This window comes from Centruroides vittatus, unplaced genomic scaffold (genome assembly GCF_030686945.1).
Source record: "Centruroides vittatus isolate TY-2023 unplaced genomic scaffold, ASM3068694v2 contig_754, whole genome shotgun sequence".
NCBI lineage: Eukaryota > Metazoa > Arthropoda > Arachnida > Scorpiones > Buthidae > Centruroides > Centruroides vittatus.
In genome coordinates, this window is record NW_027122490.1 from 4364363 (window position 1) to 4495760 (window position 131398).

The 131398-nt window shown below is 31.0% G+C and overlaps 2 protein-coding genes across 3 annotated transcripts; both read left to right on the top strand.

Annotated features, from left to right (window-relative positions):
- The first annotated feature begins 9111 nt into the window (after positions 1-9111).
- Positions 9112-85970, top strand: LOC136981441 (vasculin-like). Its single transcript, XM_067277768.1, has 14 exons — positions 9112-9304; positions 25280-25371; positions 33277-33525; positions 45829-45934; positions 48573-48711; positions 50250-50446; positions 59018-59140; positions 61226-61295; positions 61820-61933; positions 64579-64709; positions 71094-71273; positions 80120-80244; positions 84377-84482; positions 85807-85970. Exons 4-14 carry the CDS (start codon positions 45863-45865, stop codon positions 85945-85947), a joined length of 1398 nt encoding a protein of 465 aa, XP_067133869.1. The 5' UTR covers positions 9112-9304; positions 25280-25371; positions 33277-33525; positions 45829-45862; the 3' UTR covers positions 85948-85970.
- An 8815-nt stretch (positions 85971-94785) lies between these two features.
- Positions 94786-121706, top strand: Nadk2 (NAD kinase 2, mitochondrial). 2 transcript variants are annotated; one of them, XM_067277770.1, is made up of 9 exons: positions 94786-95113; positions 100066-100154; positions 102077-102247; positions 102349-102450; positions 106704-106937; positions 111920-112071; positions 115200-115340; positions 119808-119847; positions 121437-121706. In XM_067277770.1, the coding sequence occupies exons 1-9, from the start codon at positions 94847-94849 to the stop codon at positions 121573-121575; spliced, it is 1335 nt and encodes a 444-aa protein (XP_067133871.1). In that variant the 5' UTR covers positions 94786-94846; the 3' UTR covers positions 121576-121706. The 2 variants fall into 2 exon arrangements, with proteins under 2 accessions (XP_067133871.1, XP_067133872.1); XM_067277771.1 differs by having other exon boundaries at positions 94788-95113; positions 102367-102450.
- Positions 121707-131398: the final 9692 nt, after the last annotated feature.

The following is a 131398-nucleotide window of genomic DNA, read 5'->3' on the forward strand; positions in this document are numbered from 1 at the left end:
TGAGATATTCCAAATAATTGAGATGCTAATTAGCAAAAATGTACTGTGTTTATTTGAGCAACATAAGATAGCCGTAAACTCAGTGTCCTAACTAGGATTTTGGATGCCTATGGCCAAGAATAAAAATGGTGCCTTTTTAATTTTTGTTATTAAATAAAAATAAAAATGGTGGTTTATTTTTGAAATATATGTTCGCAGAAATTACAGATCATAAATACTATATAAATAAGTGTGTAAGCATACGGGGCTTGTTTGGTTCTGTTCAGATCGAGCTCCGCGTTTTTCCAAGTTTTTGCCAGGATATTCCATTTTTTACCAGGTTTTTTGTGAGTGGTTCGTTAGTACTAGTGGGCCTGATGCTGTAGACATCAAATTCAGTTGGGTGGACTAAATGATTTTGCACCTATAGACTCTTTAACGTTCCGATTTTCGGACCGTTTTTCCGGACTGTCAAGACTCGGTTATCTGGAAAGGTAAGCAGCGGAAGATCAAGCCTTTCTCTGTATGTACTCTCACCAAATTTTGTACTTTTTGGCCATTTTGTCCTCGGCAATCACCGGCCTGCATCGGGCTCTGTGGACGCCATCCACCAAAACTTTAACATCATCGGGTGGTAGGCCTTGCTGGCAATATTGTATCCAATTTTTGTGCCAAATTCTCCAGTAGTTTTTAAATCGTGAGTTTTAAATTTGAAGTGTTATCTCCACTGGTCTCCATTCACCGTTATCTAATCTAGGCAACGGTCAACGACCTCGTAACTATAATGGACATAACGGTCATTTCTGAAGATTGTCGATGACGTCATTGAACTGCTGCATGCTTACTGCCGCCAGAGACTGAATTCCGGCTTCCTCATGCTGGTATCTTGACCTTCAGTGCTGTATAACCTCAAAGCAAGCATCACGCGAATTATTGTTATTTTACTTTAGGATATTTTAATCTTAGTTAAGCTAATTTAAGTTAATTTATTCTATCCTTCTTCTCTCTGCTCTGTTGGGTGCCAACCCGTCAGTGCAGAGGTTTTCGAACAACAGTTTCAACTTTTCATTCGTCCCTTCAGCTTGGAAACTAGGAACACACCACACACACTTGGGTGTATTCTTTTTCTGTATCTTTCTGGTCTCCCATCTATGATGGCTACAAGTATCATAGAAGAGTTTATAGAGCAATCGGGTCTATCATTGGACGAGATTAAACAGTATGCAGTAGATAATCCGAAGGCACACCTTGGTACTAAGACCCATATCAACTTCATAACAGAAAAATTTGAAAAGATCATAGGTCTTGCAAAGGATGCAATATAAAGTAGCATCACACCACCCACCTTGGTGACAAAGCTGAATGACACACAGCAAACTATCATTGAATGTCTGGAAAACATTGAGGAAAGAGTTGCACAGCGCACACCCCCTGCTCCCCTGTACAGCTCAGTGGTGAGAATGGGCAATCTAGATAAGGAACAACTGAAATTGCCAGCGTATTCAGCTCCTAGAGAAGTACTGCTGGTGTACAGCAAAGATAAAACAAATAAAAATAGTGATATGGTCCGGAAATTGATGCAATCAAGAATCAAGCCCTCAGAACTTAAGATTGAGGTGGAGAGAGTACGGAGAGTGAGGAGCGGTGGAATTGCTGTTGAATTAGGCAGCAGTGGGAATGCAGAAACATTGGAGAAAAGCATAGAGGACAAAATTCCAGAACTTTGGGTGCATAGGCCCAAGAAGAGATGGCCACACATCATGTTTTCCATACCTAGAGATATACAAAAAGAGGATCTTGCCAAACAGGTATATTGTCAGAATCAGGCTTTCCAAGAAAACTACACTGAAGAGGAATAAGAAAGAGGAAGTCAATTTCGTGCTAAATTTCAGATGGAGAAAAGAGAAGCTATCTTTAAGAACTGGGCAGTGGAGGTGTCCCCTCCTGTTAGAAAAATGCTGCTAAATCTCGGTAAAATCAACATAGAATGGACGTGCTGCAAGATTGCGGATTTTTTCCTGATCCTGCAGTGTTTCAAATGTTGCCGGTATGGGCATGTGGCCAAGGAATGCCCAGAGGACAAACATATGTGCAGCCAGTGCATGGGGGGATCTCCCCTTTCATGCCCAAACAGAGCAGAGGAACCAACTTGCTGTAATTGCCAGGAGGACAAAACAAAGAATAGTAAGCACAATGCGAGGGACCCCAGATGTCCTCTATTCCAACGGGCCAAATCAAATATAACTGCACGAACCAACTATGAATAACACTAGCACAAATTTACGTATACTGCAGAACAATGCTCAGAGATGCACCTCCACTACCTCACTCATCTCCGATCAACTTACCAAGTATGACCTGGTGCTCCTACAGGAGCCCTATTGCCGCGCAGGTGCCCCTGCAGTGCCTGCCAACGTTTTGCTCCATTCTAAGTGGAGCCTGCCAAGACCCGTGGGCCATTACCCTGGTGCCCAACACAAAGTTAACTGTTATGCACCATGCTAAGCACAGCAATGAACATATTGTTGCTACTGAAATAGACCTAAATGATGAAAGAATCGTCATCCTAAACATCTACTTTCCAGGAGGAGTTGACAGCGAGAGCTATCTTCAGAACCTTCAGGACACAATAGATGCCTTTAGTGGCACTCACTTAATTATTGTGGGGGACATTAATGCTCATTTCCCGGCTTGGGGTGGCGAAGATCTGGACGGACGTGGGGGCCTCTTCGAGGAGTTCCTGCATCGAAACAACCACTTTCTACTTAATAATCCTATGTTCCAATGTTCCTACCTTCCAATCCTCACGCGGACACTCTTGGATAGATGTGTCTACTTGCAGCTCTGGTTTTTATAACAGAATCCTCAACTGGAGGGTGCTCCCTGAGGAGTCTGAGCGACCACGCTCACATTACTTTTGACATCTGCCCCAAATATGGGCACTTTATTGAGAATACTCCCAGGAGAAAATGTGATTCTAAAAGAGCTAACTGGGCCCATATAAAAGAATTCTTGGAGACCAACCTTATTATGGACTACTCTCCTGAACAAAACGAGGCAAGAACTCAAATTGATTATAATCTTGAGATTATACGCAAAGCTTGCAATACCTACATTACCAAGAAGAGCATTGGAAGAAGGAGAACCCCCTGGTGGACTCCAGAGATCGGTATTCTGCGGAAAAAGACCAATAAATTAAGGCGCATATTCCAGAGACATAGAAATGCCAGTGACCACCACATTCATAAGGAGGCTTATCTCAGTAGCCTTCGGGCTTACAAACAAACTATTAAAGTAGAAAAACTACACAAATGGCATGAGTTCTGCACAATTACCTCCAGGGATCCCTGGGGATATGTCATAAGAATGTGTACGGGTAGGCTTCGTAAAGTCAAGATTTTGACTGACAACAATAATAGCAACATACCTTTAAATATTGCCCAGACCATTCTTTGTCAACTGGACTCTTTTTGCCCTGCAGATGACCTTGAAACAGACACCGAATGGCAGGGCTTGATTTGTGCTGACAGGGACAGGCTGGCAGACATCGATGACACTCCGCCCTTTTCCAAAGGGGAGATTAACAAGGCCATCCTAACTCTTGGGAGACGCAAGACGCCCGGCCTTGATGAAATCAACACCAACATAGTGGTAAGGTTATGGGGCATTATTCCATCACATTTTTTACACCTCTACAATTGCTGTCTCCAGCATGCCATTTTCCCGAAGACTTGGAAGTGAGCTCGCGTGGTCCCCGTTCCCAAGGCTGCAGTTCAACATCAACCAACGTTCGATCGATCTCCCTCCTCCCAATCCTGGTGAAGATTTTAGAGAAACTTATCAAATTTTGTCTGGAGTGGCACGTGGAGCACAATCACTGCCTGAGCGTTAGACAGTTCAATGACAGAAATCTGCCAAAGACACTATTTATCGTACTGTTCAAGACATTCAGCAGCTCTTACAAGATAACAAATACGTCCTAGAGGTCAGACTGGATATTTCTAAGGCATTTGACAGTGCCTGGTGGTCCCTAGTGACACAGCAGCTGCGTAAAATCGATTGCCCCTGCAATCTGCTTAAATTGCTATTGGACTACTTCAGAGACAGGGAGACCATCCTTCAGTATGGAAACCTTGAGATCCAGAAAACAATAATAAGGGGCTGTCCGCAGGGGTCAGTGTGCAGACCTCTGCTTTGGAATGTAACGTTCAATGCATTTCTGAGGGAGCACTTCGGTCAAGATTCAAGTACTGCTTATGCAGACGACGTGCTCATGCTTGTTGGGGGCAGGTCTCGGGCAGACCTTGAGACCACAGGCAATTGTCTGTTACATCTTATAAGTACATGGGGCTCCGAACATAAACTGTCTTTTAATGCCAACAAAACTAAGGCAATAGTCTACAATAAACCGAGAAAGGGCAACCTCTACCTAAGAACACCGGTCCTTAAAATGAACAGGAACACCATCAAAGTAGAGAAGACTCTTAAGTACCTTGGCATAGTGATGGACCACAGACTTTCGTGGGATGCTCACATAGAGCAAGTTACAAGCCATACTGGCATGATCTTTCAGGCATTCGCCCAGGTGGCCAGGAGAGATTGGGGCCTCTCTTCCACGGCCCTTTCAACCATTTATAATAGTATTTTTACTCTTATCATCAGATACGGGTGCAGCACTTGGGGCTGGGCAACCTCTAAGGTTCACCCAAAGAGAAAATTGGTGTCCGCGCAGTGACGTGCTCTTTTTTTATTTTTATTATTATTTTTTCACTCTTTCCGCCCTGTGGGCACTAAGAGGGCCTCTTTTAGAAGGCCCATTATGGGTTTGGCCAGGCCCGCAATGGGGCGACCAGGTGGTGAGGGACGGGGCCCGACATGTCCGAACGGACCACCCCCGAAAAATTCCTGGGGATTATTCGACCCGTTCGGATTTGATCCCAGGTCCCCCAGAGCGGTAGGCTGCCACCTTGACCACTCGGCCATCCGGCCGTCTTGCGACGTGTTCTAATGCCGCTTACGAAGGCCTATCGAACTACTAGTAACTACAGCATACAAGTTATTGCACGCAAAAGTTATTGCCCATCGACAATGACATCACACGAAAATGTAAGATGCAGCAAGCAAAAATGGGCGAAGATATCCAAATTGGCAGTTCCATTTCAAAACAGAGGACCTAGAAAAAGACCACCCCTACTGTGACACCATCTACAGCTATGCAAACACTTCTTGCAACCCTGACCACCAGAGGGCGGCTAGAATTCTAATTTATACCGATGGCTCTGGCATCGAGGACGGAATAGAATGTGCCTTCGTGGTATATGATGATGATCAAGAAATCTACCATCAAAAACACAGGCTGCACAATAACTGCAACGTTTTCCAGGCCGAGCTCCTGGCAATCTGCAAGGCCCTGGACTGGACAGATAACACCTACAACTTAGAAATCGATATCTTCACATACTCACTCTCGGCCCTCAATCTTATCTATTCTGACAAGCTACATCCACTTGCTGTGAACATAAGGAACAAAATAGACACCTCCCCTAATTGTATTCAGATCAGCTGGGTACACTCTCACCAGGGAATGAGGGGAAAGGAGTGGGCAGATGCCCTTGCAAAAGAAGCAGCCTTAGACAACACCATCACTATTGAATATAACAGGATCAGCAAGGGCACCCTGAAAAGACTCCTTTGGGAGGAGGCCGTCAACAATTGGCAGTTGCACTGGAATGAACATAATAATCATATCACTTATCGGTTTATACCCGACATCAATCAATTTCTAAAAATCGACTGGTACACCCCTAATCACTTCACATCGCAATTCTTGAGCAACCATGAAAAGTTCGCGAGTTATCTCGCCCGATTCACAGACCGAACCAACGAGAACTGCCCAATCTATATGGTCAAGGATGACGCAAGCCATTATTTTTACGATTGTCCAATTACCAGCAGTGAAAGGAATGAACTTTGTCTTCTCTTGAACAAGATAAACATCAATTGGCCATGTGGCCTACACGATATCTGGAAGAACCGGGAAATTTATCGTATTTTCAAAAATATAGCAAAGAAAACTGTAATGACCAACTGCAAACTTCTCCTGGGAGAAGCTAATTGACTTACCTAACGGGCTTTTGGGTAAGGGCCAATTGTCCTTCCCCTCGCTTCGATACCTTTGAAGGGGTTTTGGTTAACCCTAGGGTACTGGAGGTGGGTCTGCGGGCCTGCCTTTCTCCCTCTCAGGCTGGGGTAAGTCTCCCCACTTCGGGCATAAGCACTGCCCTTCTGTTCTCTCGAGTACGTCCTCTCCGGGCTTCAAGCTGACGCATGGATACTGTACTTTCATTTTTCTGTGATTACCCACTCTGTTGCATCTGTACTCGTCCATGTACTTATTGTAAACTATTTCAATTGTACGTTTTCTCTCTGGTTGTGCCTCTGGCAGGTACAGGGAATTGTAAATTATTTTACAGTCAATAAACATGTATGAATGAATACTATATAAATATAAATATAGACGTTTTTTGTGGTATTAATTTCGAATACATATTATTCCAAAACCTTTTCGTTGGCGCCTTTATTAAATCGGCGTCTATGGCGAGGGCCACGTTGGCCATACCCTAGTTACGGCTCTGTGTAAACTATATTGTATTAGAAACTGAAATATGAATATTTCTACAACACTACTTGAATGAACCAGTCAGTTGTCAATTAGAATAGCCATGGTTCAACTTGAAGCTATCATTTCAAAAATACATGTTACAAGAATTAAAGTATGAGATATTTTAAAATGAAATGAGAATGTTATAACACAAAAGTCTGTAAAGTCTTTTAAAAAATGTTTGCCTAAGTCTTTTACATATAAAATTCTTTTGATATTTATTGTAAGGCATGCTGTACAGTACTGTACATCTTACTCTTTTTCTTGAATTTTCAGGTGTTGAAGGTTAAAGTTGACCAACAGTTAATCAGACTTTAGCAATTTATTAACAGTGTCTGCAGCTATTGTTTATTTGGCATGTGTTTCCTACTTTGAATATACGGTTTAATTAGTGCTGCTTTGAATGCTTCTAAAAACGATATTCTTTTATCCAAAACAAAATTTTTAACTATAATTTATTTTAGCATGCAGTGTATATGCATTACAGGCAAATTAATATATCACATTTAATAAATAATATGTGCTTCAATCAACATTATAAACATATAATAATTTTTGAAGTACAGTAGCACTCAAGTCTGACATTTTCATTTTCTAGATAAAAGAAACACTCTTCGAAAATGGGAAAAAAAAAATTATAAAAAATGTTCATTAAGAAAGAGAAATAAGCACATCTAGACAAGTCTGGAAAGTGACTGAACTATGAAAAACAAAGAAATAAATTACTGTATTATTTTAGCTTTATTAAAAAGTTATTTAAAACATTATATTTTTCATCGATAAATATTTCTACATTGAAATTATTAAGACGTTAACGCTCTAGAGCAGTTTCTCTCAACTTTTTCTCATCGCGGACCGGTAAAAGTAATTACGGACCAGTAATTATTTGAGATTAAGAATTGTGTTTATTTATTGCGTTTACATATGCTTATCTAGAGTTACTATACGTAAATTATTAGCAAGGTTGAGGACGAAGTTTTAAACGCGAAAACGTGTACGTCGGACGATCAGCGCCGCTTTCCTGTAAGCCTAGAAGTTTGGCAATGGCGTTTGGAAAGTCAGTGGAATCATGCTCTACATTCCAAACGCCATTGTCAGACTTCTAGACTTACAGGCGGTTGAACGTCCGACGTACACGTTTTCGCGTTTAAAACTTCGGCCTCAACTTCGCTACTATTTAAAAGTCATCCGTAATCAACTGCGCCAGTGTCAAATATTTTTCTGCTAACTGGTAAAATTTTTTCGCGGACCGGCAGTTGGGAAACGCTACTCTACAGGATTGGAATCGAATCCGAACGAGCAATACTTCAAAAATTTTTATGGGCAGTTAGTTCCAAATATATCGGATTTTATCACTTACTACCGGCTATTCTCTTTCTGGTTCTGGCCGAATCCACGAAGAATGCGGAAAAAGGCCATTGGAATCCAGAGAACGGAAAGAGTTAAAATGGAAGAAATAAAATCTTTAAACTCAGTTTTATTCTCGTTTGGGTAAACTTAACTTTTCGATTGGAGCAGTAGCATAATCGCCTCGGCCATCCGGTCGTCGGGAATTTTAAAACTATCACGGGGACGGTGAAGGCGCCAGCCTACCGTCTAGATTCTGCTTCGATTCTGGATCTGGAACCACATTTTTCATATACCGGTGGTCGGTCTTGAGTATACTAGTTTCCGTCCTTCACCAGCTGGCCTCTTCAATTCTGGGCCCGATCGAATTCATGATGCGAATTTTTTGTTCTTTCCGCTCTGTGGGCAATAAGAAGGCCTTTTTTCAGGAGCATTATGGGTTTAGCCAGGTACAGTACATAATGGGACATCCGCGTGATGAAAAACGGGGACCGACATCGAGATCAGACCATTTCCCGAAAAGTTTCTGGAAGTTTTCGACCATCCGGATTCGAACCCGAATCCTCCAGCGCTGTAGACTACTTGAATTGCGGTTGGCTCATGATGAAAATGTTTAAAAGTATCGTCTTAGTGTCAGGTGGACGTAGTGAAAACAACTTTAGAAAAACGTTTTCCTGCTTATATTCAAACAGTAAAAATCTAAACATTCAAAATTCAGTTTTAATATCATTACCGTATTTATAAATCTCTCATAAAAGTAAAAAAATACAATCCGCGCGTTCTATTTTAGAGTATTCAAATAGGAAAACTACTACAGTAATGGATAAATATAATGTATATTTAAAGATAAGATAATAAATTCTTTGTATTGACTTTAAAAACAACAATAATTTTAATAAAATACAGTAATCACTTATATACGACTCGACTTTTAATATTTTAAAAACCAATGGCTTAATGTATTTTAATTTAATTATACAAAAATAAGCAATAGAAAATTTAAAGTAATTATAACGAATTAAATTTCAAAGAGTTAGTTATATGTTTTATTTTATTTTATTTTATTTTTTTGAAAACTTTGAATTTCAAGTTCCGATATTGATGGATAGCCTCGTGCTCTCGCAAATCGAGTGAATTTGCGAGATTTTCTCAACGATGTATACGGCGCCATGTTTATGGAAAAATTAAGAAAAAGTTTAGTTTGTTCACTCTCTGAAGACGAATTTATAATTGTAATGTGAATAACGCATCTGTCCATCAAGAGTATTCGTATATGCAGAAATAAATAAACTTAAACAACAGTCATTTTAAGAAGAGGTTAGTCAATTGTACAAATAATTTGAACCGTATGAAAAATTCAAATTTGGTTTCGGTTTTTCTTTTGATATTTTAAAAAAATTCTATCAACAAAAATTAACTTCCGAAATTTAAATTATAAGTTTGTAATTGAATGTTTAAATATGTATAAAAGCACGAGTGAAATTGATTGTTTATTAAGTATAAACAATCAATTTCACTTCCATCTCTTCCATGTGGTTGACATTCGTTCTGCCAAATTTAGATTTGTTCGTTCGTCTAAACATCGGTTTCGAGTCATATTTTGATTATTTTCAAGCGGATATATTAAAATATATTGCAAGTACTTGTTGACAAATGTTAAAAATAATTTTTTATATATGTCGAAATATAAATAATGTAAATAATCCACGAATTTTTTTTTCTCTTGTCTTGTTAACTGCTGAATTTGCTTAATTCATTACAGTTTAGAAATAATTTTATAAATTAATGCTTTAATATGATTATTCTGATATTTTCAGCCTTGAGATGTAGTTTTACTATTAAAATGTAATAGACTATATAAGCATAAAATTAATGAATATTAATGATTCATATAACTCATGAAAATGTTAAGAATTGTATATATATTTTTTTTATTAAAATGTCACACTAAAAATTTAAGAAATTGTTTCTTTTATCTGTATATTTGTGGAAAGTTATGCTCTTACATCTCAATTAGTGTAAAGTGAAAATTTGTTTTGAAGTTTTCCTTTCTTTTTTTTTTGTCTCTAGAAAACTATTTGATGTTTACCAAGAAATTATAGAGTGAGACTAAAACAGGTCTTGTCGGGATTTGTGTGATTGAAGTCAGTGAATTGTGAATTTCCTATTCGGTGAATAAAGATTTTATTTTTGCATCTGATAACTGCTTTCGACAATCACTCTTATTCTATCGAGAGTCTCGGTGCTACTGATAAGATGATGATGAAATGTAGCATGCATATAATTGGATATTACAAAATATAAGAAGGGGGGAAAACTATTTTAGGAGATATGTTTTAGTACATTTAAATGAAATTATATCTCAATTTAAAAATGTTTATTTTTTTATTTACAAATAAATCTTTCCATTATTATTACTAAATTTAGGTATTGACATAATATGGTTGATTGTGAATATTGTAGTAATTATTCAGTATTATAAGTTACTGATTAATAGTTGTTATTAACTAGGATGTCAAATTATTAGTGTTTTTAATAGTAAATATATAATAATTAATTTCTGATAATTATTTTAGTAATTTAATTTTATTTTTGTTTTATAATAGTAGGATATAATCATTATATTGTGCATTTACAAATTATAAGCTAAATTAAACAGCTTTGGTACTTTGAATGATGATGATAAAAATTTAAGTGATGCTAGTAATAATATGCATAATGTACTAAATTTTTTTTGTTTTTTTTTTTTTTGAAAGTTGATTGCAAAATAATGTCAGTGAACACCAGTATAATTGATTAAGAAATTTAGTTTGGTTATTCTACTTTATTAAGAATAAAGACATGTAATAAACAACTCAAACATTTTTAACACATCAAAATTGTTGAAGCTATTAACTGTTTATTCTCAAAAAAGAAATGCCATAAAATTGAATTTCTTAACTAATCAAAGTTTGTTATTTCATATAATCAAAATTCAATTTATTATGGTTCCAGTTAGTCATTATTATTAAGAGTCCAGAAGATATCTTTACAGTCCCCATTTATCTATAACATAATGGTGTAAATGCTAATTTCCTTATCTAAATAGGATTATTTATTCTTAATGGTGATTGTAGATCTACAGGTATCAGTAAAATTGCTCTTTATTTCAATTAATAAAGTTCTTTTGATTTTTTGGTCAGTGGCAAAAGCAATCTATAAATTATATTTGAAAGTACACACGATACAGTACTTCAACAAAGTTTTGTTCTAACACTGTTTGAAAATTGGAGATATATCCTGTACAGTACAACACAACTTCTGGTTTTGCTCTAACATGGTTTTGGAAATTCTCCATACAAAATTTCACAATTTTTTAGTGTAACCTTTGATATTTTTTGTTTTATTCAAGTAAGCATGCATGTTATCTCAAATTTGTCCATGGATCTTAGAATATTGAAATTTTCAAATTATTTTGTGATTTTCGTCAGTTTACTTTAATGAAAACTGGAAGAAAAAATTGCTCTAATTTTCCTATGAACCAAGTGTCATTGTCATTGCTTTCAGACTTTAACCTTTAAGATTGTCACTGTGTTTTCTTTTTATAGATTATTCTTCATGTTTAGTAAAGTTTATTTAAACATTTTTAAGTAAGTGTCATTAATTTTTTTTAAACTGTAGGTAAGCAACCATTTGTAAACTGACAAATGACAAATGGCAATATTTTGGTATTGAATTGTTCTGAACTGGAACAATTCGATATTTGAGCACAAATTCTGGAAAAAAGTCTCTTGGTAGGCTACTTGACTGAACAAACATGACTTGCTAGAACAAATTTTCGATTAATAACATACTTTTAATTTGTCATCTATAAAAAAAATTTTTTTATGATAAAAATAAATATGAAAATATTGCTGATACTACTGATCAAGATCAGCAAAAAGCTAAAATGATGACAATTCTTAGTAAAAAGAAAACGTCCTTGTTTAACTAAAATTAATATTAACGCATATACAGTGGAACCTCTATATTCGTCATTAATCTGTTTCTAAGGATCTAATGAATATGGAATATGACAAATATAGAAACAATTTTTCTTGTAAATAACTGATATTCAATTATTCTGTTTCCATCCTGAAAAAAGTACAAGAATAAAAATTATGTTGTTTGTAAAACTTTATCTTTATTGTACTAAATAAATCTTATTAATATTGTATATTAATAACTTAGTATTATTGTTTAGAAGACAACATACCATCAATTAGAACATTAGGTAATTCCAATTATGATCATGGGGTCTGTTTTGCCGATGATTCAGGAGCACTCGATTTAGTAAAGAACTTGTCCAGTGCTGTGTGATTTTGTCTGCTTTTTAAAACTTTTCTGAAGTAGGCAATTACATTATCATTGAATGTATTTGTATTTTGGTTGACTATAGCAATATTTGGGTGCCACTTTGGAGTAATTGGAACTTGGTTCTCACATTGGTTATTTTTCAATAACTCAACAACACACAAGAAAACCACACAAAGCCAACTGATTAACTATGGCTAGCTGATTGGTACAGGCATGCGATTGTAGTGCCACTTCCGGTGTTGGGAATGACAAATGTTGGGAATGATAATTTGTGGTTTTGCCTAGTGACAAGTAAATTCGACTTACGTCGCATCTCCTGGAACCAATTACCGACGTAAGGTGAGGTGTACCTGTATATAAGAGCAACAGTTTTTACATTATTTATTATATAGCTAATATTTACAATAAAAACAAAAAATGTGTATTATTATAATTACATTTTAATATGAAATGGTTTACCTTCTACTGAAGTTAAGTAATAAAGCATAATACACTACAAAATTTGTTTCTGTTATTGTTTTAAACTTTATGAATCATAATATAAGAAACAAAGTGTATTCACTTACATGTTTGTCTAGCTTACTAATCAGAGCTTGAATAATTGGAGTTACACTATATTAATTTATTCCCTTTTAAGTAACTATTGATACATGTCAGTTGAATTTCTTTGTAACATCAAGTAAAGCTTGCTGTTTTTTAATTTAGCTCTAGTCCAGTAACTAAAAGTCCTTTGCTTGACACAATAGTTTTAGATAATGCTAGATAACTTGATGTAAGCTTCTCAACATATAGGTATGATGTCTGATGTATCACAACCATTGTAGTCTTATAAGTATTATGCTCAATGTTAGATCAAATTTATTAATATAATATTTAGTTGGAATTTGCATATCAGATCATTGTTTTGGCAGATAACCTATATTTTTTTGAGTGACATTGTTTCTTGAGGTTAGAAGTTTAAAAAAAAAAAAAAACACTTTCCAGAAAAGTATGAAAGGAACCTTACTGAATTTTTAAAAGAAAAAACAAATTAATATTTCTTAATTCTTTTTTAGTTAAAAAAAAGTTTAAGGAAGAAATATATTGGACTTTTTATAATGCCTTTAAGATTGAATATAAAATCAACATAATTATGGTATTTTTTGACATTATAGCGTCACCCTTAAATAACTTTTTAACATAAAAATTAGTTTTGGATAAATATAATTCTAATACTATATTAACAAATATTATCTGGTAGTGATTTATAGGTTTTATGACTATAAATTATTACTGAATCATATTTGTTAATGAAAGCTCAGGAACCTTTAGAAGAAAGAAGGAAAAAAATGTTACAACAGTGTTTCATCTAAATCAAATTAATTTGTTGAAATTAGAATAGATTACTGTTTTTAAATAAGTAAAACATAATCACTAGACTCACTATACAACAAATCCTCACTTAATGTTGTTTCATTTAATGTCAGTGAGTAAAGTTAGAAGTACATTTGTACAATTATCATTATTGAATTTAAAAATAAATTAAAAATAATTTTAATTTATTAATTGATTAATTGTTGAATTTCCTATGTAAACAGTAAAATTCATTCTGTGAGGTGGAAAAAAATACTGGAGGTTGCAAACATAATCCAAGTACAGTAATAACAACCAAATTATATCTTGCTTATATCAATTAGCTTGTGGTAAAGTTTGTTTCATTATAAATCATTTTGCTTAGCATTGCAGTTTCCAAGAACCTATTAACAATATTAATTACTTTAACCTTATTGATGCAATGTAAAGAAATGTAATAAAAATAATTATTTAAAAAAATTGCATAAATTGAAAACAAAAACATTAGTGATAAACTAAGTAATGAGATAACATAATACTGATTCTTGTGTAATCTTGGCAAGTCAGATAAAAATCAACTAAAGCAGTGGTCGCCAACCAGTCAATTATTTGAGAAGATTACATGAAGTATTATGAAAGAAATGCGAAATGCTTGGTTGCTTTTATTCACTCATTGGGTTTTTTTTTATTAGAATCTAAAATCATGAAACACAAAATGTCAATAAATCAACAAGTAATGTTGTGAGTGCAATTGTCATCCTTTATGGAAAAGAGCCAAGATTCCATAAACTTATTTCAAACAAGCAGCAACAAACTTCACACTAATTTATTATAATTAAAATTATTATAATAGTAAAATGAAACTTTTATGATCATTATTTTATAGATGTATAATTTTTTAAACAATACAAACATTTAGTGGTCCATGAGGTCAGACAGGTTGGCAACCACTAAACTAGAGTACATCATTCCATTATTGTAATAGAAGAGGATGATTATCTAGCTAGGAAATTTTAGAATTGAATTTTAAGAAGTCAAGAAAACAGTTGCTTGGATGCATAGAATCAATTATAGGAGATTTCATTTTCAGTTTTATAGAACTATAGTTTGAATGCTTTTGATCAAATTATATTTAGAATAATAGTTACTGTTTAGGTCATAAACAGTTAAGGCATCAGCCTCTTGCTTTGTAACCTGGAATTGAATCTGTTTTTTCTAAAAACAAGAAAATACCCATTTTCATCCAAATAATTCATTGCCAATAAGTTGCAATCTAATCCTGGTGCATATAATATATTCTTAATTTTTGTATTTGAGTTCTTTTTTGGGATTCATTTCTAGCAATAAATAAACCATATTAAAATATAAGCATTTAAAGAATGATGTAGTTGTATTTTAATAATTTTTGTAATAATTTATACTTTCTAAAAATTTAAATAAAAAAGTATAAATCAAAATATAAAAAGCTTGGATTATTTCCCCCCCCCAAAAGATATAGATTTCTATTAAGCAAATAAGCTTAAACATTGCATAAAAATTTTATGAATTCATTTTTGTTAAATCATTGTCTGAAAAGCATTATCATCTTTTTGAAGTTGTGAAAGTAAAAGGAGGAAGTTAGTGTTTTGAAAGAAATTAGAAAAAATTTGAATGAACAATTATAAAAACAAACTGAATTTTATAATAATTATACATTAATACTAGCTGTTACCTGCGACTTCGCCCGCATGGATTTTGCAAGCAAACATCATTTATATTCAGTATTTCAACATTGTTATATTGTTATAACAATGTTGAAATACTGAATATAAATGGTGTTTGCTTGCTTGGTAATTGTTATATAACACCTATTGCTGAGAATCAAATGAACTGTTTTCAATTTGATCAATTTTCTGGAACGTTTACAATCATTCTATAATGGAACCAATGTGCAATAACAAATTCGAATTTAAAACGGTTCGAACATTTGGTTAAAAAATCAAAATATATAAAAATATTTATAACAATGTCTGAAATGTTATCAATTTAATACACCTAAGTACTCAATGAAGACTAAATGTAGTTGAAAACAAAAAATTGTATCTAAAATAGTACAGTAGAAGCCATTCTTCAGGTTAAGCCTTAATGGTCTCCCTCTCCCCCGTGGGGGAATTTTCAAAAATCCCTTCTTAGTGTGCGTTTTTATGACGTACCCTAACTGTGTACCAAATTTCACCTCTAGGTTCAGCAGTTTGCTCTGGGTGATGATGAATCAATCACTCAGTCAGTCAGTCAAGGTTGTAATACATGTTGTTATTATTATTACTACATAAAATAAAACTGCTGTAGTTAATTTAATAAAAGAAAAATATCAGGATGAGTGAATTGAAATACTACAGTTGACTCTAGAATATTATTAAAAGTAATAAAAGGGTGTGGAGAATATTTGATTAAAGATGTAGTTATCAAAATGTCTAAAATTGAACATAGATTTATTTCATTCACCATTATAGACTATGAATAATATCCATTGTTGAAAGAAATGTTATAAGTGACAGTTATGTATGTCAATTGAAATCAGTTAAGTCAATTGTAAAAAAAATAATCAGGCATTAGGTATTACTTTTGGGCATTAGAATACTAATATAGAATTAAATAAAATTTGGTTCATTTAATTACATTTGATAATTTATGTTGATGATATTCTGATTTTTCTTGATTACATTATAAGATTCTAGTTTTATCTTTTTAATATTTTTAAATAGATAAAATGCTATATAATTTTTGATTTAACAAAGATTAAAGAATACAGTGGTGTCTTGTACTTTGAATTTAATTCATTCCAGGAGGCCATTCAAATTCCAAATTGTTCAAAGTCTGAATTAAATTTTTCCATTAGAAATACAGTAGAGCATTGATTATCTGACTTAATTGGGGACTGGGGTTGGTCGGATAACTGAAAAGTATGAAAAAATACATTATTAGTATAGTGTATTAGGCCTGGTTTAAATACTAGCCTCCCTTTCATGGTCGAGCCAGTGCTGCCAGCTAAAACATGCAAAAATTTATTCAAAAATAATAATAAAGTAGCCAAGACATAACCAAATATTGTAGCACCACATCACTACGGGATATTTGAATTTGCTGACTAGAACGCGGTTGGTTAATCGGGGGTCGGATAATTAATGCTCTACCATAATGGAAAGTGAATTAATCCATTCCCAGACCTACCCATTTTGATAAACTTAAAACAGAAAATACATGCAAGTTAAGATAAAAATAACACAATTAAATGTTTTAATAATAAATTAAACCACAAAAACAATAAATAAAATACATAAATAATAAATACAATACATAAATAATGCAATTTTTATTTTATTATATAGTAACTGGTTACACACCATTGACTTCAGTATCTTAAACATGGCCATCAGATCTGCCACAAGTGTACTGCTTTCACATTTTGCAATAAGATCCTTTTTATTTCAGTCATTGATATTACAATCTTTCCTCTTAGACTTTGATGCTTTCACACACTTCTCAGATGCCATTGTTACTTAATAAGTAAAGGTTGTATTGGGTTGAAAGGAGAGTTCTTACATATTTTTTGACAACTGTTGTTACATAACATAATGTCTGATTTAACTATAACAGTTATGAAATTTAACACATTACTGCTAATAAGAGATTGTACTCTTTGTTTAAAAGTTTAAAATAAACTTCTACTTCATGTTTTGTTTGAATAAAATCCATTTATGCTTTTTATGTGAAGATCTTACATCATACATACTATGCTTTATTCAGTAAGGATATAACACCATACAAACAGTGAAATAAAATTTGTAATGTGTATGGGGGAAATGCTCTTAAACTTTTAACATATCAAATCTAATTTAAAAGTTCCATTTGGAAATTTTGAACTGAAGGATACAAAATGTATGAAGTGCCCAAAAGCTGTCAATGAAGAAAAATTTCAGGAAGAAAGGATTAAAAATTGATTAACAACACACAATATATATAACCAAATACACCAAAAATAAAACAAAAACAGAAAAGCACTGAAAACATATGAGTGTAACACGAGTGAGAGAAAACTTGGGTGAAAAGATTGTGCTTATGCTTCAAGCACATTTTTCTATTGTGTGTGCAGTTCAAACTCTGAGAAAAAAAGTTTTGTGGAATTTACAAGTGTGGTACCGCTGTGACTTATTCTGTATAAATAAAGATGTGGAGTAAGCAATTTAAAATAAATCCAAATTTAAGAAACTTGAAGCAGTTATGAATGTTTATTATGTTTTTATCTGTTGGCATATTTACATTAATCTTAATGTAATTAATCATTATTTTGACCATAGTTTTCCTTTGTTGGTTTCTAGTTAATGGTAATAATCCACTTAAAGTAAAGTTTAGGCTTTATTAATACTAATTACTAAGACTTAGCAGCAATGTGTAGAAAGTTGGTTGCATTTTTATGGAGATTGTCATTAAAGCCTATTATATTAATCTTGTATATATTGATATTGATTCAGCAAAAGTGCTTATTTTTTTATTGTTACTATAATTGATTAATATAAGAATTTTAAATCATTGTGATCTTTAATTAAGAAAGCATTCTCATTAACATGAAATGTTCACATGATACCTACAGTAATTATTAGATTCTTAAAATACTATAATAAAATTGCTAGACACAATATTTAAATGTAATTAAAATTTCCAGTAATATATCTTTACTGATTTTATATAATTCATGCTGTTAATATTATCCGATATCATTTTCTCTATTATAGTCATTTATGTTGAAAACTAATATTTTCATTAAAATGAAGTTAAAATAAAGAAAAATAACATGAAAGCTATATCTGTCTAGCTTTTGCAAAAGAAGCATTTAGTATGATGATTGTCAGATATTGAAATTTTATTTAATCCTTATGGGTTACAAAAGGATTTAGAATCTAACTTCTCTATTATATTCTAAAAAACTTTAAATATTTTAAAAATTTTTATGAAAATGAAAACAAATTAACTAATTCATAAAAAATATTAAATGAATAGTTTGATACATCTAAATTTTCCAAAATATTTTTTGTTGTTTGTCATTTAAAATAGGATAATAAGTATTATAAATCATTAATTTCTAGTTTGACACAACAAAAATTATAGGAGGCATCTATAGTTAATTTTTAGCTATAGTGATAAGAAAACTTTTTATTTATAAATTAAATCTAACTTTATTTAATTTATTTAGACTATCTCTTAAAAAAATTTTTTAGCTCCAGACATTTTGTAATTGTTATGTAACATTAATGCTCCTACTATCAGGATTCTATTCAGAAAGTTTGTCATTTTAAATTTTAATTACAAAATTGTTTTTATAGTTATTTTAAAATAATTTAGTAATAATTAATTAAAATAGGAAAATTCAAACTAAAATTATAGATGTTACAACCCATTCTAGATCTAAAGTGCTTTGATTTTTTTTTTCTATTTTTTCTAGATAGTCATACTTTTGACTTTTGTTCTTCCAATTCAAGTTTGAGCATTTTAAATTAACTTTTTAGCTATTTCACAATATCTTTAAATAGTTTTAAAATCAATTTGATAATTTTTTAAATTTGTTAATTAGCCTATATATATGAATGTGTCTGGGATCAAAATGTATCATATGCAAAATCTTGTTTGTCATTTTCAAAAAAAAAAGAAAAAAAAAATTTAGCTCTGTTTCATTTGATATTTCTTAATTAGATTTGTTATAGGTGTGTTCAGGATGTTTACAAATCATGAAAATTTCAAAATCACACATACCTAAAAGTGTGTCAAAACAATATCATTTTCAGATCATGATATAATTAATATGCATGTTCATATCTGTCCTGTATTATAGTTGGTTGTGTGTTTTCTGTCTTCATAATATTCATCTGCAATTTATTCTTTGGTAGTATTCCCTTTGTAAACATTGACATAGTATTTCAATGATCTTCATCCTACTTGCTCCAAAGTGCTTTTCCAATAACTTTATCACATCATATGCCACCTTAGCATTAACAGGAATCTCAACAGTATATTTCTTTGGTTCAGTTTGATTCAGGAATGCTGATATTGTGTTCAGTTGTGTTGTAAAATGTGTTGTTCATCCACAGATACTATATACCAGGGGTGGCCAACAAGTCGATCGCGATCGACCGGTCGATCACGATGCCAATTTTGGTCGATCGCTCGCGATGTCTTGACTTAATGTGTTACACTTGTAACTGAACGCAACTCGTGACGTAACGCGCAAAAGCAACAATATGCATGCAGTTATCACTGGACTCGTAGAAAACACAGCTATTTAGCTTGAATATTTGATACTGTCATGCGGTAGCTTCTTTTCTTTAGTATTAACAATATTATTATTATTAATCAATATTATTTATCCACGGTGACAACGTTGAGTTTCAATTTTTCATTTGTTTAAAATGTAAGTACCTGTTCTTTATGTTTTAAATTAAATTATGGCTTTTCTTACCTATCTATTTACTTGATAAGTGAGCGTTTTCGGCAACAGACCTCTATATTTTTGGATTTTTGGAAATACGTCAATTGAGAAAAATATCCCAGTATCACCAAATGTAGCAAATATATTTATTCCTGTTTCGGAACTACATACCTGTGTGAATTGGCATTTTCATACTTAAAGTTAACGAAGACTAAACATTCTGTCCTGACTGATTCCCATACTGAAGAATCATTATTATTATCTTTGTCAGGATATACACCTAATTATGTTTCCTTGGTAAGAGACGTGCAAACTCAGTCCTCCCATTAATGTAACGTAATAAATTCTAAATCTGTCTTTATCAGTAGCTAATTTGAATTAATAAATATTGTTAATAATTACTCGTGTTGTTTTAATTCCTCTGGACGTGAGTTTTTTGGCCCGTTAAATAATTACGTTGTTTTTTACGTAGGTAGATATACAGGGTGTTTCAGTACAAAGAGCACTCCCGCAAGCTATTGATAGATTAGCAAAAAATAAGTCTAAAAATCTTATATCATTCTTCCATGATAAATTTTCCTCGCCCAAAAACAAATCGCGGAAGTAAAATCTTATAATCAAATTATCAGCCATACTGTGCAGTTTTATAACAACTTTTTCAAGTTTACGAACAAATAGTACCACAATTTATACATTGTAATTGATTTAAAAAAAATTATATTATATTTTAAGTTAATAAAAATCTAGCTTAAAAGTGTGGAAAAATTGATTTTTTTTAGGTGCCGCCTGTACGGAATGAACTCGTAACTGCAAATATCAAAAGTTGGGTCTGGAAATTTATTTTCTTTATGAGCTTATATCTTGAAAACTTAATAAGTGATTTAAAAAATAAAAAATAGTTTTGAACATATATTTTCCTTATCTACCCATAGCTCGCGGGAGTGCACCTCGTACTGAAGCACAGTCAGGGCCAGATTATCGAATAGGCAAAGTAGACAAATGTCTAGGGCCCGTAATTCGGAGGGGCCCGGCTTCAGTGCAGAAGATTTCTCTGTTTCAAAACGAGTTAAAATTATTTAAGAAATTCGATAGGACAGAAAAGGCTGTATTTAACAATTCCTACTAAGCTCCGCTCGACTAGCCATTACCTAAAAAAAAAAAGGTCAACAGCCACCCGTGCGTCAGAAGTAATATATGCGACCAGATCTCTCGCACCATCCAGAAATATTCGTAGGGCCGCTTCTCGTGGTAGTACTGATGTATGGTTATGATTTATATTCTAAATCTACACTTATACGTCGCGACATCGCATATTCGATATAGCGGTCAAGTTGCTCGAGTGCGAAGATATTACAATTCAATAGTGTTTTATAAAAGAGTTAAAAAGGTGACACTACGGTGTGACTTGGGGTGACACCACGATATCCGCATCGGGTGTCAGCCATGCTAGCTACGCTAATGTCACATTATATAAGATTTGTTTAGAAGCAACTTATTTAAATGGGGCCCCAATTTAAATTTTGTCTAGGGCCCGCTAGAGCAGTGTTTCTCAAACTTTTTGGACCGCGACCCCCCTTCTGCACTTAAAACTTTCAAAGGACCCCCGAAGAATGAGTATGTGTCGAAAAACATCCCGGAGGGAGGGAGTTAGGCTCGTATTTAAATATTTATATTCTTTTTATTATTTATATGTGCAATTTATTTAAGTAAAAATTATTTATATAGTTTTTATTTCTATTATTTCTAAACATGAACCCATAGTAAATTTATAAAATATTTGAAAAAAATTGATCTAGAATCAATTTTTCGGCGACCCCCCCAAATATTTTTCACGACCCCACTTTGAGAATCACTGCGCTAGAGGCTTAATCCGGCGCTGAGCACAGTGTATAAACATAGTATGTATTTCACACCCCCCTCGCCACTTAGACTATGCCTACGACAACAAGTCGATCGCGACACATTTTTAAGATAAAAAGTAGATCTTATGTACACAAAAGTTGGCCACCCCTGCTATATACAATGTAGAAAGACAAGTGTGACTCATACCCATGCTGTTGATACTATACCTAAAGAGGAAATGAGTGCAACATAACATAAAATTGCATCATGTTATGTAATGTTGAAAAAGCTGCTGTTTTTCAGACAACAGCTTTTTCAACAATCCAAACCCAATTTTTACCAGTAACTCTCCAAAAAAGTTGAAATCTATAGAGCACTTAAAGATGGAGTGGGTATCAATTTCAAGGAAACTGACATGCTGTCTACAGCACGGTGTGCCATTTTTGAACTTGTAAACAGTTCTGAGATACTCCTCACTAGACTGTGCTGATACAAATTTACATTAATGATAATTTAAATTAAACATTATTTATGTCAAAATAATTATTTTGAAATTAATTTATGTCATTATAAATTATTCTCTAATCATTTTTAATAATATACTTATATATTTTGTTTGGGATATAATTTTAAAACATGAATTTAAATTATAAATGCTGTGTGTTACATTTTAAGAAGTCAGTTTGAACATGTAAAATGTGTTTGATTTTTTACATTAGCCATTTTTGTTCTGTCATATATACCTGATGATATGTCTATTTTAAATAGATGAAAATGTTAGTAAATAATTTATTTATTAATTACATAGTGCTGGTGTTTGTTTGGTTGTCTGCCAATTTTTACTATTTATTTATCATGGCAGAGGATCAAAACAGGTTAAATCATTTGAGTCATTTGATACAGATTGATTCAAAGTATTTATCCATATGCTTAACTCAATTTGTCTTAAAATGCCTATGGTATGTTTGATCCCAGACTCTTCATATATATAAAATAAAAATATTCTCTAATTTTCAAGTGATAATCATGGAGAATATTTATAAAATTACAATCTTGGTTTTCTGTTGTAACTTGTTTCTGAATATACTATTTACATAAATTGTTAATTCAACCCAAACTGAAAGAGTATAGAATACTAAGCATTAACTTTAATCTTCAGTTAATAATTATTAGCTTCAAAACATTTTCAGCCTTTCCAAGTCCATTAGGCACTAAGTACTAATCTTAATCTTTAATTGATAATTATCAACTAAATATTAAGGTTAGTGCTTTGTATTACATAGATTGATTTACATATTTTTAGAGTATGATATGATTATATATATATATAATCATTTCATTTTGGGTCACCGTTAAGGTTCACAACTCGTGTTCTAGTTGTGAACATTAACAAACATAAACTCTGCCTTAAGTCCTGTGTAAAAAGGATGACTTCCTCATAAAGAGAGAAGATAAGACCTTATAGATATTTTAAAAATTTTCACTGCAAATAAATAGACACTGTAAGAGTTTTTATAGAAAACAAGAAACATTACGATAACATAAATATTTAACTTTTGCATAGAAAAACAGTACACGCTTAAAATTACATAGCACTGACTTGGATCTAATCCAGTACACACACAAACACAAACAAACACACACACACACACACAAGGCAGTCCAGGATGCCTACCATGAGCTCATAAGGAGATCATGGTAGGCATCCTAATGAACTCAGCTATAATCATATTGACAGAACTGTGTCACACTGCTCATGGATGCCATTTTGGAGGGAGAGAAGTATTTATATTATATTATTGTATTATTTGAGATCATAAATACAAAAAACAACAAAGCACATTTTAACAGACAACAATACATGTAGGAAATGACACATCATGCATAAGACTATTTAAGACATTACTTTGGGTTGCGAGCTTCTAGCACACAGATTACTTAAATCAACATAACCAAATAGCAAAAATAGACTGGTATATTACAACTGTACTACAAATACATGCTTCAGTTATCATAGAAAACAACAAATAAAATATACTGTGATCAAATCTATGATTGCACACAACACAATCACATCAGACATAACTATTCCAAACATTCACAATATAAATACACCAAAAAAATTAGTAAATACAGTAGAGCATCAATTATCCGACTTAATTGGGGACTGGGGTTGGTCGGATAACCGAAAAGTATGAAAAAGACATTATTAGTATAGTGTATTAGGCCTGGTTTAAATACTGGCCTCCCTCTCATGGTCGAGCCAGTGCTGCCAGCTAAAACATGCAAAAATTTAACAAAAATATATTAAAGTAGCCAAGACATAACCAAATATTGTAGCGCCACATCACTAGCGGACATTTGAATTCGTGGTCGGTTAACCGACAAGTCGGTTAATCGGGGGTCGGATAATCGATGCTCTACTGTAGTTAGAACTTGCTCACAAAATAGTCAGAAAATTCTTACACGTACAGTACTATTGTTTTGTGATGTTCATCTATTTAACTTTTTCAGAATCTATGCATTGACATTTGTTTAGCATTGCACTGAGTACCAGAATTAAAAGTGTGCATTCCACAAACAAAATAATACTAAATGCCAAAACATCATGTACTATTTTATGGGCTCATAATTGCAAATTAAAATTGTCAAATAACCCTCACTTGCATGGGTTGTGTTAGATTGACTTATAAACACACATAATCTATGAGTTATTCACAAGAAATTTCAGTAAGTTAAAATGCACTTATAAAACTTTGCTTAATCAATCTTTTGATTGTAGTCATTTTTTGAGTTGTTTTTTTTTTAATGCTTGATGACTGATAATGCATAATCATTAGCCAATCTTATCCAGAGAGCCTGGTCTTAACTGCTATCAGCGATACTTGAAGTTTGGGTTCAATAGCCTCAGGATGTCCATATGTATTTGAACATCATATCACATGTAAGTGCATAAGAGACTAGCATCTAATTGTTTATGTATGGTATGATGCTAAATATTCCATGTGTCTCTAGTTGCATTTTAAAACTTCATTATTATTTAAAGTTAAGATTTTGTCTCTGGTTCTTTAAAAATTAAATATTTATTTTATTCATTACTTGCTTTTAGAATGGTATTGTAATTAAGAGGAAGATAATTTGTTTGAGATATTTAATTTTTTTATTTATGAACCATTGTATTGAAATAATGGTCCTGTAAAGTTAAACAATAAATAGCAATCTTGTTAAATTTTTAAATAAAATTAGATGAAAATAATATATTTTATTTTGAGAAAGATTAAACGTTTTCTTTTTTTTTAATTAGTATAATTTTATATTTTCAGATACAGGAAGTAATTTTTCTCCTTTTGGAATTTGTTATTAGTTAAATGTTATTGAATATACACTTTTTAAGCAGTACAGTTCCATTTTAAAGGTAAGAAAATATTATTTTTTGTAAATTGTCGAACTAAACTGTATAATTTTTTAAAATTAAGCTAAAATCAATAGCATGATTTGATATTTTTCATACTATTATAAAGATATAGTAATTTTTTTAAACAAAAAGTTTTAATTGTTTAAGTAGGGTTTTTTTTGTTAATTTTGATGGTGGTGATAGTAGTAGTAAATTCCAGAAAATAAAATTGAAAATGGTATTTTCTTTTTTTTTAGATTTATCAATATAATTTACAGTCATACAATCAAAGGTTTTTAATTCATGATCCAAATAAATACGTGGGGAACGTTTGTGGAAAAAGTCCATAACTAAAAATTGTTTGGAAGGATTTTGATTTCAATGCACCTGAACATTCTTGTACCAACGTATTATAACATGTTCAAACGTGAACCCTTAAATGCGGGTAAGAACGCAACACTGCCAGTTGAAAGTCAGGCACCATTCAAGCAACATGGAATTCACCAAAATTGAGACCATGGTGAAACTTACTTGGGATATTAGGCAAATCATTGACACTCTGGAACAAGTTTATGGTGATAATACTCCAAAGAAGTCAATAACCTACAAATGGTTAAGTTGCTTCACTTTAAATAATAATTCGTCATTTAATAGTAGCAACTTTTATTAAACATATAACTTTTTATACAAATGAAAAGCCCTTGAATCATTACAAAACATAATCCTTAAAAGCCAAAATATTTCATATGTTAGCCATAATATAGAATTTACAATTTTGGAATTAAAATTGGAATTTAGCTCTGTTTTAGCTAATTATTTTGATACCAAAATTTGGTCAAAATAATAATCACAAACTCACAAAAAATGCAAGAATAAAACAGACAAAAAAGAATACAACAGGTTAAACTCTACTAGTAACACAGCTGATTGCAAAACACACATTTCATTCTATCAGCACATGTCCCACTACTGACCTATTCATTTGGAGTTATATGTTGGACACACACAAACCAAGGTTGAAGATGAGCCCTGCAGTGGCAGGCCAACAATGTCAGTTTGTGAGGAAAACATTGATGCTGTTCGTGACTTGATTGGAAAGGATAGACGAATAACTACTGAATCGGTAGCAGATACACTCAACATCTCCGTGGGTTCTGTGCACACAGTTCTTGCAGAGAGTTTGGGACTAAGCAAGCTTTCTGCTAGATGGGTCCCTAGGCTGTTGTACCCAGATCAGCAAATGAGGGCAAATCTTTCAATAGAAATTTTGAACAAGTGGGGTGGGGACTCTGAAGCTTTTCTGCGAAGAATTGTGACAGGGGATGAAACATAGCTCTGTAAAGTACTATTTTTTTAGTAGCTTAGGAAACCGACTATAATTACGGTCGGTGAAACTTCCGTTAACCTAACGGGTACTTTACGCGGATTTGAGATTAGTTTGCCAGGCCTGGGCTTTTAAGCGTGCACCGAAAAATTAGTAATAACAACGATAAATATCAAGTCAAATCAAAAGTTCAAATATATTTAATTAGCAACTAGAACGTACTACGTACAAATATCAATAATTCCAAACAAAATTTATTAACGAAAATCAACAAGTCAACCCGACAATAAACTTAGCTTAACTTAATAGTAATTCCCCTTTGAAATTCGACAAATCAAATACTTAGCAACTATGAACAAAATCTCTTACTAATTAAACGTCTATCCGTCACCTCACTATACGAAGAAACTATTTCCTCAATCCTTTCGATATCGTCAAATCGTCAATCGAACTCCTCTTTAGCACCTTGGATCGTCCAATTATCAATCTGGACTTCTATCAGAAAATACTTCGCTTTCGAATTAACCTCGCTCTCACAGTCGCCTCGATTTGGAAATCACCTCTCCTTCTTCGGTTAACGTACGGGTTTTATACTGTGAGGTGACGTCACACTTGAGCTGGGTTACTCCTCTTATTTACATACTTAGTTGCTAACATTAACTTTGTTCTGGCAGCTTTAAGTTTCCGACAAAGCTTATAAACCGTTTACAAAATATTTATCATAATTTTCTGGGATGTTTAAGACGGTTTATCAAGTATTTCTCTACTAGTGATTGTGGGGACTCCCCCCTCCATTTTTTTTCTGCGGACTGTTACTTCCGCCGGGCAGCGCAAGTGCGCAAGATGTTTCCTATGGCGCTTATTTCTCCGTGAGTTGTTTTTTCTTCATTTTTCATTACTAACAAGAGAGTGGTGGGGAACCTTCGTCCTAAATAAACATAAACCCCAAACAAAAAGATAATAAAACGGAAATAATAATAAAATAAAAAATAAGGTTCGGACTCAGTTCCTTACAGCTCTACCAGTATGATCCCAAGGACAAAATTCAAAGCAGTGGCTGCCACGGGGTGGAAGTGGACCAGTCAAAGCAAAATCTGAGTGTTCAAGAGGAAAGGTCATGGTCACTGTCTTCTGGGATACAGAAGGGATTTTGCTAGTTGACTTCCTCAAGAAAAAGAAGACAATTACAACTGCTTATTATGAAGGCATTTTGAGAAAACTGTCCAAAAGAATCTCGGAAAAACGCCCTGGATAGCTGCATCAACACATCTTCTTCCACCACGACAATGCACCTGCTCATGGTGCTCAGTAAACAAGAGCTGTACTATGTGAATTTCGATGGAAAATCATCTGACATCCCCCTTACAGCCCTGGACCATGTTCAGTAACACAGAACACCTAAGTTAGAATTCCAAGTTGCTTAGTGGGCGGAGCTAAGAATGTTCTGAGCATCATTGAATGATTATTCTTAGTTAGACAACTGGGCAAAATGGTGGACAAAGTTAAAATTATGTTTGCAACAATTGTTGCAAATGAACTGGTCTATTCAAATGACGCTGCATCAGATTGTGACAAAATTAATGAAGCAATTATTAACTGTAATCAACGAAATGGATCATTGTCTTCCGTTAAAATGTATTCGGAATCTGTTTTACTGACATATGATAATTTTACATTTCAAAGTCATTTTAGAATGAGAGAATAACTTTTGTGATTGTTATAATATAATACGTTTAGTCTAACACAAGCAGCCATCTTGCAAATTGTATGATGAGACAAAAACGATGATGTCACTAGTAGAAGTTAGCATAGATAAAAGAGGCTGACTGAACTAGCTAGAATTCTAGTGGTGGGAGGAGTCAAGCAGTAGTTAGAAACGAGTTCAACATCACAGCATAGCAAGAATTCTGCATTACTGAACATGGCCCTGATTTAGCCCCATCTGACTTCTTTTTGTTTCCAAGTTGAAAAAAATCACTGAAAGGTGCCAATTTTCCATCAGTTGAAGATGTAAAAAGAGCTGCTCTGACATGGTTCAGATCACAAGACCTCAGTTCTACTCAGACGAACTTAAAGACTGGTATCAATGTTTGCAGAAATGTATCGACCTTAATGGAGCATATGTTGAAAAGTAAACATAACTGAAATAATTTTTTCATAGTATTCTTTTTCCATGAACTTTTTGAAGCCCCCTTGTATATATTAATTTTATTTTTGACTACTAATGCTTTTAATAGCTTTTTTAAATCAAGAAACAAAGTTCATTTAAGATCTGTTTTTTTTTTAATTTGAAAATATTTTTTTATTATAAAATTCAAATAAAATATTTATTTTATGATATTTGTCTTAATTACTTGTAGTTGGGGTTTTAATCATTTTATATTAATTAAAAATTGGAAGAATTCATACAGATGTACAGTACCTTTCAAGATGCTTTGCTAAAACAGTGCTTTTTCAATCATATTTGTATTTATTACTTTTGGCACTTGATTTATTCTTAAGGTGTTTTGGGATTTTTTTTTTGTATTATTATTTCTTTGCATATATTTTTAACCAGATGCTATTGTGCACTTAATAAATGATTGTATAAATGTTTTTAGGCTTTTATATGCACTGTTAAGTGAATAAAGACAGTGATTTACTCTAAGAAAGGGCTGGATTAATAATTTATACAAAAGGCAAAATAGTTCATTTTTAATTTTCATAATCCTTGAATAATTGCTAAAAATCTTAAAATAAATTATTTAGTTATACAACTTTCTTATGGAATTATTTATTATAAAGGCAGTTATAAATACAGTACACATTTTTTATTACATTGCTAATAATTTTACAAAACTAAAATAAAAGTTTTGAAAATTAATTTGAAGACAGTCTGTCCAAACTTGAAACCACCATTTATATACTTCTGGTGTTCCAGAATACAAACATTTGACGACCCGACATTTCACTTTAAACATTTTTCACTGCAATGATTCATTTTGAGATATTTTACCTTTTTAGGTTAAATGCCTTACCTTGTATAATGAAGGAATTTATTATATATGATGATTATTATATGGGGTGTTTACAGATACAATATGATTGAGCACATTTTATTAATGAATTATAAATAAACAACTTAGAAAGATATACTATATATCAAATCAGGGGATACTATAGATTGCTCCCTATGGAATTTTGGGACTTTGAGTAACTATTTGAAATCGGGACCAAGACGAGTTCAACGATACCCTACTTTTGGACTGGAGAGCAAAAATAAGAAAGTTGTTATATTTATGATTTCTTGCCTTTCACAATGCATTCTATGCCATTTTATAGTTTTCCTCTAGGTGGCACTGCTTGTAGTTCAGTATATGTTTCCCCCCCCTTTTTTTCTTCTGTTCTACCGTGAATCAATAACTAGTGACGTTAAACACTCGGTGGCCTGCCGGCGGCTCTCCTCCAGGAGGAGTCTGTTGGAGCATGAACAGTCAAATGCCACCTAGTGAAAAACTCTAAAATGGCATAGAATGCATTGTGAAAGGCAAGAAATCATAAATATGATAACTTTTTTTATCATACTTTTTTACCAAAACTTTTTTATTTTTGGTCTCCAGTCCAAAAGCAGGGTATTGTTGAACTCGTCTTGGTCCCGAGTTCAAATATATACTCAGTTCTGAAATTCCATAGGGAGCAAACTATAGTACATCCTCAAATCATACAACAGTTCAGTTTTTTATCAAAAAATAGTTGCCTTTAGAAGACTTCATTATAGGTTACATTTCTGATGCGAACAACAGCCAGCCAATATCACATTTCTTGCCATGTGTTCACATTTTCCAGAGTAACTGTTTGGATGATTTCCATAATTAGTCACTTAGGTTCACCAATGTTGCTCGCTTTAGATGCACACCCATGATCTTTCACATATCCCCAAAACACCAGATATGTAAAGTCTGGAAATTATGATGGCCAAGGCGCAATGGTCATCTGCCATGGTCAAACCCAGTGACCAGGAAATTTGGCATCCAGCAGGTCCACACTGACATGCCCAGTGTGGTGGAGCACCATCTTGTTGAAAGTAAACATTTGGTTTCTGGTATTCCAACTGTGGTATGGCATAATGCTGCGGCATATTGAGATTTGTGTATTGCTAGTCATGGTAGGCTCTCTGAAGAATGGATTGATCACTTCATCCACAGTCAATCCATATCAAACATTGACCTTTGGGCTATTACATTCATGTTGATGGATTTAATGAGAGTTTTCAGACCCCAAATGTGGTAGTTGTGATGGGTAATGTGATTAGAAACATGAAAGATTGCTTCATCTGTGAAAATTATTTTTTCTAAGATGTTATCAAAGAACATTACAATTAAATCATAATTGCAGGTTATGAAGCAACTAAGTTTTGCATGCATGCAGTTTTAATTTTTTTTTGCCACACTTTCACAAGTGTTGAATGCAGGATTCCCAATTCCAAACTGGCTTGACGAATCAATTTTCCTGGACTTTGTGCAAACATTTCTTTTACTGATTCAACAATATCTCCAACTGGTGATCTAGTGGCTGGAGCTTTTCCTCTTTTCCACACTACTGTTGTCCTTGAATTGTTTGATACCAACATTTGATGGAGTCCTTAATGGGGATCATGTTTGTACTCTGAGCAGAAATGTCTTTGCACAATTATAAGTGATTTTAGCTTGCGATATCACAGTACATGAATTGCTTCTCCTGCATTGCTGCCATTTTTGGATCTGGCATCGTGGCCATCTAATGGTGATACCAGCCACGTTAAAACTACACATAAAAAATCTTTTGAGCTACTGTATTTGATGTATAGTACAACTTCCTAAGTTGTTTGATTTATTTATCAGTACTTTCCCAGCTGTTGTATATAACAGAGGGAAAGTATGGCAATCAGTCAAAAAATGACACCCCCTGATTTTTGCATTTTTGGACTTGGGATCTTGAAACGTTGAGAAATGCAAAAAAAAAATTTAGGGGGTATATGTGTGAATGCTAGTGTGTGTGGGTGGCATGATTTTTGTTCACGTTTTTTTGAAGCTTAACAACTCCTATCCTTTTTGTTGAAAATTTCTGAAATTTTGCAGTGAGGTTTGTGTATCCAAATAGGGTGATTGATGCTATTAAATTTTGGTGATTAAAGGTCAAGGGGGTAGGGCGATAAAGAGGGTTTTGTATGTTCAGTAGGGTCAGACTTAATGATTTTATTCGTTATTAGCATTTACAATTTTTTATGAAACCCATAAAATTACCCCTACCCTCAAAATTAAGCTTTTTGCCATTTTATAATAGTTAAAAATATATAATAATTTAAAAATAAAATATCATAACATAGTGCCACCAAATGTTGCTGGATTTTTTGTTAATGAAATGCACTCTATCATTTGTAAACTACTGTATATGATGCTGCATCTGTGATAACAAGATTTTCATATTGTATTCCTATTTCTTCATTTTTACAAAGCAGCTTCATTACATTACTGATTGCTTGACAAATTGTTGTGTTATCATAGCAATCATAATATTAGCATTATCTAACCAGGTCTATTGGATTTAGTAGCATTATCTAAATGCAATTTAGATAATTCTACTAAATCCAATAGGTCTGGCTGTTCAGAATTACTTTGTCATTAAATCAATTAAAACTGTAAATACAAATTATTCAAGAGATCTTGGGTTTTATCAAGAGCTAGGTAAAACAGTTTCCACAATACTTTACTCTCGAGTATCCCAAAACATTTTCATATTTTTTTTCTTTTTTTCAAATAGATTTTCTGTAATGTTGACTCAGAAGTTCTTGTTAAGATGTACATTTTTCTAAAAATATGTTTTTCCATTTAAAAATGGAATATCTGCAGCCAAAAAAGCCTTAGTGTTTTAGTCATGTCTTTCCAGAAAGAATTACTGGAAGATTTTTTAATCAAAATATTTGACAGAGGAAAGATTTTTTTTTAAATTATCAATTTTGTCCTTAGTAATAAGGATCATAATTTAAAATAGTGTTAAACTGTCATCAAACAAAAATTACAAATATGCTCAGTCCTCTTTATACAATTTTTAGCCATAACACCCTTCAGCTTTTATAGGTCAGTTTTGATTTTCTGCTTGTGTTTCAGCTTAAAATCATTGGTATATATTTTTTTCTAAGTCTTTAATATATTTTTATAATACTCTGTCCATTAATTATTGCATTTTTTAAATAAAAATATTTTTGTTATTATTTTAACTAAAAATTTCTGATTTCACATTTTTCTGTTAAATTGAAATATATCTGGTGGAATTTGTATGGGTTTGCACACAAATAAATGATTCATTATACAGCATTTCGCCCTCTGGCCAACCTTTTCAGAAGATATCCTGGCAGTGTATCGAGGACTGAGTTTATTTCTTCCTTTATTATATTCTGTCATTGTAAATGTTGCAGTTATCTAGGTTGGAATGAATTTTGCTCAATAATTTTGTAGTTTTGATAATTTGTAGCTGGTATTGAAAAATATTACATATAAATTTTTACATTTATGCTAATATACTATAAACAATATATCACTACAAAATCAATTTTTAAATAGATAATCTTTTATTTGTTTTTACAGATTCTATGCATTTATATGTGGTTTTGAAAATTCAAGCATGATGAAATAACAGTAATTAATTACGCATTCCAAAATAGTGACAGTGTTTATTCATTCACAAATGAATTAAGGATCATCATCAATGTAGTTGTTTTTGTGTACATATTTTTTATTGAATAATATTGAAAATTCCTTGCTACTTCTGTCATTCCTTTTAAACTGATAAAGCTTCACTATTTAGAAGAAAGGTTCCCACTGGGTTGCCAGCAGGTAAGAAATGAGTTTAAATTTTACATAAAATTCTTTTATGCTTTGTAATTTTACCACCTATGTAAAATCATAAAGGTTAAGTATTGGTTTGAATAAAGTTTTTGCACTTTTGGGATTGCAAGATAATTTTTTAAAAATAAAATATAATTATTTATTTAACAATGTCATTTCCATCATTTGCAATTATCTTCTCCCAATGTTTCACAAGTTTATTGATTCAATCTGCAAAAATTTTTGGTTTGACTCAAAATTATTGTGATGTTCAATGGCTTGAAAGTGCAAATGTCAAAAGAGCTATTGATACAATAAAAATATAAAAAATTTTTGGATATAATGAATGACAAAATTATGATAAAATGTAAGAGTTTTGCTGTTGGAACTAGGGTTTCTCTAACCCGATCCTGGCAATCCAGGCTGTTTTTTAACCTGGGAAATATCCTGTGAAATTCTTCTCATCCGGAAAATTTTGCAAATTTCTTAAAAGTTTACTTTTTTCTTATTTTGCATTAAGGTTGAGGAAATTTTGTGAATAGAAAGTATAATTAACTCATAAACTGTTAGAATACATTTGTAGTTATTAATTTTAAGCATGTTTATTAGTTTTTTAAATTTTTGATTGTTATGGCATGTCACAGATTGTCAATAATCAATATGTATAGTATTTGTGGCAGGATTCTGAAAATTCTTACTTGTCAGAACCTGTAATATCTGGGATAATTGCGCCAATGCTGCCTTAATTTTTAACCGTGCCTGGTAGCTTCAATAATTGCATTATGCCAGGTTGTGTGTATTGGGCAAGGATACAAACGAGTATGAAGTTTTCTTCATAAACCTGATTATTAAATCCAAACAAACTGCTGAATTATTGGTCTATAAGCTTGATGCTGCTATTAAAGCAGCCGAGGTAGACAAATCAAGAATACTAGAGAGCAAAAGAAGTACTCAATGCATCTCGCAAAAGAACTAGAAATCTTTGAGGCTACAGGTGAAAAAACACATAATACCTGTCTTTTCTTAAATGTATTAAAGACTATTCCACCCACATCAATTGAATAGGAAAAGCATTCTCAATAGCAAGACTTTTCATTACGAAAATAAGAATCAGATCAAGTGATCGGAGTATTGACCATTTTTGCTTTTTAAAATCTTACTATAAAAATTTACAATAATATTTTGTATTATGTTTTATTTAAATTATTCCATAATAATCTTCAAATAATGAAGCCTGGAGTAATTATTGAATCTATTTCTTTGGTCAAAGACATAAGTTAGAGTAAGAATCTGTTGCCTATAGAAGAAGTTAATTTAGTTTTTCTGCTCACATTCAGTTAAATAGATTAAACTACACATTTATTGAAATTCTATGAAAACTGTAAATTAGCAGTGAAGCAATTTGTTTTGAAGCTCATCCATAACTTACCCAGTTATGTAAGCTGTGACTTGCCTTTCCCTTAGAATTACCAGTTCAAACTTAAATTTAGAAAAAAATCAAAATTAGACAAATACTTTTCAGTTTTGACAGGAAAAAAAATCATAACAGTTTCAGTAACAGATATCCAGGGATGCAGAATATGTCTTGATCACACACAAGGTTTAGAGAAATTAAAGCAGTCTCAGGAAATCAGTTAGAAAAATATTATGGCAATAACTGCAAAAAAATGGAGTAGCACCTTAGTTAAGCTTATTAATTGGGAAATTTGCCAGAATATAAGGATCCTGTATTTTAATTTGAGTAATATAAATGAATATGCCAAATGACTGTTGAATTAAAGTGGGCTACTTTACTGTTATTATTTTTAATTAAACTCTAAATAATTTGGTACTAGAGGTAGACATTAAGTGCTATTTCTTATTAAATTTAATAAATAAATAGAATGTTCTGGAAGAAAAGAATTGACCTAGAGTGGGACTTGTACCCACATCTCCCACTTACCATGCATGTGTGTTGATAGTTACACCAGTTATGCATTTGGCATATTACTAAGATATTGAGCTTTGGGATGTTTATATATATATATATATATATATATATATATTATAATACAAATAAATGTTTTTCAATATTTTCTCAATAAACTTTTTCTTTTATGACTCTAAATTGATTTGTCATTCATATTCCAGGCACAAATTAGCCACTTTGGTAGTATATTTACTATGAAAATATTTGTATCTGGCAATCAAAACAAAAAACTTATCACATTTTAAACTTTTTTATAGTTCTGTAATGCCCAATTGATGATGTTCTCATTCCCAATGCCAACTAATCAGTTAAAATAATTACTTACTCAGGGAAGAGTTGTATCTGGCAAAATACAACCATACAGCCAACATTATTATGAGTTATCTCTTAGATGGTGCCTGTTGTTCCATTGACAATTATGAGATAATTCATAGTTGACAATCAAACAATATGTTAAAACTGAAATTAGAACATTTATTCACATTGTTTACTGATCAGTTCAGTCACTTGTTACATTGCTGCCTAATTATATGGTTATGTGCTTACAGTAGGGATGAGTCTCAGCCATTTACAGAACCATGGTTTTGATTTTTTTATGAAAATCAAAATTGAAATAGCTTAAAAAGGAATTTCTATTTTGGTTCTTTATAATTTCAAAAATCTCCTCAATATTATTAAATAGGTGAAATTCTTGTCAGTTTGAATTAAAATGAAATATTCACTTGTTTTCCATATGGAAATTTTACAAATTAATGAACAGTATTTAAAAATTTTTTCAGAATTGTTTTGATTAAATAGCTAAATAGAAGTGTTATTGTTTTATATACCTTTTGCTTTAGTTTCCATATATATATATATATATATTTTTTTTCTTGTTAATATTTTCTATTTTATAATAGATTTTAAAACAACATAAAAATATGGTACATTTTCAAATAAACAAATAACAATAATGAAAAAGTCGGTCAAAAACTCTAAAAAATTTTTTGTATTTTTGCAAAACACTAATACATCTCTTAAATAATTTTTTTATATAATATAATAATTTTTCAGAAAAAGAATTGTCTGACAGTCATTGTCTTAAAAAATTCATTTTTAGATGTTAAAAAATTAACTTCTACATAAACTTAAGTACGAGTTTAGTACAAATTACATACTAAAACAGAGTTGTTAATTTTATTAACGCCCTCTGTAAATTGGTCATTGGCCAAATTTACTAATTAAGTTTGAATTTGAATATAATTATATATATTATCCTATGGCAATGACCTATGCTTAAAGGGTTCTTTTAATTTAAAAAATTTTTACATTAATTTATCAGTTCAGTATTGCATGACATATTGTACAGTAGATCTATTTAATTGTTTGTATGATTTAATTTGAATTTTTCACAATACATAGAAATAATTATTAATTAGTTCAAAAATTATTGCTTTATTTTGTGTGCTTGTATGCAATAATTTTTGAGGAAATTTTGGGTTCTGAAAATATGCTGCATTCCTGCATATATCATTGCTAGAGAGTTTAAAGAACTTCCAACACTTTCAAATGTTCTTAATGATGTAAAATCACTTTTTATGCTTTATAAAAAAGTATTGGAGCAAGTATTGGAGACAGTTATAAGTTTCTTAACAATTGTTAAACTATATGCTGTTTTTTGTGTGTGAACATGGATAAAATGTGGATTTCCTAAAAATTTTGAGTGTATTTTTTTAAATATAAAATAAAGGTCTGTCACTGCGAATGCCAGATCTATGATGCCACTTTAAATCAGAGAAACATCATGTTATGGTACCGTATTTTTGTGGCATGACTGGCATGCCGCATAAAAACAGTGGAAACCAGAATGCTGGTTAAACTGTGACTAAAATTTAAAATTAATCAGATTTAACAAAACTAGTTGTTAATTAAAGGTTAAAGAAAACATTCTTCTAAGTAAAATAAAATAATAACATTGTAATTTGACTTAAAATCAGGAAGAGAGTTTTGGTTTAGAAGACAATAAAACAGTTAAACTAATTGACATTAATAGTAATAGTGGGCTACACTGACCATCTATCCCAACCTTAAAAATAACACCTTCCTCTCAAATTTCATACAATGCCAATGTTAATCTGTGTAAGATGAGATAATTTACAGCAAGTTTCTTAAATTTAATATGTTTATTTTTGCAGTTTTGAATCAAATAACAATTAAAAAAACACACACACAAAAAGCACTTCAGAATTGCATGAGTATTTTATGTCATTAGAAAGAAGACAAAATTAAGAAATTAAACATATAATTGTAGTTTTTGATGTAATGCTGAAAGTTTCACAGTTTTTAAATGTGCCATCTAGAGAGGGATGTATAACCTCACTTAAACTGGCATTCCCTGGGATAAACTGGCATGCCAGTTTTTACCATACGGAAATATCTGATTTTATGGTTCCCCAGATAGACCGGGATATTGGTCATTCTGCTAAAATATGGCATATCCAAAGCACTTTATTCACTATGCTTATGTATGCTGAAAAAAGAGAAATAAGCAAAACATGAGAGAAACAGCAGCAGCTCAATTTTCAGAAAGGAAAAAGGCTTTAGAAATAGAACTTAAATTCAAGTATTCTTATTTTAGAATTTTAAACAGAAAAATGCTCAAAAGGAAACTACAATGCTTGAACAAGACATTTTGAAAATAGTCTGTAACTTGCCAAATTATTAGACTTATTAAGTAAAATCATACTTTTTTTGTTTTATTTTCTACTTTTTTTTCATAATATTGTTTAAAAAATGAATCTTTTTTCTTGTTATTCTTACTTTCTTATGTAAGGACCGGGTTAAACCGGCCCAACAGATTTTAAAATTTTATTGTTCAAATCCCCTCGGGAGATAGCGATCAAGATTCAAAGGATGTGCAGCCTTCCGCCGTCAAACACGCTTCCCTCCTCTCCAGATCCGACCTCTGAGTCACGGAGATCGACTCATCACCCGCGATTGGTGATCACAGCGGACGAGACCTGGAGTATATAAAGGGGAGAGATATCTAAGAACGGGGTCGCTGAAGGTCCGCATAAGACGCCCGACCCGTAGGATCAGTCCCGAGAATCGAGGGCCGAACCCTCGAAGCTGCCGAAGCCGCCGACGACGAGCCGCCCCGACCGATCCTCCTGCTTACCTCCACGACCGGAGAGCCGAGACAATTTCACCTTCGATTCCAACCGAGATATCAGAGGACGAGGTATGATCCCCCACATGTGTAAACTCTCTCTCTCCCGCAATTAGGGACGGGACGCTGTAGATGTCTGTATTTTGTTTGTCCATCTAAATAAATCGTCATGTGTTTTCATCCTGGGTCCGTTTATTCGAATATCGACGAACCCACACACTTCCTCCACTCGACCTGACAATTAATTACCCAATCCCGACGAGTCGGGATATCCTAAAAATTTTGCCATCCTTGACAGTGGGGTGGGTCTTGCCGACCTGAACGCTGAAGAAAAAGGAGGTCCGACTCCGTCCTACCTCCCAGCATTCCCACAAATTGGTGTCAGGAGTGGGGTTCGACTTCTTCGAACTATCGATAAGAAAAAAAAGGCCATATTCGAGTAACAAGGTTGATCTGAGTCGAATTAGGGACTTAATTATAAGTAGAAGGAATAGAACAAGTATAGAAAGGATATCCAAGCTGCTTTAAATTAGTAGAAATAATGGAACCCAATCCTCAAGCCGTGGCAGGGCCTGCTAACCCAGCGAATCCAGGACCGAACCCCCTTACTTTGGGCGGTCTAGGCGGAATAATTCCATTGCTGCCTGTATTCTCAGGAGACCCGCAAGGCCCCCGTGTAATGGACTTTTTTGATTCGTTAGCGGATATTATGAAGGTTGCCGCCTGGTCGAAAGCACAAATGCTGGCAGTAGCGAAATTAAAACTAGCGGGATAGCCCGGGAATTCGTACGAAAGGATCGGCGAATCAAAGAAGTTGACGATTTTGATGAGTTTAAAAGACTTATGCTCCAGCGCTTCGATCGAGTGCCTCTTACTTTTCGATTAAATAGATTTTATTCTTGCGTTCAACGAAGGGATGAAGATGTCCAAGCATATGCCGCCCGGTTGCAAGCGCTAGCGACAGAGATAGAAATCACGCCGGAACCCGGTGCGGATGCGGCAGAAACCGCTATCATTCAGCGAGTGCAAAGAAAAGAGTTAGACGAACGCCTAAAGGTCCAATTCTTGAACGGAATCACGCCGAAGATCCAACAAAGAGTAATGAGCCGTGCCCCAAAATCCTTTGACGAGGCTCTAGATGCCGCGATTAATGAGGAAACAATTGAAGAACTCACGGCGCGTTCACGCGGGCACATGCGAACAGTTAGAACTTCGGAGCGATCGACCGAACATCCCTCGTTAGACAATTTAACCCAGTTAACGGAGACGCTGGAAGAACTTAAAAGTAGAATGGACGGGCTCACTCGAGGTACAATTCCACGTGATTATAGGACCCCATACGGGAGATGAGACGGTCAGGGAAGTGTTGCGAATCCCACCTATGTCAATCCCAATCGCAGATCCGACCGACCGAGTGACCAAAATCAACACCGGAACCGATATAATAACAATAACGACATAGGAAATGATAGAAATAGAGTTCGATTCAGATCCCAGTCTCCAGCAGAGGATCGAGATCGCTGGAGAGGCCAAGCGCGAAGTGTCAAAGGTCAACGACCTCGAATTAGACCTAAAAGAAATCCTATAGTTGAGTGGAAATGACGATATACTGATTCCTGCAGAACTTTTTCTCCCCCTTATACTGATTCGACAGGAGAGGAGAGCGACACGAAATGGAAAGGCAGGATCGGATTAACGAGAACCTCTTCCAGACCTAAACCTATCATTTTAGTTTACATTAATAATATTCCTGTGAAGATGCAAGTTGATCTCGGAGCTGAAGGCACGCTTATATCAACTAATCTAGCAAACAACTTGAAGGGTAAAGCGCCTGTTAAATTTGGTATCAAAAGGAAGATAGCAGGTTCACAGGGAAATTCCGTTCCAACCGTAGGCACGGCGGTTCCCATCTTTAAATTAAAGGGACATAAGTTCCCCCAGTTTTGCAGAATCGTTCGAGCAGAGATCACCTTTCCGTGTGACGGCATAATAGGGCGAGACATTCTCGAAACTGGGCGATTGAATCTCGATTTCCATAATAGCCAGGTGATTCTACCGGATGGAAAGGTCATTCACTTTTGTTCACCTTCCAAACCCATAAAATGGAAGATAAAGGGATCCAAGAGTCAGGAGAAACGTCCTCCTGAACCAGGGAAAATACGAACGCTCCAAGCGCCTTTCACCAGGGACGCTATAACAAATCGGAAAAAGAAACGACGAAGTACGGCCCATAGGAAGATTAAGCGACCGAAAATACAGCGGAATGACGCTGACATGACCGTCGATCAATCAGAGGTATCACAAGGAGAAGACACATTAAGGACCACGCCACCACCTAGCGAACTACCCGACCCTTGGGATGAAACTATTCTGGCCTCTGTACTCCCTCCACTACCGAAAGAACCGTCGGAACTAGAAAGCGAGTTAGAGGAATCCGAGCTAGAAAGCGAAATGGGTGAAGCGAAAACGACGGGGGACAAAGCAATCATGCCCCCATATGCACTTCGAAGTCGCGGCCCGGTGGAAGACCCACCGTGGGTTATGCTGTAGACGTAGCCGCATACCTCGATTAATTTCTCCTGCCACGAGTCGATCGTCCTCCCCTTAAACTTTAAGTGACTATTGAAATTATCGATAACACTATAATCGCATGCTGAGCGTAGAAAAAGGTCGATCGAATTCTAGTAAACAACCCTTATATATATATATACATATATACATACACAAAGGAAAGAATTTAACTCGGGAGACGTGCCCTGGTCAAGCGACCATAGTCTACTCCCTAGACACCTTGTCAACTCAATCAGCCTTAAATTCAGAGATAGAAGCCATAGAAGCCATAAAACAAAGAGAGACTAATTTATTTATTACGATACAGTTGTTACGATCTCTTCTAAACGGGGCCTTAACCATAAAATATATATTCACCATGTTTTCATCATCATGTGTTTTCATCCTGGGTCCGTTTATTCGAATATCGCCGTAAACTTATCGACGAACCCACACACTTCCTCCACTCGACCTGACAATTAATTACCCAGTCCCGACAAGTCGGGATATCCTAAAAATTTTGCCATCCTTGACAGTGGGGTGGGTCTTGCCGACCTGAACGCTGAAGAAAAAGGAGGTCCGACTCCGTCCTACCTCCTGGCGTTCCCACACTTATATATCCCAAACATTTTTATTAAATCTTTTTATATGGCAACATGTAATTGTAAAAAAATAAAAACTTTCTATTATATAAAGGGAACTAATAGATGTTTTTATTAAGGTATAGAAGCATAGCCCATTTATGAGAACAAAAATAATCAATTGTATAAAGAGCATTCCTTATGATATAGAAACACTAGGGTGGTCATTCAAAATAATGATTTTCATTTTTTGAATTTTATTATGTTAAAATTTTTAATATCCAAAAACATAAACGTAAATATTTTCAATAATATTAATAATTGCATTTTTATTTAATTATTACATCAAAAACTAACAAATCAAGTTTTTTTGCATGAGTCTAATAATTTGGCAAGATACTGTAATCTCTCCCAACCCCATTCTATTTATATTATGTAACATACATTGTTCTTAATAAATATGGTAAAACTTCTCTAATGCATATGCTAAAACTTCTCTAAACCTCTGTAACTCGAAGAAAATGAAGCACTTGGTAGGTTTCAATGGAAAAGCATATATTTACACTGAAGATGTTTTCGATATATAATTGGGCTTCAATTTGAAAAAATTGTAGACCTACAAATTCCCACTGTTATCTATCTGTCTCTTTCCTTAATGTCAGCAACTGTGTTAGATAAATAAAATTTAAGCCTAGATATGGAAAGCGTAGGGCAGGAAGTCCCAATTAAGTTAAATGAACTTCCGATGCAAACTGGAAGTCATGTTATTTTAATTGAAAATTTTTCCCTGAAAGGAGTTGGATAGATGATTAGCATGATTCCCTTGCTAACGGAAAAGTATGATGTACTGTACAGGGGCAAGACACTACTAATTTGAAGTGGAGAGCATATATTTTAAATTAAATAAATTAAAAATATGATTAATAATTGCTTGTTCTGTTTATATTATTGATGTAATACATTTATTCTTGGATTTTACTAGTGTAAAGCTGTTTATTTTTAATTATTGTTTTAATTTATTGGACATAAGATTTATTTGTGATACACTACTGATCTTATTTGTTTTCTTAGATTTTATAATTGTTTAAATCTACAAGAGTGCATGGCAAAGTTTGGCCCAAGAGGTCTTTGTGCTATTAAACAATAAGACCCAATCCAATTTCAATTTCGTATACAACTCAACAAACCTGATTCTTGATTAAAGCCAGATGATCTGCCAAATTATCAGACTGTGATTAGTCTAAGTTAATAATTAAGTACAAAGTAATTTGTTTAGAGGTGGGTATTAATTTACTATAATTATTAAAATTATCATAAGATGATAGCTTAACTGCCCACCTTTAGACAAATTACTTTGTATGTAATTATTAACTTAGCTTGATCACAACTTAATTTGATAGATTGTCTAGCTTTAATCAAAAATCAGATTTGTTGAGGAGTTGTTTATATACATGCACACGATGCTGGAGTAAAACAATAGTTGGCTGAGTGCCATGGAGGCAGACTAAGTTCTTAAAGTCATTCCCAGTCAATGCCATGAGTGACCTGTATTGTTATGTCTAAATTAATAGTTCTGGAAACAGTTTGTATGGAGATCTTGGTAGCCTAACTGGCAATGCATCTGCATTGTAAGTGCAAGTAACAAGTTCAAGCCCCATTCCAGATCAATTCTTTTCTTTCAGAAATTCCAAGTTAAAATTAATTTATAATTATTAAAATTATAACAAAATGGCATCTTAACCACCTATTTCTAGACAAATTACTTTGTTTTTAATTATTGACTTAGCTTAATCTTAGTTTGATAATTTTGCAGATTATCTGACTTCAGTTTCATTGTACTTATGATTAGAATATTTGTGAAATGACTGCTGGATTAAATTGCCAATATTTTAGTAATATTCCAAACAATTTAATCTGGTAATCATTTGGCATATTACTAAAATATTGGGCTTCAGGATGTTTATATATGATTAGAATATTTTATTCTTGCAAATATCAGTAGATATTCATTGTATCAAATACAATGGGTGATTGGTTAATGAACATAATCTGTTCCAAGACTTTGTTCGCTATCCGAATTGTTCGTTAACCGATTATCGATTTACTATAGGTTTTCTTTGATTAATTTGTTCTGGAGACCCCAAAAAATAAAAAATATATACTTTCTTACTAGATTTATTTATATGTAATAATAAAAATACATATATACACAGTCTTGCATTTTTATTAGTGATGTTTTTTCCATCTGTGGAGGTTAAAGAATCTATCTAATGTCGATGGCTTTTCTCTTTTTTTCAGGATTTTTCAGAAGTAATTAATAGCATTGTAATTGTAGAGATTGCCAAGCCTATTAACCTCACCTTGGTTTGGATGTCATTCTAAGCCGGTTGACTGTCGTTCTGACATCCTCCCACTTCTTCTAACGATATTTAAATAGCAGATATTGGCATTAATTCTCTTTTTCAGAAGAAAACATATCTCGCCGAGTTTTTTGGTGTTCTTCATTCAAGAGTTCTTGGCATTCTTCTGTCATCAGATCAGTTTCAGGTTCCATTATGAGCTCTTCAATGTTCTTTATTTCTCAGATGTGATTTCTGTTACTCTTTTAGCTGCTTGAGTCTTCTTAATATCTTTCTTAGATAAGATTGAACTGTGGCCTATTGTAGACCTGTTCAAGCCATACTGCCCAGCGACATCAGACATCTTCTGCCCACTCTCTACCTTTGCTATTATACTCTCACCTTTTGAAAATAAAAATCGATACAAACTTAACGAGTGCCCGCCTGACAGTCTCGTGAATACCATAAAAGAATTGTTTCTGTCAGAAAAATAAAATGCTGGAATTATAGGGGAGAGTTTCAAAATTCAGATGAATATTATCTGATCAGTATATACTGGGTTGTGTGTCAATACCGACATCTCCTGCACTCCGAAAAGTTTCAAATTGTTGCCCGAAGACAAGGGAAGACCAATCGGTATTCATTATTTTATATTGCTGCTGCTTATGTTCGTTCTGTGAGGTATTCATTGTCTGAACATAAAAATTTTTTGTGAAAGTGTTCATTATCAGATTTGTTTGTTAACCGATCATCCACTGTATTTATAGATTGTAAAGAGAGAGAAAAAAAGTTGCTCCTCATTGTGTCAGATTCTCTTACATACTCACAATAGGATCACACTGTATTTAAACTTCTAATATTTTTGTGCATATACAGTAGTTTGTCTTTCATAATATTTATAGTTTAAGATGGGGATGATAGTTATATTAAATATGTCATTAGAATAAAGCATTCTAAGATTTAAGGATATATAATTTAGACTTGATGTCTTATCATAAATAAACTATTTATATAAGTTAATTGATTAATAAACTAATATGGTATTTTTGGAAAATATTTAGTTTTTATAGTAAAAAGTAATTAAATTTACTTAGGAAGATGTCATTTTCTATATAATACCAAAAAATATGCAATTAGGTAGAACATGAGAGAGCTTATTATACAGGCAAAGCCATTGTAAATAAAACATGAATAAACAATACTTGAAGGTCAGTGAGTAGCTTTCATTTGCTTTAATGTATTTTAGAAGTAAAAACCAATACTGTATATAAATACAAATAGCAAGGATAGTAAGTAATATTTGCTGTCATTGATTTTTTTAAATTTCATATTTCACTATTATCTTGACTTGAGATATGATCTTTTCAGTTTTGAATATTTATTTGTCCTGTATATATTAACTTTATTAATTTGCATAAGTGAAATCTTATAAAAAGTCCAAAATGGATGTATATAAAGAATTGCCTAAATCTAGAGACAGTTGTTTAGCAGATTTTTGAAGAAAATTAGCTAAAATTATATTAAAATTTATCTCAAAATATAGTAAATATAGCTTGTATATATAAGTATTATATTTAAAATTATAGATCTCAAATAATAAAAAGATTTTAAAAATATAAGCCAAAAATAACAAGAAAATAACTTAGTTAAACTATTCTGCAGCACTGTATAAAAGTAAACTTATCAAGTTTGCAATTACATTGATATTGAAATTATTTAATTCAGGACCTGTCATGGTGTGCCAGAGGTTGTACCACTGATGGCGAATAACAACGCGCCTGCTCATGATTTTGCACCAGCTTGGCTTAAGATACCCACTTACGAAAACTTTGTAAGTAATTTTTTAAATTATTTCTCTTGGAATAGCAATGCAATCTAATCATTTTTATGATGCAATTGATTCAATTTTTTATTAGTAAAACATAAATCATAGATTATTTAGTTACGTCAATTACAAATTGGTTAATAATTAGAAAATTTAAAGTTTTATTAAAATCTAATGTTTTTTTTATATTTAATGAAATAACATACTATGTTAAGAAATTACAGACAACTCTTGTGCTGTTAAAAAAATAAATATTGTTTCTTTTATTAATTATAAAGAAAAATTTTTCTTTTCAGTAAGACAAAATAATGTCAAATTAAAATTCATGCACTTTTCATTGTTCATACAAATTTAAGGTTTACATATCATATTTTTAATTTTTAATATTTTGTTGGTACTCTTTATACTTTATAATAGCTTTCAGTCTGTCTGGTATGGCTCTAACTGGTTTTTCACATGATAAGGATAATATTGTAACTTATTGTTTATAGCATTATAATAACAGTGTAACATTAAATAAACATCAAAGATTGCTCTTAAGCTAAAAGTAATAACTTATTTCTGCTATTTGTATACAGAATGCTCTACTGCTCAAATTCAGAAATATTTTTATTTAATATCATGATTTATTGTTTAAAATATATTAAAAATAATTTATTGTTCAAGTAATCTTGCAATGCTGGTTTACTAAAGGATGCATTTAGTTTGTTTTAAATGTGCTCTGAATCACATAGCATAAACGTATTCAATTTGTAAAAGTTGGAATTGAAACATTTGAAGATCAAGATTAAATATTTCAAAAATATTAGTTGTAGAAGTCCTGTTTATTATTTTATAAAAGCATTTTTATTTTTTTAAGTAATAAACGAGGCTAATCAATAAAGATATTCAATTTGGACTAAAGGCAGGTGGTTAAGTTGCCATCTTGTGTTAAATTTAAAGTAAATAATTACTTTCTAATTATTAAATTTAACACAAGATTGCAAATCTATACCGTTAATCTGAATCACATAATATCTTAATAATTAATCATGCTATGACCTGATTAAAATCAGCAGAATCATTTATGACGACATCAGGCTTGGTCTATATCAAATTATTTTAAGTAATTTTTGTATAATAAAAGTTTGTCCATTTATATAGATTTAAACAGAATTATTATTATTATTATGTGATATACACAATCAAATCAAATTGCAGTTGATATAGTTTTGCTTGTGGGCAACAAATGAATTGTAAAAATTGTTTGTATAGTGAATGTTACTGAAGATATGGAATGTGCCTAACTGAATGCTAACAAAGACAAAAGCACTGACTATAAGGAAAACAAGATGCAATTTTTATATATAAGAAAATACCATTGAAGTTTATTGTAAATGTAATAATAAATAATTAAAATGGAAAAAGAAAGGAATATTTGTGACAGAACTACCTAAACTGCATTGAAAATGTGAAATAGCTACTAAATGATAAGTTTTTCATTGGTTTGCTCCATTTTTATTTATTTATCAAACAACAACAATAAAATATATAATAATAATAATAATAATAGTAAATTGCTACAATGAATTCAAAATTAAGTAGGAAAAGATTTTAATGTTCGTAATATCTGTAGTATAATTGTTTAAAGAGCCACCTGGAGTTGAGATGAGCTCAATGTGGCAACAAGGCTTTTAACCAGAGTGATTGCCACTAGATGTAGAGTAAATATATAAATAGTAAATAAAGTAATTGTTGCCAATGTCGTCATTGTTTACTTCACTAAGAAAGTTGTGTGTCTATTTTATTGGATATTGTCTACTGTATCCAATAATACAGATTTAAGAGTTGATCACTTTTTATTCACTTTAAAAAATTAACATATGCTAAAATAGATAGATAGTTTATAAATAGTTCTGAGAATCATTTTGTAGATGGATAGGAATTATTGGAAAATTGTCAGCTTTTAAGGTAAAAGTTCAAAGAACTGCCTAATAATATCAGTGTGGATTGATGCAAGAAAATGAACAGAAAACTAAAAAAGTGAGGCATACATATAGTTTTAAATATTTCAAAAAAATTATTTTAACAGAGGAATATGTATGTATGTATGCAGTGCAGAAAAGATTTTTCATGTTTTTTAAGATGCTCTTGGTAAGTTTAGACAAAGGAAAAGTTGGCAATTGCAAATTGAAATCACAGGTAACATACATTATCACATAACTACTTTCAAATTCACTTTTAAACACACTATTCATAATATCTGTGCAAAATTATAATACACGGAAAGATTATTTGTATTAATAATTCATAACATGAAATATATTAATATTTCATGTTATGAATTATTAATACAATAATCTTTTACATAATAATTTTTCTTGATTCTTAGAAAATCTGGTATAGTCTCTTTGAAAAAATGCTGATGCACTGAAGTAAAATTTCAGTGCAGCAATCATTTATTTATCTGAGAGGAACAAATAATATAAAAATGAGTTTTAATATTATATTCTGAAGAAACTTAAGTGTGTGTCTAATTGTACACATTTTTTATGTTAACTTCCCACTTTTATCAAACATTAACATCATTAATGTAGATAGTTATTTGTAAGATTGATCAATTTTAAATATCAGAATTATAAATTTTTTGATTTATATATTTTAGTTAACTGGTGCAGATAGTGAGCGAGGTGGACATACTAGCCGAAAAGATGACCATCGAGGATATGGAAGACGAAGTAGAGAAACAGATTCTCTAACTCCTAAGCAACAATATTTCCCAGATACACGGAGAGAAAGAGATAGTGAGTAATTAAAATTAACATTTTTTTGTTATAAAACTTGCAATTTTTGTTTTCCACTTTATTACATCTGAGTTGATCAGAATGCACTAAAATTTTATTAATGTCTTTGAACAAAGAATAACATTCAACAAAAAGAAAAGTTATTTTATTGTTGAATTAATATTTATAGTGTTGCCAGTGATTCCCAAATTCTTCCAGCCATTGCCTCTTTGTTCCATAAACTTATACCCAACCATATTTAATGCCCCAACCTGGTTTCTGTTGTGAGAAAAGCTTTTTTACAATTGTCACGCTTTGTGTTATTACCATATGTTGTTCTCTACATTTGGAAACCATTGACATAATGTATCTTACCTATTTTAATGGAAAAAGGGAAAAGTCAGTGACCCAACTCTTGCCTATGGTCACTGTTTGGTCAGGATTACCTGCTTCCACTGCCCCTAGTTGACCTTTGCTTCGGCCGCATTTCTTTATGCAGCGCTCAAGAAGCGCTTTATAGTGAACATACTGGAACTGGTTTCTAATTGGCCAACACTGCTCATGACGTCATTTTGCTACACTCTCGCTGCATAAAGAAACGCGGCCTTCTTTTCACTTCCGTAGATTTATTTATTACCCCCTAGGGAGGCAGTAGCACCCACTTTGGGAACCACTGGTGTATGCATTACCTATTCTATTATATTAATGTCTTCATCCTAGTTTTATAATGATCTTCAGTTGTAAATCTAGAAAAATATTTGTTTAATCTTTTATGGTATAGCATATTGTGTGGAAAGTATAGAAACTTGCCACTAGTCAATATAATGATTTAATAACAAAAAATAATTTCCAATTTGAGATTTGAATCTTAAACAGGAAATTCTTTCTTAATCATCCTTAATGTTGTAAAATATTTCTAGAAATTTTTGGTGATCCTTATTTGCTTCATTTGATGACAGCAGAATACGGTCTCAATAGAATTATGATTACTGTTTTGTGAAATCCCAAAGTGAGAACACACTTAATGAACTTAATGTGCAGAACTAAGCATAAAGTTCTGAAAAAAATTTCTAGCTGCAGATGTTACAATAATACATTGTGATAAACCTTTACTTTCAGAAGCTTTGTGACTTAATAAATTCTATTAAATAATAATAATATATTATTTCATTTCACTTATAAATGTGTTTTGGAGCATTAAGAAAATACCTAATGTTGTGAAGCTCCAGATTGGGTGTAAAACCTGGAAAAAATGTAAAGAAGTTTAATGGATCAAGCATTGATCATTATTGATTAAAATATACACTTATATTTAATACTTTATAAAAATAATATTTTTATGAATGCAATGATATTGCAATTGTATTTTAAAATACAATTGCAATATCATTGCATTCATAAACATATTATTTTTATCAGTCAGTCAAGTCAGTTTATGCTATTAACATTATTATTATTATTATTATTATTGTGAAAGTTTCCAATATTAATACTAATGTAAGTTAAAATATTTATTTAAAACAATATACAATTAATCTTTTGAAAATTTGTTATAATAGGTTTTTCTGGAGAAAGAAAACCATATTTTCCATCAAGACATCATTCTATTGATTTTGATGAATCACAAGGTCCTGGAAATTGTACTCGTCTGTTTAATTCTTCTTATAACAACAGCTCTCTCTCAAATTCTCAGCCTTCACTTTTACGAAGGCCACATAGCAGGCATGATTTTCGTGATATCCCTTCTTACACAAAGGTATTTAAACTTAAATATCACTATGATTCATGCCAAATACTGTATAAACGATATGAAGAATCTGAACGTGTTTTGACATACGAAGAATCTGAAATACGAAATTGACAATAAGGTTCGTCGAAAGTACTTGCGACAAGCAAATGTGTATATAACGCTGAACTCAGTGTATTCTTCGTATCGTTTATGGTATTTAAACTTTATTATATGTTAATTATGATCTGTTTACTGTTCTTGCTTAAATGACTTCTACATTAAAAAAACTTTAATATATTGATTCACATAGATAAATTTGATAATCATTAATATAATTATTTAGGAATTAGAAAATTGTTGATTTATGCATAGTTTCATTGTGAAAACTAGTTTTATAATTGAATTATGTGCAGAATATCTTATAAAGATCTTAATAATTATAAATAACATTCCTAGACCTGATATACTATAAAGCTAGACTCCAACCAAATGTTACACACTATCTGGACACATCTGCATGGTAATCAGGAGTTGTGGGTTAGAGTCCCGCTCTTGGCCAATTTTTTTTTTCTTTCAGTAATTCTCAATTATTTAAATTAATTAATTAAAATTATAATTATTGAAGTTAATAAACGGTGCCTAATGCCTCCCTCTAGTGCCAAATTGGTTTTAGTATTTAGTTTTAGATTGGTTTTAGTATTGGGCTAGATATAGCCCAATAGAATTGGTTGGAGTAGAATAGCCAATTCAGTATTTGGTTGGAGTCTGACCTTAATAACTATCATTATAATGATTTATAATATAATCATAATTTATGATTATTATGATTCATCTTTATTATTTAGTCTTTCTATGATAAAACTTTATAGAATATTATATGGATTTGTTTATTCATATATTAGATAAAATTTATCAATTGTGATTGAGATGTATTGTACAGTACATACAAATTGTAACTACTAGATTTTCTGAAACAGATTTTGTAATAATGCTTTATATTTTTATCATTATTATTATTATTTTATAGTTCTATATGATTTACATCGGAGTAAAAAATACCTTATCCCATAACCCATGGGAAAGAAGGTATCTGTTTCCATCCTTTACTGCATTAGATGCACTTTACATGCAAGTAGTTCCTCTTCTCCTCCCTTTTCCTCTTCTTAAAAGGTTTCCAGATGAGCATTGTGTACTAGTCTCAACAGTTGTATTGGGTAACTTAGGATTAACTGATGAATGATGCATATCTGATGATTGCTGCGTATTATGCTTGAGTGGATCTGGTGTGTTGACCACAAAGATAGTATTATTAAGCACGCTACTGAGTATAAAGGATGTGTGTATGGCTGCAAGTTTCTGAAGAATGCTAATGTCAATGTTGGATTCTAATTGATCTATGTATTTCTTTATGTTTTTCGTTACTATTCCTGTTGCTCCTATTACTTGTACTATTGGGATGACAGTCGTCTGTGTATTCCATAGACGGCTAACTTCAGATTTCAAAAGATGATATTTACTTAATTTTTCAATTTCTTTAGCACCAATGTTGTAATCTGATGGTACAGTTATATTTATTAAGAATGTTTTATTGCAATTTTTATCAACATAAATTAAATCCAGCCTATTGTGAGATACAGTGACATCAGTTTGGACAGGCATTTCCCATAAGATCTTGGCCGTACCATTTTCTTTAACTTGTGGCTGGATTAATGTTTCCTTCCACCATTGGTTAGGAACTTCTATTTTATGATTTTGGGCCAGGCACCAGTAGACGTACTGGGCAAGGTTGTTATGATGTTTTTCACATCCTGATATAATGTGCTGCATGGTCTCATTTTTGGTCTTACAAAGGCAACATTTCCCATCCAGTGGCTCCTTTAATATGTCATGTTGATATTGTCGTGTCATTATAGCCTGGTCCTGTACAGCAAATATTAATGATTCAATTCTTGGGGCTATTTGTTGCTTTTTAATCCATTCAAACACAAGCTCTGTCTATATTGCCCTAATGCAATACCCTTTTGGGAAATTGACCGTGTAATTGTTTGCTTTTCCATACATCATTATGCCGTTTTATTATTGATTTTTTAATTTCTTTGTCTGTATGTGTATTTCCTTGTGGTAAATGTAATTCATCTTCTATCTCTTGTGCTTCTTTTATTATTGAGTATTTATTTATCCCTACCTATATCATGCTTTACTATTACTTTAATCAGATGATCACTTTCCTCTTTTAGGTATTGGTTGTATTTAACTATTACTGCTTTATACATATACTCTATATTCCTCCCTGATTTACTGGCAAATACAGCCTTTTTACTTTGCTTTTTGCTGATGTGCTTTTTTAACTGCTAGTAGCTTTCGTGTTTTGACATCTATTTTCTTTAGATCACTATTTTTATAGTTGATTATACTGAATGAGTAAAGTAAGACCGCAATAGCATACGTATTTATACCTTTTATTAGATAATGCGAGTTAAGGTGTGTGTTTAAAAGTTTTGTAATCCTTCTAAAATATTCTTTTGTTATCTGTTCCCTAATAATACTGTGCTCTATTTTTCCTGATTCGTGCACTCCTACATATTTGTATTTATCACCTATTGCAAGTTGCTCAAAAGTTTATCCATTCAGTAGTATATGTCCTTCTCCAACTGCACTGCTTTTGTGTCCTGCAGTTATATGTATTACTTTGCATTTATCCAGTCCAAATCCCATTCCTATATCATTTGTAAACATCTCGACGCTATCCAATAATACTTTTAGATTATTTCTACTATTTGTATAAATCTTAAGGTCATCCTTATATAAAAGATGATTAAACCAGATACTATCTTTCAGTTTATAGCCAAGTAGAACAACAATGGTGAGAGAGAATCGCCCTGGAATATCCCACGTCTTATGTAGATTGGTTGAGCAGTGATTGAATCTTGGGAGCCACATGCAGTCATGATCACTCTCCATGTAGGCATAGTCATTTGGAGGAATCTTTTAACCACAGATGGGCATTTATAGGTATCAAGAATTTTAAGGAGCCATTCGTGTGATACACTACCTTAGGCTTTTTGGTAGTCTATCCATGCCATACTTGGATTTCTTTGAGATTGGTGTGCAACCTCCAATATTGCTTTATTGACCATTAAGCGATCTTTACAACCCCTGGCTCTATGGCAACACCCTCTTTCTTCTTCTGCTATTATGCCATTCTCATAGCAGTGGTCATAAAGTACTGTACATTAGCTAGTACGGCGGTAAGTAATTTGTACTGTACATACTTGGCAGGCACGCTATAGGCCTCCACTTTTTCAGATCTTCGGAATTTTCATTTTTGGGTATAAGTATGACTTTACCTGTAGTGAACCAATCTTCTAATATCTCTGTTCCTGAGACTATATTTGTAAATAATACGGCGAAGTGTTTGTGAATGCTAATCAAATATTTAATGTAGTAATTTTCAATTTTGTCTATTCCTGGTGATTTCCAGTTCATTAATTTTCATATAGCAAATTTTATTTGGTCTTCTGTAATTCTTATACTTCTACTACATTAATCTAGCTTGAAGCTTTTTCTATTTCTTTAACCCATTTATCTTCCATATTGTATTTTTTAGGATTAGATAGCACTGATGTTTAAAATTCTTCTTTTTGTTACATGTCTTTTTCCTTCGATGGTATTAGAATTTCACGGAAGAAGTTGCAAATATATAGTGCTTCTAGATAAATTGAAATAATCTTCCAAAAGCTTTGTATGCAACTCATTGAGAGTTTTACATACTCTTATTTCATCTGTGTGGTGACGATCGTGCATTGCACCTCTGAAAGAAGCTATTTCTGTAATAGTTTGTAACAAAACCGGCTTCTCCTCTTCGATGCGCAGTCTCCCAGCATTTTTTTTTTTTTTTTTAATTTTAAAATTGAAGTTGCAGCCACATTAGATTCACATATTAATTTCAGCTTGTTTTTTCGAGCAGCTCTGAATTTTTGCTGGTAATTGGCATTTTTTTGTTTTTTTTAAATCAAATTCTGTTTGGCTATACCCAGTTCATTTTTGGTTTTTTAAATATCATTTAGTGATGTGTCTCCTCCTAGATTGGCATGTCAAGCTAAAAGCTGAATGTTCAATTTATTTTTTAAATTTGTAACTTTTTCAGTGGCCTCATCTTGAGCTGGAGCTTTGTATATTTTTTTATGAGCTTTTGGCAAAGATACACTATTTTCAACAGTAGACTTAACATCGATGCTTTTTGTAGTAGGAAGAGGAGTATTATCATGTTGGTTAGGGACCAAATTAGTTATTATTTTTGCAACAATTTCAGACTCTTTCTTTTGATTGACTAGGTTATAATGATTGTTTCATAAAAAAAAAATATATATATATATATATATCAAGTTCATAATGCTTTATTGATAAGAAAGCAAAAAAAGTATAGAAAGCAACTTAATATACAATGCTTGATATGGCACTGATATGAAACAGTTCACTACTTTACTTTACATAAAAATAGAAAAATTGGCTTATTGTTGTATTTTAGTAAGTACCTTACTAAAATATGACAATAAGCCAGCTTTTCTATTCTTATCTTGAGTGTCATAATGGTTTATACATTGTATAAAAGTAGTGAACCTTTTCGTATCAGTGCCGTATCGAGCTTTTGCTTCAGTCCATAAAGATTTACATCTTTTTGTACACTATCACTTCTTATCAGCATGTGCTTTTTTATATGACTTGAAGAATCTTTGGTAAACATCATCTAAGTTTATTTTTTGCATTTTTACGTGTATTATTCTATCACGTCACATGAGATGGTGTTAGTACAACAAGCATTCTTAACAGAAACCGTCCAATTAAAACCAAAATTAAAACTCCACCACTCAACGAGATCAAAAAATAAGAATATTATGTAAGACGAGATCTATTACCCCCCCCACCCTGAGTAAGAAATCGTAAAAAATCCTTGACCCCATCCATTCCAAAATACCTTAACCCTTTTGCCCCTGTTTGCCTTGCCCCTTGTTTACATTTATTTTGAAAAACGACCAAGGGCAATATAGGTCAGTCAGGCAATATTTATTTAAAAATTCACAAAAAATCAAATTATCATTATATTCATACGAAAAAAATTATGTACATTTACTAATATCTTTAGTCTTAAATACAATAATTTTCAATAAATTTTATTAGAAAAATTTATGAGAAAGATTATTTTTTTTTATCATAACTGACATTCAAACTTGAAAATTTGTTACTTTTTGTCAAAATTAACATTGTCTGGTTACTTCATTCTTATTGGCACTGAGCCAGAACAATGTAGAATATTGTTCTGTGCAATTTGATAGAACATTTATGCATGTACGTTTATTCGTTGTGAAATTATTGCACATTATATCAACATTTGTTTGAAATCTAAACTTTATTCTGCTTTCAACTAATATAATGAACTAATATACTTTATTCACTTCATATCAAACAAGATTATATATTTTTGTAATAAACATATGATTACTAGTAGCAATAGATGTAACATTTGCTGATATTTTCAATTAAAATAAAAATTAAAAATTAAAAACATATATAAAATATCAAAACTGAAGGTCATAACTTGAATATTTATAATGCATTAACATATTATAGCTGAATAAACTTATTATAGCATGAATGAACTTATTATAGTAATATTATTGCATGAATATGCTAAAAATGAAATAAAAAATTATCAGAAAATGAAAAATTAAGAAAAAAAAAGATGATTAAAATTTTTCAAGTCAACAAAACACCACCTGGACAAAAATATGTGAAACAGATGATAAACAAGACGCTGCCGTCAAGTGCTGATATATGTTGTCGATAAATTTTATAAAAATCGATTGTTAACAGGGTAACGATCAATCGGTACCCTGGCCCTTTTGCTTAACAATTAGGCTTACAATAGATCGGTACCCTGGTCGCAAAAGGGTTAATTTATGGATGGCCCCTAAGTAAATTTTAAGATATGAATATATATAAATGTAATTAGCTCACAACATTGCCATACTCCTTTTTGTATCTCTTTTCAAGTTTTCTTTTTATTTGATCACAGATAGAGGTATGCTATCTAAGAACTATTAGTAAATAGCATCAAAAATTACATTTGATGCTATTTACTAAATTAACACAGTTGAATGTTCTGTGTTGAAGTTCAATGTCAACAAAACCAATGCAACTTTTGTGACAGTTTTTAAAGTATACAGTCTATTATGTTGAGCTTTGATTTTCTCTACATAATTGACACATTCTGTAATTAATATTATCGAGAGAAATATTGTTTTTCATTAATATATAAACATAATTGAAGTCTTCTTTTTTTACATAATTGTCTTCATAGTTTATAATTTACCAATGTCCTCATACAAAAAGAACCATCCAAATTACTGTATTTATGCATGTATAAACCATACCCTATTTCTGAAATGATATACTCAGAAAAAAATAAAAATCTCAGAATCCTGCCAAGGGGCGAGAGTTGAGACGCAGATATACAGAAATGTGGTAACACTGCAAATTCCAAACAAAGGGATGAAGTGATGACTAAATTTATTTAAAATTATTCATTATCTTGAATATAGGCTACACCCTAATTTTTATTTAAAAAAAAGGTTAATGTTACCTTGGGTGCCAAGATGGCGGCATTTTCGGTCACCATATTGGATTATTTGGGAGACTGCGCTGTAAGCGATAATTTGATCAAAGATCACATGACTCCCAAACTGTAATGAACTACCATAGTAAAATAAATTGAAATTTACTCACATTAACACTTCTTTTTTTTTGTTCGAACCTACATTTCTTCCCTGATTTTGTCAATTATTCAGCACTTGTTGCAGGTCTTTTCCTCCCTGATCTTGTCAATTCTGCTACACTTTTAGACATGTTTTTCTTTGTCTTTGTATTCGAATTGGTTGTTGCTTCTTCTTTTTCTTTTCTGTTTTCTGTGTTTCCTTATTTTTAAAACTTGACACTGGTGCAGACAGAATAGATTTTGGTGTTTTTCCAGTTCCAGGATTTATCATAGCCAATCTTTTTGCAAAAATTTGGAATCTTTCTCCAGGTTTTTTTATACATAAACAAACATATGTATGAGTCAGATAGTGCCAAATGCCACACTATCCAGTTGCCGTACATTCCAGACAAAGATATTGCCAAAGGAACGACAAAAGACCACCACGGTTAATGTAACCTATGGTAGCAAACATGGCGGCTCGTCTCTGAAACAGTGGGGATGCACATACTAACCTAACCTAACCTAGTCTAATAAATTATCCCTATTCTAATAATTTGGTTGGCAATAATTACGATAATTTGTTAGAATAGGTTAGGTTAGTACGAGCGTCCCCATTGTTTCAGAGACAAGCTGCCGTGTTCACTTTCCATAGGTAACATTAACACTACCTTTCAAGCAAATTTATAGGCATTAACATTATCATGTTCCTAACCTAATTTCAAATATTCATTTTCCATTAGCTGATAGCATTTACGGGTTGGTACAACCTAACCAAATTTCCATTGGAACATAATTCTACAGAACACATTGTCACAGTATTAGCAAAAAACTAAAAAAAGTTGAAATTTAACAACAAATTATGATGATATTTAAATTGAGTTCTCAAAAAATATTGTTTAAGAAAAATATATTTACCTATTTAACTTTTTTGGAAAAAAATATTGTAAAAAAAATAATCAAATATTCTTCTACACATACAACGCAACACTGTCTGTATTGTCTACCTACATGTTAATTAGCATATTTTCACGATAAACTACCATCTACAATGCCAAATCTAACAAATTTGCATATCTGTTCATAATCACATTTTACATCATGTTCAATGTATTTTCAAATTTCGTCACACTATTATCAGAGAGCTCCCTCTATCATCAGTACCTCATGTAACTCGAGATTACTGGAAGCACCACCATCTTGGCACCTAAGGTAACAGTAACCAAAAAAAAAAAAAAAAAAAAATGCAGCCTATACATGCATAAATATTGTATGCAACCTGATTTAAAGGTTTGTCTTTGATTTTATAGAGTATAATTATCTGAAAAACTCCATGACATTCATGCATGCTTAGAATTGAATGCTTAAAATTTTCAAATTGTGTTTATTCTCATGTACTCATTTAGTCTAATTTTGTGACTTCTCTTAACAGTTATCCTAAATTGTTATTTCTATGAATATTTATATTTTTAATCATATGATTTGATTATTACGTTATAAAGTTCAAACTAATGGAATACACTTACAGGATTTTAAAAAAAATCACTTAGTTTATTTAACTAATAACATTTGGAATTATCTTACTTTCACAATAATTTCTAATTATTTAATTAGTCATAATATTAAGAAATATAAGAACACTAGAGAATATGTAGGGAAATATTATGATAAACAACTTTTGAAAATAGTATAGCTCAGATATAATTAAGTAGTGTTTATGATATTCTATTTTATGCTAAATTTAAAAAAAAAGTTTTTTTTTATTTCTAAACATAGTCTCATAATTTATATTATAATTTCTTTTTGTATTGTTAATTTTATGTATATTAAATGTGTTTTGTTTTTAGATTGGAGTTAGTCAGACACTTTATGAAAAAGCCAAAGGAAAGGAAGGTGCTATTAACATCAGCAGTAACTGTCCTGAAATTAGAGGAATGGATGTGACAAGCAATACTTTTAATCAAGAATTTGTAAGTTTAAAAATATTTTATCAAAATTTCCTGAAGTATATATTTTAAATCTATAGAATATTCTATAATTCTGATAGTTGAAATCATCTTAAATTCTACTTAATTGAAAATTTTAGTCTTCAGTAGAATTTTCTGCAAATTATTCTTGATAGTTGACATATTGAACACAGTCTTATAGTTTACATGTTCCAATTAATCATTTATTTTCTTATTGCTAATCTCTTTTCAGTATGATATAGTAGACATGGGCAAATGTGGCTCTGAGAGCTGCATGCGGCTCTTGCTGAAAGTGTTAATTTCTGTTTTTTATTATTATTTTTATAATTTTGTGAAAATATGTTTATTAAAAAAGTTCAATATTTGTTTTATATTATATAATAAAATCGCGCGCCTTACCATACTATTCGCCACGACAGTACAGAACTGTGGCTCCCATGCATTTTGCAAAACCTACATTGCGGCTCCCACTGAACTCTTGCTTGCCCACCCCTGTAAAATAGTAATTGTTCTTTTAATATGGTTAATTTAAAATCTTAACTATTAGAATGCTTTCACACATATATAAAACCAATCAGATATTTTAACAGTAATGTTAGTAAGTGATTATTCTGATATAATCACAGATCCTACACCTATGATTGATCCTTAGTACAGAAACTATAAGATAATTGAGTATTTGTAGTATAAAATATGATAAAAATTTCAGTTTAAATATCTTTAAAAACTGCAAGTGCCATTTTAATTCCAGTAAAAACAAATGAAAATACAGCTCAATCATAATTCTAATCCACAATTTAATGTTTAGCACGATCCATAAATAAGTACATAAGTTTAAATTGTTATTTTTATTATTTTCTGTTTACTGTCACCATACAGTGGATTTGCATTTCATGATATTGGTTTTTACATCATTTTTCAAAAATTGAAAGTGACAAATACTTGCATAATTTGTCACTTTTAAGATTTTGTTTCCAATTTGAATATTTGCTCATTTACATTCCATTGCAGACTTGTCTTCAGTGACTAGATTTTCTGTTTCTGGGTCTGGAATTTTGTTTTTACTAGATCTTCTTAATTTTAGTCTCTTTGGAAATACATTAATCTCTTTTTTGTTATATGTTAGTTGTTTGGTTCTATACACCTTTCTCTTGTTTTAATCTTCTTTCTAATGTTCATTTGCAAGCTGTAAAGAACTGGCTTTTACTCTGCTTGAATTGCCATAAATTTGACTTAGGTTGTTTTGCTACATATACAGATGAAAGAAAACAGGTCACCATTTATTACAAAATGCAGTAAAATGCTATGTTAAAGATTTGAAACTCAAATGTTTGACCAATGATGAACATGGTTACATTGCTTTGTTAAAACTGTGTTGCCAGTAAGTTTTCATTATAATTACTTTAAAAGTAAATGAGAATTATCCTAATTATCATATTGTACAGTGGAATCTCTGTATACGACCGTAATCTGTTCCTGATGTTTGGACTTACACTGAATAGGACGTATACCAAACCAACCTTTCCCATAAGAAGTAATGTAAAAATGGTTAATCCAGTCTCATGTAAAAAAAACTCCTCTTGATATGGTATATTCATAGGGTTGTAAAATAATTGAAACATTGTTTGAGTGCATTAATAAAAGAATAAATTTTATTATAGATTTTTAAAGTTATTACAGTAATAATTGCAAATAATTGCTTCTGATACGCTGTCACCAGCACATTGTTTTTCAGTTATCGAAAGCAAAAGCAATTTCTCAACATGATCTAATGTCTCCGATCTCTGTTTTGAAATTGATTTAACCCCTTTCGCAACGTTAGCAGATTTAATAATGTCTTTATTTTTCACGATTGTCAATATCGTCGTTCTCGGAATATGATATGCAACAGCTAAATCTCAAACACGCATGCCACCTTCATATTTCTCAACGATCTCTTTTTTCAGTTCCATTGTGATTCTAGTCATTTTTTAAATTTTTCTGTTGCTTTTCATTTGCCTTTTTGCAATTCATAATTAATAAAAAGTTTTACTTACAAATTAAAATCAAAAGAAAAAATTTAACAATGTAATTTCTTTTGTCTTGTAGCCTTCTTTACAAGGGGATGGATCTATTGATTCTACTTTTCAACCTCCAGTAGTTAATGGTGGAGCTTGGGGTATGTATAATAATAAAGTTTATGATCATACATTTTTTATAATGAGTTATTTTAGAACTAATAAAGCATCATTAGAGATAACTATATAAGCATTAATCCTTTAAGTGTGTGTGTGTTTGTTTCCCATAAAATATAGATGTTTTGATGTAATTAATTTTAGCTATGAAAATAATTACTCTCCTTGCTAAAAGTTCCAGTAATCCTATGACATAAATACAATAGAAAATGGCACAAAGCAAATGTAAATTTAATGTAACATCTTTTTAAACAAATGCTTTATTACTACAAACATTATAGTGATAAGAATATTTTATAAATTTAACTGTAGATAAATAGGGGGAAAAAATATAAACTGTTATAATCTATACATAAAGAAATAAATTTATATGCATCATATAGACACAGACAGTATTAGTATTATGCATATCTTAAAGTTGTAATTATGAAATTAAATTGTTATTTTTAAAATAAAATTTTTGATTTAATATATTTAACCTCATTTTTGTATCTTATTTATCAATCAGAAAAACCAAGAAATGCAAAAGTTCACTGTAGTCAAATTGGAAAAAAAATTCAATTAGTAAAGAGAGGTTCCAAACAAGACAATGGAATTGATATAAGAAGTAAAAGTCCTTCAGGTAAATAACTATTAAAATACTTTTCTGTTTTAACATAAAACTAAAAGATCTTATAATTTGATTTTAAACCATATAATTTTTTATACTGTGACTTTTCCAAATTAAATATAACCAAAAGTTGTTAATTAAGAAGTGTGTGTGTTGTCATGCATATTTTGTGATACAATTGTCTGACAAATATGAGAATACTGTTACTGTTTGAAGTTTTTTTTGTTATCTTTTGGGACAACAATGTGTTGACAAAACTTATTTCTTTTCATCTTTATAAACTGTAAGCATGATCAAAACTTACTTTTGAAATGCATTCGTGTTTAATTTATTAGATTTACTTTGAATAATTAAATATAATTAAACTAGATGACTTTATCATTCTAAGGACATCTTTTTTTATTTATAATTAAATAAATTTAGTTAGTTATGAAATGTGTAAAAGTAGTTTGACTGCTCAACTCTCTCAAACTAAGCATATATGTTGCCAGTTGTTCAAACATTTGAAGCAAGATCCTTTACCAGTCATAATTTAGAAAATATGAAGGCTTTTTTTTTTCCCCTACAATGGAATCCTTACCAGTAAGTCATGACAGCTGCTGTCATGTTAGACTGCAATAGAAAACGAGAGTATTTGAGTTGATGGGGGTTACATTTACTATGACAGCAAGCAAACAGGTATTGATTGATGTGAAGACTTCATTTCTATTTGTCATAGAACACCAAATATAGCATGGATAGCTTCCATTGTGACTATCTGCAAGAATTTTCTTTTGGTTATATAATGCTAATCAAATTAATAAGAGATGATATTTTGTTTGAAAAAGACCAACCTTTTTATATAAAGATATAAACATAAAGAATAAATATGAATGATGATTGTTAGCAAAAAAATCTACAGATAGGTCTAATGTGTTAAATTATGAAGTTGTCCATTCTTTCACATGTGCACTGCAAGGAAACACTGTTTAGTAATATTTCATTGTAATGTGAATGACAGTAATATTCACATTAGTAGATTATCATTGATTCTGTTGAATTGAGTAGCAACATGAACTGTGTGTATAAATATTTTACCATTAATTATAAACAAACTGTCATTGCTGGTTTTTTAATAGGTATATTTTGTAGACCAGAAATATTTTCAGTTATATTTTTTGTTAAAGAATTATAATTTTGATTTATTTGATTTTCTTTAGTTTTTTATGAGTTGTATGTTGAGAGTTTTGTATTTCACAATAAGGGAATTGAAATGTTTTTTTATAAATTCAATAAGTAATGAAAATTAAGCATGAAAAATTTAATGCTAGAATGGTTCCTGAAAATTTTTATCCTTCATTAACCTTGGTAAATATAAAGTTCATTCAAATGAAAATGAACCAATGGCCTAATTAGCAAAGTAAATGTTACTCATCTTCAGAATAATTCTCATGGCTCATAAGGCATCCTACAGTAATACCATATGTTTGATTCCACATGCATAGAAGTTGATAGGTTGCTTATGGAATCATTCCTGAACTGTGTCCTGCATCTCTTACCTATAAATGCTTCATCAAAGATTTTTAAATGTGGTATATGCACAATAGAGTTAATCAGTTTTCCAAAATAGTATGCAATACTTGTTATAGTTGGCTTCATATCTGATGATGGACTATAAATCAAGCAAAAAATGTTTGTCAAATTATTAAAAAAACTTTGCTGGAAAGAAGAAAAAGTTTTTTATATATATAATATATATATTATATATATGCGCGTGTGTGTGTGTGTGTCTCTGATGGATGAATGAGGATTTTTAAATTTCACTTTTAATGAAACAAACATTCAAACATTTTTTGACTTCTTATGGGTCAAAAATGTTTGTTCTATTAAAGTTTTTGCTGGAAAATGTACTGAAGGTGTTGAGTTTATAATTTCTGTGATGATATTTGTTTTATACCTAATTTTTAAGTTATATACATTAAAAAAATAGTAAATGTTATTCAAATGAAACATAAGATTGACCATATAAAACATATGGTTACCACTAACATTAGCTGCTGTAGGAAATTTCCTCTTGCATTCAGACATGTCTCCATGTAGTACAAGTTTGTGAATACCCTCTGCATAGAGAGAGAGGAAGGCTGTTGGATGAACCTTTCAATTACAGCTGCTTGAACTTTGTCAGACTAGAATCTATGAGCTTTGAGAAATGTTTTGAAAGGTCTGAAAACATGGAAGTCACAAGACAGCATATTGGGGCTGAAAAAGAATGCTGCAAAACTTCCCATCTGAAGTGATGCAGCATCTTCCTTACAGTCCTGATGTATATTGTCTTGCAGCTTTGGACATTTTAAAAAATTTCTCTAGACTTGCAGATTTCAGTCTGACAGCAGAATGAGAGCAGCTGTAACTGAATGGTTCATTCATCAATCTTCCTCTTCCCATGGAAAGTATGGACCATATACACAAACTTGTCATGTTAAGACATGTCTGAATGCAGTTGGCAATTTTCTATATAGCATCTAATGCAACCTTGTCATTATGCTGTATATACTGTAATGCTGCTGTTTTGACCACTAGATATCATATGTTTAATACAGTGCAATCTGTTTCATTTGAACAGCCTTATATTAACTTACATATAATTTGTTTTTTATTTAAAAAACTTTTTCCAACAGGATCTTGTTTGCAGTCACAGTGTGGAAGTCCTAAAGTCAATACCCACCCTGTTATCATTGCTCCAGTTAATAAGAATTCAATTAATAGCAGTGTTAACAGTTCTGTTTATAGAACATTAGTTCCCTCTAAAGTAAGATATGTTATAATTATCATATTAAATATATTTATTTCATTAACTTTTTATGATAAATAAGTTTAATTAGTTCAGAAAATTAGTAATATATTGAAAATGTTTAAAAAAAAGTAATTATTATATTGCAGTTAAGAATTAGCAAATTGCCTGTTGTGGTTTTCTAATTAATTCTACTACCTAGTAATTTAAATCCTGAATAGTATTTATTTTTCTTGTCCATTGTAAATATCAGATTTTTTTTCATAATGTTAACAACAAAAATCTTTTCTTTTTTAAATGCAAATTTTATGAAAAAGCATGAAGAATTTTCATGAAATATATGAAAATGTGATATATGTAATGCCTGAAAATCTGTTTACATAGGTAGAGTTTGAGAAGCAAACTTTTTCATTGATAAGCAAAACTTTTAATATAGCATAATTTTTCATAATTATTTTAATAAGTTACTGGAACTTTTAAAAAAAATTTTGCTGGAGAGAACAAATCACAAGGAACATACTAGTAATTGACTATTCCAACTTTATTATAACAGGAAATGCATTTTGGGCCTTCTGCCCCTCCTCAGTCCTTTATTACAGATCTTTGACTATTTCTTACAATTATGGATGATGGATGATGGATTATGGATGATGGATGAATCAACTTTGTGATAAATAAAAACTGAAATTAAAATAAATTTATTGTAAGACTAAGATAAAATATATTTTTTTAATTTAAAAAAAAACCCTTATTTACCTTTATAAAAGTGAAAGTAAATGTGAATTTCTATAAAGGTTGATTAAAAATAAAATTAAATTAAAACTAAAATTTTTAAAAAAATTTTTAAAAATTGTATATTTGTATAAAAATAAATATAAATGCTTTAAAATGGTGATTAAATAAAGGAAATCTTTTATAATAAGACTTTGATAAAATATAAGTTTCTTTTAATTTTATTATGGTCCTTATTGACAAGACTGTCATGTTTATAAAACTGTGGTGCCGTTACAGGTGCACACCTTAGAGTTATAAGGGGAACATGTCAGGAGTTGCAATTTGGCACAGAGTATTAGGTGTCCAAATCATGCGCACATAAAAAAAAATTAGACTTGTAGATACTCGGGACTAAGAACAAAGTCAAAATAAAATACAAAATGGTGACATCTTTCTACAAACAGACAATAGTGTGAGATTTTTGCATGTGTATATCATTGGGAGGTTGAAAATGCAAACATTGTGAAATCGAATTTTGACAAATGAATCTTTGATAAAACCCATTTACCTTTCTGGTCGTGACCTGCTGACCTTGACCAGTTGACCCGAGATATCTCACTTCAGCATCAGAATGTTTTTGAAACTAGATGGTGCTAGTCGTTATAATTTTATATTAAAAGTAACTTCCGAAATATAATTTTTTTTTTTTTTTTGTTTTTACATATATTAATATATTTATTTTGTTTGTGCAAAATAATAAAAATTCAGATGATACAATATCCACGATTATTTTTTCAAAAACAGGAAATTTTTGTTAGGCAACGACAAAAATTAACCTGGGGCAACACGCAATGAACAGCAATTTCGACATTGGATAGGTTAATTTCACAGAAAATGCCTTGTGGACGATGGCGTGGCCAAGGCCAGCGAAGTTTGAATGATCATGTCAAGCTCTGAGACATAATTTTGTCCCAGAAATTGCCCTTGCCATTTTACTTGTTAATTTTATTGTTGTTTATAGCGGTCCATATTGCTTCAGACAAATAATAAATGTATAATTAGTAGTTCAAGATATATGTTGAGTTAATATTATTAAATTATCTTAGTTGGTCTGGCAAAACCAATAAACAGGAGAATGTGCTTAAGCATACTGAGTCAATTTCAAAATAAATTATAGACATAACTTAAAGTTGTATATAAATAAAATTTATTTTTTATTGAATTTTTATCTAGTTCTTAAGCCTGTGAACACAATACCATTTCCGTCATATAGGTTATTTGATTTATTATTTGTGATATCTGTGTGCACGATGTCTGTGATATATCTGTGCAAAAACACTTTTATTTTTGCATAAAAGCACACGTAATAACTAGTGATGTAACGAATATTCGGTTACTATCCGGTATTCGGCCTATTTTTCACTATTCGGCCGAATACCGAATATTTAAATCACTATTCGGACGAATACCGAATATTTAATTACTATTTGGCCGAATACCGAATACCTAAAAACAGGAGTAAGAAATAACAAAAAACACAATAAATTAATCATTTTTGTAACTTTTATTAATGCTGAACATTAAACTATAATTATTAAAGTTAATAAGAAATGGCATCTAACTCTAGTATTAAATTATTTCGTAGTTAAATAATAATATAGCCTTTATCTAGCCCGATATCTTATGGCATTGATGGCGTGTAGGTTAGAATGTATCGGGCATTAATGTTATTGTTTAGTTAATTATGTTATATTCGTATTTGGGTATATTTTAATATTTATACGATATTTTAAAATGAGTTACGAAACGTTTTATTGAAACTTATCGTATTTAATGAAAGAATTATTTATCTATTTCTAGAAGATGAGTAACTAATATATAATTTATTTTATATATAAAGCAAAGAATGAGCATTTTTCATTATATACAAAAGATAACATTTGAAATCATGTTAATTTTAAAAATATTGACAAAAACAATAGCAACAAAATATCACAAAACTTCACAAATAGAAACTCCCCAATAATATATTTGAACTGTTCCACAACTGGGGAGAAACTAGACCATATTATGTCACCACTAAAGTATATCCTTAGGGTACTATTCAGTCTACAAATATGTAGTAAAAACAAAATTTTAGTGTTTAATTAAAGAGTTAAAATGATCGATTGCAAATAAAATAACTTATAAGTTATAACTTACATCTAAATACCAACAACTGCCGAATCATAGCGGGCTATTTACGGCTATTACATAAATTATAAACCAATTTGGCACTAGAGGTAGACGTTAGGCTCCATCTCATATTAAGTTTAATACAGTAGTGAACCGAAAATCGGAATCAATTGGGGACTGGGGTTGTTCAGATTAGGGATTTCTTCCGATTACCGATTATGTACGAATAAATATATTAACCTGTCCGATGTTCAAATTTTTCTCCGTTGCGTGTCGCTTCGTGTTGAATTTTCGTCGATTTTAAGCCTAACGAAAATTTTTTATAATAATAATCGAGGCTATCGTATCGTTAAAAATTATTTCTGCATTTTCTACAAACAGAATAAATATATTGAAGAATATAAAAACATGAAAATTATACTTTAGAAGTAAATTTAGTATCAAAAACGTTCGATTCAGCACGACACAGTCCGACTGAAAATCGTGCCGATTACCGGCGATTCCGATTACCGGGGTTCCGATTTACGAGTCTCTACTGTAATTATAATTTAATTAATTAATTTAAATAATTTAGACCTAATGGAAGAAAAAATCGTAGTGACAGCGGGCCAATAGAGAGCACGGTGCGCGATCTTTGCCATAATGCGGTTTGCGCGCCAATTTTCGTACGTGCGTTAATCAAGCCGAATAGTTTGGCCGAATATTCGGTCATTGGCAATCGGCTTGAGGCCAAATATACTATTCGTTACATCACTAGTAATAACATAACATGAACAACCCAAGGATATCTTCAATTAGAAACTGAATTATGACTATTTACAAAAATATAAAATTTTCGAGTCCATCTTACATCCTTTTTCACGAAATTTTATATTTTTGTAAATAGTCATAATTCAGTTTCTAACTTTTATTTTTCTAATTCCTAAAGTTGTCTCTAAATACTAATTCTGAGCTAATTTTACTTAGTTTGTTTAATATAACAGTCTTCAGTAATTGTTTAGAAATTTTTACTAAGTAAAGATGTCCTGTCGAGAATTTCTGTATTGTTGATATCAAGATAACTTTTATATATGTTTATATATAAAATTTTCACAAATTTTATATATAATTGTAAGTATAAACTGACCTCTGTAAAACTGAGTTGTCTGTAACAAAATATTTCAAAATGTTTGTGGCTATTTCTTTTACATCCCAAGTTAATTAATGCTAAAATATTGGTGCAGACTTATTGTTACATAAGGATATAAAGTATATTGATGCTTATGATCAATTTTGAATTGCCTTTAATTTTTGTCAGCTTCAATTGGAACTTTAATACTAGTTTTTTTGTCTGATTTAGTCAGATTTTTGTCACTTTTTATTGTGTAGAAACATTATCTACAACATAAATTGCTATGATTTCTAAGGAAATTGTACTGTGTATAATTATTGCAAAATTACATTCAATATATACTTTTTCTGAAAGATGTAATGTTTTGTTCACTTCTGTTCCCATTTTCAAATATGAAACAAAAATTTATGTAGTTTTTTTTTTTAGTAACTTACTAAAGTTACTAAAAAAAACAGTGAAACAAAATTACATTACACACAACACATGCTATTTAAAACTACAATAATTGCAAAAGATAAATGAATTACTGCATTTAGTCATGTAACAAATCCATACTTTCTCAAAATTTTTCATTTTAAATCTCTGAATTTATTTATTATATGAGTCATTGATTTTAAAAGTGGGGCAAGTCCATTTTATGTTATTGCTAGATATTTAATGGATTGCATTTGAATGGGTTTAAAAATATTCATAAGCAGTAATAGACTTAAATTTTTGTGGTCTTATTTCGTGTAAATTTAATATGCAATAATGGTTATCCATGTTAGGTGAAAAAAAATCATAGTTTTGGTAGGCACCAATAGACTTGCCTCACTTTTAAATGCAATGATTTGTTGAAAACATTGATTTTCTTTGAATGAAATACAATTTAATAGCAAAAAATTGAATATTTTATTTATTTACTTATTTATTTTTTTTTTCAACATTTCAAACTTCTATCAAAAGGCTACAATAAAACAAAAAATAAATTTAACCTTTCAACAGTGGAACAGTCAGGTGTCGGGCTCCCACTTAGTTGTGGAGAAGAAATGTGGGAAATTTTTAAAGTATATTTTCAAGTGTTTTTTCTCATTACCGTTTGGGAAAAAGATTTTGTAAACAGTTCTGTCTAGTAAAGAAAAGTCTTTTTTTATTGTTACGTAATTCGTTTTTTATGTGAATTTCTTTTTCGCGGTAGTTTTTGGCTAGTTTTTGGCGATACCCCGAAAAGAATTTAGCGAGTATAGTCGTCCCTCACCACTGCCACACGATCTCCTTGGACGATTATAATCGTCCCTCACTGTTAAGAGGTTAATTTTATAGGAAAAACTTGAGAAAATAAGAAAAAATATTCAATAATAAGTTGCATGCATATAATTATATTTTTTAGTTTAGATAATGCAGATTTTTAAAGTATTCGTGATGAATGGGTGGTACATAGGGTGATAAATCCATCGTATCTTTGTATTTTTCTTCAGTAATAGGCCAAGTTTTTGCATGTAAAGATGACAATACTATTTTTCCGAAACTACTTGGCCTACCCCGTTTTGGTGATAAATCAAGAGTTTTAAATTGTGAATCTTTTTCCATTGATGTTTTATAAAACAATTTATACAGTGCATTTCTTGAAAATCTTATCCAGAAGATATTCAACCAGTTGACAGTTTGTTTCTCCATCATTATGTTTTGTTCTTTTCAAAATTGCCTCCTCCAGAGGTTTGGTTGAATAGAAATCTTCACTTTTCATTTCATATACTGAAAATGCATTATGTTTGCAACATTTTTGTATTAATTTGTAACAATTCTGGGCAACAGAGAGTCGCTCTGTCGTTATTTAGAGTGGACTTGCCTCACTTTCAAAGTCAACTCACAATAAACATTGTTGACAATATAAATTACTAGTAACAAATTTATACTGATATTAAAAGATATTTTTTGTGAATTGATTAAAAACATAAATTTTATGTTAATTTCTAATAAGACAGCTTTAACTATTTTTTTTACAAAATGGACTTCCCCACTATCAAAATCAACAGCTCATATATTCAGTTAGAAATGTCTAATTGAATTGTCTAATGACAATTCAATTAAGTTTTCCAACATCTAAAATATAAAAAATTAACAGTAAAAACATTTCTAACAACAATTCTAATCAGTTTATATTCATGTTTTTATATTTTTTATTTGGATTCTATCTTCTAAAACTTAAGAAATCCTGAAAAATAGATTTAAATGCTCACTCAGATTTTTCTGAAATTTTAATGTAATATGTTTCATTGTTCAGGTACACACAAAATGGATGAAATATCTCAAATATTGATTTGATATTGATAGTAAATAAAATTCATTAAATTCAATTGTCTCTAATTATAAATTGTTTTATAACTGTAATTACATTTTAATTATTTAATTTTTTTATCTAGAAAATGTCTCATTCAGTTATGTCAAATATGGAAATACTGGTAAAAAATCCAAAAGCTCCAGGTAATAAAAGTGACTTTTTGAAAGCTTTAAGAACCGAAACAGGGAGCAAGGGAGATGATGCCAAAGAAGGAAATAAAGAAATCGAAATTGTCTCTCCAGAAAGAAACAAACAAAACCAGGTAACATAACTGCTTTTAAATGGTTTGCATTAAAGTGAATTTTTTATAAGACTCCAAAACACACAAACTGTATCATACATTATTTATCAAATAAAACTAAAAAATTTAGAATGAATGCTTAAAGTATATTTTGGAAGGAAAAATATAATTCTGAAGAACTATGGAAACAAAAGTTGTTATTTCATGTTTGTGTGTGTAAATGGTAAATAAATAGATAATTATTAAGCTACAACTGGATGTTAAATTGTTAAACACTCAACAAGAAATTATATTACCTGGACAGAATATAACATGGACCATATCAAAGACAGTGCTAGTGAACTGTGGTTTATTAAACTGAAATTTTTGAAACATATTTGTTTATTCACATCAAAACACTTTAAAGATTGAAATGATCTTTATATCATGCATTGAACAATGAGTTTTTTGTTGAATATTTACTATCTTACTTTTGCTTTCTTAGTGTCCTGTCATATAGTAATGTAATGTATAAGATGCTGTTAAATATTGCTTTTTTATTTTTTAAATTCAAAACAGTAGTATTAAATATTTAAAATGACATCCTTTAATCAATATATGAAACTTAATTAAATTCATTTTATATTAAATAATTTTATTTTATATACGGTTGAACCTGTATCTTGATTCTCATGAGAATAAGAAAAAAATTCAAGATAGACAGGTTTCAAGACAGAGGTTTTACATAGTAAACAGTAATAGATTTGATTAGATTCATTATTCTATTAATACAATAGGAAGTACAGTAATACTTGCATTAAGTATAAATAAAACATTTTTGACATACCTTAACAAAAGTACAGTAGAGAGTCGTTAATCTGAACCCCAGAAATCCGAATCGCCGGTAATTCGAACGATTTTCAGTCGGACTGTGTCGTGCTGAATCGAACGTTTTTGATACTAGATTTACTTCTAAAGTATAATTTTCATGTTTTTATATTCTTCAATATATTTATTTTGTTTGTACAAAATAAAGAAACAATTTTTAACGATACAATAGCCTTGATGATTATTATAAAAATTTTCATTAGGCTTAAAATCGACGAAAATTCAACACGAAGCGACACGCAACGGAGAAAAATTTGAACATCGGACAGGTTAATATATTTTTTTGTACATAATCGATAATCCAAATAAATCACTAATCTGAACAACCCCAGTCCCCAATTGATTTGGATAAACGACTCTCTACTGTAGTTTGTCAATAGTTTCTGATGCCTGATTTTCTTCGACCAATAAGACACAAGCCGAACTCATAACCAATCAGAGAGAAGCAGAATTAATTGCAACCATGTTCTGTATACCTACAGTTTATGCTATCAAAATGCAGTCATTGAGCTTCGAATTTGTAATTGATGCTTCAGTCCTATAATTTAAGATAGAGGTTTTGGGAGAAAATTATTTGAGACAAATGTGGAAAATATATTGAACTTAGTCTGTAAATACAGGGGGAAAATAAATTTTGAGATAGACAGGTTCAACTTTATATAGATAGTGTCACTATCAATAATGTGCTCAAGAATTATAGTTAAATGATTTTTATATTATTTTGAAGAGGATATAGATATTTTGTTTTGTTATAAATATACAGTAAGACCCCACTTAACGTGGGGGATGCATTCCTAGATGACAAAGCGCTAAACAAAACAGCATTAAACAAGGTCATTTTAACACAGACTAAATAGGGAAAGGGGAACACACACCCAAAAATAAACAGTTTTTACTTTAATTTTAAGTTATTTTTGTATTAATTTGCATAATAATATACTGTATTTATTTGCATATAAGACAAGGTTTTTATCCATTTTTTACTGCTTCAAAAACCTAGGTCATCTTATATGTGCAAGCAAAAGATTCTTTTCGTTTTTTATAATTTTTGTAAACTGTGTATTTGCATTTTTTACTGGATTCTCACCTTCTAGGGTTTAAAAACAAAAGTATTTTATTTGGGTCATTTGAATTGTTCTTGCGTATTGTCAGGAATAAAGATGAATAGCAATAGGAAAAGTAAAGCTTTTGAATTGAATTCCAAAATTATATGGGATTCTGATATAAGTTTTATAATTCATTCTCATGTGAAAACAGATGATCATTTGGAAATTAGAATTTGAAGAAATTCATAAGTGTAATCAATTGTTGTTAAGAATTGGCAAAAAAGGTTCCGGATTGTCCAGCTTTACATGAACAAATTATATTGTCAATTTTACAAGATTTTTCCTTGAAGTTTAAAATACCAGTAATTTTTGTGGGACAATGTGTGAATTTATGTGCATTTGATATTTTGTTATTAAACAAAATAAAATTAGAATTGTATTAATAAATCTAATTTTCTTTATTTTGATCTTTAAAGTCACACCTCGTCCTATAGGCGATGTCATCTTATATTCGAGTAAATACAGTATGTTAAATAACACATAAACATATGCACATGGAAATGTAAAGTTCATTTTTTGTGATGAAGGGCCTGGCTCTTCTGAAATTCTTGTTTTTTGCAATAGTCACATAGTTCATTTGTTGGTTTTTTTTCTATCTCTGAGCAAATGTCGGCAGTAGAAGATTGCATCCAAAATGCCTCGTTTGGCTTTTGCACTCCTTTCAAAATCTGGATTGTTTGCTACAATTAGATCAATGATTTTGGTTATTGTTACCAAACTTTTACTAAGGAAATCTGTAGAGAAAATTTTTGGCTCTTCATTTTCAGAATCTCTATTTTCCAGTTCTACACAAATTCCTTGTTCTTCCAGTTCTTGAAGGTCGTCATTGGTAAGGTTCTCACCAGAAACCTGCAGTAACTCCACAATATCCTGCTCATCTGCATCTCCTAGGCCTGCTGTATCAATTAGGTTGACAGACAATTGTCAACTTAACGATACAGCGATAGGCTCTTCTCGTTGAGAATTCTTGGATACCTTCAGCCATAACTTCTTACACACTTCATTCATGCATTTATCAGTTAATTCTTGCTATGTGAAGTCGATATTGCCTATGGCATCTATAATGTTATATTTTTTCCAAAATTGCACCACACAAACATGGATTTCAGGAAAGTATAGTGCTACGACAAATTGCCACTTTTTGCTGATTGGTTTGTGCTGGGGTAATCATATTATATACGAATCAATGAAATGCTACAATAATTTGAATTGGTGTAAATTTTGAGATTTTTTGAGGGGCTTTGAGCAGACCACATTATATTGAATCAATGTTGATTGAGGCAGCGTTAAGTGGGATCTTACTGTATTTTATTGTACAATGATAGTTTCAGTGTTAATCTAAAATATATAAATAAAAGATTTGTATATAAAGTATACAAAACTGAACTTTCTGAAGAAAAATTCTAGTCAGTTATACAAGGTGTGGTTGTTTTTAAGTAAGTACTGTTTAAAAATAGGACCGCTGCAATGCTATGGTTGGTGTTCTGTGAATGTGTGCTGAGTACCTACATCTGTTGGCTAGCCAGAGATGCAATTACGAAAGCATTTGTTCATTTGATGTTTGTGTGTGTTTAAAAAGCCTCAGACAATTGAAAATCTTGCCAATTGTGAAGTATGTGTGGTGATTTTTTTTATGCAAAAGACATGAAGGCGGCTGACATTCATCAGCAGATTAGTGAGGTGTATGAAAAAACATTACGAGCGATGGAATGGTAAGAAATGGGTCAAAGCATTTAAAGATAGTCGTACCAATGTCCTTGACAAAGAGCGTAGTGAGTGACCATCTCTCATTACTGAAGACTTAGTGCAGAAAGTTGTTGCAAAAGTTTGAGAAAACAGACGCTTTACCATTTCATCATCCAAAACAAAAAGCTTGGCAAGCTCAGTAATAGGATTGTTTTGCTTTATGACAATGCCCTTCCACATGTGGCTCAATAAACCCAGTGGCAAGTTTCTATGAGGATGGAATGCAGAAGCTGGTTATACGATATGAAAAGTGCCTTTATATTGGAGGAAATTATGTTTAAAAGTAGATTAAGGTACAGTACATGCTTTCAAGAATAAAATTATTTAAAAAATTGCAGTAATATCAAAATGGTACGTAAAAAAAACACGCCTTGTATATAAAGCTTCATAAAAAGTTCTCCTCTGAACTGTTATATATTTCAAGGAGGTTAATTCCTTCTTTCACTATACACTTAATGTAGCGATGCTATTCAAGTTAAGGTGCTGTTTGCTGACAATACCTCTTTTACTTTAATTCATCATAATACCAATCGTGTGTCATGTTAGATGAGAGATTGTATTCTTAAATGCTGGAAATAATTTCAGACAAATGTCGTTTTTATTTATTTTTTTACTCATTATGTCTTAATGTAAACATAATTTTTTATTAAAAGATGATGGATTAAGGCTGAGACTCCACTAGTTAAAGCATTATAAATTATTAGCAAAATAATTATGAGCATAAAAAAACCATGTTATAATTATTTTTAATCATGTGACCATGATATTTTATGCCAAGTAGGGCATAAAGTGAGTTGAGTGATGTTGAACTTTCAATATGAATAAGTCCATAAAATGATACCATCGACCAATCAGAAGTCAGTGGATTTTTGTGTCGTCATGCCATTGTATGAAAATTTTGGGAAATGAGCTTTTATGCATGTTTGCCGATTCTATCTCTAGCTCTCACCAGCTATCTCTTTTGGTGCTTGTGAGGTTTTTTTGATTAGTTTTAACATTATTTATGATCAAGCAATCTACAATGCTTTATTTCCATTAATTTTTATGCAAAAAAGTGTTTACTTTTGACACTTAGTGTCAGTCTGTTGCCATGAAAACTTGGCTAGTGGAGCTAATTTTTTTCTGCTTAACTAAATTTGAAATATTTTATTTTTATTTGTAAATCAATAATTTAAAGATATGAAATGTATTTATTTTTTAAAATTTGGCATTTAGATATAAGAAGTATGATGTCCATTTTGGCTTGAAATATAATTAGCAAAATTAAAAATTGAGTGGCTCTCCATTGCGATCCAAGTGCAAATGCAAATAGGTTACATGATTAAAAATAATCATGGCAAGATTTTTATGCTAGTGGAGTATCGGCCTAAAGTAAAAAGGTGTTATCAGCAAACAGCACTTTAACTTGAGTAGCATTATAACATTAAGTGTATAGTGGAAGAAGGAATTAACCTAATTGGAATATATAATAGTGTCAGAACAGTTCAGAGGAGAACTTTATATATATAATTGGCTAGACAATTTTTAAAAAATAGCAAATTTATAAGGTTAAGCACAAATTAGTTATCACACAGTCATCAATTCAAGAATACATCATATTCTTTGACAAAAAATAGGTGGTTCCTTTGATGACTCTTGGATTCACCATATTGGATTTTTTACGTGACAATCATCAGATGCTCATGTGCAGCGAAATATTTGTCATTTGTTGTGTGGCTAAAAGCTGCAATTGAGTCAGCTTTTTGACTGATGATTATGATATTCTTAATTTCATTAAATTATTGAAACTATAAAAAAATATATATACAGTTAGACTTTGATTAATGCTGATTTAATATAACATGGTCTGCTCGAAGCCTTAAAAACAGCTCAAAATTTACACTGATTCAAATTATCAGGGCATTTGATCGATTCATATATAATATGATTATTCCCAAACACAAACCAATCAGCAAAAAGTGGCAATTTGTTATAGTGTTGTACTTAAATCTATGTTTGTGTGGTGCAATTTTGGAAAAAATATAACATTATAGATGCCATAGGCAATATCGACTTCACATAGCAAGAATTAACTGATAAATGTGTGAATGAAGTGTGTAAGAAGTTATGGCTGAAGGCATCCAAGAATTCTCAACAAGAAGAGCCTATCGCTGTATCGTTAAGTAGATAAAATTGTCTAGCAGGCCTAGGAGATGCAGATGAGCAGGATATTGTGGAGTTACTGCAGGTTTCTGGTGAGAACCTTACCAATGACGACCTTCAAGAACTGGAAGAACAAGGAATTCGTGTAGAACTGGAAAATAGAGATTCTGAAAATGAAGAGCCAAAAATTTTCTTTACAGATTTCCTTAGTAAAAGTTTGGTAACAATAACCGAAATCGTTGATCAAATTGTAGCGAATGATCCAGATTTTGAAAGTAGTGCAAAAGCCAAACGAGGCATTTTGGATGCAATCTTCTACTGCCGACATTTGCTCAGGGATAGAAAAAAAACCAACAAATGAACTATGTGACTATTGCAAAAAACAAGAATTTCAGAAGAGCCAGGCCCTTCATCACAAAAAATGAACTTTACATTTCCATGTGCATATGTTTGTGTGTTATTTAACATATATTATTATGCAAATATGATATAAAAATAACTGAAAATTAAAGTAAAATCTGTATTTTTGGTTGCGTGTTCCCCTTTTCCTATTTACTGTGTTAAAATGACCTTGTTTAACGCTGTTTTATTTAGCACTTTGTTGTCCAGGAATTTATCCCCTGTGTTAAGTAGGGTCTTACTGTATATATATATATATGTGTGTGTGTGTGTGTGTGTGTGTTATTTTATGTATTTCTTATTAATTCATTACCAATAAAAGAAACACACAAGTGGTTGTAACACAAATCTATAAGCAACTTATGATTGCTGATTTTTGTTATTTTGTAAATATTTTGCCAATATTTTGTAGACCAATATTCTGACCAATATTTTGTAGAAGGTTAGAGGAAATGTTCATTGGTTATTTGAGAGCTATACCACAAGTGATGTCATATGGAATGTGACAGCATTGACTAGTTTGTTCCAAGCTTAAGAAATTTGAAGATCATTTGTGAGAAATTGGTTATGGTAATATAACAGGATACTGAAAAGTTAATCTAGAAAATGCTTTCATTACTAAAAGAAATGTTCTCTGATGTGAAGATTAGCGTTAGCAGTAGTAGGAGTAGCTCTGGAAGATTTAAAAATATTTCCAACTGTTAGCCAGTTTTTATTTTTTTTTCACCACTTCAAATTAATTGCCACTAGTTTTACTTACTTATTAATGTAGGTGCTGGTAACTATATGAGTTTGGTGTCTGGCAAGCAAAAGTAACATGTTAAGCTGTCACAAGGAGACTCCAGGCCTTTAGGTCTCCAATTTGAATGAAACTTGGTGAGCACATAGTCTGTAAACACAAACAGCTCCTTGTCCAAATAATAGGACCCATTTCTCAAGCATTTCCCAAAAATGGGCTTCTGAAAATTTAGTATTTAGCTAATAAGTTTTTGAAAGTTTCATGTCTCTTGTGGCTATAGCTGAGTGGTTAAGACACTAGGTGCTGGAGTTAGATGATATAAGTTCAAATCTTTGAAATTTTAGTTTAGATTTGTTTGTGTGTAACATTATTATTTTACTGCATCATTAGCATTACTATTATTATTATTATTATTCCTCTCATAAAACAAGAGATTAAAAATTGTGACATTATATCCTGTTTAATGAAAACAAATCTCTGTAGATTAATTCTTTATGTTGTTAAATAAAATTTTTATTTCTTCACATTTATTTTAAGATATAGTGGTATTGTGATATTTGAAGTGTCACAAATATAAACACATGAGGAAATTGTCCATAACTTAACAATTTAAAAAAATGTTGTGACTATGCTACCCTAATTAACAATTAGGGTAGCATAGCATAAGCTAAACACTAAATTTTCAGAGTCTCATTTTTGTGAAATGCTTGAGAAATGAGTCCTATTATTTGGGCAAGGGAGCTGATCCTGTTTAAGACTGTGCTCACCAAGTTTTATTTAAATTAGAGACTCGAACATTGGTACTATCCTTGTTAGCAATAGGAATAGTTTTTTAATAACTTTTTAATGAATAATTCTTAATAACACATTTGATCACACTGTTTAAACAGTATTTCACAGGTTCTATCATGTCAAAATTTTTGTTTTATTCTATTGAAAAAACATCAAAGTGAAAAAAGTTGCCCCAAAAACTTTCCCAAATTTTCTGTTGGTTTATAAAAAATCCCCAATCTGGAAATGCCAGGAGGCATTGTACAAAACTGCCTTTAGTTCTCAGTGTCACTTCTTACTTTTCTACCTGAATTTGATGCGTGACATCATGAAATCACTAGATGTTTGGTGCACAGGACTCCCATTGCATGGAAGCCAAATATTCTGCTGTTTTTCTTGAACGTAACATGTGGTATAACCTGGCAATGAGCAAATCTACACAACCATTACTAGAGGCGGCTGATAGCATTAAACGATGAGTTTAACAATAATGTTTCACCATTTACCATTTACATGCTTTGTTAAGAAAGGTGATGACTTTTTACAGTGCATTAAAAAATCAATGAGAACATATGCTAGAGATTATGGCTGTGTTTCTGGAACTGGTGAGGTGTAACAATGAACCTTTACATATTATTGACTTAACTACTGTGAAAGAAATGCCTGTAAGCTATTCTATTAGGATTGTGTGTTTTACTGCATAGCGTGTCAATATAGCTGAATATTAATTTCTTTATTTTTGCTCTGCCAGTAATGAGATGGAAAATGTTAACAGATTCCCTTATTTCTTGGATATTTTGTAATGTAATTTATCTTTTGGTGGCCACAGTCTTCCTAAAGAATTTCACCGTGTATGCATTTATAGCATTTTTATCAATTAAAGTAATGTTTTTCAAGTAATAAGAAATAATTTTCAAAATGAACAAAACTTAATAGTGTATTTAAATGTAAAGTTGAAATATTTGTTTTAAGAAAATCAAAACCATTTATTAATCTAGAAATGCTTTTAGTCTTTATTAGGTCATCTTCAGTTGATATATTGTGTATTAGATATAGTTTTATTGTTGTTTCTGTTAAATATAAAATTTTTATTTTAGGGAGAAAATGGTAATGAAATTGATGACAAAGAGGAACATGTAAATAGTATCAATATTGAAAAGTTATCTTTGAATCAAGATACCAATGAAACAGCACTCTCTAGTTCTTTGGAAGCTGAGCAAAGGTAATTATTATATATTAATATTTTTATAGTTTGAAATTTTTATCATATGATTATTATAATAGTTATGTTTAAACATTATTTGTATTGTATTCCATATCTGTATTAATGAACAAAGTAACAACTTATAAATATTAGATATAAATCATATATCAACTATATGAAAAGGGAGAAAATTATATAGAACAGAATAATGGCATAATATCCTAAAATATTTAAGAAAAAATTTTTAATATGTTTGAATTGTTTTTCATAGGCTTTCATTAACTTAAAACTATTTTCATTACTTTTTTATATTGTGTTAAAATTAATATGTTTATATTGATTATAATACAATGAATGTATAACAATTTTTTATTAAGTTGTAATTTGTCACACCTTCAGTTGAGATACCTGATAAATAATTCTATACAGTAAAACCACTTTAAGACATCCATTCCTAAAACTTAGAAAATCTGGTCATCTTAGGTACTTCTGTTTTTGGGAAGTTTCCTGTTGTCTTGCTGTAATTTTTCCTGTATCAGGTGACCAAAATGTTTTTTTTCCAATGTTGTTATTTCAAAGAAAATTATGAGGATACAGTTGCAGGTATGTACAGTACATGCCTTGATACAAAGCATGATACATGCCAATAGTTCATCTTATGCTGAATTAGGTGACATAAAGAAGGCACAAAAGTCAGTTCATGAAACAGAGAAGATTGAGGAAAATTGTAAAAGTCTTATAATATGAATAAAGTATTATGTTACTAATTTATTATTAATTTATATTGTAATATATAGTAAATACTATTTTTTAATTTAGTACTGTAGTATCTACTTATAATGAACTGTACTGTTACTATACTGTACATTTTAAACTGATGTTCATTTATATTGGATAAGAAATAAAATATAAGTCTAATTTTGAAAAACTAAAGTTTAATGTCTCAAAAATAAAATATAAGAAATTATTACATATAAAGTTGCCTGTTAAAACATCAATATGCACATGGTTACTTAAAAAACTGTTATTTTTGTTTGTTGATTTTGCTGGTTTCATAGCTTTCTGTAATATATATTTCCACCTCAGTAAAACTATTTAAAATATTTTGTGGAGTATTGTGCATTTGTAAAAATTCTTGAATAACAATAGTGTTTTGCTAAACCTCAGAAATTGATGTTATCAGAACATTGACATCATCAGCATATGTTGTATCATCATCTTAATTCTCACTAATTTCATTATTTTTGGAAGACACTAAAGCTATAATATCATCAGTCAAAAGAGTGGTCTCATGGGTTCCCCACGAGACCACTCAGAAAAAGAGGGCATGAAGCTATCCCCAGAAAACCCTAATAACACTATCATCAATTCTGACATAATCTTCAAAATTGTAGTTAGAAAATGCATCCAGTAACTGCAGAGGAAGCACACCTTGAACATATTTTGTTTCATCATTTGTAAGTTTACTTTTCAAAAGTTTATTGATCAGAATGTCTTCATCTAAATTGAAATCTTCTTCATTAGTTTGTAGAAAACTAGTGTGTTGAAAACAGTTTGCTGGTATTTGCATTGATAGGTTTTGCCATGCCATATGGACTAAATTTATTGCATCAAGAAGATTTATTGAAAATGATTCTTTGCTATTATCTATAGAAGTTATCATTTTCAAAAGAATTTGCCAATAGCTGCTCTTTAAGTTGTGTATAACCACTTGATCTAAAGGCTATGGTTTTGAACTTGTATTGGGCAACATGAACACCAGTGTAATGCAATGTAATTTCTTGATGTCAGGATGTGTGGAGCAGTTGTCAATCAATAATAAAATTTTTTATTTTTTTCTTCTCAGTTCATCCCATTCTCACAGTTTGTCACAGAAATTGTTAGAGGTAACCAAGCTCTTTGGTTAATTTGTAGTTTACCAGCGGTCATTGATTTTTAAAATATCTTGGATTTTTTGATTTACGGATTACTAATAATTTTCTCTTTTCTGTTCTTATAAGATTTGCTGCTAGTAGAATAGTAATACAGTAGAGCGTCGATAACTGGAACCAATTGGGGACTGGGGTCGTTCCAAGTAGTGATTTTTTCCAATTTCCGATTATGTACGAAAAAATATATTAACCTGTCCGATGTTCAAATTTTTCTCCGTTGCGTGTCGCTTCGTGTTGAATTTTCGTCGATTTTAAGCCTAACGAAAATTTTTATAATAATAATCGAGGCTATCGTATCGTTAAAAATTATTTCTTTATTTTGTACAAACAAAATAAATATATTGAAGAATATAAAAAACATGAAAATTATACTTTAGAAGTAAATTTAGTATCAAAAACGTTCGATTCAGCACTACATAGTCCGACTGAAAATTGTTCCAGTTTCCGGCCATTTCAATTACCGACGTTCCAATTTTTGACGCTCTACTGTACTTTCTTTAGATAACTTTCCTCCTGCACAGCATTTTTCTTTGAATTTTAGTGTCCTATTTGGTGTAAGGTTATAAAAAAGACTTGTTTCATCTGCATTAAAGATATCACAATCTTGGAAATTTTCTCTGATTTAGGTCTGTTGAGAGAACCATTTTAACAATACTCAATCTAATTCATCACGTGCTGATTTTCTAAGCTTTTTGGAATTTTAATTATCATGTTTAAAACTTGCAGGTATTTTTTTTTCTTCCAAATAGTAGCAACTGCCTATTTAGTTATGTTAATTTCTTTACATAATTTGCTTTGCGTTACACCACTTTCCAACTTTTTAATAATTTCATATTTAGTCTGTAATGTAAATGATTACATTTCTGTTTACACTGATTAGTGTTTAGAGTCATCATATTACAGATGAACATACGCACAGTACTTCGTAATTCTGACTTAACAAATGGCAAGAGTCAATATGCCTCAAGATTATGCACAGTTCATTATTCTTTATAACCAACACCAGTGAATGGAATTTTTCTAACCAATAACAGCATGAGTTTTAAATTTTATGATGGTTTGGTTTTGAAATGTAAATTTAAAATTCTATATTTACAGTTAAAATTTTATAGCCAATGAAAAGCATACTTTTAATTTCCAAACATTAAATGGGCAGGAAATCTAAAAATCATTCAACTGTTAACAGATGAGAAATAACATTGAAAATTTAAATTATGCACTAACAAATGAAAATTCTTGACTGTAAATTTCTAAGTTCATTGTTAATAAGTGAAAACTACTGTATTTAGTAAATACTTTTAATTCTTGTACAATTAAATATATATATTAATGTTTTAACAAATTACTTCATTTACGTTTATCATCTGTCGTTCGCTACCAGCCGACAAGTCTTCATCTTCACATCCACGGAGGCGACCTTTCTTTTTAGGCTGCTACCACTGTAATAAAATGCAAAACAAAGTAATTTGTTAAAACGTTGTTTTATATATTTATTTTTACAAGAATTAAATGTATTACTGTCGGCCATGTTTTAAATTTTATATTTACTTAGTAAATACTATTTACAATGAATTTTTTTTTTTTTTTTTTTTTTAAATATTCTTCTTAAATATATTTTTGTATATAATAAATAAAAATACTTTTTTTTTATTATCAAAAAGCTTATTACAGCCAACTTTATTTCTATTAAACAAACTACTAATGTATTCATGATGCATTAGCAAAAGGAGTCAGGCGTCAGAGCCAATTTTTAAAAAAATACGAAGTTCGGAATTGTGTATTTTACCTCTGACTCCCCATCCCAGATAAAAAGGATTTTACAGATCTTAGAGTAGAAAGTTATAAAGCAATCATTTTCTCCATTATAGTTGGAAGTATTTCTTTTTATTTCAGAGAGAAGAAAGTGGTCACATCTAGTTATTGATTTTTGAATCTAAATTTGACACCCCTCAGACTTGATCCTATAATAAAGTCCTTTAAGCTGCAAAAATACACAGTGGTTGCTATTAACTTGAAAGGAATAATGACAGATTGGAATTTAGTGTGTTTGTTTTCAATTGTGGATTATATTGCATAAAAATACTTATAAAATCAATAATACTATAAATTTACAAAGTTTTAAATCACTAGAATTGTTGGAAAAAATGAAAATGAAAGTTATGTTCATATTTAAGTAAATTTAATTTTCTTTTAAAAATAAAATATATATAAAATTTCAGGTTACTTCGAGAGATGGGTTGGAAAGAAGAGGGTTCGGATGATGATGATACTTATGCACCACTTACAGAAGATGAGCTGCGTGAATTTAGAGATTTAAGCCAAAAGGTAATACACATGTAAATTTGCTTTTGAAAATGTGAAAGTTTTATATAGAATATATTAGAGCTAAAGACTGATGATTTTAAGTAAAAAAAGAATCTCTCTAATAAACTTAAATATTAAAAAAGGAAACGATCAGCAAATTGTGAAAACTTAACACAAAATTTCTTTCACTATTAAACTAAATGTTTATTAGCTATTTCTTTGGAATTTACATTATTACTATTCAAAATTATCAAGCAAGTTTGAATTTTGTTAGTAGAAAATACATTTACATTTAGGAAAATAGTAGTGGCCAAACAATAAGGCATAGCCAAGGTGAAAGGGTGAAAATAGAAGGGATAAGAGTAGAAGTATGTAGATTGAGGGGAAATGAAAAGAAGTGGTTGAGAGGGTTGGGAACCATTAATAGTGTAAAAACAACATACAGTATACAGTTCCACAGTAACAATAGGAAGCAAACAGTAATACATAGTACAATGTAGAAGTATACAAGGATGGGTGTTTGTACATGCATGATGCTACAATTGATACAGGATTGCAAAAATTACAATTATTTAAGTGATTTACAGTAGTATACATTACTAAATTTGTGTATGCGAACACACATCACTTCAAAAGTTTGGTGTGAAGATACAGACAAGGGTGACTGCAGATAAACAAAAATACATATGATTACAATGAGAGTTACAGGCCGTTGAGAAGTGCTACCATAAGTGGTGAGTTGGACATTTAGTACAAAAGGTGGTAGTTGCTGGTGAATGAAGACACTGGACATAGCAAGCGATAGTAGATAATACAGTGTGAAGTGTTGAAAATCTAGATTCAGTTATTGAATAATGAATATTAATCCTTCAGTGATAACACTATCATTGCTCTTTTAGCCCTTTTTTTTCTAATGTTGATGTTCTAACATTCATTCAGAACTTGTAAAATTTTTAATTGTGAAATTATTATTAGTGTATATTTTTTTAACTATAATGATTTTGTTAATTTATATTTTGAAACTTTGATTTATAGTATATTTAGAGTTTACAGTATTTAAATTGCTAATTTACTTGTATATTTGAAAATTGGGTGTTTCAGCACAGATTTCAGTTTATTGAATTTGCAATAATATAAAATATATAAATTATCATTCAACTAAGCTGTAATCATCATTTGACAAAGCAGATAGGATTTTCTTTTTATTATTATAGTCTTACTAAATATATTCTATCTATTGAATTTCATCATTCTTAAAAATACTTGTAAAAGTATAAAAATTAAAATAATTTTATCAAATAAAATATTAAGTTTGTCTTTAAAAAAAATCGTTTTCTGTTTATAGATTGCTGAGAAGAGGAATGGAATTCAGAAAAATTTGCAAATGACATTAAGTCCTAAGCGTTTACCTCCACCTTATCTTGCTGTTGGGCCAAGAATTGATAATTGGTCAGATTTTTCAGAAACAGATTCTGATTCAGATTAAAAGAATTGTCTTATTACAACATACCCTGTTTTTCATTGTTTCTTTATTTTGTTGTCATTCTTGCCATATTGTATTCTTAGAAAATGCAAAAAATTGATACTTTTTTCCTAGTGTCAACAAATACAATAAAATGCACTTATGGTTTCATTCTTTTAAAGCTAGATAAGGCTATTCAGTGAAGTACAAAATTTACAATTTAATGAAGCTAATGAATTTAACTTAAATTTATTTTTCTAAACATTTTCTTTAAAAATTTAAGTAACTTGAATTTAAATAATGTGCATAAAGTTTTCACTATTAAATTGTGTCACACTATATCTTACGATAATACTTGTTTAAAGAGATGATATAAATATTCATGCATTTTAAAACAGTGAAAAATAGCATGCCAAAATTCCCTTTGTTTCTGATTGTACAATAAATGATAAAGGGAATATTTCTTGCATGTGAGACACAACATATTTTGGCTCATGATTGTTGAAGTAGAATAAAGAGCACAATTTTGCTACATGGGAATGTTTGAATAATTAATTTTTATTTTTGAATACATTCAAAATACTTTCCACACAAAAAATATTTATTTTTCACTTTAAAATCTACATAAAATGACTCTCATAACTAATCAAAATGTTTTGAGCAAATATTGTTCAAAAATGGATACAAAAAGCATAGATTTGATTTGATGATTTTTTTGTATATTTAATTTTTTCAGTTTTTAATTAAGCAATAAAGATACAACAACTTTATTTTTTTTTATTTATTATTATTATTATTAAATATCTAAAAATTAGGAACATTCAGATTTTTCCTTAATTATGTTAAATCATTTCTTTAGTTCATTTGTATCTTGTTTGAACAGTGTTTGAATAGCATTTTTACAAGTTAATTTCTAAATTATAGTTGGAATAATTCTAATTTCTAATAATTTTCAAACTCATTTATTAAAATATTATCACTTGAAACTTGTTTATTATTAACTTTTATCATTAATACTCAAAAAACACAGTTATAAGAAAATTTATTTTCAAAAGCTTTACATTTATTTTTATAAATATTAAACTTTTTTCTGAATTCTATATGAAATTGAACTTTACTCCCAACTTTTGTCAAATGTAAAATATATATATCCAATCCTGTTTCAACTAAATAATAGGCAAGTTATTAATTAAATATACATATATTGCATTCTCTATCAATAGATGGTCCAGACAAGAATTTGGTAATTTTGCATAGCTCTGTATCTGCTATTCATCATGACTTGAAAATGGTTTACTGTTTTCACATTGTTTTGAGGAAGTTAACAGATTAATAACATGAAGAATATGCACTTATGCAGAAGCTAATATACACAGTAAGGACCCAGATGTACTGATAAAACTCATGGCAAGAGTCAAATTATACAAATGGAAAAAAGAGAGTTCTTTTAAAAAGGAGCAGAAGCTTCTGGTAATTAGTATAGCTACCCAGTGTAAGTAGTATTTAACCATATCTGTTACGTAGATCTAAAACGAAGTTAATAAGGCATCTTGTAAAGTAAGAACATTTTTATTTGAACAATTTTACAGAAAAATGTCTTGATATTAGACCATGTGGAAAGTTTTTGCTCAGAAAATATCATCCAAAAATCTGCATAATGTTAACTGTTAAGGTTAGCAAATATAAATGTTCATGTCATAAGAGTATGGTATGGCAAGAGGTAAAAAATTTTCAAAAGACAAAAGACAGAATTATAACTTCACAATGAGAAGTGGTTGGAGAAATTTCCCAATGTTTATGTATTAGTAAAACTGCAGTCTAGCATATTTTAAATAAGTTTAAGGATGGTAGATCTGTAGAAAATAAGATCGGGTTGTCCACTAATAAATAACGACTATTGTTTACGTAAACTATGCCAGGAAAAATTGCACTGTATCCTGGTATGAATTGTTAATAAAATAGAATGCCAGTATGTGTGAAAGAATTGCATGTAATTTTCTAACATCAATGGACTGTTTATAAAAAAAAGGAAGCTTCTCGTCACTCTTGCACAAATCAGAAAATGTCTCAGGTGAGCAGAACAACAAGAAACTTGGTCAGCAGGTATGTGTAAACAGGTTATTTTCTTTGACGAAAGTAGAATCTGTGCATTGGTGAAACTGCAGTCTTACATATTTTGTGATAATGTTGATCAAAATTTGAGGCATTCCATCCTAATTGAATACAGTCTACTGTGAAGTTTCCTGTGGATGTAATGGTGTAGGGATATATAGGAGATTCCTGAACAGGAAACCTGTGTACTTTGCACGGAACAATTAATTCTACTGTGGATGAAGCCATTCCAGAATATATGGCATATTCTCACTGTATTCGTAGAAGAATTTTTCAGATGACGTTTTTGTTTCAGCAAAACTACATTTTGCAATACCAGTAGAAAGATCAAGCATTCGAGTAGAGCAGCACATCAACCCATTGTTAATGTCCCTCAAATAGCCCAGACCTAAGCCCTACAGAAATATTGTAGCATGTGTTAGTGTGCAGTAAAAATAACCACAAATAATACCTGAATTGAAATTTGGATAATGAACAGCTGGAGGAAAACCACCCCACAAATGTGTAAAACTTATTGAAAAAATATCTGCACGTACTTAAGGCTGTAGTAAGGCCTACATCATATTAATGTCGATTTTTTATTTGTGTTTGAATATTTAAATTTGTAATTTTCTAACAGATGATAAAAGAAGCGAACAGCAATAAAATCATTGTAGCAAAGCAGATTATTCGATTGTAGCACTGCTTTCTTCCCTCAATTCATTTAGCGGCATCCTGGTTGAAAACAGCTGATACGGTCGTCTACGTGTTGAACAACTAACTAACTTCCAAAATAATTATAAAAACGATGGAGTCAGAATTTTTTCCTTATTCTTCTTACATAAATGTAAATTATACGAAAAAATTATATTTTTCTTTCACTTCTGACTTTTGGATGATATATAACATTAAATAAAACGTGCTCAGCAAAAATTATATAAACAAAATCTAACACCTTATCTTCGCTGAGAAAGTTTAATTTTAAACAAACGTTTTCGGCCTATTCTATAGGCCATCCTCAGGCTAAACAAATCGAATAGAACCGTTCCATAAGAACGAATACAAATATTTAAACTTAAAAATTAACAACGGATTAATACAAATATTTAAATTTAAAAAATTAACAACGGATTAAAAGATACATAATAAACTAATATCGTATAAAAATTAAAAAACAAAATAAAAATCAAAAATAAACTCAGAAAAAACTTCTAAACACAATCATAGAACCATAAAATAAACACGTAAATTAAGAGTTCCTTGCAGAGTTTTTAACCATATACTTTCAGGCCGATGGAAGGCCCTCAGCGTCCCTCGCATTTATACACGCCCCTTCTAGTTTGCTCTTGTAAATCTCTATCTTCTCAGCGGTCCTTGCCAACGTTGGGGAGCTCACGGGTTTTATAATGTCCGCTTCATCCCATTTAAATAAAACCCGTGAGCTCCCCAACGTTGGCAAGGACCGCTGAGAAGATAGAGATTTACAAGAGCAAACTAGAAGGGGCGTGTATAAATGCGAGGGACGCTGAGGGCCTTCCATCGGCCTGGAAGTATATGGTTAAAAACTCTGCAAGGAACTCTTAATTTACGTGTTTATTTTATGGTTCTATGATTGTGTTTAGAAGTTTTTTCTGAGTTTAAAAAACAAAATAATCAAAAATAATTTTTATACGATATTAGTTTATTATGTATCTTTTAATCCGTTGTTAATTTTTTAAATTTAAATATTTGTATTAATCCGTTGTTAATTTTTAAGTTTAAATATTTGTATTCGTTCTTATGGAACGGTTCTATTCGATTTGTTTAGCCTGAGGATGGCCTATAGAATAGGCCGAAAACGTTTGTTTAAAATTAAACTTTCTCAGCGAAGATAAGGTGTTAGATTTTGTTGATATATAACTTCAATAAATTTTAAAACATTAAACCAATAATGATTAAAATTAAAGTTAAAAAGGTATAAAAAGAAATCAGATTGCAGAGAAAAATACTTTTTATTTACATTACTGACAAGTTTCCCAAATGCATCTGGGGAACTTGTCAGTGTACATACACGAGCAATTTACAAGTTGCGTACGTGCTCTGTAATTTGATCTCCTATAATACTCGCTGTGAGAGCGTGTTTAAACACGCATATGGATGCGTTTGAACAAGTCGTGCTGTTACTAGTATAAAAGAGGCGCTGGTGATTGCACCACTTCAGTTAAGTTTTGAATGCGAAGCATGCCTCTGGTCAGTGGCGTAGCTAGCATGGGTGACATCCGGTGCGGATATCGTGATGTCACCCTTTTTAAGTCTTTTATAAAACACTGTTGAATTGTAATATCTTCGCACTCGAGCAACTTGAACGCTATATTGAATATGCGATGTCGCGACGTATGAGTTTAGATTTATAGAATAAATCATAGTAAGATTTTTAGCTGGTGCGATCTCGCTTTTTTTTTTAGGTACGGGCCGCCCCACCGCCCCGCCCTAGCTACGCCTATGCGCAGGGCCGGATTTACCAATCCAGGGGCCCTGGGCACAAATTCGGTGGGGTCCCCCTTTAAGAGTAGGCAAATTTGATGATTTAGAAAATTTACACAAAATACTGTACTTTCAATTAGATTTGAACTAGGAAGTTGTAAATTTCATTTAAAAATACGGTTATTGTAAACATACATATATTTTATTGTGTAAAACTAATTATTTTAATTTAACTGAAAAATACCTATGTGAAATTTTTTCCCGAAATTTTCCGATGTTTCATAGGTTTTTTTCCCGGGTTTGGTTTTCTCTGCCTGTTGCCCTCATGATTAGGTCACACTAGGCTGTCGCAGTAATAGAAAAAAATTATGTTTAAACATAATTTTTTTTTAGTTTTGTGGGGGCCCTGGGCACAGGCCCCAAATGCCCTTATGTAAATCCGGCCCTGCCTATGCGTCTGCTGCTTTTATTTTAGCGTGCAGTCAACCGTGAAACTGAATTGTTTTTTTTTTAATTTCTAATGCGAAATGGATAGATCTGTGAAAAAACGAAGTGAGCAATCTACATCCAGTGAATCGGTTGGTAAAAAGACAAGGTTGTACAATGTCAGTTATTTAAATTATGGTTTTACCTGCGACTCCCCTTTAATATCACCGCGATCTCTAGGTTGAGAAACGTTGCTGTAGAGCAGCGATTCTCAACCTTCTTAGCTCCACGACCCCCAAACAGTAAATACAGTCGACTCCGCATAAGTCGACACCCCAAGGGAAAGTGGAAATGTGTCGAGTTATCCGACGTGACGACTAAAGCGAAGTTGGAAAAAAAAACAAAAAAGATACAATTAGGAAAATACAGAAGCGCGTTAAACAGTAGTATAGGCTTACAATACATCGTATCCTCCATTTACAATTACTCTGTAGATGAAAAACTGAAAAATTCGTTTAGTGTTGTTTGTTTTGAGCGCTTAACTATCTCGACTTTCTTTTTCAACGATCACGAACGCCTTGAAAACATCATCTTCGCAATTGTCAATTGTTGGCAAGTAACGTCTAAGGATTCTTAATGCCTCTGGCATGAGAAAATGCAAAATTGGATTCTGGTGTGACGTTGATATAAATTGTATATTTTTATTTTGTTTATCTGTTGTTATTTTATACATAAAAATACATAAAATGTTAAGGTATTTTTATTAATATATATATATATATATATATATATATACGAAGGCTATTTTTTAAATAAGGTCCGTTTTTTTAATAAGAAGAAAAATACTGTAAATATCATTAAAATATATTTTTTTCCATATTCTATATACTTTTATCTACTTTTCTACATAATTTCCATTTTGTTTAAACATTTGTCATACCGCTCAACAATTTTTTGAATTCCGACTTCAAAGAAATCTGCCGCCTGTCAAGAAGCCCAATCCACTTCTGCAGTTTTCACTTCTTCGTCGTTGAAATGTTGACCACCAAGGCACTCCTTTAAGTATCGAAACAAGTGAAAATCACTGGGTGCAAGGTTTGGACTGTGTGGATGATCGTGTCGAGTCAAAACGATAAAGCAGTGTTTAATCTTTTTGTTTTGTGATCGTCAGAAAGCAGTCTTGGAACGCACCGAGAAAACAATTTTCGATAATTCAGTTTCTCCGAAACAATGGTATACAAAACTGATCTTGAAATCTGTGGAAATTCAATTGATAACGTTGAAATCGTGAATCGTCGGTCCGCTCGAATTTTGTTATCCACATCACGAATCAAATCTTCAGAAATCAGAGAAGGTCGGCCAGGGCGTGGCTCATCATGCACATTAACTCGCCATCCTTGAACATTCTTACCCATTTTCGAACATTCACTCATAGCATTATCACCGTAAACTTCACAAATCTGACGGTGAATTTCCGCTGCTGCCAAGTTTCTTGCATTCAAGAATCGAATAACAGATCGTATCTCATAGTCGGCGGGAGACTCAATTTTCTTAAACATTTTAAACTTCTACAGCTCAGCATACAGACAGACGATATGGCTGCAAATGGCGTCAAAACGCGCGCCAAGCTTGCTCGGAGCAGAAGCGCATGCATACCGCCGTGATTGCGCATTATTCTCACTTTCATTCACAAACGGACCTTATTTAAAAAATAGCCCTCGTATATATATGAATAATATTACTATAATATTAAATATATTATTTATATATTAATAAATAAATCGACTCCCCCTCCTGAAAAAGAAGTTCGCACCACACGTGCAGAGTAAATTCATTTTTTCAGGAGGGGTAACGACTTATCGAAGTGTGGGACGGCAAAAGTATGTCAACTTATCCAGTGGTGACGAGTTAAACGGTGTCGAGTAAATCGGAGTTTTTTAACATTAATGCCTATGTAAGTCGGCCGGGACCACAGAAACTGACTACTTAACCGATGGTGTCGACTTATGCGGACTCGACTGTATAAATAAAATGAGTATTTCGTGACCCCCACCCAAAGGAATAATAAGCCTTACTATTACTAATTGAATTTTGACTGTAACTATAAATGTAATTTTTTTAAATACAACTATTCCTATTATTTTATGTTGCTGCGTTTATAGCGATGGATATGAACATGCTTGTATGACGTGTACAGTACATCATGAGCAATTTACAAGTTCCAACTTGATGTGTACGTGCTCTTTGTAATTTGATCCACGTATGGAGAAAATTTTAAATGAAAAGCAAATGCAACCATCACATTAATTTCTTTTCTTTACACGTGTACTTATTGTAAGTAAAACGTTTATGAGTTTATAATAAATGATTTTTTCTCATAAAATGATTTCATTATTGTCTCGCGACCCCCAGGTTGAGAAACGCTGCCGTAGACAATGCATTCCGCGTGCTTATAAGTCGGAATAGTTTTGAGTTCGCATTTGGTCAACTCGAAATTTCAGATCTGGAGAATTTATTCACGTCTACTTTTGTTGTTTTTTCTTTTATAAGAAATTACTTCGTTTTATTCACTCCAGATTCGAGAATTTACTAAATTGCAAAAAGTAAATATGAAAATGCAAACTATATTTCTGGAATGTGGTAAAAATTGTGATTAATGACTTGAAACCGTGTCAACTAAATAACAGGGAGAAGAAAAGCCAAGTGATCGTCATAAGCACCATATTGTGTTCATAGTCAACACGAAAATTGTGATGTTCACATATAACACGAAGCAACAAAAAAATAGCATTTTAATATTTTTTAAATGCCTGAAATGATGCCGAAGTGTTAAAATTTTAAGTAAGAAATATTTTAAAACCGTATTTAATAAACACCACGGAGTTCCAAAAGGCATCGCTACAAATTGTTTTATAAAAGCAGGTTTTGGTCAATAATTTTTTAAGCTTGAATAAATCGAAATATTCACCAGAAGTGATTAGAGAGGTTGCGGCCGACTTTTTCAACGCGAAAACGTGTACGTCGGACGTTCAGCGCCGCCTTCCTGTAAGCCTAGAAGTTTGGCAATGGAGTTTGGAACATCAGTGGAATCACGCTCGACGTTCCAAACGCCATTGTCAAACTTCTAGGCTTACAGGAAGGCGGCGCTGAACGTCCGACGTACACGTTTTCGCGTTGAAAACGTCGGCCGCAACCTCTCTATTAACTATATCAAAGAAGACCGAGCTAATCTCATTACAGCAACGAGTGATGTAAACTATGAAGTGATTTTTTGATTCTTTTTCAGTTTAACAGTTTTGTAATTTAATACGTATCACGCTTCTAAATTTGTTTTAAACCATTGAAATAACAGGACAGTCCATGAGAGAAAGTCCAAATTATGACCTTAGAGATAAGAATACTGAACGCTGCCTTATTTCGCAATACGGCATATGTCCAAATTCCACAGCCAATGTTTACATTTATTTATTTTACATTTTGTAAATTATATTCGGACATTATTTCGTTCAGATATCTTCATAAAGTGATTTTATTCTCCGTTAAATCAACTTATTCAATTCTCATCGTACAGTAAAAAATATAAAATTGAGTAATATGTTCGATTATTATTTATTTTATTATTTTAAAGAATAAATAGTAACTAAAAGTAATATCTGTTTTTTAGTGAAAATTAATAAATATTAATTTTTTAAAATGTGATAAATAGGAATTAAATCTAGTCTTTGACCATCGGAACTCTACCGGAATAACTTATTTTCTCTTTAAATTTTTTACATTTTAAACTATAGATATTATTTAAATTCGATTATATAAATTATACAAATAAAAAAATATATGTATATAAATTATTTTTAAAAGTAAATTCGAAAGTAGTATTTTAATAAAAGGTGGCCGTCAACAATAAGGTTCCGCCAAGTAGCTCGTGTGAGCCATGAGTTTTTAAATGGCCATGAAGTTTCTGTCGGTTTCGAATGTTTTTGTCGGTCGATCGAGTCTAAAAAAGTTGTTTTCGTCCGTCCTTTCAGATATGTGTTTAGGTAAAGAATGCAAAAAAATGGAAAATATGCGTCAGTTATCTACAAAATTTGATGACAACGAAGAGAAACCGCGCTTCGATCGTAAAAATGCTTTAATCTTAACGAAATTTTCGAGATACGAATTCGAAAAACGTCGTCATCCAAATTTGTCCGAAGACGAACTTGTCCAAAATGTAAGTTGTTATTTTTAAAACGGAATCATTTAATTCGAACTCGCCCCTTTTATGGCGTAATTCGTGACGAAATTAATGATATCGCTTAGTGAAGTACGCGAAAAATTAGTCGACTAAACGATTTAAAATAAAGTTCAAATTCTTTTAAAAACTTGATAATTCTTATATTTTATGGATCAGTTATTTAGGAATTGTTTGTTTCTGCATTATCAAATTGATACTCTGCTGTAATTTAATATTACTGTACTTGTGTATTTTATGTAGATGTAATTTATTTATTTATTGTTTGTATCTTTATTACATAAAAACTTTTCAGATAATTAATGCATACGATATTCGTTCTATGGTTAATGTTACCCTTGGTGCCAAGATGGCGGCTCGTCTCTGATTCCAGCAAGGAAACAGTGGGATACACATTCTAACCTAACCTAACCTATTCTAATAATTTGGTTGCTTAATTTGGTAATTTACTATCCCCTTTGATACTGATTCTTTTTGGAGGCAGACTGGTAAATAATATGGCACATTGACATGTAATACTGTGCATAGAAATGAAATGGGAGTGTGTGACATTAATGTTCGTGAAATGGAAGTGCATGTACAGTACACTGTTACACAGACAGTTATACTGGAGGTATGCGGGATAAATTAAAACAACTTCTTACAGAATTACTGGAATGTATAAATCACACCGTAGAACCTTAGGAGTCCAGTAACAACATTGTTCTTTGCATTCCACATTCGAATTGTACCGGTTTAAAAACCCAAGGAAGACCGGGGTACGGTGGAAAACATTAGTTATCCATTAAAGTGTTGTTGTTACTGGACTCCTAAGGTTCTAGAGTGTGGTATGCTGGATAATTGAGAGATCAGATTTGTGTACTGTAATGTAATACAATTTTGTGTTATGAAGCAAATATATCAAATTTTAATTTTTATTATATCTGTGTTAAATAAGCAAGATCTTTTTGGACTTATAATTATTACAGGTGAGTGAGTATTTTTTTTTCATAAATATTAAGTTTATTGAAATTTTCTAAATTATTCCTCACTTCTCTGATATTTTGTTTGACTGAATCATCCTCAAAAATTGAAGATAAAATTTTTTTATAGTGTGTGTTGAAATAATGATGAACTAATAATAAAATTTTGTTTTTCTATGAACATATAATGATCATATCAGAAATAACATGTTGACTCAAAAAGAGAGAATTGTGCAGTTTCTGCATGAGTGAATTAATGTATGTGAAATTACTGACAAACTTCATTCAGAAATTCATGAATCCTGCTCCCACCAGAACCAATATGACATTCCAAATGAGGTCTGAACCATACACTAAATTTTATTTAAAAACTTTCACTTGAGAAAGGAATTTCATAAGATAAACACAATGCAAAGAAAAAAAAATAGATGTAAGTGTTGAACAACCTGAGTTCACATGTCAAACTGAGAAGACAAACTTTGCCTTGTGTGCTCATGTAAATAGGATGAAATAACATCAAATCAGAAGTGCTATAAAATATTTTGATTAATAAATAACTATCATGAGATGTCGTATAGAAATTTTTGACAAGACAGAAAACAAAACTTACAGAAATATGAGCAAAAGTTCAAAGGTTCATTTAAACATCTGGTTGTCCCAGATTGAGATGAAGTGTCAGATTAACATCGTGATTGGACCTGTTTTGCACTCCAATAGGGTCTAGTTCCATCTGGAGATAAAAAAGGGAATCATTTGGGAGGAAAGAAAAGGTTTCAGGACCAGTTCTGTTTGCAGATAAATTCTATATAAACCTGCATCTCACGGTCATATTGCACTTCTCTGACCATTCTTCTAAAATCGTACTTCTCTAATCTTTCATCTCAAACCACTCTTTTTGAACCATTCTTCCCAAACTGTGTATCGTTGATATATTTCTATTTGCTCTCATCAATCAACTCCAGCACAACTTTATTGCCAAGAGACTTGGAAATTAAAATAGTGAGCTGCCATGTGACAAAGTGTTCAATATTACAAGAATAAAGTGATCCCTTTTATCTACCTCATCAGTCACATCATCCCAGGCCTGATGCTATTCAAACATTGCAGTGAACTTATAAACTGTTGACCTGTAGACCAACAATGTCTTCTTAGGACAATCAGCAGGAGTTGAGGAATTAAACTTAACTATGTAAGCCACAATATATCGATGGTAGCCTACCATAGGCTATCCTGTTTTTTGTGATGCTTGAAATTTCTCTATAAATTCCATAAACCAAGCTATTATTGAATCTGCTATCCCACATAGGGATCTCATATACTCCCGGTGCGCGATTCAAGTCTATTGGGTCCTTTCTGTTGCGGAGTAGGTCATATACTGATGGTGGCCTACCATAGGCTATCCTGTTTTTTATATATTTGTAACAATAAATGGGGATTTGTAAAGGTGTTTAGAGTCTAAATCCATTGACACCCATAAACGTAGTTTATACCCACAGACCCTGGGTTCGATTTCCTGGTGAATTGGTATTGAATGGTGACAACATTCGCTGTATATTCTTACACCAATATCAGACTATTAGTTAACAAATTGCACAAATGGGTAGTGTGTACAATGTTGAATGTTCCAGGAGACCAAATGAAATGGTTTAATGTGTAGAGAGTGCAATAATACAGTCATTTATCATCAATCAGGAGGCTAGGTTGGGAGCTCTTTATGCTACAACTGACCATATGGAAGATCTCCATTACGAACTAATTAAATATTCATACCATGTTCACACGTTGCATAAACTGGAGGAGGAGAACTATACCACCTGCCAAGCAATGTGCCATGATCTCTTGGAGGCTATGGAACAGGAGGATTTGATGGTTCCATGTAAGTTAATTCATTAAAACATCCACAAATCACAATGAATTTTTTTAGGTGGACCCAAGAACATTTCACACACTACAGACTCTTTTGTTACTGTTTTTGCAAAAATTTATAAATAATTTATAATTACTTTGTATGACAAATATAAATAAGATTTAAAAAACTGCATATTTGGCAAAATAATGTCAATTATCAGTATAGGTATTAACAGAGAGAGAAAATCAAATACAAAATAAATGTTTGAACACTGCTTTCAGTAATTCTGGATGTAAACTTTTCATCAAATGAATATTTGTTAGAAGGAATAAAAACAGGCTTATATATATGTAACTTCTGTTCTGAAAAGGCTGTGAATATTCATTTTATGAGTTTCTGGTTATCTAAGGTAGCATTGTTTCACATTATCTCAAAAAATCAGGGTCTACTGTATTAGTCAAAGTAGGAATTTTATATATATAAAACAATTTGAAATAGAAAAATAATGCTTATGTAAATTTATTATACAATGTGCATATTTTAAAATAATCTATGTTCTGAATAGCAGGGCGATGGAGTTTGTTATGCCTATATTTAAGTATAAATCTAAAAAGTAGTCTGATAATTTACCTTGTAGTTATGAAATATCTGGTATCAACTATCATTTTAGTAGGTTTAGTATTATTATGCATATTGAGTTCTTTTATGAAGGCATCAAATATTTAAGAAGTGAGGAGTTAGAAGTTTTGTAAACTGACACCATGGCGTTGCCAAATAGCACTGTAATTTAAAGCAGAATGATTAAATATCAACAAGTATTAAATAAACAAGCTTATCAGTTGATTAAAGAAACTTAGAAAATATATTTATCAGACTTTTTTTTTACTAGTACGTTTACAACAGTACTGTACATAATAATCATAATACCAAATATTTATATGTAAATATAGTGACTATTAAAATAAGCTATTGATTTTAGTTGAGGTCAAAGGTATCCAATTTTTGCAACTAGAATATATACTAAAACACTTATCTTTATTCTTCTAATATATCTCATAAGTTATAAAGGGATTTATATAATTAGAATACATTTTACCCAGATAAATAGATGATAATTCAAAATGGACCTTCCAGATGAAGAATATTAATAACCTTTTCAGTTATACTTTAAGGAAGTACCGTATTTTACGGACTATAAGACGCACTTTTTTCTTCGAAAAATTGCCTCCAAAATTCAGGTGCGTCTTATAGTCCGTAGCGTCTTATAGTCCATAAAATATGGTAATTGTTGTTTGTAGAATATATTTGTTTGTTGTTGTGTGTGCTTTAGTATAATTACTATTATTTCTTCAGTAGAACAAGACTGAAGAAATTCAATGTCAACAAATGTTATGAAAATGCTTAGTTGTATAGAATTGGAGAAATTTTTTATTATTTTATACCTATTTAATATACTAACAACTTTGGACTCATATTTTTTCAAAGTTAAGTCATATAAAAGTAATTTGTCTCTTTTAAAAATGTATTCGGTTTCGTATATAGAAATAAACATCATAATATTAATTGGACATTCCTCCATCCCTGTAAAAGCCTGGATTATACTTCATTTTAACTTATGTCATCTGTTATGCATATCATATCAAATAAAATTGTTTTTTTTTTTTTAAATTTTGTATTCCAGTTGCAATCTCAGTTTGAATTTACTCAATTAAACCTGAAAACTGATTAAAACAATTGAAAATATTTGTTTTGCTTATTAAAGTATCTTTCTCCTTGCTGGATTTTGGTGTTAGTGTTTGTTTATTCAGCTTTGCATACATTATTTTAGTACTGAGATTTTAATCATTCAAATAATTTTTTAAACGATATATGTTTAGTTTGTTCTTAAATTAGCAATTTGCTTTATGACTGATATCATTTTATTTTTATTCGTATTGAAACTGAAATTTTTTTAAAATTCTGCAATTATGTTCAAAAAGCCTTTTACATTTTTGGAGTTGTTAAAAAATCATAAATTATTAATAATAATTAAGTAATATTTTTAATACTGTAACTTATTTTTTTCTCACTATAATAATAAATATATAATAAATTTTATATTATCATCTTCTTGATTTCAGTTAGAAGAAAGAGGTTCAGATTATAAAACACTACTTCATCATCATGAGATTCACAAAAGGAATCAAGAAATTGTTGCAGATACACTTCAGTATGTAGTTTATTTAATTTCCCTAAAATTTAATTAATGTAAATGTCATAAATGCATCATTAAAATAAATATTACGTATATAATAATTGTTTAATTTCAAGGAATGCAAAAATAATTTTGAATTATTAAAAATACATAATGATATAACCAAAAATTTATGGCACATTACAAGCTTTTATAATTAGTATGAAGGAAAAAAATTTTATTTCTATTAAATAAAAATAATGTAATAAATGCAATGTCCAAATAAAAATATGAAAAATTTGAAAGGAATTTATAATTTTTCCATCAATAGTTCAGTTTAATTAATCTTTAATTAATTATTCCCACTCCTGAAAGAGTTGTCATCTTGCAAATTTTTGATTTTTGGCAGTTTCTATTCAAATTGATTTGTAGCTGGATTAATAAAGATTTGCTATGTATTTGCTTTAGACCAATTAAAAAAAAACAACTTTATTTTTATTTATTTATTAAATCAGGCTTATAGACAATTGTGGCGGCCGAATAATTGTAGCCTGGCACTGCATACAAAAATCCAGGCGGCACTTTATTGAGAATATAAAAACTCATGCTGGCCACCCGCCACAGGCTTTTTCCCACTCTTTTCTCACTTGTTCACTTCTCTGCAGATGACTTGTACGCTTCTGTAGGGTTTGGAATCGCTTAGGCAAGCGATTCCCGCCCTGTTTTATTATAACAAACTTTCATAACCGAAAAGCCGTTAGAAACGGCCGTTAGAAACTTCCGTGGGAAGAACCGTTAAGTTTCAAATCGACGACAGACGGACGATTGGCCGGCGGGAAGTGACCGTTGTCAGCCGTTGTGGAAACTTTTAAATTTGATTGGCGGACGATTCGAACGTTGGGACTATTTAAGCCGTAGTTTCGGCGGGAACGGGAGCTCGTATCGTAAGTTCGGATCGGAGGAGATCGTTGTTATCGAAGTGCTAACTAACTCTCTCGTCGGACGTAACGGAAATCTGGATAAAGTAGTCTCCAGTGGTTTTAGTATGAGCTTGTTCCTGACTCGGAGGTGGTGTTAATTACAAGTCTGTTTGTGGAGGTCGTAAGGAGTTTCTTTCGACGAACATGTACGGGAATAGTCGGTTGTTGTTCAGACTAGTGTTTGTGCATAATTAATTGTAACTCTAATTTGGATTATTTTGTACATTTACTGTAAATATAAAATTTGTGTTTTTCGTCAAACCGACTGAGTGGTTATTTTGAACATTACTGCTTCTAACTTAAATCTTGTAGCCGAGATCTCTTTACTAAACAAGTGTAACGAGTAATGTAGATTACTGTAAATAAATCCATTTGGAAAGAAACCTGGCTTCGGATATTTCAAATCTTAACGAACATTTAAGTGGTGATACTAAACTGCCACAACAATTATAGAAAAAGAAAAATTTTTTAAAGTCCTCCTAATGTTATTCATTGAAAAATTACTTGAAAAGTTTCAAGAATTGATAAAAATTTAGGGCCGAATAAAAAAAAAATTCAGAAATGACTAACAATTAATGCTGTATTGCTGCTTCAAAAGAATTTTTAGATTTTGGTGCAAAAAGAATTTATTGTTTATTGAAACAAGCAATACAGTCAAAAGAATAATGATGTTAGATTGAAGTAATGCTTACAGAATTGTTTATATGAATAAAGAATGTATGGGAATTATCTACCAAATAATAAAATGCAATTCTGAAGATATAAAAGCTAAAAATTCCATTAATTGTGATTAAAATGGTTGGTTGTTGCATTAATTTAGTCTTTACCAATGTTAAATAAATACAAATTGCAGTTTTCATTTGAAAATTTTATTGTTTCTAAAGTATTTTAGGACAGAAGAGTATTAAATAACTATTTATTAAAAGTTTTAAAATTAATTTTATGTTTGATATATTAGTCAATTTTTTTTTCTTACAGGAAAAATGGTTTTCAAACCAAAATAGTAAACAGGTTTGAATATAATGATGATAATATCAAATGGGCTGATGTTATATTTACTACTGGTGGTGATGGTACATTTCTAATGGCTGCTAGCAAAATACATACTAGAGAGAAACCAGTGATTGGTATAAACAGCGATCCATCACGGTATGTTCTTAAATTTTTATTTTAATTCATAGTAATGCATGCGGGGTATTGCATGTTTGCCCCTTTTGTTTTTGTCTGCCCATATCATTATACATCAACAGGGACTCATCACTTCTTAGCTCTTTAGGATACCTGTGCCTTCCAAAGAAGTATACGGATGATTTTCCTCAAGCTATCGAAAAATTGAAAAGTGGAAACTTTAAGTATGCATCTTCTTGATGATTTTTTTAAAATTAAAATTTAATATAAATATTAACAAATATATGTTTAAATTCCTTGTATACTTAATTTTTGTTTTACTATAAAATTTATATGCTTCTTAAATTTGCTTAGGATGTAATTATAGAACTCTCATGTAGTCAAACTTTGTTATAATTAGCATTAGGAAACTGACAAGATTTTCTTGTTATAACCATGAGAAAATGCATGAAAATATGCATAAATTAAAATTGTTATGCATTTTTCTTGTTATAACTATGAATTTGTTATGTCTGTGTTCGTTATAATTGAGTTCAACTGTATTAATAAATATAGATTTATAAGGGAATTCTATTAGTACTAGTTGTACCTGGCAAAATATTTGATGTAAAAAATTTTTAAATTACAAATAAATAGGAAAAATAAAGTAGATAAATTTCTTTACATAAAACTTATTAATATAATATATGAAATTTCTTTGTGTACAACAGTTTTTGTGTAAATTAGGTCTTCATTTTTGCATGCAAGTTGATGACATGTTATTGAACATAGCTTCTTTTTCTCTCTCATCCATCTGTAAGAGTTCTTTACTTAGGCACCTTCTGACCAAAATTTAATTTACAATATTATTTCCATTAATAATATAATAACTAGTTAAGTAACGCTACATCAGCGTGTAGTCGGAACAGCTGCTCGCACCTTTATTTTCTAGATTATGAGGAAAAAAGAAACAAAGAATCATTCATTCTCAACAATATATATGATTTCTATTGGATCATTTAAAGGTACAAATATAAGTTCAGAATAAGTTATTAATTAATTGCTATGCCAATGTCTCATGAAATTCTGTCTATCACTATAGGCCTTGGACTTACAGATTGACTCGTTGCGATCTTTATTGTAACTCTTTAAAAATACTATGTCAGTTATTTTTTCACTGTACTCAATGTAACATAGATAAAACCGATAGCTGTTTCTTTTTTCCCTATATCTATTTTGATTTTTGGAAGAGTTAATCCCTGTGATTTATGTATAGTCATCGAGTATGCTAAGGTAAGGGGAAACTGTCTACGAGATGGCAATATACTGCCATCGTTCGAAGTGCGTGTTATGGGGATTATTGGAGACAGATTATCATAGATGAAAGGTCCCTGATAGCTATCGAATTCCACTAAAATAAACAGAGGAAGAGCTGGAGGGCGAGCATTAGGAATGTATATAATGTAGCGTATAGTTCCTAGTGAACCATTGACGAGACCTCCTTGCACCCATAAGTTGACTCTCAGAATAATTCTGGCATTAACTGAGAGATTCAAATACTTGGAGGGACCGAGAGACCAAGAGCTTGAGTCATCTTTGGACGAAGGCAGGGCAATATCTGGAGTGTTTTCAGATGATATATAACAGGCATGGGCAAGTGCGGCTCTTTTTGAGTTACATGCGGCTCTTGCTGAAAGTACTATCCTTTCCAGCCTTACCATACTATCCACCACGATAGTACAGAACTGCGGCTCCCATGCATTTTGCAAAACCTACATTTCGGCTCCCACTGAACTCTTGCTTGCCCACCCCTGCTATATAAGCAAAAGGGCATCCAGTTGACTGCAAGAAGTTTTCGTTGCTTTGTTTAACTTGCTCGTTTGTTGGATATAGCTCTACTGCCGTTTGGAACTGATCGAGTTCATCTCTGGATAAATAGGCTCGATTTCTTGTCGTCAGAATGTTCAGATCTGTATCAGAGAAATCACCTGAAGCTAGATGTTGTAAGACATCTGTGAAGGAACTATCTGCGCTATTTTGTCTATGAGAATTACTAAGTTCAATGAACTTCTCAAAAGAATCAAATGCGAATGTAATGTAATGTTCCAACAAGGTCTCTATCTTGTTGAGACATTACATTGTAAAAACACTCGAGTAGAGAGGAGTATCTTTGACAGGAGGAAGCTGACGAAAATCACCAAACAAATAGATAAAGAATCCACCAAACGGCTAATCTTTCTCGGGGTTTATCTCTCTCAATCTTCTCTCGATCATGTAAAGCATTCTTGCACCAATCATCGACATTTCACCGATGATGACGAATTTGAGCGACTTCATCTCAATTTGGAATCTCTGCGCAGCTTCTCCATTTAGAGATCGAAATTTCGTACTAACGATAGGAAGACGAAGGAGAGAATGGATCGTAAAGCCATCAATATTGATCGCTGCTGCTCCACGTTTTAAAAAGAAGACTTGTTTAAACTTATTATTCTATAAAAATTCTTTATATTTGTTGTGTGTCCAGTTAGTGACAACATTTACCTTTCAAAATTACCGTTTTAATGCTTGTCATTTTTTCCGACCACCAGATGGCGCTTCTACATGTGCATGCAGGAAGAGACTAACACTTGACTTCATGCATTCCTTGTCAACAAAATAACTCTAGAATGAGTTGTCCGATCTTGATGAAATTTTCTATGATGGCTCACATTCACTCAAGGATGAACTGATTAAAATTTCAACTCTCAAAAATGATCCATACTGAAGAAAAACACCTATATCCAGTTCTACAAAAACGGATCATTTTTGAAAGTTGAAATTTTAATCAGTTCATCCTTGAGTGATGATGAGTTGTCGTAGAAAATTTCATCAAGATCGGACAACTCATTCCAGAGTTATTCTGCGGACAAGGAATGCGTGAAGTCAAGTATTAGTCGTCACTACGTTCCAACAATTAAAAAAACAATAGAAAATTAATGAAATAATGTCAACTTAAAGTTATTTTCAAAAGCATTTTTATACTGGACAGAGGTAAGTTAAATAGATGGAATGTCACTACAAGAAGAAAAATTGGGCATATTTTTGCTTCTAATTATTTGAAATGAAATTAAATACTAAAACAGGTGTAATGCTGGATACAACAGAAGTGGTGCAGCCAGATAGCAATTGAACTCCCCTACTACTAATAATCATTTTTGTTTTTTTAACAGTTGAAATTTATTTGTGTGTGTGAGATCCGGAGTTTTATAGCCTAAATTCTTAATTATTTCCACTTTTGGTTATATAATGGATTAGCTAGAAACAATCTTAGATGGGAAAATATGAAACCCTCTGCCCATAAGTATCAACAAGCTATTGTTCTCATGCGACATACAGCTCAACTTGCAACTTAAGTTTATAGTTAATATCTAATTTTGTCATTTGTTTTGGTCCCGGGAACACCTATAATCATTATCGCTTATAACAATTGATCACATGACTGATTTTCCCACCACAAAGCTATAAAAGAAGCTTCCTCCCTCCCTTCAGGGGAGTCTCTTATCGAAACCTGGACTAATGCCATCATAGACCATCCTGAAGAATCTACAAAGTCGTCACAGCTCCAACCCTCAATTCCCATTATCAAATGCATTCAGTTGTGAACTTTTATACTTGTGCAGTTGTGGATACCTATGAACAACTGGGGAAAACTCTGTGTGCTCTTAAAAGGAACGCTGACGATGAGGAAACCTACAAAGAGGTATGAAATCACCCTGTAAACTCTCTCTCAAGCCCCTACGTGTATTAGTGTCGAATTTAGCATTTGTAGCTTGTCAATTTTGTTAGTTCCAATAAATCTTGTTTTACTTGTTAAAAGGGTGTCCTCCTTTACTCGTGTACTACCTTTGCCTTGTCGTTGACCCTTAACACTCTCACCACTCGCCTGACAAAAAGAGTCCCAACCCTCGGGACATCAATTGTAAACTAGCCATCTTGACAAGTGAGCAGGTTTTATGACCTGTTGCCGGAAAGGGAGGTGGACTTCCTCACTCCTCCCTGACGGTTCACATATATAAAGTATAAAAATAAACTAAAGTCAGTCTCACATACAATATTTTCATGAAAAAAAAATTGTGTTCCCCATATGCAAAAATCACTTGCATTTTGAATTTTTGAAACACATGTCTTACTTTGCCTAGAAGACTTCACACATAAGAGCATCATCTTATGTGTACTAGCTTAGCTTAAAAGAGTACTACACTGCTGTGTTAATGTAAATTAAATGTAGATATACTGATGGAGTAACTATTCAGTGATATTTCTGTAGTAACTGTTGTTAAAAATATGTAATAATAAAACTGTTATTAAAAAGAAATTGATTTTCTTTTATCATAATGTTAAGAAATTGGTTGAACCTTAATTTGTTAAATGTGTGTATGCGTGTGTGTATTTTCTATATTTAAGAATAATTTTGGTAAATACTTGTTTATTTTAAAATATTTAATTTTTTAAAATTTAGATGGAAATGGCGACAACGTATAAGAGTCACACTTATAAGTGAACATGCAAAAGATCCTCCAATTGAATTGCATGATCAACAGTTGCAGTATCCTGAGTACAGATTTTTAGACTGCTGGCAAGAACAACCACCACGAAAATCGGAAATATCTGATCATCAGAAAGTAAAAGTTGAACATGTTTTGCCTGTTAGAGCACTTAATGAAGTTTTTATTGGTGAAACTTTATCATCAAGGTATAGTAATTAACAGAGAAATTTTGTTTCCAAGTTTTCTAAACATAACAAATGAAAATGCAAATTTATATTTTAACTTTTTCAAATTATAAAATGTACCATTTTTACATTTGATAATTTGTACTATTCTGTTGTATTTTTTGCTTTATAAAATACTCTTCCAAAAATGTGGCTTTTGCAAATACTTAGACCAGTAGTTCCTATCTTAGATTTTGTAAAAATATAAGAATCTAATGCCTCTTAATGCAAGATGAGGTTCCTTTAATGATAAACTAGTTTATATGTAGAATTCATTTTGTGAAATTTTGTTTGTGGACGTGAACTCGGTATAAGTTGTTTTGTAACATCTTTTACATATATATATATATTTTTTTTTTTTTTTTCGTTTATCTAAGCAGATTTATTAATTTTTGCATTTTTTGCTTAAATTTTGAGCACTGGTGTTGTTTACTTTTATTGGAATTTTGTCTAAATTTCTCAAAAGAATTTTTCCTGCATAATCATTGTTAAATTATGAATGAATCTTACATGCCATTATCTTACAATAAAGGATATATGTTAACAAAGTTTGATTAAGCTCAGTAATTATGTTTTAGTGGTTTCTCTTCCTTTCTAAGAATATATTGGGGTAATATACCAGTCTCGACCAAGCTCATAGCGATTTTTGATAGCCGACAGTTGAGACACCGATTGACGCAAAAATGATTAGAATTGTACAAACCAATGAATATTACGATAAATGACCTTGAGACGCGTCCGTTACAAAAAAACCGTTAAGATTATTCAAATAGCGTTTAATTTGGCTCATTGCAAAAATGGATGCGAACAACGTGCATTATCGACACTTGTTTCTTTTCTTTTTTCGTAAACGCAAAAATGCTGTACAAACAGCAAAAAAGATATGTGATGTTTATGGTGGGAGTGCTGTATCAGAATCAACTGTTCGAAAGTGGTTTGCAAAATTTAAAACGGGTAATTTCAGCCTTGAAGATGCTCCTCGCTCAGGAAGACCTCCTGTTATTGAAGAGGACCAAATCAAAGCATTATTGGATGAAAACCCTCATTACACAACTCGAGAGATTGCAGACATAGTGAAGTCATCAAACAGTACTGTATTTCAACATCTAAAGAAGCTCGGATACGTGAATCGTTATGACATTTGGATACCTCACGACTTAACGGAAAAAAACTTACTGGATCGCATCTCCATTTGTGATTCTCTTGAAAGACGAAATGAAAATGACCCTTTTCTGAAGCGTTTAGTGACAGGTGATGAAAAGTGGATCATTTATAACAACATCAGCCGAAAACGATCGTGGGGTAAGAAAAATGAATCACCATTAAAAACTCCAAAGGCCGGTCTTCATCCAAAGAAGGTCATGCTCACTGTCTGGTGGGATTGGAAAGGAATCCTGTACTATGAGCTGCTTCCACAGAATCAAACAATTGATTCTGATAAGTATTGTTCCCAATTGGATAAGCTGAACATGGCAATTAAAGAAAAACGTCCGGAACTGGCCAATAGAAAAGGCATTGTGTTTCACCAAGATAATGCCAGACCTCACACGTCTTTACGAACACGCCAAAAATTATTGGAACTAGGCTGGGATGTTTTACCCCACCCCCCTTACTCACCCGACCTTGCCCCGTCGGACTACCATTTGTTCCGTTCTCTACAAAATTCCCTTCGTGATAAAAACTTTGATACTTTGGAAGCTTGCAAAAACCACGTGGATCAGTTTTTCGTGGAAAAAACTGGAAAGTTCTACGAAGAGGGTATCATGAAGCTGCCCCATAGATGGCAACACGTCATTAAAAACAATGGCGCATAACATCATGGAATAACATGCCATTATCTTACAATAAAGGATATATGTTAACAAAGTTTGATTAAGCTCAGTAATTATGTTTTAGTGGTTTCTCTTCCTTTCTAAGAATATATTATAATATACCAGACACGACCAAACTGAAGCTATTTAGATAGTCCAATGTGGCTTGCAAAACTCTTCAAATAAAATCATGGTTTTATTTATATTAAATTGAATTCTGGTATAATGGATAAATAAAAATGTATTTGCATTTTGTTTTGAAACCATACATTTTTTTTTTTTTTTTTGTGATGACAATGATTGTGTACATTGTAAATGTGTGCTGTCAAGATTATTTTATTATTGTTGTTTTCTGGAAATATGTATTTTTTTGGACTTGATGGTTCAGTTTTAGTTTAAATTTTATCATGCAGTGATGTTATACTTTGTACAGTTTTAATTCAAACATCAAGTAGGTTGTTTTACTTTGTCTTTCAAATGTCAACTACTACTACTTAGTTTTAATCAAGCAATATAGGTAATTATTTTTAATTTTCTATTCAGAAAAAAAAAATTATTGCCATTGAATTCATATATAAGTAACAAACATAATTTACTTTATTGATTTTTAGATTTAAAAACTTGGAAAATTATATTTAAATTTTATGCATCAACAAGAAAAAATGAAGATATGAGCAGGAAGATAAATGTTTCAACAGAAAAATGGGAAGAAATTTTGCATTCATTTTGCATCATCATCCATATGGCAAAGGAGAATTTATTTAAAAATTTTGGAAGAAGTGATAAAAATTTTAGATCCACAAAACACAACTTCAATTAATTATAAATGCTATTTTAAAATGACTCATGCAAAAATTTCTTGTGCAATTAACATATCTGAGTATATTTTGCACTACTCTTTGGAAGAAATTCTTTGAAGATGTGAAGATGCTTGTGCACAAATGAGGTCACCTGTGTTATATAATCTTCAAAACATAAATGACAAACTATATTGGTTGAAATGTTATACATGAAAACTTGTATTAAAAACCATAATTAGAATACAAAGTAAATTCCTTAAATCTCTGTAGTTTCAAAGCCATTTGTCTAGTTAGATGAATGAAATGTGTTAGAAAATGTTGATCAATGAAACTTGAAGTATGTTTCATGTGCATACACTTGAACACTTGAAAAGATCCACCATTGGTACACAGTGGCATTTGTGCATCATTTGAATGATGCACAAATACTGAAGAAAAATGACAGCACTATTACAAGTGAAGGCTCAGATTGTTGCTTATTTTCTCAAGTTTAAGTTGTGCTAATGACTGTTTTGTTGTGTGTACAAGACCATCTCCCAACAAAAAAATCATACATGAATGATGCAAAGTTTCTGACTACAGGTAGCATTTTGAAAAGCCATGGAGGTCAGCATCTTTCAGATGAACAAGAGACTGTGCAACAAGTGTTTGTCCAAAGCATTTATAAGATGAACTTCAAATGCCTCCTGCAACTTTGTACAGGACCTTGCATAAATTATTACTGTTGTATACATACAAAAGGCAGATAATGCAGACTGACAAACCTCAGCATGAATGACAAATACCTTTGCCATTAACATCCTAGGCTGGATTGAGAAATACCCTTAGGACATGATGTTCACTGAAATTTGGCTCTTTTTCTTCAGGGAGGTGAATCATCATCATGTTCAAATTTGAGCTCATAGAATCTTCATTTCATACAAGAATTTATCTGGTACAGTCTAAAGGACAATGTTTGCACTGGGTTACTGATGAATCCGATAGTCAAACTATTCTTTAATGAGGACACTATTAATGGATGTGACTACCAGGATGTATCAGAGATCTTTGTATTCTCACAAATTGAACACTTATAGCCCAACATAGTGTCTTCAGTCTTAAAATAAGATAATTCTAAAAAACATTTTTTTTACATATAACAAGGAAGAAATAACTACACTTTATCTGAACATTAGTTGTTACATTAATTTGTAAAAATTGTTAAAATATTTTTAAGCCATGAAATGGGAAAAAATTTTCATTAACAAAGAACAAGTCAATCTGTTTAATATAAAAATAATACACAACAATTGTTATAACAACTTAAAATTAACATAAATGAAATATTATTGAAGAGAAATTTTTAAGATTTAACATTGTGGTGATTTTAGTTTGATTTTGCATTGGAATTCAATTATTTATTTGAAAGAGAAGAAACCACAAAGCACATTCAAGAAGTTTAAGAACTTTTTAACATTTTATTAGTACTTTTGCTTAGTTGATTATATTAAAATAGCATTGTTATTATTGAGAAAAAGTAGTTGAATAAATTTTAAAAAATTAAAAAAACAACTTAAGAATTTTTATACAAAATTAAAAATTTTCATTAAAAGAGGATATGAAATTTATATAGATTCATTTTTAAGGTTTTTGTAGTTTCTCAGTGTCTCATGAAAATTATTTCTAACTTTTAATACTCCTTTTCAAGTATTAATAGACTGATATAAATGAAATATATGGCATTAGGAAGTGGTGTGTGACATATCAGCCAAGCTATTACTATAATTATCATTTAAGATAAAAATAGATATTTTTTAGCTATGCTTGTAAATTGGAAACAAACTTGTTTCATGCATAATGGGCTTCATTCTTTAACTTTGATCAATGAAAACAAAACAAAATTAATAAATAAATTAGGTCAAGATCATAACTATAGTCATTAATTGATATGGTGCTATATTATAAATAATTCTTTTATATATATATATATTTATTTTTCCATGTTGAAAATTTGAATTTATTTTAAAAGTTATTGAACATCAAATGTTTAAAACACTCTGAATATTATTATTTTTTCTCCCTCTAATTTATTTAAATTGTTAGCTAAAAATTTAATTTTGTAAAATTAAGAATAGTTAATCAACATAAATATAAAAAATTTTCTGTTTTTTCTCTGCAAAATTCCTATGATGATTTTTATTTTTACATGAACTTCTACATAAGAAATAATTTTCTTTTCAAATAAGAAAACAGATTTAATTATCATACATTATATTCTTTTTATGTAATATTTTCTCTTTGCATATGTTAAATATTTGATAATTAATTTTATAATAAAGCACTATATATCATAAATTTATGTTGATGTTTTTAGAGTATCATATTATGAATTATCAGTAGATAATTGTCTTCCAAGCAAACACAAAAGTTCAGGAATGACTATTTGTACTGGAACTGGATCAACATCTTGGTCATTCAATATTAACAAAGTAACACCTCGGTGTGTTCATCAACTTTTGCAAATTGGTAAGTTATCATTTTGAATCTTACCTAAATTTACAAACTTATACATTCTAAGATTAATTTGAAATTTTTATTAATACAGTTAGGTTTGTTACACAGTTCTAGTGCAGAAAATATAATGATTTCCAAAAGAAGATACTTGCACTCAACACATTACTCAAGCAATGTGCTGAAAGTCTATCATCATCTGGGAATCATTATATATTTCTGCACTAGAAACGTTTAACCAAATTACTTTAGAAATACCAAACACATGGATCACAGTAAAACTATTCTACTGTGTTAATTGACAGTTCCAGTTTTACACAGAATTAAATCGGTATTAACATTTTTAAGGAAAATAGACAAATAGTTTTCTTTCTAATTCATTTATTTAAGATGTTGATAGTATTAACTCAATAAAATCCATTATCAAAGTTAGTTTGTTTTTGAATTTCTATTCAATTTTTTATAAATTTCCTGACAGAACAACAAGGAAAGACAACCTAATTTTTAAATATTTAATGTTTAAAATAAAAGTTTGTGAAATTAAACCTATAGCATAATCAGAAAAACCATAAATTAAAAAAGGGAAAATATTCTGTTTAGCTGGGATTGGATATTGTAGCTGTGTTAAAACTTACGCTGACTTGACCTATATTCGATTTCCATTTACTATTCTTGGCAGTTTTCCATTTTGATGATGAGTTAATCACAAATACTTCATTTCAACAACTTCAAGTCATTTGTTGTTAGCTAGCGTTATTTTCAGACAAATGAAAGTTTTTTTGAAATTTGAGAATTGTTGCTTTCAACTGTTATTAAATCCAATTACAAACATAATAGATAAATAAATAAATTAGTAAATATATATAAGTAAATTGTAAAAAAGTGTGAAAATAAATATGATAAAAAAATTCACCTCAACTTATCCTCAAAAATAAAAATGAAATTTTTAAATTTCTAAAAATCAAGATTTGAATCAGAACAACCATTAGATATGGACTCATTGACTAAAATGCAACCACTATACCACTGACTCTTATGAACATATTTGGACCAGACCATATAAATCCAAATAACTAAAAATTGGTTCCTTTACTTAGTTTTGAAAATGCTTAGTATTGAGTATTTTTGATTATGTAAGTGTTTAATTTCACAAACTTTTATTTTAAACGTGAAATATTTAAAAGATAGGTGGTCATTTGATTACCTTTTCTTGTAAGTTCAATATGTAGTGTGAAGTCATGACCTAGTACAAAATTGTGAATTCTATCTCTTTTCAGCTACTTTCAACTTACATATTTTCAATGTCATAAGTTAGTATAGGCTAAAACATTAATTTCATTAATAAAAACACTTTCATTTCAATATTTTAAATTTAATACTGAATATTTTTAAAATACTGTGTTAAACTGAAACACCATTTAAAACATAATTTTGTTTTATTTTTCCAATGTTTAAACTGAAATCATTCAACTTTAAGTATTGTGGGTATTAAAGCTTGGTTGTATTAAGTTTTCTTGTAATTTATGTTGAGGAGAATATTGAAAAAATTTTTGTTGTTATAATGAATAAATTACTTTATGTATTTGACGGATAGGTTTAAAAGATACAGTAGAAGTTGTTAATCATCACCCAATAATTTAGAAAATTTGATAACACAACATGTCTTAATAGTATCTGATAATCCAGAATTGTCTGATGCTAATTTGGCATGCTAGTATTCTGAAAATTGGAATTTGGACACATGATTTACTATCAAGACTTTAGAATGAAATACTGTACATCTGGAACATGTTATATATCCACAACGATTCTTGTGCATATTTTTTGCAATAATGTGTTTATTATTATTTATGCACATTTTTCAATTGATTTTAACACACTACAGTAAAGCACTATGTGACAATGCACAAGTGCACCCTATGCTTCTGTGCCACTTACCAAAGGATTGGCACTACTTTGAGATGCCATGTTGGATTCTTTTTGTATCTTTAGGATAGACACAGAAACCATTAGTTCTCGTTCATGTACAAGCAATTGTGTTTGTAGGCAGTCAGATTTGAGATGAAGGAGGTTCGAGAGACAGTGTACTTGAAAGAAGTGCATTCTGCTACTCATCTAGCAAAATTAATACATGTTTATTTACATATGGGATTTATATATATATATAGGATAGAATAATTATAATAGCAAGTTATTAGGCATTTCTTAACAGGTCCCTAATCACGAGAGAGTGCGTTTACAAGTGATCATGGGCTAATAAATACCTGAAGTTATAGGACTTTTGACGAGGTCATAGACTTGCAGGTTGGAGAGGGTGGATTTGTCTAGTAGGATGATGATATTGCCACATGGCAGATAGGATTTGGTTACTGGCAGTGATCAGTGATGATGACTAGATAGGTAGTGTATCCAAATTCTCTCTGGAACAAACTCTGGAAGATGGTAAACTGGAGACAAAGGACCAAATCTTGATGATGGATGAACTCTCTTGTTGTCATCAATCTTTCTTCTTTTAATCGGGGGTCCTGTGGGGGTTTGAAATATGCCCTTTTTAGATATGTTCTTTCACTAATCCAACAGGTGACTTTCTGATGTGTGGTTCCCAATGACTTCATCATGTCATTTGTTTGAAAAAAGGAACTAAATGGAACTACACTTCAGTGGAAACTACACTCATTTCCTTTGACCTTTTTTTGGGGGAAGTTTAACAAATTTTAATGTTATTCTTTTGTTTCATTTGAAAAATTTTTGAATAAAATTTTTCATCAAGTCCAGGCTCTCACAACTGTATCATCTTCAGACTGGTTCACTGTATCATAAACAAATTGGAAGCATACAAAAGCATGTGCTGCTACAAATGTACACAGTATTTGCAATGTTCAGATTGCATATAACTTATCAAATTTTGTGAAAATATAAAAACGTTAGTTCTGTCAGGATTATCAATAATTCTGGATATCTGTGGTCTTATAGGTATCAGATTAATGAACTTGTACTGTATATTTTTAGTTTTACTAGTGATTTTGTCATACTAGTTATTTAAGTTTCATCTTAGTCTGTATTCCATATTAAATTTATCTGAAATTTAAAAAAATATTTAGAATGCATACAATTTGTATAATTTTTAAAAAAATTTTATTTAGTAAATGAAGAAACTGGTTCTTCTTTACCTGTAGAAGATAAAAACTTAGTAGAAAGAATTGCAAACAAGTTTAACAATTCTCTTATATTTGATCCTTCTAAACTTTCGATGGCATACAGCATTAGAGATCCTGTTGTATTTGGTAAGAATTTAAAATTTTAATAGACATATCTGACAAACTAAAAAATATGTTTAAGTTAATTACTTATTAAGTATGTGTATTATAATTTGCTTAATGATTCCTACAGTATTATTAATCATCTGTTTTTTCACTAGAAATTCTCCATGATGATTCTGTTTTTATTTTTTTCATTAAAACACATCTTTTTATTTTGGCTTTTATGCTGTATACTTTATCCATAAACATTTTTAATTTGATTGATTTTAAAAATTTCTTGATTACTTAACAATGTTTTAAAATGAATATGGAGGAAAGTAGGGAAAAAGGAAACATTTTTTTTCTTTCATTAAGTACAAAACTTAAAACATATTTTGTGATTTGTTGTGATAAAAGTGTATTGAACAAATGTTCATTTTCTGTATGAACACTCACTCTGTAACATACCACGTGGTGCAAAAGGCAGAGTTACACAAGTTAGGGTTCAATTTAAGTACCTGGCCTGGACTTCATGGGAACAAAATATAATAATTCAAAACACTTATAAGTACAAATCCACAATAAATATTTATTAAATTGATCAGTAGTATGTAAACAATAACGATTAATTATAACAAGAGTTAGAGTATATATTTAAATTATTCAAAAAGTCAACAAAATAAACAATTAAAAAAACTCTTTGATTATTTATATCAAATTAAATCAGTTCAAATCAAGTCAAAAATCAATTCAAATCTCCACAAAAAAAAGTACTCAAAGTATACATTTCCTTATGGTGATCAGTTATTAAGAACACCAGAGAAGTCACTTCTACGACAGTCACTGGCGCGAGCTACACCACACTGCTGGATGGATGTATTGTCTTTTATCTGGATCTCCGTGTAGCTTCGCACTACCCTATTTACATTTGTTCACAGGACAGGATCGGTCAACAATGCAAGTTAGTTTCTTTTGCCGTTTTCTTTTTGAATTTTAGCACATTGAGGGTTTAGGAGTTTCTGTCCTAAAAAAAAGACCCTGAAAAGAAAATAACTATAACTAAAAATAATGCCCGAAACATAAAATAATGATCGGACTTACTCTGTACAACTATGGATGTCAAAATATTAAATACTGTACTTATATCTAGTTCATACAAATACATTCAGTTTAAATGAATACATTTGTTTGAACTAGATATAAGTTCTTTGTACATCATTTTAGCATATTAACTTTGAAGTTATAATAATATAAAAAAATTGTAATATCTGTAAAATATTAGTTTTGATATAATTTTTTTTAAATTAAGGATGATCTTTTTATTTGTAAAAAAAAGCTTTTTATATAAATACTCTAATAGAAATAACATTGGGACAACTTGTTTAATGAAAAAACATTGCACATCATAAACTAAATCATGAAATCAGCCATATATTATAGTAGCACCTCTCTTACTTCAAATTTATCTAAGATAATCTTAAATAAGACTTATATATCCTTAGATAGAAGAATATGTATAACCAGCTAGCAGAATAACCTCAACTCACCAATTTTCAAAATGATTGAAAAAGGTTTTCCTCCCTTCCGAAGCAAAGAAATCAAAAAATGCTGAAGTATTTCATCAATAATTAAAGATGATCATAATTATCTTCACTATAATAGTCTATCACAGGGGTGGCCAGACTCTTTAGAACTTGAGCCATATATTGAAAACAGAATTCGTTGAAGAGCCGCATATACATATATACATATTTTTCCACAGCAATTCCATTTAAATATTTATAAAAAAAAACAACACTTTAGCTATTATTTCATTTTATATTATGTTTTATAATACAATATAATTTTTTTTAATAATAAATAAATTATAATTGCCGTATTAAGTAGCATAATCTAAATTTAAAAACCAAAAAATGCTAAAATGTTTCCTAGTTTCAATTGTCAATAAGGAAATATAAATTTCAAAACTATTAACGTTATAGAAATTGTTATTCATTATATATTCATTTTTAATGTTGATTTGGATAAATAAGCATTATAATTATTTTTTTCAATTAATGTTTTTACATAATATGATATTCAATAAATATTACATTTATTTTTCAATAAATAATGTATAACGTTGCCATATTTTGACTTTTTTATTTCAAACAATATATTATTTATTTTATATTATCCAGGAATCATACATAAAAAATAATAAAAGCAAAATTAAAATAAAAACAAATTTGGTATAAATTTAAGTATCTTGCAGTGAGCCATAAGTATACTAGAAAAGAGCCGCATGTGGCTCAAGAGCCACAGTTTGGCCACCGTGGGTCTATCATTTCAATAGTCTGAAATGTTGATGTCTACAGATCTTATGAGGAATGTGTGCACACATCTTGTGCAACAAGAAGTGTCAAGGAAGTTGTTATACTGTGCCTATTTTCATTTTCTGTTTATAAGATGATTGATTATAAACAAAATTACCATTTCAGCCATAAATGGGAATAAGACAAATATTTGTACTTGTTCATAATAGTAAACAATTAAAATTTGTGAATTCAGCATAATCAAAATTTGTATAGTCTCTGAATTCAGATAGTAACCTATAAGGAAAGTTCTGTTAGAGAATAGATTAATGTCATTTTGAGAACTTTTTGTTAATGTGTGAATTTTAATTTTAATTCTATAATTTATTGTACAGTTTTCTTATTAAATATACTCAAACTTTAAAATATTAATTTTGAAATTTAACTTTGATATAATTATAATACCCTTAAATATTACACAGAATTAGAATAATATATAATAGTTCATATCTAAATTGTCCTCCTTCATACTATGTATTTCAAAATTATAGATTTGACTTGTTCTCACGATGAAATGACATTATCCTCACACATTTTTGTAGACAATTATTCTTTTATACTTGTAGTAATGTTCCACTCTGGAATTTATTTGCAAGGAAGTATAAACGATGGCTTTAATTTTCTCAAAACACAAATAAATTACTTTCATAAAACTGTAGAAAAATTGATGTTCAAATTTTCATTGATTTGCATTTGCTCTCCTTGGCTTTGCTTTCTTCTTTCTAGCAAACAAATTCTTCAAATTCCAAAACAAAACACGTTTCCTCTTGACAAATTTTTCCAATACAGTAGTTGTTTTGTTAAATTAAAAATTAAAATTCTGTAAGGAATGCTTTATTTACATATTAAACTGATTAAATTGTTTTTAGAATTATTAAATAAAACAAATTTATCAGTTCTTTTTAAATGTGACTAATTTATGTTGAAAATATTTAGTTTACTCCAAAGTGAAATTTACAATTATTGAATTTAAGATATGAATTTCATGTATTTAAATTGAGATCACTCATTAACAGAAATATTACATATAGTTATTTATTTTTAATTTCATTTTTTTGTAATTTTTACATATACAGTAAATAAAACTTTCTTAAGGTTTATTTACTGTATATGTATACTTTGATTGTATGCTTAGATTTGAAACAATTTAAATGTTTTAACTGCTGTATTTTATGGTATGGAAGATGCACTCCTATTTCAGCATAAAATATTTAGGAAAAAAGTATTTAGTGTATTTTTGTTGCTGCATAATAAGATAACTGTGGCAAGGTTTGACAGGAACAGGTATAAGTGTTGAGAAAAGGTTACTGCTTAACTTTGAAGACTGATGTGTGGTGAATAATCAATTGATAATAGCTTCACATTATCTAACTAATATTTACAATACAGTAGAGCGTCGATAAGTGGAACCAATTGGGGACTGGGGTCCTTCCAGTTAATGATTTGTTCCAGTTTCCGACTTTGTACGAAAAAATACATTAACCTGTCCGATGTTCAAATTTTTCTCCGTTGCGTATCGCTTCCTGTTGAATTTTTCTCCGTTGCGTGTCGCTTCGTGTTGAATTTTCGTCGATTTTAAGCCTAACGAAAATTTTTATAATAATCATCGAGGCTATCGTATCGTTAAAAATTATTTCTGCATTTTGTACAAACAAAATAAATATAATGAAGAATATAAAAACATGAAAATTATACTTTAGAAGTAAATTTAGTATCAAAAACGTTCGATTCAGCACGACACAGTCCGACTGAAAATCGTTCCACTTTCCGGCCATTCCACTTACCGACGTTCCACTTACCGACGCTCTACTGTAGTAATAATTAGTAATAAAAAAAAGTAGGTTTAATTAAAACGATAATTTTATTGTTAGAGTTGGCTAAGTAGAGATTATGCTGTAGCCTACTGAAAATTGTTCTGGGAATTTGTTAATCTACAGGAAATCACAACTTTTATATATAAAAGTACCCTGTATCTTATATATAAAGTTGCATCTTATATGTTGTAAAATATGGTAATATCATTATTATTTTCCTATAACCTTTTCTATTTTGATAAGGCTGTACCTATAATAATCTAAAATAAAAAGTTTGGAAATTAGTTGCTTTTTATTATTTTATTAGTGGAGAAGTTTTTAGATTAAAGATCTAACTATTTCAGGTGTCAACTTTAATAGCAAACCAAGAGGATTTGCTAAAAAGTAAGTTAAAATTTATGATTTATATATTATATGTTTCTTTTTTTCTTTCAAAAAAAATATATATATATATATTTATATACATATAATTTTCTAATTATAAAAAAGAGAATAATATATATATATAATAATCTCCTTATATTAACTACAAGGGAAAAAATGTTTTTGTGTTGCAAATGAGTTATTTTTTAAAATCAAAATAGCTTATTATAATAATGTTTGAATTACTTCTAATATGATGATGATAAAGGTTTCAATTCAATGCATCAAGTTTGTAAAGGTAAAAATTTTGAAGAAAAAATTTTCTTGACAACTCAACGATAATTACAGTTCAGTCTTGTAGGTAACTATCATCAATATCAATTACATCTTGTTATCTTTGCTACAAACTTTCAGTTCTTTGAGTGTATAATGACCAGACTTTCATTTGAAGTCTTAATCACTGGCTGATGTCATTGAACTGAATATTGGCAATATAGTTCTGCAGGGTGCAAATTGACTACTATCTATTTTGTGGATGAGACACAGCCTCCCAGCCCAGACTGGCCAGCTTCTCTAAGGTTATCTTTGTTCTGTGGTGGCATTCAACTTTGTCAATTTTTGGAGTGTATAGGAACACTCTAGTTGTTGTGTTAACTTTCTGGTGGTCAATTACAAATTATTGGTTAGTTTGAGGAGATCATCATCATCAATGGTGGAATTGCTGTCCGGATGGTGTTCATCTTGAAGCAAAATATCTCCATCTTTGAATTTCTTGAACCAAATGTAGCAGATCTGTCTGTTAATTGGATCCTAGCCAAATGTCTTGCTGGTGAGATCACGTGCCTTCATTGCATTATGACCATTTTTGAAGTGATAGAACAACATGTGAATGTATTCTTTTGAAAATTTCATATTGTCAGACATTGCTGATGTGTCTTTCTAATGAAATGTCTGATAATGGTTACTTACTCACATGTTATCAAATGTTCCAGAACATTTTTTCCAATCATTTCTAGAAAAAAATCAGTCTAAATTTCACCTTTATAACTTGATTTTTATATTATTTAGTTCCTAATCTTCATTTGAAATTATGAGGGGAAAATTATATGATAAACATCATTACATATACCACAGTTTAGTTTTAAAAATATATATATTATATAAATATATATATATTTTTTTTTTCTGAAAATATTTGTGATTGCAGAATTTTGCTTTACTTATTATAAACTGTTTTTGTAGTTTAGTAATATCAGAAAAATATCTTATGTGGTAATAGATACTGTTTATAAATTAATAATGAAATGATATTTGATTTCTGAAATTATTTTGAATGTAGTGCAATTAATTTAATTAGTTTAAATATAACCCAAGAAACTTATTAAAATAGATAAAAATGAATAAATAATAAAAACAGGTGGTCAGATTATATTATTTGTCTTTTACTATGATATGAAATATTTACATAATAAGGCAAGTCATTTTTAAGTCAGAAAATACAATAAAAATGTAAATATTTATGATGATTATAAAAAGAAATAAATTTTGTGAAAAGTTTTTAAATTTTAAATAAAAAGAATAAAATTTTGTATACAAATTATAATCTCTAGAATTGAAGTGAAATCCCGAATGTTCGACGCCTGTATTGTAATTGACGGAGGACTCTCCTATATATTTAATGACGGTGCCGTTGCAACATTGGAAATCTTTGAAGAAGATGCACTAAGGACAGTCACTCTACTAGACTGAAAGAATATGAAAAGTACAGATTTTTTTGAAATGTATATTTGTGCCAATCATATTTTATAAGCAGTGATTTGTAAGGAAAGAATTATCTATTTTGCACTGTTTGTAAAATAAAACTGATTTGAAAAAATGAATTCATGATAATACTTAATTTGAATAAGTTTCTCAGTAGCTTAAGATGCTCCTAAATTGCATTTTATATGCAAATTTCATATACTTTTAGCACATTCTTATTTTGCACTAACTCAAAATTTTCATTTTTAAATTGTATTATTTTTTCTTGTAAAGTAATATCTAAACAAAAACATCTGAGATGTAAAAAAAATATGCCAAGTAAAAATTTATGACAATTTAGACTACGATCAAAATTTTTCTTGAGAGTTTTTCTTTGGTAAAGCCAAGCTTGGCGGTTGGAAAGAATGTAGAAAAGAATAATACTAGATTATTATCTTTGCTACATTCGTTTCCAACCGCCAAGCTTGGCTTTACCAAAGAAAAACTCTCAAGAAAAATTTTGATCGTAGTCTAAATTGTCATAAATTTTTACTTGTCGTAATTTTTTTACATCTCGGATGTTTTTATTTGGATATCAATTGTTTTGTTTAATAATTGTATTATTACGTCAAGACCTAAGACGATGACGAACAATAGGCAAACGTTTTCTAAATGTTAGAAAAACGTTTCTAAAGTTAGAAAACGCGTTAGAAAAGGTTTTAATTCGCGTAAATTTGAGCTTTTGCAATTCTGACTAACATTTTGAATAAAATTCATTTGTTTCCATGCAATTTTTATCTTTATAAGCATAAAATTAATCCGTAAAACTGAATTAGCTCTATGGGGAAATCCCCGTGAACTTTGACCTATCGACCCGGATGTTTGGCCAGCACCTCACTGATAACGAGAAAGGCTTAAGTTTAAAATTTGAGCTTTCTAGACTCAGTAGTTTTTTTTCTCTACGAGTATCTGCAGTGCGGGATGAAGAAAAATGAAAAGAATATACAGCTTTTTTGGCGATTTTTGCATTTTTCAATTGCTTATATTTCGGCAACCGCTTTGTAGAAAATCTGGAAATTGTTCACTAAGAAAACAATTTTCTTTCGAACGAGATATTCGGAATTTACTTCAGGTGTTTGGAGATGGAGATGGAGAAATTGATTCCGAAATTGGCAACTTTATTCCTGTTTATATAGTCATTCAGTGACTTTTTTACTTGGCTGGGAGTCACTGCCAATGACTAATCAAATTTCTCTTTAAAAGAGAGTGTAAAAATATCATTGTCTCTGCCAACAATATTCTATGTCTGCATTTTATCATTAGAGAGACGAATTCTGCTGATAAAAGTATTGATAAATTCTAAAATCAAGCCTCAAACACTAACATGAAATCTTTTTAACACAAATCTGATGCCAGCTATGGCAAAATAAATTCGACTGTAAAATACTGTTATTAATTTGACGTAAAGCTTTCTAATTATGCTTAAGTATCCAAATATAAACTATATAATCCGTTACGATTAAAACAATTTTTAAGCAGATTTTTGTTAATGTATATCTATAAAAGTTTAAATATTGATCTTGATATTCAAAATTTTTATAAATTGTACAGTACGTAAATTATTATGAAACATAACAGAAAATTCAGCAACGTGTTGCATAACTTTCCCGGAAAAAGAATTAAATTGTGTGTGGCGCCATCTGTTATATTTTATTTAAAACGTTTTATATTATTAATGATTACAAAACGCTTAATTTTGAAAACAGATGAGTATTACCCGTATAAAAAATTGCAAATGCTAATGAGTAAAATCTTCATTAAGTCCGTCCCCATTCGAGATACGACACGTGTATACCCTCTATGGCCAGGAACACACATGCGTAAAATTCAGCGTAAAATCTAGTATAAAACAGAAAACGTAAAAATTTTTCTGAAATTTTGGCTGAAACAGAACTGAAAATAGAGTAGAGCGTGTCTCTACTTTTTTACGCCAAAATTCCTCCAATAAAGAGAAGTCTTTTCTGTGACGTCAAAGTAGACACGTGCTTTTTATTCTAACAATGGCGGCAACGAGGGTTAACCCTACAATTGTGACGGTCTCGAAAAAACAAAAAATAAATGAAATACAGGGGTTTATCGAATTTGTTCGATCACATCAGTGTCATGCATAAAGACACTGTATTTAAACAACGTTTATGGATGGCTGTAAGTGCAAAATTTCAAACAACAGGTAGGTCTTGTAAAATCGATATATAGGCCTAGTATTTAGATCACACGTTCTTTACTTGAATTCGGAATATAAGTCTATTAATTTAAATTTTCTATATTATAGCAGAGGAAATGGAGAAAAAAGTGGAAGGTACAAAGGGATAGATAGCCTATATGAGAGGAAAAAGTTAATAAAATTAGCACTGTTGGTGGCAGTGGTGTTTCCTATTCGGCCAGAATTTTTACGTATGTGTGTTCTGGCATAAAAGCGTAAAACAGAAACTGAACTGAAAGCTGATTTCTGATTCAGTTTTCTGCCACACAATTTTACGCATGTGTGTTCTTGGCCTATCTCCCCATCCTCTTTACCTTTAACTGCCAAAATTTAATAGCATTAATCCCCGTAATACACAAACCTTTCTGCAAAATTTCAGAAATTTTCGACGAAAGACAGGACTTAAGCCTCAAATTAGGTGAACAAAAAAACGTGCCCCCCACAAACATTTATCCATATTACAGAAAACCCACAAAGTTTTGTATTTTTTGTTTCAACATCCCGAGTCCAAAAATGTAAAAATCTTGGAAAGGAGGTCATTTCTTGACTGATCGCTATACTTTGCCCTATAAATTCCCACTGTCCTTCCTTAATTAATCCCGAGAACGGTGTTAGATAGATGAAAGTGGAGACCAGATATGGAAAGTTTAGGGGCAGGAATCTCCGATTAACTACAGTAGAGAGTCAAAAGTCGGAATCAATTGGGGACTGGGGTTGTTCCGATTAGTCATTTGTTCCGATTACCCATTATGTACGAAAAAATACATTAACCTGTCCGATGTTCAAATTTTTCTCCGTTGCGTGTCGCTTCGTGTTGAATTTTCGTCGATTTTAAGCCTAACGAAAATTTTTATAATAATAATCGAGGCTATCGTATCGTTAAAAATTATTTCTGCATTTTGTACAAACAAAATAAATATAATGAAGAATATAAAAACATGAAAATTATACTTTAGAAGTAAATTTAGTATCAAAAACGTTCGATTCAGCACGACACAGTCCGACTGAAAATCGTGCCGATTACCAGTGTTCCGATTAACGACACTACTGTATATACGAATTGAAGTCACGTGAATTCAATTCGAAAATTTTTCCCTGAATGGAGTTACATAAATGACTGTTATCAGGAAAAGTATGATGTACGGGGAGCAAGACATTACTAATTTGAAATGGAGAGAATATATTTTAAATTAAATAAATTAAGAATATGATTACAAATTGCAGCCCGGCATTAAATACTTGCTCGTTTAATTTGAAAAATTAGAAAAGTCATACTTTTATAAAACTTCTCGCAATTAATAATAGTTAATGTGTAGAGGAAGGCGGTGCAAGATGGGGCCATGGGGTAAGACGGGGACGTCTGTTTATTCGTGGTTAACGCGCTTTCATCTAGCTGTTATTTGGGGAATTAAATGTCAATCTCAAAAGGATCACGAGACGAGAGAACGTCCGAATCGCTCTCTTTGTTTGGAAGTAAGACAGTTTTCCATGTTTCAGCAATACTTCATCTAATTTTACGCCCGCTACAAAGTTTCTACAAAATAAGTATTATTGTGAACTTTTACATTACCTATTACATGAAGATATTATGGTATTCGAAGTAACCTTTAAGACTGAAATAGTTTAGTTTTGAAATAAAGTTGCCCGTGTTTGCAGCCAGTATAAAAAGTGCACGTTGGGGCAAGATGGAGTACCCCATCTTGTCCAAGGTTGGCCACGAATTCTGTTGCTGGCTAGAGGTACTGTAATATAGTGCAGTGAACTAGTTTTAAATTCGTTGTCATTGATAATTCTATATCACCTTTTCGAATATATAAAATAATTTTTTTAAAAATGATCTTTTTATAGAAAATGAAATATTCCACTTTTAAATCATATCTAACTGTATAGTATACCTGGTATACTGCATTACTTTATTATTTGTTTTTACGTTTTATTTTATTTATGAAAACATTTTTTTTAATTTAAATACTATCTTAACAAGAAATAAAATGTGAGATAACAATCGAAATAAAAATTTTTTCCACGGAAAAAAACATCGTCTGCTTACAAAATAGCGAAACTGAGCATGCGCGAAAGTGACAGTATCGTCTGGTAAAGTAAATACGAGTAAGTTCAAACTTTTATATTTATTTATTCGGAAAATAATAATAAATGTAGCCGTTGTGATAAATGGGCACACTGTTCTTGTGCCAATACTGAAGAAAACGACAGTTTAACCATTTTAATTTGTCCATGTATATAAAAATAATATCCCTATCTTACCCCATGGGTGGGGCAAGATGGTGCATTTACATATAATTTTAAAATATTAAATTTTCTTGTTTTTAAAAACTTTTTCAAAAATTAAATTTTGTATTACATATTACCAAATGTTGTAATCGCTGAGAATAAAAAAGTTATTGTTCTCATTAAAGTGGTTGCCATCTTATGACTTTTCAAACCTTAACGTCCTCATCCTGCTCCACCTTCCCCTAAATAGCTCACAAAAATGAATTTTATATATTTAAACGATTAAAACAAATTAATAAATGATTTTTTTTCTTTTTTGTAAAATTAAAAGTACATAACTTCTACCAAATTCTGTCTCTGCAACAAGGAATGTAATTGAGTTTACAAAAGTATCAGAAATTTAATTCAGCATTAAAGTTTTTTCTTTTCTGTTTTTTTTCCCTTTCGAAACGCAGTTAAAGTAACCTTGTGGTTTATAATCATTGTTAAAAAAATAATTCTTATTTACAAATCAAATAATTATATATAATTATTATTAAAGGAAATTAGCGGGATATGAAACTTTTTGCAAACTAAACTTGATAGTAAACATTTCTTAATAAAAGTGTTAATTATTTTAAAGACAATAAGACGTATTGAATTTTAAGATTGTAATTAACCGAATTCATTGTGAATCTTGTTATTTAAGAATGGGAATTTTAAAAAAATAAAATAAACTTTGTATAAGATATCAATGCTTTTGTACTATACGTCAATTGCTAATATATTATTAATTTATTAAATTGTTAGAATTACGAATATTACAGAAATTGCTTATGAAACTTGAAATACAAGAAAGTTTGTTAGAATACAACAAAATTTCATTTTTCTTATTGTTTTCTTTGCTTAATGTGAATGTCAAATTTGGCCGAAGTAAACAAATTTTGATTGTAGACGAAACGATTATCTTTCGTTTGTTAGAATATAAATTACATTAATGAAGATAAAAGAAAACAATCTGGAAAATTCTTGGAAATAGGATTTAAGGTATAACAATAGGAAAAACAGGTAGCAATAAATCATGAACTCGTAAGAACATCGTGAACAACAGAATAAAGATTACCATCTAATCGTATTATTATTACAGCCGTTCCTCGCTTAATCACCAACCTGTTTAACGACCGCTAGGACTTAGAACCAGCTCTTCAGCGAGGGGAATCCCTTTTCTTAACTTGTCTACTTCTGCAGTCGGTCAGTATTCACTGTACGAAGCGTTCACAATCTCCAAGACTATATATTTCGGTTATAAATGACCACTTTATTGCGCATCCCATCTGAACGATTCGATGACTAAAGCATTAATCCGTTTTTTTAATGAACGAACCTTAATTTTTTGGTTCGTCATTTTTATAATTTTTGCTGATTGTATGTTTACATTCTGTAATATATGAGATGCAAATTAACACAAAGTGATCGAGTCGGGGTTTCCTTTAGACCTTTCCTTTATCTGGAATAAATAAAAACGATTAAGCTCCTCCTTTAACGAACCGATTCGCTTAACGACCTAGTTCTAAGAACGGAACTCGGTCGTTAAGTGAGGAATTAGTGTACACTAGTGTACACTATATCTTATACACACGGAAAGCGTGGCAGTAACTTCGCTTCGCTTATAAATTTGATGATTAAGACGATAGTCATTTACAAAGACTACCTGATGTAGGAAAAATAATCAAAATAAAAATTCAGCAACGAGTTGCGTAACTTTCCCGGCTGCTAAACGATTTTATTTAAAAAATAATTTTCATATTATCATAATAAATAAAATTGTGTGTGCTGCCATCTGTTATGAAATTTTATTATAAAAAAAGCTTTTTACATTGTTACTTATTACAAAACGACAAAAAGCCTAATTTTGAGGGTAGCCACGGAATTTTTTTCTGTTTTTTATTTATTTATTTTATTTTATTTTGGGTTCTGGGTCTCAAAACGTGGAGACTTGCAAAAAATCCGGAGGGACAAATTTGACATGATTCCAATACTTTCCCATGTTATGTATACATAACAACTGGGAGAGTAAAAATTAAATTTCGTTAAGAATATTGTAAATACAATAGATCTCCAATTATCTGAACCGGATTGTCTTCCCTCCAGAAAATAAAGTTCCTGACCAATCTCCAGGTTATGGAAAGGTAGATGGGCGCTCTAATGTATTACACCCAGGGCCGGATCATCGAATAGACAAATGAGGCAAATGTCTAGGGCCCGGTTTTTTGAAGGGCCCGGTCAAACTGTCTACTGTATTTTGAAAAGATTTGTAAATAAGATAGTTTACTTTTCTGTTGGACAACTGTACATAATAAACAAATAAAAACATATTGCTTTTTATATCGTTATTATAAATTCTAAAATCTAAAGAAAATATGTTCTTATGTTTCTTCTTATTGAAAGTAATTCTTCCGATAATTTAGAATTTTTTTATAGCGATAAGAATAATATTAACTATATGTATTCTTAACATCCTGTGAAATGTTGTTAAACTAGCCGTTCGGGACGCCCCTAGTGGGCATTTATAAATAAAATATACTCAATTATACTGAATAAAAGCTGAAAATCATCGCTGGGGTGCCCTTGTGGATGTTCTTAGCAATGTCTGTAAATGTAGTAGCAACAGTGTCATTCTGGGACAATAATATTTATATCGTTAATTTAAATAGTAGCTAGGGGCGCCTCTAGTGTTTAACAGTGTGAAGTTCGTTGCAAGTGTGAATTTTGAATTCTTTACTTTTCTACTGTAAGGCATGTTGAGGTTCAGAGGTAGGTCATTTACCATTATTATAATAGAGTAGACAACCGTATAACACGGTAGATACGTTCCGTGTTATATGAACTCCGTGTTGTACAAGTCACTTAGATTTTACAAATACATGAGCCGGGCACTCGTGCACTTTAGCCGGTACGGCTGTTTGAAAGGTTTTCTTCCCTAAAATTAATCGATTCTAGACTAATTTGACTCGAACATTTCCAAAACATGTATAATTTTTTAGGAATAACCCATATAAACTATGCTATAAACAAAAAATTGTAGGAATACTTACCGAGTGCGCATCGTTCGAACACGCCCATGCTTAAGCTTGTTTTCGTCGCGGAGCGGCTCATTGAACGGCGGACGCGTGTTTCCCGATAAGTTATTCTTTCTGCGAAAAATTCGCTGAACTTTGGAGACGTCATTAATAGAAATATACTTTTTATAGCTGTTGAATAATAAATGTTTTTTAGTAGGTCCGCTGCTTGTTTAAACTCAATGGTTTGTGCAATGTCCACTATTTGTCCAGATTCGACCAATCCTGTTGAGACACGAGTCGGCCATGACAATTTGACTCATTCTTTTACCGTGTTATACTGGTACGAGCCGCTTTTAGCGTGTTATACGAATCCGTCTCATATGAACCCGTGTTGTAGGGGGTCCTACTGTAATTTTATAATTTTGATTATTTGAGCTTGTTAAATTATAAATTTTAATATATTAGAGAAAATGAATTATCATCACGCTTCGGGTTCTGAGAAAAGAAAGTGCATGAAGAAGTTGGAAGAAGTAAATAAACAGAAACGCTCTGCTAAAATATGTTATTCATACAAATGTAGACGATATCAATGTGGAAGTTGAGCCTGAAGAAAAGGACGTTGGTGAATATTCTGGAAACAGTGAAAATCAAGAAGTACAAATAGAGAAGACAGAAAACAATGAAAATATAATTGAAGTAGTTGAAATGAAAAATATAGAAGACAAAAACATACCAGAGGTTGAGAAGAAAAACGAAAATGCAATTAATGAAGTAGAAATACAAAATGTAGAAGGTAGATCCAACATCGTTAATGCTATTTTAATTTTTGACAATTTGGACATTTCATTATGGCCTTTAAATTTAACAATAGACACGCAACATTATTTGCTTAAAAATAAACCATCGTCAAATATTTCTCTTGTGCACACCGCTAAAAAAGTAGTGGCAGAAGGTGGAAAAACTGTAACTCGGACATTAAAGAAAAATATTTTTACTCGTAACAAAGCAAACGGTGAAAAAATTGAGCGAGAATGGTTAGTGTATAGCCCAAGTAGTAAAGCATGAAGTAAAGCAATGTTTGCAAGATATTTGCGATCAGAAGAACTGCTTTTATAGAAGGCTTCTCGGACTGGAAAAATGTAAATGTAAGAGTAAAAAAACATGAACGTTCTACTGACCATAGGCATTCTATTGAAATTTTGATAGGAAAAAATTCAGTTGAGGGACGTGTAGATACTATAGTTGAAAAAGAGTATTTAGAAAACAAAATACTGGAGAAAAGTACTGCTGCGGGTAGTAGCAACAATTAAATTCTTCGCTAGAAATTCTCTTGCATTTCGTGGCTCTAATGAACTCTTTTCTGAATGTCAAAGCGGGAATTACATTGGAACTCTTGAATATTTGACAGAATTTGACGACTTTTTAGCATCGCATATAAAACAATATGGATCAGCTGGAAAAGGCAACGTGAGTTATCTTTCTTCGACTATTTGTGATGAATTTATTGAAATATTGAACAAGAAAATGTCAGAAGTTAAAGCTGCCAAATATTTTTCTATAATAATCGACTCTACTCCTGATATAACACATTTACACTAATTAACTTTTATATTGCGCTATTTATCAGAAGATGGAACCCCCAATCGAGAGATTTTTTGGATTTATTTCCATTTATTCTCACTCGGGGGAATCATCAGAAAATGAACTTTTACATAATATTGCAAAATTAGGACTTGATATTAGCAATTGTAAAGGACAAAGTTACGATAATGCAGCAAATATGTCCAGCAAATACAATTGGCTCCAAAACCGCATTAAAAGACATAGTGAAACAGCCCATTACGTTCCTTGTGCTTCGCATTCATTAAATCTGGTAATAAATAGTGCTAGTGAATCATGCTTGCAGGCAATAACATATTTTAATTTACTGGAAATCATTTATACCTTTTTTCGGCTTCTACGTACAGGTGGAACATTTTAGAAAAAAACTTTTGCCGCAAATAATAAACATTTTACAGTAAAAAAGTTATGTACTACGAGATGGTCTTGTAGAGCTGATGCAGTTAAAGCAATTCGCGCTGGGTTCGACCAAATAAAAAGTGCTCTTCTTGAAATATCTTTAGACGAATCTCAGAAATGTTCTGTTAAAGGAGAATCACGAAAAATGGCAAACAAAATGAATACTTTAGAATTCATTTTGTTAACAGTTATTTGGGATAAAATTCTTTCCAGAATAAATGCAAGCATTTTGCAGTAAATATTTTTGACAATTTATATCATTACGTTAATAGTTTAA

Coding starts and splice junctions, on each gene's coding strand:
- LOC136981441 (XM_067277768.1), top strand. CDS start 45,863: ATGGCGAATAACAACGCGCCTGCTCATGATTTTGCACCAGCTTGGCTT. Junction 48,712..50,249: donor TACACGGAGAGAAAGAGATA/GTGAGTAATTAA, acceptor TTGTTATAATAG/GTTTTTCTGGAGAAAGAAAA. Junction 84,483..85,806: donor TTAGAGATTTAAGCCAAAAG/GTAATACACATG, acceptor TTCTGTTTATAG/ATTGCTGAGAAGAGGAATGG.
- Nadk2 (XM_067277770.1), top strand. CDS start 94,847: ATGGCCATGAAGTTTCTGTCGGTTTCGAATGTTTTTGTCGGTCGATCG. Junction 102,451..106,703: donor TTGAAAAGTGGAAACTTTAA/GTATGCATCTTC, acceptor TTTAAAATTTAG/ATGGAAATGGCGACAACGTA. Junction 119,848..121,436: donor CCAAGAGGATTTGCTAAAAA/GTAAGTTAAAAT, acceptor TATAATCTCTAG/AATTGAAGTGAAATCCCGAA.